This window comes from Xiphophorus maculatus, chromosome 20, assembly GCF_002775205.1.
Source record: "Xiphophorus maculatus strain JP 163 A chromosome 20, X_maculatus-5.0-male, whole genome shotgun sequence".
Lineage (NCBI taxonomy): Eukaryota > Metazoa > Chordata > Actinopteri > Cyprinodontiformes > Poeciliidae > Xiphophorus > Xiphophorus maculatus.
This window is the reverse complement of record NC_036462.1, coordinates 22,640,511-22,762,406: the sequence shown is the minus strand read 5'-3', so window position 1 is coordinate 22,762,406 and position 121,896 is coordinate 22,640,511. Positions and strand designations below refer to the sequence as shown.

Here is a 121,896-nt window from a genome sequence, read left to right as displayed (position 1 = left end):
AATCTTAAGGCTGGTGATCTGTGCTAAAACACCAACATGGCTAGACCCTTTTAATTAATTATTTATTAATCACAGTTTTGAACACTTTTGAATTAAAGTCCTTATTTTGCAAAAAGTGATTCAAGTTTGATGCCACAAAAGTTAATGTCTGAACATTTTTGATTCATTTGCTGCTCTATTTAGAAGTAACACAAACTGCATAGTGAACAAAGAAACATTGTCAGTAAATTTTATTTTCTTTCAGCTATAGCTGTGCCTAATCCTTACAGGCCAACTCACAAGTTTGCATAGACCCATGGGCATTGCAGTCATATTAATGGTGGGCTTTTAAAGATGCATTTGTTATTTTTGAAAAGTGTACTGATTACACCACCTGCAACCTGCTGTATTTTTTTTTCTTCCAAAACAGAAATACAAAATTATTGTAGATTTTCTAGGTTCAACATTATACACTCATAAAATGACTTCTTCCTAGAGGTCTTAAATATTTCACCACTCTTTCAGTCTGAACAGGATACATCTATTCTGGTAGTATTAATGCATCTGGGAAAGAAATATTTTTTCATTATTAGAGTGTATGTATTTATTTGTGTATGTATGTTTAATTGTGATTCTGTGTGTATTAAAAAATGCACAATAAATTGTCCAACATATACCTGTTTTAAAAACAATTGAATCATTACAGGCCAAAATATGAATAAGATGTTCACAGTAGGTTGCATCTTCATGATATGTAGTGTTACTTTATAAAGGTATAGCGTGCATAATGATCAATTTGACATAGATAACTAAAAACTAAAACTATGAGAGCAATAAGAGAAGGAATGAAGACGCAGCCTAGGACAGTGTAATAAGTATTTTATTGCATTTTATAATGCCATTGTCAATAATTAGTACAGATTACATGCAACTAGACCTACTGTACAGTTTTTTATTGTCTGCATGGACAGACACAAGAAGATTCAGGTTACAAATACACAGATATATGTGTGTGTTTTTATACAGCATGAAGGAAAGGGCAGTGACTGGCATTACATGGCTACCCCGGGGGGAGGAGGGTCAGAGGGCCGGGCTCGTCATCTGTCTGTCTAAAGCAACCACCCTGGTCCCTGTTTCCGCCTCTTCCTCGGGTCACTCTTTCAAACAACAAGTAACATAACAAAAACCAAAGGAATAAAGAGAGGTAAACAGGTAAACTCAACTAAGAATCAATAAAGAGAGTCACTGCTGTAAATGTACACATATTCCTAAGGTTAAACCAGAGGATCGTTAAAGTGGTAGTTCCATCAAAATCTGGCTGTCTATATAATAATACCATCAGGCAAAAGCTCCGCTTTGAGAGTCCCTTTCCCCTCCCATAATGCCTCAGAACTGTCCAATCACTCATCAGGATTTGCTCTCGCTAGGTCCTCTGAGTCAGACGCAAGCCAAAGGGACATAGACTGCTCCCCACAACACGGTTACACGAATGGATGAGGGGAAACTGCTGTAGGTGAAGGTGGTAAGTGGCGTAGATGGAGAGTTTTGGAAGTAGCTCTGTTTTTTTTTTTTTTTTCCTTTTTCGTTTTTGGTTGGTTAAAGTTGTGACATTGGTTTTGGTTGCAGTTTGGTTACAGTTCAGGAGTTTGGACTAAAGCAATGTTGGCTCACAATGCCTTTGGTAGTCAGAGCTGCATCTCAAAGAGCCACTCCATATTTTGGTTTTGTGACTAAGCAAAAGGAGGAGTATCAAAAACAACAACAACAAATAATATTAACGCAACAGTGTCAGTCATTAATCTGCCTCTGTTGAACTTGGAAATAAAGTTTGCAGCGAGTCGCCACCTGTTCGGTTTCTGACTCGGCCCCTTGGCACCTGCAGATGATTGACAGCTCTGCAGGTCAGAGTTCGGCACAGGAATGACGGGGGGTGAGGGGGACAGAGGGAGGTGTCACAGGGAGCAAGGACACGCATTGGCACCTGAAAGGACCAACAGCAATACTTTTCTATAGCTCCACAGTTTTCTTTTTTTGTTAAAGCAAGAGAGGGGCTAAATATTCTTTCATTTTTTCCTCTTTCTCTTTTTCTTTTCAGAAGTTTTGGTCCTGTCTTTGAGAAAAAAAAGTCCATCTGAGGTATCAATACACAATGTAGAACCTTTTTAGTTTGTTTTCCTTTTGTTGATTTTTTTTCCTTAAAAATGCAGAAATGCAATACAGAGACAAAAAAGTATCAAAATAGATCTAGCTAAGATAAATATACAAACAGGTGTTTCCTAAACCACTGATCTAAATTCAATTATTTTCTTTTTTTTTTCTTTTTGATAATACATTTAAAAAAAAATGCGTCCCAGACGTTTTATGAAGAACTGAAAAATGGAAACAATAACAAAAAGAAAAAGTTTTAACCAAGATATCTGCAGCACTCAATGTGATAAATACATATATTCAGCATTAGCAGTACAGTATAGAAATCCAGGTTGGAAGCTTTACAACAGCTCAACAGGTGCAGAAAAATTAAAGAAAAAAAAAAAACAAACAAAAGCAAAGGCAAAAGAGAAGCATGGGAGAGACGAACCAAGCGTTAATATACAAGAATGCATCATGTTTATGCCAAGCTAACAAAAAGCAGTGTTACACGGTTGACCTGTGAACCATCTACATCTTTACAAAACGGCTTCGTTTACAGGTGTACCTTAAAGCACAAGTTAGGAATCATCTACGTTCTGGATGCAGGAGTTCCTCCTGGTTTGAATCTGGCTATTAGTGGTGACTTTTAGAGATTCAATGACCTCTTGAGTGTTGAGCAGTTCTTAGGATATCTGGATGTTTTGAGCCTTTGTTTGAGCCAGTTCTGGTGTGGGCGTGTATGCGTGTGTGTTGTTTGTAGCCCATTACCACCTGTGACAATGAGAGGAAGCCGCTAACAACGAGCGTATAAGGAGATATTCAACTAAGAAGCTTTTCCTTTAGAAAGCTCAGTGATAATCGGGTGTGGAAAAGAAAATGACGCAGTTAGAAAGCACTTCTCAACGCTTTTTGAGATGCAGCGAGTGCTTCAGATATGGTAACGGAGAGGTAGTCATTCTTAACTATATAAAAATTTAAAAAGCATCACTTTTTTAGATGGGAAGATGGGAAAGGGAGTCACCAGCTATTGTTGATTTCCGTTGTATATAGAGCTGCACAATTATCAAACTGCAGTTGTTATCACAATCACAACAGATGCTATGTTTGCTAGGCTACAACATTTCCCGTGGCATGCATTCAAACTCTGCTTATTAATGAGCTTTAATCAGCTGGCTGAACTTTCATTGTTTTCTATGACCACAATCCTGAAGCTCGGTAAGAGTGACTGGAACATTGTGACAGTGGAAAAGGAAAAGGAATAGCAAGGAATATGTGTTTCAATTGCAATTAATGTCACCATCGCAATATTCAACAATAATATCACAACCGGATGTCTACTAATATCAGGCAACCCTTTTTGTAAAGTATGTGTAACAACAGTTTTGGCATTCTTAGTATTATTGTTGAGGAAGAGTAAAGAGCAAGTGTTAAAGAGAGTTCAGATTCCCACTGGCTATCTGTTGAACAGTTTTGAAAAGGAGGTAGTAATATTTTTTTGGTTATTTTATCTCTTTTCAACATCTCTGCCTGCCAGGTATGTGTTTTGCACTCAGTCTCTTTTGCAACAGGAAACAGTCCTGTTTTAACTCAAAGTCATTGGAAATATTATTTGGGAAAAAACAAACAAACAACAAAAACAAAAAAAAAACATCCGAAGTTCAGTTAAAAAATAAAATACCCCAAAACCCACTGAAGACAATAACTGTATCCCTTGGTTGTTTCCACATTACATTAAATGTTCCCTCTTTGTAACACATATTTAGAATAATTTCTCTTTGTCCAAAGATGTGACTTTTTGAAGCCTGACACAGTACACTTCCTCCTCTTGTGGAGGAAGTTCCTGTTGAAAGAGTTTTTTTGTTTTTGTTTTTTTTTGTCGATTGCATACCTTCTAATATTTAAAACAAAACTCAGAGAAAGTCTTTTGTTTGGGTCTGCTAAAATGTAGTATTACTGAAACTTAAAATGGGTCAGTATAGAGGCAGGGTTTCGTCTATAAGTGCTTTTTACTCTCCTCTCTGCATTGTGTTTTTCAGAGGAACTGTGCAAGGTTTGTTTTTATTCATATTTGGCCTCCTACCTAATTGAAGTAATTCTGAAAATGTACCTAAAATCCCAGCTTGCTTTGCACACTTTGGTTTCTGGAATGAAGAGCACTGTAAGTTTAAGAGTTTTAGGACAACACTCGTGTGAATGTCATTACAGGAAAGAAAAATGCCATGGTTACTTGTCTTTTGGCCCGATTTCTGAACGAAAAAAAAAAAATAAAGAAGAAGGGTAAAATAAAGCACAGGGTTTTTGGTTTTCTACTTATTTCTTTGGTTACCTGTAACAAAAAAAATAAAATGGGAACATGATAAGAAGATATTAGATTAAAATAAATGCTTAAATTTGGTATGCAACTGTAGAGAAAAGTTACGCTTCAACGCCTACAAGAAACAATAATAATAATAATAATTTTAAAAAAAATCTAGCGTGCTATTTTCTTGAACACAAACGCACACAGTGAATTGCAGATAACTTCTACACAGTAACAATTACAACCATAGAGCTTTGAATTGAGGCTGAGCAGAGTTGCCACATTTGGTGTCCCACAGAAGGAATATCTCCCCTTACTTCTTCTTAATCAATTTGGACACAGTTCTGGGCAGAACCTTTGTGGGATGAGGTATTCTCTGACTGCAGTAATATATATATTTATATATATATTTATGTTTTTTAAAGCATTACAGACACATCTTAAGTAAATACACAACTTAAAAAAAACAGAAAAGATTGAGCTAAAATAAAAGCAAAGTTTGGCGGTTAACGGTAACTTTTAAGTGCTATTTCCAATTTTCTCTGCTGCTTCATTTGTGACAGAAAGGCTGTTGATGGGTAGGACAGTTGGGACAATACTGTGTTTCTTCTTTAAAAATGGTGACTCATTATTTTGCCAATACTTATTTGGAATGGCGTGAACAACCAGAGCAAATCAAACAACTTAGAAAAAAAAACAAAAAACAGACGTACATCCTTAGAAGAGCAGAAATCCACAATGGGAATATTGATCATCAAACGTAAACAATAAAAAGTAAAAAGGAAATGACAAAAGCTACCACACATTTTTTTTTCTTATTTCTCAAAATCACAGACAGTTTTTTTTTTTTTTTTTAGTCACAAAGTTTCTGTAGACACTTCCTCCCTCGTCTCTCGCTGCTTCCCGTCATTTCTTCTTCCTCTCCAAAGTGTTCCATGCTCATCTGCAGACAGAGGACAGAAGAAGAAGAAGAAGAGCACCTAATCCTGCAGTCTTCGGGGTGGGAGGGCAGGGGAATGGTGTGGGCTGCAGTAATGGTCGGAAAAACGTCTTCTTTTCTTTAATGTAGAAGTAAATAATAGTAATAAAAAAAACGTCCCTTAGTGACCGTCGCACTGGTGTTTTGAGGCCTAGACACAGAGCAGGGCCGTGCCGTCGTTCTTCTTCTTCTCTCTCCCTCATCTCAAAGGCCATTGGTTTTGTCTCAATCAAATCAAAGTGTACGAAAAAGCAAGTATCTGACTCCAACAGGGGAGAAGAGGTGTCCTGCCCCCGGCGACCTCTCCAAATCTATATACACATGCTCCTATGTGTTTGTGTACGTCTTGTTCTTTCCAAACACACATCAGTGTTTCTTCTCAACTGAGACCACAGAGAGAAAAGCACCTATGCCAGGTGGTGGTATGAGGAGAGAGCGTGTGTCCATGCCTCTTGGGATCTTTTTTTGTCCACCCGCCTCCCCCCTCCACGCCCTCTGAGACATGTTTTTTTTTCTTGGGTTTTTTTTCCCGCCGAGACATGGGACATGGTTTGACAGGTAAACAAGTAGGGGTGTGTACGTGTGTGTGCGTGCGTGCACAGGTTTTGCGAGAGTGTGTATGAGTAAAGTGGTGTTACACCTCTGAGCCAAGTGTTGTAAAAGCAACACCCGGAGGTAAAGCAGTGCTCCACAGTCAGGTTTTTGCGACTGAACGTATACAAAAGTCATCTAAACCCTGTTTTTTTGAGTTTCTCAATGTCATTCTCTGTTGTTCAAACTTTCTTTAAAACAAACTTAAAAAATAAAAACATTCTCTTTTTTCCACTCCCTCTCTTTTCTCTTAAGTGTACGGATGCTGTTTTTCCTCTTCATGCTGATGAGAGGGCTGTAGGACTGATCTGAGAGAAGTCCCGGCCCGTTGATCCATTGGTCAGGCGCGTCCTACTCCAGCTCCTCGGTGGGAAGATCTTCTTCCAGATCACGTTCGTCGCTTGGCAGTGGCAGGCTGTGTGTGACGCCAGCCAGGAGGGATACTGGTCGGCTGTCCTCTTCCACCTCAGTCGGCTCCTCCTTCACGTGCACCGGGTGGCTGTGCAACAGAGAACAGAGTTGTCAGTGAGGCGATGTGATGCAAAACACTCCGGTCATCTACGAAATCACTGGTAGTTCATTTGTGCTGTACCCAGTTAATCAAAGGGCACTTTACAGAAAATATCAACATGTCTAAAGTAAATTCATTTACGGTGCTTTACAAAAGTAACATCTGTTGCACTTTTAACCTTTGTTGTGTTAGAATCACAAACTTCATTTGCATTTTGTTGGGTTTTATGTGAGGAAGAAAAATAATGAGTAAAATCCTCTAGAATAGAAGCATATTTTGGTTTCCTGTTGAAGAGAATAATCCCCACAGCATGATTCTGCCACCACCATATTCTACCATCTGTTGATGACGTTGTAGTATTAGTTTTAACCCATGCTTGCATGAAGTTCACCAATTGCATTTAATTCATGTCTTAAACTTTTCCCCAGCCTTCTCCCTGATCTGTCTGCTGTGTTCTTTGGTCATGATGCTCTTTGCTCACTAATTTTCACTGAATTTTTTTAGAAGTATCAGGATAAAGGAAGATGGATACATATATGATAACACACCTTTCTGGTCAGTATTACTTTTTAAACTAATTTTTATTTTTTCTTATTTGTGATAAGCTACTTTTCCAAGTACATTAGCAAAGTACTCTGTATACTTTTAACTTATATTTTTTCATTGCAATCAGCCTTAAGTTCAAATTCAGACACATATCTCATTTCAAATCATTCATTCATTTTCTATTTAGTGCATTTAAATTGAGTTAAATCAAATTCAGAAGATTCGGAATTGCCAAAAAAAAAAGCATGTGTTGACAAGACTACAAATTTCCCATTTTAAACGTGAACCTCAGAGGAATAATAATTTACACCTATATCTATATTTTTAGATTGTTTTATCCATTTTTTTCTTTTTTTTTGCTCAAATGTTTTTCTAAACACCTTAAGGTGACACTGCCATGATTGACAGATACTAAATTGGTTGACATAACTTATGAATGAAGTTTCCATGCATACCTGAAAAATTGCAACGCAAAGTCATGCACTGTGATGTGCGTGTATGTGTCTGCTCTGGTTCGTACCTGTACTGCTGAGGGCTGAGCGTGGGGCTGCAGCTGCCGTTGCTGTTGACCTGCTCCACGGTGGAGCTGACATCATCATGGCCCACGTGCAGCATATTGAGGCTAGCTGCAGACGGAGGGGTCATCATAGGGGGGCTGTTCAGCAGGGACAAACTGCTCTCTGCCAGAGCCGCCTGCACACAGAAAAACAGATTTAAGTCATGCTTGATTGAACCATAAGTTTAACAGACAGAAATGGATCTAAAGCCTAACTTAACTGAATAATTAAAGTCACAAGGAATGCAAAGGTGTTTCAATTTTAGAAATTGCCCACATCAGAGCTCATTTTTATCTAAGGCCACAGCGAACATCATTTCAAACCACTAGGGGGCACTTATACACAGTACTTTCAGCTGGAAGAGTTATTCCCGTAGGTCCCTGTCAAGAAGTGAGTGTGTGTGTGTGCAATCACACAAAAGTCTCAATAGGAATGCTATGAGAAACGGAGCCACAACCTCGGCTTAGACACAAACATAAGTGCAACATCTGTGTCTGCAGAAGGCAACAACAGAGCCAACAAGAGCAGCTTTGGTCCTTTTTCTGCAGACTCGCATCCAGACGTTGGATCAGACAGGTTGGACGCCGCTGAGAGGCTCACGCCACCTCCCCTTCTCATGCAGAAGGGAAAAAAAAAAAAGAAAAAGGAAAGACAAAAGGAATTCTCACTGGCTCAGAGGTGGGTTTTCTGGGGCAGGCAATAATTTTATGCAGTAACCTTAATTGACAACTACTTGACGCTATAAATCATCCCAGTCGCTAAAGTGCATTCGGTGCCTGCACCAAGGTGAGGTGATCGAGATGTGTGCGCCGGTGGAGGGGGGAACATTGCAAGATGGGGCAAGAGAGTGGAAAGCTGATGTGTGTGTGTGTGTGTGTGGGGGGGGTGGGGGCAGCCGATGTGAGCGCAGTTAGGGAATCGGCTAATTATAAGAGGGAATTGATGTTAGTGTCCTTGATTCAGAGGTTTTCTACATTTATCACATCAAAGTTCCTGTGAATTTGTCAAACATTCTGGATATCAGCATAGAAAACCTTTGGCTTATCAGGTTTGGACATGTGTATGTAAAAAAAAAAACATCAAGCAAGACAATGCACAAATTGGTTTCTGGTTCTGAAAGGCGATAACGGGATTTTGAGTGGAAGACCATCACAGAGTAGTGAAGGAGGAGCAAAAAGATACATGATTTTCTTTTTTTTTTTACAAATAAAATTTTAATATAATAAAACAAAAAAAACTAAAACAACTCAGTTACAAATATCTACAGCTTTGTTGGCAAGATAACTATTAGTTATTGCAGAAATCCCATTTTCATTTTGCCGTAAGCCAGGGAAGGCGTATGACTTATGGTCGGAGCCGATGGGAAGATGGATGGAGCTCAACACTGGTCAATTATAGAAAATAACAGGCCGCAGAAGACTTGAGACTGGGGTGGAGGGACACTTCCCAGCAGGACAGCAGCCCTAAGCATGCAGCCACAGTTGCAATGGAATGACTCAGATCAAAGCATTCAGTGTCGGATTGGCCCAGTCAAAGCCCAGACCTGAATCCCATTGGGAATCTGTAGTGAGATGTAAAAATTGCTCTTTACAGAGACTCTCCATTAACTCTAGCTTGAGCTTTTTCACAAAACAAAGTGCAACAGTTTTAATCTCTAGCTCAGCAAAGCTGACATAAACAGGCCCCAAAAAGACATGCTGCTATAAGTGTAGAGCACAGGTGTCAAACTCCAGTCCTGGAGGGCCACTGCCCTGCAACCTTTAGATGTGCCCCTTCTGCACCACACCTGAATAGAATAATTCAAGTCATTAGCAAGGCTCTGGAGAACTTATCTACACAAAGAGGAGGTAATTAAGCCATTTCATTCCAGTGTTTTCTGTGGCACATCTAAAAACTGCAGGACAGCGGCTCTTGAGGACTGGAGTTTGACACCTGTGATGTAGAGGAAATGATGCAGGGAGTGGGTGAATAGAAATCCAAAACATACTTGTTTTTATTGTAGAAAAAAAAAGAAACCCATGTTTTGTCATCACCGTCCTGCATCACTTTGTGCTGCTCGATCACGTAAAATCTCAATAAAATAGGTTGAAGTTTGTGGTTCAAGAGGTATGAATATTGTTGAACAGCACTACAAGAGGGCTCAAAAGTGATACATTTACCTGTGGGGTCTATGTCAGTAGAGCAAAAAAAAAAACAGTGAGTATGAAAAAAAACACATTGGTGTCTGATGAAAAGGTAAAGGCTATTTAAATCAAGCTTTAAGCAAGCTTTATTTTTCATGTTCTGGATATTAGAAAAAGGAATAAAGTGTGGACACTTAAATAGTTTTATACACTAAGTATTTTTTAAAACCTCTGCAGACTTTGAAAAACAATAAAAGTTAATTTCTTAATTTTCAAGACCGCTTTCAGACACTCCAAAAATGTTGATTATTAACTAAAGGAAAAGAGCCAGAAATGAATGCAAAGTGTTACCTGGTAGCTGGCGTTTAGCGATCCGAAACCCAGGCCTGAAATCATGTTTTTCACCAGAGTGGGACTTCTGCACAGAGCCAGAGACAGAAAAGGAAGGGGGTGGAGGGAACGACGTTAAAGCACAGATTGTGTACACATGTGAAAAGATGTCACCTCAATCAAACACTGTGACAAACCTCCAAAATACTCCACAGACAGAAACATTGGCGGAGTGTAAACAGCTGCTTGAAACAGACATGTGAAAGTGTCTGATATCTGGCGTGCAGGTGTGTGTGGGTGCGTAATTATCCCCGATGGTTGCGGGGAACATCTGTTTACACACGCTAACAAGGTTTTTCTCCCTCCTTGCATCTCACGCTGGTGCTTACAAATGGTGTCGACAAACAAGAAAAAAAAAAAAGAACACATACGGCGCATGCAGCGCACATCACAAGCCAGAAGCCTCCTTGCCTCACTTTTGCTCTAGGTAATTTGTGAGTTGGCTTCTGGGTAACATTAGCAGATCTATTTTTGGCAATCATGGTGCCAACACCCATAACCTCAAAGTCTTGTCAGCAGCGGCCGGGTTCGCACTCACCCGGTCATCTTTGGTGGTCTCCTCTTTTGGTATTCAACTTCGTCCACAGTCCACACTGCCCCCTTCACGTTCTCCACACGAACGAAGCACTTGTGCAGACTTAGGTTGTGGCGCACAGCGTTCTGAAAAAAGATTAGAAACAAGACAAAACTTTGTACTTTTTTTTCACCCATCACTGTATAGGTTTTCCTGTAGCTTCCCGAACAGAGCCAGTATGAAACGAACATTTTCTAGAAGCGTTATTTTATCTGGGATTGTTTCTAATCAGTCATCATCAGCACACACACACACACCCAGACACGCAAGCAGGCAGGAAAGCAGGCTGGCACACCGCTATCTTCGTCTCAGCCCCCCAGGGACAGGCCTCCCTTTTCATCTGCTATTTGTAGTTTGTTCATGCCCAATTTCATTACCAATTTTAATTCGTCTATAATTAAATCCTGCATATTCTCTCTGACACGCTGTTCTAAGCCGAGAGGGAGGGACAGGCCAGGCGTGCATCACTCTTTGCCGTAATTACACACACACACATGCGGGCATACACAGAGAGCAGCTCGCGTGCACACGTAATTACACACAGCCATAATCAGAGGAGAAACCCCCCCCCCTCCCCTCACGCACACACCCCCTCAACACCCCCACCCCCCGAGCCGTGATGCTAAGTTTTGTAAATGAGTCTGACCCCAATCTCCGCCTGCCACCCTGACAGTGCAAACACACACACGCACACCCCCGCACACACCAACACAAACACACACCAGACACCGGTGCTATTGCACTGTTATTTGCATTCGTCTCCGTGATGAAAGCCTAATTCTCCCAGTTAAAACATTAGCAGTCATTTACAGTGGGTCACAGCACATGTGCCACTCATCTCCACTCCCTTCTGGGCTGAGAGGTGGGAGGTGTGGGGGGTTGGGGGGCAACAACAGGAGGCAGGAATTTTAGAGGAAAGCTTGAACAACACACAAGAAAAATAGAACCGGATTCATTCGTTTCAGGGTTGTTGATCTTAACACCACAAGTGAGTGACCATCACAGGAAGTTGGAGATTTGATTGGACTGTAGGATGGACAATAAACACGCGCATGCAGGTAGAACTAGACATTTATAAAAGGAATGAACAGGTGAGCAATCGTGTTTGGGCCAAATTTTAGTCAAACCTGCATTGATTCTATACATGTAATAAACTTTCACATTATTCCAAACACAACTTTCCAGAGATTTCAGTCCCTTGTACTTATTTCAAAATATAAAATACTAAAGTTCACAATAATTTCATGCAGGATATTTCTACAGTGAGTGGGCTTTAAATGTGGAACCCAGAGAAACCGGAGGAATGGATGGATATATGGATGGATAAAAAGTGCAAGGAAAAGGGACACAGAAAAGAGACAGAAAGAGAGAAAGAACAAAGGGACAGAAGAAAGGACACAAAGAAAGGAAGGAGATAGGAAAGTAGGTATGAAGAAGAAAGAAGAGGAATAGCAACAGGAAGAATAGAACTGAAGAATATAACACAGGAAGGAATAAAGTGCTGCAATTATTGGCAACACTAACAATTCCTACAAAATAAAGATAAGTGAAGTGTTTATTTCCATTTTTAATTTTTGAGTTAACCAGAATATGAATTAAGTTTTAATTCACTTAAAAACTGGAGCAGCAAGAGAACATGCAATTCAAGTAAGGCAGATTTGTGTTGACCTGCCCACCACTAATGTTGACCATATGCACACCCCTCCATACAGACAGACAAGGAAGACGATAGGAAATAATCTTCTTCCATGTCAATAATTTTGTGTGGTTCTCTTTGTATCATTACTTTCCAAATATCTAATCTTTGTACACAACTGGTACTTTGGCAAAACACCTGAGGCTTTTATTTCCTTAAGAAACATAAGCTCTACTACTAAGAACAACTTTAACTGACTATAAAAATGGCTGAAAGACACAGTTACAGTCTGTTCTCATTTATGCCTTCCCTCCTGCTCATCTTTTCCTTGTTTCTGTCCCTCTCTGTCTCCGATTGGCGACTTCCACCGCCTGACACCATCGCTCTGCTCATGAAATATAACGACTTATTAAAGGACATACATCTCTGAGGCCCCATTTGACTCATCGGGCTGCTACATAAATACATAAAGCCATGCCGGGACTATATTTAAAGGTCCTCCAGACTGATGGAGGAGAAAACAGAGCCCTGGCATTAATAGTTAAAATTCATAAAAGTCAGATGAGGGGGTAAAGATATTCCCGGAACCTTTGTCTCTTCACCTCTGCAGCAGCCCTCCTTCCACCATCTTCCTCATCCCGTCTTTGTCAGAGCCAGTTAAAGAAGGCTGCTGTCTTCGCCTCTTATGTTACTTGTCTAGTATTTGTGTTACAGATGGGCTTAAAGGGAAGAAAGTTCAGCATGGTCACAAACATTGTGTTAGTAGTCCATGACATACTTCTCCATCCTAAGGTGTTGCACTGTATGTGACTAGTGGAGTTTTACTGTCCAAAAAAGAACATTGAAAAAGTATTTAAACCTTTAACTATTTTTTTTTTTGCACAAACTTGAATGTATTTTATATTAATTTTTTTAAACATGAGCTGAAAAGTATTTTGGGGTATGTCTCCACTGATTTTGACATTGTACTATGTGGAAATTTTTACCTCGCGTCTTTCCAAAAAAGTAAAAAAAAAAAAAAAGGTCTTGCTATGGATTTTAGGTTTGGACTTTGACTAAGCCATTCTGACACATAAATATAATTGGATTTAAACTCAGTCATCAAAGCTTTGGCTGTATGTTTAAGATTGTTGCTCTACTAAAAGGTGAACCTCTGCTATTGTCTCGAGTCTTGTGGAGCTTTTTTGCAGGTCTTAATCCAGCACTGGCCTGTTTTTAGCTTTGTACAACTTTCCATTAACCGACCAGCTTCCCTATCACTGCTGGAGAAAAGCATCATGATTCTGCCACCACTGTTTCATTCTGAGAATAGTGGGGATTATAATTTTATAATTAGCAACAATTAGTGAAATTTTAAGACAATTGGTTGAACTGAATTTCATTTAGGGGTGCAAAGGGGCTGAATAAAGTTTAAAGAAGAACGCCTTCCCTCCACTTCACAATTATTTGCTACTTCTTGGCCTGCCACATGATAGCTCAGGGTTTGTAAATACTCTTTCCACTGTGTATGCTGCTGAGGCAAGTTTGGGTCTGAAAGTGAGAAATATTCACAAGCGCAGACCATAATCACTTTTCAGCGATCCCATTTTAATCAGCTGTGTTGAACAGCATAATTTATTTTTTGTCAAAATATTACTGCAAAGAAAGCCGCAACCCAAACCTTCTGTTACTAAATGTAGCTTTGCTAATCTACCGCATCATTTAAACAACTTCAAAACAGTTTGGCATTGTGTGATTTACTTTTTCCATCAATAAATACTCCGTAAAAATAAAAATCCTCTCGGCTTAGAACAAATTGCTCAACTTCAAGATGATAATAGAAAAGATTACGAATGTACATGAAAAATAAACTCAAGTTTTTTTTAAGGAATGTGACATGAAAAAAACACAAACAAAATCTATTCATATGATGGCCTTACCTTCCATGTGGCAGTATTTCTCCTGAAATATGCAAACTTTCGTGTAAACCAGTTGTAGATCTCATTTAGAGTCAGCTGTCTGTCTGGGGACTCCAGGATGGCCTGGAGGAAGATGGAAAGATGTGGGACATCAGAGGAGGATGCTGACAGAGGGACTGTGCGACAGATAAGGGGGCAATGCTTACATGACGTATAAGAGAGGCGTAGGTAAAAGGAGGCCTGACATCAGCATTCTTGTAGAACTCACAGTTTTGAGCGAGCTCTGAAGAGAGAAAACAAGACAACAATGATGATAAATACTTTTAACACAAGAGTTTAAGGGTTTTGTTTAGGAAATAGTAAAAAAAATAATTAGTACAAAACATTATCTCTCAAAACAGTAAGTGATTTCTGAGGCACAAAAAAAACAAAAACACGAGAAAGAGGTTTGTTATTGGAGTCTACCTGAGGCAATAGGGGTGCAGTACTTATCAGAGTTGCGCCGACGTATGGGGCCAACCGGGTGCGTGTGGGAGTGGGAGTGTGTATGCAGGCTGGAAGAGCTGATGACGGAGGGTCCCTGGCGCAGTGGCGTGATTGGGGTGGCGGCTGAGGTGGGAGGGTGGGGTAGACCCTCTGGGTAGGCATCACTGTCCCTCTTTAACAGGGAGCCGCTGGAAGCCAGGTTCAGCTAGAAAGGGACAAGAAACCGAAGATCCAGAGAGAATATGTTAGGTTCATATTTAGAAGGGAGAGTTGATTTAAAATAAGGAAGGGAAATAATACACAGCTTTCGAACTCTTTGTGCACTCTACAAATCTGGTAAGAAGAACGTAATTCCATTCAAGAGAGAGATACCTTCCCAGGAAGATGTGTAAATGGAGAAAAATACTCCCACTGTGAAACACAGTGGCAGCATCATGCTGTTCGAATGCTTTTCTTCAGCAGGGCAGCAAAAGATGCTTCATTTCTACAGATTTTTATTTGCACTATGTGTGGCAGAAAACGAACACACACATCATCCTGAAAACCTCATTGCCATGGTAACCATGGTGATGGCAATGTTATGTTTCAGAGTGGCACAGCAGTTGTCATGAAATCGCATGTGAAAAAGCTCAAGAGGTATAAATATGAAGACTTTGTCAAGATGCCACAACTGATAAGAACTCAACGTGTGTAAAATTTAAAGTAGTTTTTTAATTAAACCCTGCTCTTTTGGCTTTTTTCACACAGATGCCTTTTCAAAACACATCGCCTATCGGTCATGATGGAAGCTTGTCTACATGTAATTCTTCACTTAGTTCCCCTTATCTTCCTTTGTTAAAATGCAGAAATGATGCAAATCCTGAGAAAAGCAGGAGTCCTCAATGTTTCAAATGAACCCATCTATTCTAATAACTTCATCGAATGCAAGCTCAGATTAAAAAAGGGGGCCTCAAGCACTTCCTGGAAATTTGGGGCCCTATCAATGGCAGCAAGGATTTGCACTCTCTGAACATGCTTGTGTATTCATACCTACATATTCACACACACACGCACACACATAGCACAGACTGCAATTAACCCCGAGCTTACAAAAACAAAACCACATGACAGTATGTTTGTAGGAAGGGGAACATACACATGCACTTTGCGGTGGCGCAGCCTTCACGGCCCAATTCGGCCCAATTAGGCAGAGCCCGAGACACACACACAGACACACGCCGAACCAGTACTCCCAGTCTCTCTGGGAGAGGCGTTGTAGGGCTTCTAGTTTAGAACTAATTAAAACCACTAAGTGTGTGTGTTGTCTAGATTTATGTAAAATGTGTGAATCACCTCCTATTTCCTCTGACCCTTCTCTGTACCATTTAAGCTGACTGGAGGGGGGCGGGGCTGTTTAACAGGTACTTCATTAAAGCTGCAACCCCGGCTCATCACCACAGCAACAGTCGAACACTGTTAATTGAGGCCAAGCTTTGTTTCCATTCCTGACGCTCCTCCTCTGCCCCTCCTCCTCCAATCCCTGACCCCGAGGCCCGTCTCCAGTGGTGACAGAACACGCCTCCTTCCTGATTTCCCATTAGATGATAATGGCAGCTGATCCCCTTGTGATCAACACATCATCCAGTCGCACGGTCACACGTGCGCACACACGTCGCCACTCAGCCGCGCTCGTTTATATTCTCAAATTAAGACACTCTAGCTCTAATTGACAATTAATTTCAACATCTTCATATTTTAATAAGACTCCTCGTCAATCTGAATAATGAAATATTCATTAGATTCCTAATAACAGCCTCGCCAACCAACTGCAGTGGATGCACTTTAGCACGTGCAAGAAAGCTGTGCAAAATCTCTGTCATATTTGGCAGCATTTAGTTAAATTACAACGAAAGAGTTGCTTGGAGAAATTACATTCAACTTCCACGCAGTTTAAACGACTAAAACAAACTCAAAATGTAAGACCCTATTTGTGGATCCAGAGAAATGCAAGGGCATAATTTCCACAGGAATATACTTTCAGGTGGTAAAATAGACTATAAAAAAGATGAAAAATAGAGTGTAAGGCAGGAGAAAAGGCTTTTATGATTTAGAAATGCCACATTAACCCTCACTGAACAATAGGGGGCATAGCCACCAAGCAAGAGAGGCACCGACAAATTGTCAAGTCCCATCTAGGGGAAGCAAATGTGTTGTGTTGTAATCTGGACCGTGGGGTGTCGGCGTGTACTCACAGGTTGGTTGAAAGGTTTTGGCTCTGAGGGGCGCATGTGCAGGTGGGCCATCATGGCCTGAAGTCGCTCGCTCTCCTTCGCCAGCTGCAAGACACAATCGGAAAAAATACATGTCATCTCATTTCATTATCCTCAGATCGATTTAATGCGGTGTTGACATAGAATTACAAATACAATTACACCTCAGGCAAAGTGGCGAACATGAGAGCGAGGCGCCTCAGCACCCGCAGCTCTCTCACACACACTTCCCTCCAGCCCGAAGACACGCTCGCCCCCGTTTGACTTTGTTAACGGCTGTTTAATGGGGTACTGCCGCAGCCTGTGGAGATGCTGAGGCCTCTTTCTGTGTATGTTGTTTCATTTTTTTTAAGGTTCCAAAGTACAATAAGGAGCAAACGGCACCCGCAACTTCCTCCCACGCTTTGGAGATGTGTGTCGCTGCCTGAATATGAGAAATTTAAACAAAATGCCTGTCCGGTATCTGGATGTGCTCTTTGTGGCGTGGGAGCGGTGGGCGTCCTGCGGACGGCCGAGGAATGAGGCGGCATGTCAAGGAGTGAGAGAGGGAGAGACGGCTGTCCTGATGTGATGTGACACCAGCTGCCTTTCTGTCACTTTGCGTTCCCTGGCTGTGGCTTCAGGGGCTCGGCTAAACGATGTTTACCACTGCTGCAAACACAAAAGTTGACCATAAAACTGGACAGCCCACGCACACACAAGCACACGCCCACACGCAGGCACACGCAGTTGTGCACAAAAGCCTTCAAACTGGTGTTAACTTTTTGTAGAGCTTTAAATGTAATGTTTTTGCATGATAAAGCTGAGCTCAGCTCAGCTCTTTCCAGATCTATTCAGCTATGAAAAGCAGGAAATAAGCTCTTACATGAAGATATGCTTGAAAAATATTTACCTTTATACTTCAAGCACAAACTGTGTTTTCTTCACGGACAGGCGTGGCAATATTTCTGCTCAAATGTCAAGTTTGGTGACTGCTGCTCGGTTCAGGCTGTTACTTTGTCTCTGGAGAGATCCATTATTTATCCGGTAGGTTTTTCTCTCTCATAGCTTTAAATCTAATTAGATAAACTGAAGGCTTTCTCCCTCAACTTCAAGAAAGATTTTTGAGCAATAGTATTTGCAATTTGGTGTTGGTGTCTAGGAGCCTGTTGCCGACAAAGAGTGAGTCCAGGCCTAGCAGAAATGAACATAATGCGTTCTGTTTTTTCTAAGTTTGCTCATTAGCCATTGCACAGGATTGAATATCTGGAGAAAACAGTCCAGATGTTGTCACTCTGTTGTTGTTTCTGAGTGACAATTTTGTAAGTTGGCATATTTAGACAGAGCCTGGGTTTTATCAAGCACTAATTTCAACCTTGAAGTGCATTAAAACCGCTCGCTCTTAAAAACATAGTCTAAATGGATCACTTTCAATTTGCTTTTTGGCTGGAAAAGCAGGGAAAGTATGTAAATGAGAGCAACTTCACAGTTCATGTAAACAGGAGAGAATTAAACAGACGTAAGCAAGCTGTCAGGATGCTCTGGAGGTCTGTGTTTCTTTAATGCTTCCTTGTGTTTAGTTGTAGCTCCATTGGGTCTTATGTTTCCCTGCGACTGTTTTGATCACTCATTTTCCCCTCGGTTCCTTTTGGAACATATTTTAGCCATGCCCCCTCTTATAATTTAAGATTCATGTTGGTTACTGTATCTCCTTCCTGAGTCTAAATCCTATGCAAGCTAATTGCTGCATGTCACCATAAACTATATCTATTTTTTTATTTCATAAGAAAAATAATTTATGAAATAACTGAGTGGGATCCCGTTCAGAGTGAAGTTGTGCATTTCGTTCAGAGTGTTTATGTGATGAATTACATACAAATATTAATTCAGTCTTTGCGAGCTGAATTCAGAACTGGTTGTAGTTAGGGATGAACTGGCACAACACTGACGACACACACACACAAACCTTTAGCTATCTGACTCCTGTATTCAGGAAACTGCAACAGTGTTTTCCACTTTGTCACTCTTCAGAGAACAGTATCGTTTTGATCTTTTCTTTTTTTCTGGAGCATTATTCAGATGTTTTATGAATAACATAAAACATCTGATTTTCTTAGCGTGAATCGCTAAGAAAATCTCCTCGTGGCCCAGTCCTCCACGTCTTGCTTGTGTCTTTTCCCTCCCTTCCTCCCCCTCTAGTGCTGGTGACCAGAGAAGCTTTATAATTGGAGCGGCGATGGCAGCTTCCCTGCTGACTGCTCCTTTTAAATTACAAGCTCCGCTGCTCTCCATAAACTCTGCCCCGCCAAAGACAAGTTTCTGCCACTGACAGGCTAGAACAGTCTTCATGACATTGTTTGTGAGCGTATGAAAATTAGGCCTCTGTGTGTCAGTGATGGGATGTTATGTTAGTGTTGTGTGTGTGTGTGTGTGTGTGTGTGCGCGTGTGTGTGTGTGTGTGTGGGACCCACCTGTATCTCCAGTTGCTGAACCACCTGCATCTGGACTCTGCACTGAGCAGTGCTGCGGTCATCTAGGGCGTGTTCGTTGTTCAAGTGCCTGAAGGTAGAGAGAGAAGAGGAGGATAAATATAACAACTTAGTTTTTCCTGCAAATATAAAACCACTGCTTAAGACTTTTAAGTCCAGAGGATTATTGTTGTATCGGTTCAGGTCTCATGAATGAAGCAGGAAGTAATCTCAGGTGCTTCAATTTTATTTAGACTGAGTTATGAACTGCTTCAGCGCTGTAAAAATAAATCCTAATCTCAGAGGTTCATTTTGTCTAGCGACGGACGCAGCAGCTGTGCTGTGTGTGTCTCTGTGTGTGTGTGTGTACACTTCATTGGGGCCACGGTCCAAGACAACCACCTGGATATGAGCTCATATGTTATCTCACACAGCCTTATCTTAAGGCTCTCTGTTAGCAAAACTTCTCTTATTAACGCTGCTGTGTCTTCAGTGTGTGTCTGCGTGTGGAAATGGTGTCGCTGTTTGCTTCCTCAAATCTGGGAGGAATTGGGACCTCCTGATCTTTCCCAGTGTGCTCCTCCCAGTCTTCCTTCTGTCATCACCAAGGTTATTCACAGGTTGCTGCAGCCTCAGCGGGGAGTGTTAGTACACAGCGCCTTGCAAATGTATTCATACAACCTAACCTTTTCCACATTTTGTCACGTCATAAGCCTACACTTCAATACATTTTAGCGATAGACCAGCGCAAAGTAGTATGCAGTTGAAGAGGAAAGAAAAGTTTACATTGTATATAAAGTGCGGTGATGTTATAAATTTGAGTTAAATAATGTTTACCATATTGTATTTAAAATAGCTCAAGCAATTTTTAGATGATGGACTGATCTCTAAGATATTTAGAGTTTGGGAACACTACTTAGTCCTCATGAAATCCAACTCTGTCCACTAACAAATCTATGTTGACTTCTGAAAACTAATGGTTGAAGGAGTCCGCCTGCCACACTTTTCAGATGTTCTCAGAAAAAAACATTGAAAACCAAGTTTAATTTCTCTTATGTTCCATAAAAACCGGTTTGTGTTAAGGTTTGTGGCTGTGATCTGTGTAAACAGAAATCCAAGTGATTTGAATAGTCTCACACAGTTCTCAGTGTTGTGTTTTCTTTACAGTTCTCAGTAAAGCACTTTTGCTTTACTTGTGTTTGTGTTTGAGGTGCGTGCCATATTTCTTTGATCAGTGTATTAATAAAAAAACTTTTAACGTGTGTAACAGATGGTACTTTGGGTGTGTGTGTGAACGTCTGAGAAAGTAAGAAGTTTTCCAACCCGAGGCAAAGACTCGAGATGAAACAAAAACAATGATGTCATGGCACGACTAATCTAGGCAGATAGATGGCTCAACACAAGTGCATGATAATAATAACAAAAACATGAGCTCACCCCCGTCTCTCTTTCTCTAACCCCCTCTCCAACCCCTATGTGGAGCTCTCTCTGCCTCTTCGTCACTCACACTTCTGCCCACTCTCTCCCTCCCCCTCCTGTAACTCCCCAAAATGCCTATGATTCACACATATTCCAGCTAACTCTGCCCCTTCCCATCCCCTCTCTCTTGTTTCTCTATAGCCGGGTCATAAACAGTAGCAGTTTTTTGCTTCTTTTTCTTTTTTTTTTTTCAAGTTTGTCCCGACAAAGAGGCTCTGTTTACTCCTCTGAGTGCTGGCAGACAAGCCTTTAACCCACATTACACCCAGCTTTGGTGACCACAGCCAGAGTATTATACCAGAGGACAGGGAAGAGGAGGAGGAGTAGGAGGATGGTGGGCAGAGAAAAGAGAATAGAAGAGAAGAAAGACCCGAAACAGTGGAGCGTCTCCCTCCTCTGTTCTTCCGCTCTACCCTTTTCCCCTCCTGGGGCGATGACTAAGGCTTGCTGGGAGGGAGCTCGCTGTTGGACTGACGGCATTATCTGTCGCTGCCTCTGTTTTTTTTTTCCTTCTTCCATCTCTCTTCTTACACACACACATGCATGCTCTTTCACTTTAGCGACTGCTCTCCTTCCATCTGCCCCCGGGCTACGTGAAATGAGACACCAAACAACAGCTTTCCTCTCCAAACTTTCCCAGCCTGCAAGCAAGCTTTGATCCAACTGTCCAATGCCATTGGCGTCACCCCACACACCCGTGTGATTGTGTGTATGAATACTCATTTCATCACTCTTGCTTATTAATATTTTCACTGTTCAAACAACTACAAACCCCAAGTTGGTAATGAGTGTAAGTTTGTGTAGGACTTCATTAAGGGGCTTGTTAGGCCTTTCATTAGAAGCCTCTGTGCCAAGGGGGAAGTCCAGTGCACCAATGAGGAGGAGGTGCAATATATCTCCAAATGTGAAAATGACATGGCAGATGGGAGAAAAAGAAAGATTCCATCTTTGCAAAGTGTGTATAAAAACATAGTTAAAATAAATAAATGAATTTGGCAGTCTGTTGGAAATACTCAAAGAATCTTTAGAAAACAAAGAATCTATACACATGACAAGTAACGTCGTGTACCGTTGTGTTTGTGCCTGTCGGGGTGCGCGGGGGTGTGTGTGTGTGTGGAGGCGTGTACGTGCCTCAGAGCAAATGTGATGCAACAGATTGAAAAAGATGAGCAAAAGAAAATCAGGAAAATGCAGAACTCCACAGAGATTTCTATGACTGACGCGCACCGTTTAATAGGGTGAAGTTTTAACTTAAACACAGATTTTGGCTAGCAGGAGAGAAATGAAGTTATTGCAAGCTTTACAAACGGCAAGTGTGAACTTTCTTGATTTGCACCTAAAGAACGTTAGTCAAAAATCAACAAAATTAAAATAAAAGTTATATGCATTTGAAAAGAAATTGCATATAGCCCAAAACCAAATTCAATTTAACTCTTCATCTTACTTTTTAAACCTATTGTGCAAATTAAACCAGGATGTAAGATGCCAAATAATTTTTTGTGTGGGATCTTCAAATTGTCATTTTTCATTTGAAAACTATTATGTATGACCTATTTACAAATCCTCTTGCTAACATTTTTCTTTCAGTGTATTTATTTATTTTTTTACAAAGGGCCCAGACAGTAACATCTATTATGATTAATTTCAAGTTGATATGCTTGGTATTATTGCTATGGTCTACAAGCATAGCGGATAACAGAGAGGCACAATTATCATACTGTTTACCATTATGATCTTGTTTTTTTTTAATTTATGAAAAATTACAATTACTGGTAACAACTCTGCATGATGATAGTTTTCTCTTCTGGTGTTGGTTTTATGAGAGTAGTAATAAACATTAATAACTTAAAAAATATTATCAAATCCAGTTATTGTGTATTGTTTAGCAATGCGGTTGTACTTAATGCAATCTACCATCTTTACCGGAGTGCAATGGATTTTTTAAAACATGTCATCACTTTTATTATTATTGCAAGAAATACCATAACATATTGCCCATCCCTCATAGATAAATGGTTAAAATAGTTAGATTTTTTTCAACAGAAAAGACATTACTGTTTAGATAACCTTTAGGTGAAAATTAATATAAATTGATTTGTGATATTTGTTATCATTGTTAATATTTTTTATATAAATATAAAAACAGCAGCAATCGCATTCAATGAAAAATATCCTACTAATCTGCTATGTCAGAATTTAATAATTTCTTTTCATAATTGAGTTTCCAGATTTTCCAGTCATTTTTAGGTGTACATACAAAAAGCTCACAATTAAGTTATGTGAGATATGGTCAGGCCTTAAATATGAGCCTTGCAAAAAATCACAGGATAGATGGATGGATGGTCATGCAAGTTAATTTTTTGTGACTCACTTGATGAACTGTCCCATGTCCTCACACAGTGCTTCACAGCCTGGCCACTTACACTCTCCATGGCCGTAGAGGGGATGGGAGCTGCTGAGCTCCTCATGACTGCAGACAAACACATAAACCGAGACGGAAGTAAGGGTCAGCAACAGATGTTACATTTTGTGCATAATCTCTACACCAGTTGAGGTCAGACACAATTGTATAAGACAAATGAAAATATTATTTTTAGTCACTTCATTAAACACATGCATGCAATATGTGAACGTAACAGCAGCGTGCATTGGTGCAGCCATCTGAGTGTGGTTAGCTGTGATTAGTTGGTGCAGATCTTCGAGCCAAGAGCAAGGGAAGGAGGACAGACCGAAGTGGGGGTTAGTTACAGAAGCCAGGCATAAAATAAGGGAATTGGTCCAACAACCTCAGAGGCGCATTCTGAAGTCCATGACCTATCCCCCTGCCTTTGGTGTGTGTTTTGCACATGTGTTTGTATATTAGTGTTGGTGTGTCTTCTACTGTTTCAGGAGCTGACACGGAGCCGGCACAGGACCAACCAGCCATGACTGATTGGTGGTGGTTGCTGTCATTTGCTGGTTACTCTTTTGTGGTGAGTCTGTGTGTGTGTGTGCGTGCTTGTGTTAAACTTTATGAGCACATATGTGTGCGCGTGTGTGTGTGTGCTTCTAAGCGAGTGCGACGATGAAAGACCAGGCCAGGTTTGGTTTGAACAAATGCAATAACTGTGTGTTTGTGCATGTGTGCGCGGCAGGTCCGGTAGCAGATGTGGTTCAGACCTGGAGCAGTGCCTCCGACGGCTGTCTCCACATTTATTTACATGACTTTGGAAGTGTGTGTGTATACGTGTGTGCTTTGTGCAAATGAGTAGGTGTGTATGATGACTGGGATGGGGATTCTCCCAAATCAACATCAGAAGGATGTCTAACAAAAACCATTTGTCTCGCAGATGGAAACTTGTCTCCCTGCCTCACTTTCTCCCTCTTTCCGATCAGATGTGCAGTCTGGAGAGCAATGGCTGTGTGTTTGTGGGAGAATGTCTCTGTGGTGGCCGTGCTTGAGGCAGCTCAGAAGTAGCTCAGACAGCAGACATGACAAACTGCTGCTAACCACATTGTCCTCCACATCAACCATGCATTAGCTTAGCAGGCTAGCACAGCAGTGCTACCCTCTTTGTGATTCTCGAGGCCACAAAAGTTTAAGCAGACCTACAGCAGAACACTGCAGCTGCAGTACAACACCACTCAGCTATATCATGCTTGTTCTTCAACTTTGACCTCACTTCCAGACGGAGATGTTCACAAGTCAAAGTCCAGTCTCTCAATTCAATAAGGGAAAATGTTGGAGTCCAGTTAAATTTGTTGAGAGGACAGTCCCAATCAAGTCTCTGATTTACAACTTCTGAGGGGGAAAACCATTTTTATTCTTCCAGAGGCAGGTTCCCATCAAGTCTCAAATGTCTAATAGTTAAGTCCAAGCTAAGCCTGAGTGAGAGTGAATTCCAAGTCAGATCTCAACTCTGTGAGATGCAAGTCTAAATCCAATGTCAAGTCTTTAACCGGGTGGTTGGAGTGAGGTCTCAAGACTTTAAGAGGAAGGTCTAAGTTAAGTTTCAGGTCTTTCACAAAATGTCCAAATAATTTTTCAAGTCAAAAATTGTCAACTTCTTTATATCGACCACTATCCAACTGTACATAGTGCACTAGCTATGGTTTGGAGCTCTTCTTGTCCTCTTTCTGAGTATTTATTATTAATTTTATTAGTAAGACAATTACTAATATTAATAATACTATTACTACTAATAATAAATCAGTCAATTTCACACGTTAATATGCACCTGTTAGAGCTGCTCTCACTGGCTTACAACCTGTGATTTACAGGTTTGCTTTCATTCCAGATTTCATGAGTTAAAAATTATTCATGAAAATCAACTCCCAACCTTCAAGTCTAGGTCAAGTCTCAAGTCTGCGCCTTAAATGGCCATCTTTTCCTTCTAAACATGAGGGCCAATGTTTCCTCTTAAACCGGTGTGTGCTAAAGTTAACCCTTCAGAAGTGCATCTATTCTATTCTAGGTTTACGCGCTCTGCGTATGTAGGGGTGTGTGTGTGTGTGTGTGGGATGGCTACTCACTGGCTGCTGGGAGGCTGGCTGCCTTTGGAGTAAAGGGGAACATGGTCATCTCCGCTGTCTGCCTTGGTGAAGGAGGATATCCACTCAAACAGTCGGGCTCTTAAAGATGAAGACAAGCCTGTGAGTGGCCAACACAGCCACGCAGTGTGTGTAATACAAAGACACCTGGCGCATGCATCTCTGATATCGCCCTCACAACATTATTTGTTGGACAAAAGCACCTTTATAAACCTCTCCTGAAGAATCGGGCAACATACTCTTCTTAATGACATCATTGTCAGAGCACACTGAATTCAACATATATATATGTGATACTCATGTAGTTATGAAAGCTTAGCTGCAAGTAAAATACCCGCAAAAGAGAAAGTAGGATAATTTGAATGAGAAATAGAGAAAAAGTTGAAGCACAGAGCAAAGACAAACAATGAAAGCGTGCTTATTGAAAGAAATCATCGTGAGCTTTCCTTACCTGTCTCTCTTTGGGGTGTGGTTTTGTCCGTTGGGCAGGCTGTGCAGTGGAATGTGAGCACTGGCAGCTTTGGGGAAGGCTGAGGTAGAATTAGAACTGTTGGTGCTCAAGTCCAGGCCCTCGGCCTGTTTGAGGGCATCCTCAGCGCTCGGCACTCCAGACACCTCCTTCCACAGTTGCTGGAGGTCTGACGGGCACATTGCTAGAAAAAGGGTTACACAGTCAGCTCAGCAAATGATGAAATCTAACTTACTGATTAATTTTACAAGCGAATATGACGATAGACGTGGTGAAGTTAATTCCAGAGCAGCTGAAAGATAATCAGACACACGCAGAGGGAATTTAAATAAACTAGTGTCACTGATTGTGTAGCTGCAACTGATTATCCCAGAACCACAAAGTCCCCCATTCTACTGAAGAAGCTGAAAAATAACACAGTCTAGAGGTTGATTTAAATGTCCTGTTGGGCACTAGTAAGTCATCTCCATGGTTCCTGTCATAAAGTAATGGCTCTTTCCTGACTTATTCAGAGACGTAGTTTTACCAATAAGAGAAGTACAGAGTTAAGGTGGGAGTTGCCCATAAGGACTTCATCAGCGCCACTGTTTGTGCAAAAAAGAAAAAGTGAGTGCACACACTGTGCTCCTTCTGCTTGCAGCATTATTATTTCTGGTCCAATTTGACAGTGAAGGAGAGACGGCTGAAAATGCCACAGCCTTCTCCAGCGTATTTTAGCATGCACTTACTCACATATAATACACATCTGCACATACACATACAAGGACCTCGCAGCAATCCAAATATTATGTCTGCTTTGTCTGCATTCTTCTCTGGCCTCCGCCAAAACAAAAGTTCTCACTCTGGAAAAATGAAGTGGTGTAAGTGCGCAGACAGATTTGTGTGTGTGTCTGTGTGCGTGTGGTAGTGTGTGTGTGTATTTGCACACACACGTGCACGCCGGCGTGTGTGCGCAGGAATTATCCGGGAAGAAACCAAACCAATCTGTGGAGACGATCGGAGAGTGAAAGTGTAAAGTGGTTCAAGATTGTTATGTTAGGAAGCCTGAACCACGGGAGTATGTTCAATTAAAAATAAATATGCCCGTTTGGAGAAAACAGATGGAAGGTAGTTTAGTGCCAAGTGTAAAATAAACAACGCATGTGAGGATAGATTTGCAATCAAAAAATCATAACTTTCTCCAACAAAAACTGACAGGACCAAATTTGAAAAGATGAGAGTATTCCTGCTAACCCCTAGGAAGGGGCTTGGAAAAGTATCCATACCCTTTGAACTTTTATCAAATTACAACCACAAATTCCTAAAGTACTTTTACTTTTAGGTTTGATTGGGATTTTATGTGACAGACCAATTCAAAGTAACGCACAATAATGAAAGGGTAGGGAACTTTTCACAACTTTCTACAAATAAAAACCTGAAAAGTGTGTTACCCATTTGTATTCAGCCCCCAGAGGCAATATTCCGCATAACCTATATTTGCTGAAATTGCAGTGTTTTTAGGGATGTCTACCAAATTCATCTAGAAACGGATCTTAACCAGTACTTTGAAAATAGCTCCTGCTCACTCTGACTGGATGAAAACCATCTGTGAACATCAATTTTCAATTCTCAGTTGGACTTTGACTGGGCCATTTTCACACATAAATTTGCCATGATCTAAACCATTCTATTGCTGTCTGTGTGTTTATGGTTGCCCCTGCAGCATCGACTATGTTTTCTGTCAGGACTGCCCTGTTCTTAGCTACATACAGTACATCTTCTCATCTGCCCTAACTAGTTTATCTGTCACTGTGGAAGAAAAGCAGAGAAAACTCCTAAGCTCCTCTGGAGTTACTGTCACTCTCTTGGCTGCGCCTGTGAAAAGCAGTCAAATGTCCAACTAAACCTGTCAGTTTAGGTAAACAGTCACATTTTGGTAGGTTTGTCGGTCTGCCATCCTAGATCCATTTTACAGATGACGGACTAAATAATGTTCTTTGAGATCTTCAAAGATTGTGACTATGTTTTAATCCTAACTCTACTTTAAACTTCTCCACAACTTCCTTCCTGAGCGGTCTGCTGTGTCCCTTTGTCTTCATGATGTTACTTATTCTTTACTGTTCAAACCTCTGATGCTTTCACAGAACAGCTGGAGTTATGCTCTAATTAAATAGCATAAATATGGGTAACATTGAATTGTTCATATGCCATCCCTGTTGGACAGGAACTATGTCCAACAAGGAACTATTTCCAAAAATGTAACCTGTAAAAAAGGTTACATAGACTTAAACTGTATAAAGTTCAACTCTTGGATGCTTTTCACAGGATCTCATTTAAATAGAAACATAGAGAGAATTGACAGGCTCTGTTGATTATCAGAAAAGGTACAAGGTTTTAATACAAGACTTTTTTTTCCCCACATAACTTAAATCTGCAACTAAAATGCCTGAATTCTTGATGTTTTTGAACATAAACTCATTGTTTCTAATTATTTTTATGAGTCAGGGGGTTTAGTAGTGATCTAACGTGTAACACACAAAGTCATAGAAGTAAACACAAGCCTTAGTTGGACTCCTCATGGCGCCCCGTACGGCCTATACACAGAGCACAACAGCTTTTTGAGGCAGGGCGGCAGTGTGTGTGTTTATCCGTGAGTGTTTGCGTGTTTGTGTGGCATGGCTGGTCAGAGGAATGCTCTGGCTCACGCCTGGCTGAGCTGTCACAATGGACCAGCTCTTTCACACTGCAGGGAAATTCCAGTCTTATGCAGAGAGGGAGAGCAAAGAAAGAGAAGGAGACGCCGAGGCCAAATGTTTGCAACTGTCTGAAAAATTGTTCTCTGCTAACACAACTGTGTCCTCAAGCCCTATCCACCGAGTCAGTTTTTTATTTTTCCTCCCCTACGAATAAATCCACTTGCCCTCCGGGAGACCTTTGGATTGGAAATCAACGTTTCCAAACCTTTGATAATTTGGTAGAGTTTAACCTTGTTATGTATGTGTGTGTGCGCGTGTTGCTGTGAGTGACTCCATGCTAGTCTGCACGAGGGGAAAAAGTGAAAGATCAAAAACAGAGGGAAGGAAATGGGTCTGTTTGGTCAACTCAGTCAGCGCTTTAGCAATGTTACGGCCACTTTAGAGCCCCTAAGGCATTCTCTGCAAGTGAGATAGTGCTCAAAAGTATGTGTGAAACATTGCCGCGCAAGTGCGTACACAATAGTGGGCACGCACACACACACATGTTCACCGAGGGCGGGCCAGCAACAGTCAACATTTATCGCTCTGAAACTCTGCTGAGAACCTAAAGAAACTGTGGGAGAAGTTACACATAGGAAAAAAAATCCTGTGGGCACAGGAATAGCAGAAAGATGATTTTCTTGTGCCTGGATAATCTCAAGTACAAACACACACATGCACACATCTCTAAGCAGGGGAGGCTTAGCGGCATATTTTACCTATTATCTAAATGACTACTTTCCACAAACCTACCAATCATGTTTTCTTTTATCTTTTATAGGCTGATTAACTTAACAGGCTTCACAGGCAGCACTGGGCACAGGCCTTGTGTGTGTGTTTAGCTAGGCTCGTGTTTGTCAGGATGTGTCCTGTTTCAGGTTCTGTTTGGGAATGCCTGTGTGTGCACGTACCTTGCTGAAGAGACTGCATGGCGGCGGTGGGCTGCAGCGGAACCAGGCCCTGTCTCTGGAGGTTGAGGATGTGCTGCTGCTGAAGCTGCTGCATCTGGATCAGCTGCTGCTGGAAGGCCAGCTGCTTACTGCCAAGCTGCTATTAGACATGGAGGAGAAACAGAGGTCAGACAAGGCAGGCTGTGCTTCCAAATTGCTCACAGCACCTGGCAAAAGTGTTAATAACCTTTTATCTTTTTTACATTTTGTCATTTTTGGCTTGCTTAAGTGTAAAGCCCACCCCCAAAATTAAACTTTGTTGAACTATCTGTCACTGCAATGGTATATGCAATACATTTGGACTTTGTCTCTACCAGCTATGCATATCCACATATTGTAACTTGATCAGATTGTAAGCAATTTTCTAATCTTGCCACAAATCTTCAATAAGATTTAATTCTGGACTTTGGGTCATTCTGACCAGTAGCCCATTCAGAGTTACCCTGAATCTATTGGCTGCTTTATAAGTTATATTCTTCCTGGCCCACATGTCATTTTAATCAATAGATTTTCTAATGATTGATTAGAACAATGCTTTATGGGATGTTCGATACTTATGTTATGTGGATACTGTTTTGTAACCTAACTCTTGCTGACCTTTTTTGTAGGATTGCTTATTGTTAATGGTATTCACTAACACTCTCCAACAACCCTCTGATGGATTAGTCCAAAACACACCTGTATATATTGACTTTATATAACACGAAACTGAACTTGGTTTACTAATTCGATGACTCTGCAACTGGTTAAAAAAATGGGCTGAATACATATGTCAGCCACATTTTTCAGATAAGCAAATATTTTTTATTTATCATTTTTCTTCATTGTTAAAGTTATACAACACATTGTATCAGTCTATAACATAAAATCCCAATAAAATGAGCTGAGATATCCGGTTGCTATGTGAGTAAACGTGACAATGTGATTTGGGATTACTTTGTTAAAACAATAGAATTAATGCACATATTTTTTGTAGGTAAATGATAAAGTGAGAAATTACATTTTACATCAGAAAAAAAAAATTAACTGACAAGTTCCCGCTCTTACCCTCTTTTTCCCAAACTGACCCTGCACAATCAAAACCCCTGAGAGAGGTGTACTTTATCTCCCACAGATAACTGGCGGGGCTGAAAAATAAATAAATGAAACTTCTCATTGTGTGTGAAACAGAGTGGCAGCTTAGAACTCTTTGAACAGAGAGGAACTCTCAGGAAGGGCAAATAGGTCATTTCCTCTCAGACTTGGTGCCTGGGGAGGAAAAGTATGGTGGAGGTGTGTTTATGTGTGTTTGTGGGTGAGCTGGAGGTGGGAGGACGACAACCAGCAGCAACATATTCTTTGCATGGATAATTTAATGTCATAAAGGAAACTTCACAGTTTGATTTGTTGCACATCTGCAGCTTGTTTCAAAGCCAATCTGGGAAATGCTTCCTGCATGTAGACTCCTTAACCACAAGCTCAAATGATTTTGTTTGCAGAGGTGGAATTAAAATAATCTTGTAAATCCTTGTTAACACAGTGAAACTCATTCAAGATCCTTTCATTTCTTAACTTATCGCTTTTGACGTTATCATTTAAAGGTAACCTGATCAATGGTTCTCTTTGTTTTTAATTTATTTCAAACATTTTTTCACTCATTTTCTATTAACTAAGTCTGTGCGCCATGGCCACATTTTTTTTGAGTTGGCGTTTAAAACAAAGAGTACAAGAGGAAGAAGGAAGCGTCGCTGTTCAAATTCTTAAAGTAATTAGATGTATAGGACAGAACCGGAATCTGAGAAACACACAATAATCCACTAGTAAATATACCCTGTATATGTTTGCTCAGATGAGGACTTTTTTTGTTACCTGCAAAAATCTAAGTCATTTTCCAGTCCAACACAAATCAAAATCAGTGCTTTAGAAGTCAGAACTGATTTTAAAGGTAAATTCAGATGACCAAACAACTACATCCCAGGCTCTTTGCTGGTTACACCATTAAATGTACCATAAAGTAAGTTGGAAACAGTCACCTCTCGCAGATGTGAGATGTGTAAATATCATTGTCATGCTGAGACAATTCAATAACTTTGAGCTGATTTACCAGACCCGTCTTGGTTGAAATAAACTGTTGATCAGAAAGTCCAAGCAGATTGTATCCGTTTCATTCCTACATTTCTCTCTCTCTAAGGCCCTGGCCCTCCCTTTCAAACTTGTCTGTCCATTTTCTCCTCCCCACCTCCCCTTCCTCTCCCTCTCATTGTCTCCTGAGATATAGCTACGGTTCTTTAAAACACACACAGAGAGGGCATGTGTGTGTGTGCCTGTGCTCTGTTTACATTAGCTGTGGCTGAGTGGCCAAAGCTAGCGCAGTAACAGGCTGTCAATGTGATTTATGAGCACATCACACACTGTCTGAGCCTGCCAGTCACACAGAAGCATACATGTACACCCACACACACAGGCAACTGCAGACGGCCAATCCAAAGACACACACGCACACGCACACAAGCACGCATCTTTTTGTGATGGTCAGAGTCACTTCATTAAGCTGACTCCTGACCAGTCCCAAATGCTCCGGCAACACACAGAACAGCAACTCAGCACGCACATACATCGTTTTTCTTTCAATGCATCACTTCCACAAAGCCTTGAACGTGAAAAAGGAATTGCTGCTCAAAGCGAAAAGGGCAAAAAGTCATAGGCACTGATGTACAAACACTTCCAAAAGTTAGGAGGGAGAACTTTTTTTCTTGCTCCTTCCTCCATAGATTTTTGCTCTAGTAGTTTTTAGTCTTTTCTGGTGACTTGAAGTCACAAAACTCACTTAAGTTTGAAAGGGAAAAAAAATACACAGAAATGAAAAGCAACATTTTTACAGCACCTACAGTGTTTTATTGCTATACATGCTAGCTATTAATTGATTATTGATGCACTGTATGTCAGCAGGTCATGGCTGCTGGAGAGAGCCTTGGTCACATCAGCTACTTGCAGCTCTGTAGGGAGGCATATTCCCCCAGGTGTGTGTGTGTGTGTGTGTTTGGCCAGTGAACCATCACGCATCAAGCCTCCCTCTGTCTGCGTGGCTGTGTGACCAGTGTTTGCACTTGTCTCATTGTTGCAGGACAAGCAACCTGAAAACTGGGACAGCGGAGGAGCATGGGGGAGAACGGAAAAGCAATTCAGACACTCGCTCAACATGCGAGTCAACCACAACTGGTTTGCTTTGGTCACGGTTGAGTCGGTTGCCCGCTGTCAGTGAGGAGCATGTGGGCTGAGGTGCTGGGGTGGGGGCTCTGCCCACTGGGAGAGGAGGAGGACAAATCTGAGGATGTGTCTCCCTGTGCATTTCTCAGAAATGTCTCACAATCTTTTCCTCGTGAAGTGATTCCCCAGCATTGTTTCTTCTTAATATTGTCATCATAACATGTGAATTGTACAAATAGATCAACGCAAAACTTCTTGTACCTGACCACAGTTATTATGTCAAATATGTCTACATGATCCATATTCTACTTCATGTGACCCTCATTGATCACTAATTAAATCTGCAAGAGCTTGTGTATTTTTGCATATTGTGTATGTGTTTATGGCTTTTTTTTTCTGCAACCGAAGAGCTCTACTCTGACCCTGCTGCCATTTCTCTTGAATAAGCCCTAAAAAGGTGAGCCATAATGAACAGAGAGTAAATTGTGTCAAATAAAACTCAAGTTCCAATGTTCTGAATAAGTCACAAGCTATGCTCAGAATGTTCTTGATTTATTTATTTTGTTGTTGTTGCTGTTTTGATGTGCTGTTTGATATTTACCCTATTGCCACCTCGTCAAGCAGCATGCTCATTATACAATTTTTGTTAAAATTTCAGATTTTTGTCAAGAGATATTTTTTCTAAACAGAGAGGAGAAAAAAAACTTAAATTAACATCCAAATGAAGGAGACTTGGCAAGATCAAATCCCTGTCCTCACAAGCAAATGCTTATGCAATTTTTATTTTATTGCGTGCATCTGTAATCTATAATTTTTTGGTAGGAAACCTGCAACGTTAAACATGATTTCTAAAGTGGAGAACCCAAAGAATAACTTTTAAGTGTATTTAATCTTTAGACAACCCGAGGTTTTAGAGAGAGGTCAATGCTTGTACACACCCAGTATTTATTTGTATTTATCTTGGTAAAAGTCCAAAGTCCCATCCACAGCTTTGGGACAATTATATGACATATACATGGAAGTAGGTGGTTTTATCCAAGGGGACCAGAATACAAGTTCTTGGCCTATGGGGTAGAAAGTGGCCATTTTCACATCTTTTTAAACACCTTTATAAATACAAAACTACTGTGTTTGCAGAATGTTCATGGTAGTGATAAAAAGGGGAATGCTGCAGGTAAAAATAGCAAGCTACAATTATACACATTTATGACTAATATTTTGCATCATTAATATGTCATTTTTGTTGATGTTACCTACTGGCCTGACTGTAGGCAGGAAGTTCTCATCCAGAACAAGCTTATTTAATTAAATTCGGGATAAACGTTGTTTAAATGTCATTTCTATAGCACCTTTCGAGAGAACCGCTAGAGATGTACTGTAGCTAAAAAGGTTCTGTCACCTTTAGTTTCCATGCAAGTTGGGAACCGGCCATGTAGTTTAGTTGGGGATCAATTGACAGCTAAAAGCACTTTCAAATAACTGCTTCTTCTTGGACCCTTCTTCTAGAGGTAACATCTAGTATTGTGAATTAGAAGCACATGGATGTGGAGCGGACTTCTTTTCAACCTTGAAGCGTTAGCCTGGGGATTCAGACTTGTGTGAGCCCCACAATAACATTAAAACATGAGCACTATACTGTATCTGGCCTAAATTCCATACATTACACTCTTGTCATATTTTTTGTTCTTGGCACTCTCACATGCCAGCTGCTTTATTGCATTTAAGAGCACTTCTGCACTTCAGAGTGTGCTTGAACTGAGTGAGAGTGTACATGGCTAAGTTCACCTCTTTTGCTGCCTGCTTCCCGGCTTGCTGCTGCTGCTGCTGCTGCTGTTGTTGTTGCTGCTGCTGCTGCTGTTGCTGTTGCTGCTGTTGCTGAGTCAGAAGCTGGAGATGCAGCTGCTCCTGCTGCTTCTTGTAGTACTCCTGTAACTATGGACAGGTGCAGGGTGGGGGAGGCGGGTTAAGGAGAAAGGGGGCAGAGTGGTGGAGAAATATGAGGTGAGTGAGTCACAACACAAACTGCAGAAGCCTCAACAATGCCACCGGTACTGAAACGATCCTCCACACTCAGACAATGTAACCTAAACAGGAGCCTCAAATGGCACAGATGCTTTCAATTCCAGCGCTTTCAGTTGAGGCCACAGCGTATTGTTGTGGCGGTGTGTGGTTTATTGACAAACCATGTGCAACAAGCGAACGCAGACCTGGGAGAGGCTGCTGAGGTACACTGTGCAGCTGTTTGAGTGTGTCAGTGTGATTGTGCATGTCAAGGCAAAGTCCCCCCAGATTACTCTCAGAGATCAAGCTCTGAATTGCAGGAGATGATTGCAGCACAATGCAGGCTGACAGACAGGGAGCGGGCCAGAAACATTGGCAAGCTTGTTAGGATAAATAGGGAGAACACAGAGCAGTCTTTTGCAAAAATACTCATACCAGCTAAACCGTTTCACATCCCATTACAACCAAAACCTCATTGGTATTTATTGGTAACTTAAGTGATAAACCAACACAAAGAAGTTCATATTTACATAGTGTAAGATAAAGGATACCTGGTTTTCAAAAAGTAGTAAAGCTTCATGTCTTTTGGACTGTGGCTCTACCAGTTTTGCTAATCTACTGAAAGTTGAACCTTTTTGCAAAATATCTTGAGCTTAGCAGCGATTTTCAAGTTTTGGCACAAATGTTTTATGCCCACTCCTCCATAAAGACCAGATTTGTGAAATGAACAACTAATGATTGGTCTGAAATCATAATAACTCGCTTAGCACATGAATCTCCAGAATTGCTATGGCCTTCTTTGGAGGTTTACGTGGGCAGCCATCTCATGACAGATTTGCGGTTCCGCTATTTTCGTTCCTTTCTGATGGACAGAGCAGAACTCTGTGAGATGTCCAATGCTTGGGATATTGTTTTATAACATAACCCTGCTTTGAGTCTCTCCACAGCTTTTGCCTTGTCACGTCTGTCGTGTTCCTTGTTCTTCGTGATGCTGTTTGTTCACTTATCTTCTCTAACAAACCTCAGAGGCATTCAGAGAGCAGCCGGATTTACCCTGACATACGAGAAAGCTACTTTTTCTTTCAAAGCTGTTCGTTTTTTGTCACAGTAAGAAGTTTATAGATCAACATTCTTTATTTTAATATAACTGTCATCCCTTAGTCTGATAAAATGACATGAGTGGATTTAACACATATAAACACTCTAAAACACAAACACAGATGGTCAGCATACTCTGACTGGTAACAGCTTGTCTGTTTGTTTGGGTTAGTAATCATTAATTTACCCAGGAAGCTCCATTAAGATTACAATCTTGAGCTGAGGAGAGAGGGAAAACTCACTGACCACAGTGCATCTCAGTCTGTGTGAGTGTGCGCGCGTTTTGAGGAGCGCAGGAGGAGGGGAGGCTGTTCTCCCGAGAACAGCTTGTACATGTGTCCATCTGCAGTTTGTCTTTGTTTCATGGTGCATCAAATGTTCAAAGAGGCTTTTCAGCAGAGAATGACTTCACAGCGCAGCAGTTGCTTCGGTCTCTCATTTGTCTGACCTTACGGCGAGCAGACTACACACTGCTACCCATCCATGCCACACATACCCGGTACAATGCAATGCTCTTTTTTTCTCTTTTTCTTTTTTTTTACAAACAAGGCTGTTTCACATTATCCAGCTTCTCCTTTGCATAAGTTACAGCTTTACCCCTGCGACATTCATTTTTTTTACCCCTCTCTTTTTTTCTGCTTAATTCATTTTAAATGCAGGAGTCATTCCTTCTTGCTGCTCTTTCTTTTACTTTCCATCTGTCTTTCCTCTCTTTTATCACTCCTTAGGCAGAGTTAATCTCTCTTTTCTGCGTCACTAGCCCTGATCGCCTCCTAATCACACAGACAAATGCATATGCAAGCGCACACACTCACCGGCTAGCAGGCACGCACGCACACACACACACTCATCCCCAGCTGCTGAGTGGTGAGTTGAAGGAATAATTAAGTGATAATTACGGTCTTTTAATGATTTGATTCAGTGGCTCTGTACATTAAGTGTATGTGTAAGTGAGGCACTCACCTCTCCAGCCTATTACCATGACCTTGACTTTAAAGAAAAACACAATGAACGAAATGCAAAGCAGCCATAGCATAAGTGAAGGTTTGAGCAAACTTAAAGGTTAGCGCACAAAGTCGCATCCACAAATCAGCGCCCGTGCAAACACACATCTGCTTTGTAGCAATGGGCTGTAAAACTTACTTACACACTCTTACACAGGGCACTATTGCCATGGGGATATGAAATTTAATGCTTCAGTGACTGATGTGTTGGTTGATTTGTCCGGTGTGTTCATGTGTGGGTGTGTGTGTGTGTGTGTGTAAAACTGCCTGATTTGCAGATATACACTAAGTGCGTGGCCCATACTGTGGTTAATTAAGTGGGAGAGCAATGTTAAACTCGATGGTTTTTATTAGCGTTGCAGTGAGTGAGAGTGCATTATCAACCCCCTTTCATTGCGTCTTCTTTTTCCTTGTTACAGAAAATGAAAAAAAAGAGAAAAGGACCAGCAAGGAGGATCTCTGTCATTCTCCATGTCTGTTCCCAGAAAGTCGATACATTTCTTCACGTTTTCATTGTGATACACGTTGTCAGATCTTCCCACCACAATTTACAGTTGCCTAAAGCAACCACTTCCTATTAAATCTACAGACTATGCTCCAGTTTTCTAGTCTACCCCTACACCATGCAATTACTCCTGTGTCTCCACACAGTTAAGAGGCAAATTCACACCCTTTATGGGCCAGCATGTGTGCTTTGCTTGTGCAGGTTGGCGGGGATGTGCTGGTGTGGCTAAGTATTTGACAAAACTACTACAGCTGAAGGGTGTTTATTGAGTAATGCCGACATGGCAACCTCTAATATCAAGGGGCCAGGAATCAGCATGACACATACTCCTGATTCAGTATGACTCATGTTTTGTTGCTCAAAAGCAAATCTGTCTGTGTGGTTAAGTACAAGCATATTTGCAGGCATATTCTCCAAAAGATTGTCTTAATGATTGGTTCAAATCAGTACGTTCCTCATCTGCAAAAATCCCCAAACATGAGGGGGTTATAGTTTTTTTATGCATTTGTAATAATGTTTAATTTAAAAAAAAAATCAGACCTAACTGACAGTTCTCCAAAAATAAAATATTATTGTTCACAATGAACAGCTGGCAAGATTGAATAAACACAGAAACTCAGAAGAAAGAAGTAAGGAAGAAAATATATGGAAGGAGTGAAGGAAGAACAAATGCAAGAAAGGAAAGAAGAAAAGACTTGTGGAAAGAAGAACCCAAAAAGAAAGAGAAATAGAAACACAAGAAAGAAGAAAAGGAAGGACATATGGAAAGAAAAAGTGGACAAAAGAAATAAAAAAAAGAAAGTGAAGAGGGGAGGGACATTAAGTTTGATACTCTATATCTATATTTGAAAACCTTTAAAGCAAATTAAATAGATATTCTTAGTCTTAAAGACAAAGCTAAATTCCTATTATCTTTCTTATAACCCTTAAGTTGTGAACCTGCTGGCCTTCTGAGTTTACTTTGCTGCCCACCACTTCATTTATACATTTTATTTATATTGGAATGTTTATCATAGTGACTCCTGGATACGATGACCAGCAACAATTACAAAAAACAAACAAACTATTAAAATACTCAAAACATAAAACAAATCACAAATATCCCATAAACCTATTTTTTTAAAAAGGTAATGAAATTGATTGACATGCTATAGTTGCTCTCAGCCGATTAATCTTTACGAATGTTCTGTAGGTCAAACCACGAATGAGCAGCATACTGCACATTTACATGTCACCAAATTTGAGCTAAACACTAAGCACTGAAGGAAGAGAAAGCATTTAGTTTTTACCTGCTGTAGCATGAGAGCCTGTTGCTGCTGCAGCAGGGCCTGTAGCTGAGGGGGGGAAAGGATTTGTTGCATCTGCTGAGGAGTGATCATCTGTGGGCTCATCATGGCCATGGATACGGGCACCTGAAGACAAAACAGGAAAAGAATACAGCACACGTTAAAAGCGCCCTAACACACCTTAATGTTATCATGTAAAACAAGAGCAACTTAATCAGTCAACAGATGAAGCTTTGTGCAAAGAGGCCCAGTCGACAGAAAAAAAACAACCAAAAAAAACTTGAACATGACTGTGCCCGCAAAGTGAATGCTCAAGTTAAAATAAACAGCCTGCAGTACAAGCTGGTTTATGCTGCAGGCTGGCACAGACCGGTAAGTCAGGGTGTGTGTGTTTGTCTCTTGTTCTCTGTTGTCACTCACTGCGAAGAAAAAACGGGCAGCATCAGATGAAGACAAATAGAGAGACGCACTAAAACACACTCACACTGTTGACATTTTCCGGCACATGGCTGGCACTGTTAAAAACCGTCAATTTCTGTGGCAGCAGCCAGGGATGAAAGGACAGATATGCAATCTACCAATAAAATATAAAATCTTATCTGCTTTTATAAACACATGATTTTGACTGCCGTCGATTCTCTCCCTAGCATGGCGGGGCCTCGCTAGGAGGAAAAAGGAACAACAAAGTTTGGTATCTGATGAGATGTTCATCTCATCAGATAAAGCTGCAGGCGGCCTAAAGAAGAGGAAAGCGAGGAAGACAGTACATAGTTGTCATTTTTGCAGATGTGTTTTGCAAACCTTCCTTAATGCTCTTGCATTGTACACAGAAAATGTACAGAGATGCTAATCTGATTACAAACACTGCAACTCTGGGGACCAGCTTACCGCATAAATCTGAAACTGAGAGTGCAAATGTACACAAAACAGAGAAGAAAACACCACAGCAGCAGTTCTGCTGACAACGCATTTTTGTATTTAACAACTGCTGGAACACCAGTTAAAAGAAAATATAGATAATAAGGGGTATAAAAAGACATGGTGTGAACATATTTATGGAGATGGTTGAGATGGTTTTGAGAGCTGATATTTTTTGAGATATAAAGGGATTCTCTCACTGTCTGAACATTGGTAAGATTCATGTTTTATTGAAGAATACCTGAAAAGGAAAAAAATAACAGTTATCAATCTTTTCAGTGAGCAAATCTCTGTCTGTATGTATGTGTGCGAGACAAAAACAAAAAACAGGTTTACAGAAGAGTTGTCCAGCTCCTCACCACCTGAATGGATGGTGTGGAGAAAGTGAGAGGAATAGGGAGGTGAGCTGTCACTGGTAGATTAAAGCTATGAAGAACCAGTTTTACTCCATAAACAAAATAGGCTATAAATACTGGCAATCTGTTACCAGCTGCTCCTCTGTCTTCCTGTTCCATACATACACATAATGATAGAGGGATGGGGAACTATTACAGCCTATCAGTGGCTAGCCAGGTTGGTGGTATACAGTACATATACAGTGTCATGCAAAAGAACATGTACTGAGAAAGGTGTAAATGAAAAATCACATTTTGGTCTCATCAAATAAAAAAGTCTAATTTCCTGCTGTATATCTTACTTGGTTTATGGAAACCTCTAAATATGACTTCTTCTTTTTGTCTTTTTGCCAAAAAATGGTGTTCCCCAAAAACACATTTCTGAAAAAGGCCAGATTTGTGGAGAGCTACAACTAATATCTGTCTTTTCAACAGATTCGCTGTGGATCTCTGTAGCTCCTTCGAAGAAATCATGGGTGTATTGCAGGCTGCTTTTCTGATTTATCTGGCCTGTCATTTTACATTGACTTCAACGTCTCAGTAGCTTTGCAGCTGTGCCATTCTTTTTCAATTTTCGGATAATAGGGTGAACAATTGTAAATGTTCAAAGGTTTTTTAACTTAAACATGATTTAAACTTCTGACCAATCTAACATGGGTCTCGGTCTCCAGAATTTTGAGATGAAATTGCACATATACATGAACTCCAATTACTTATTTTGTGACTTGTAATGGCAAAGAGTTATAATGAGTTTTATTCAGGCATATCACAATATAGATGACGATATACAAATGTATTACAGTGAATCCCGATTATTTCCAGTTTAACCTATTTTCAGGTTTTTCTGTGGAATGCAACTGCGAATTATTCAAGGAAAACCCATCTATTTACAGAATTCGTCTTGGTGCATATCTAAAATATTTGAAAGAAGATGCACCATGGGAAGCTGAAATGCCTAAACGCAATGCTACTTGACATGGATTGGCATTTATTTTTCTTGTTGCTGACTGTTTGTATCAAAAAGCAAAAATAAGAAAGCCTGTCGGAATTAGCTTCTGCTAAGACGGTCTCCATTGTACATATTAATGCATATTAAGGTATATTTGGTGTTTGACCTATGAAAATATTCCTTTATGAGTGTTTTTAGACACTCATAAAGCCTTGAGCTCTTGAGTATTTGCGGATTTTAATCATTCCCTAACCCCACCAATACCGGGTTTCCACTGTACATGCTTTACAGATATTTATATATAATTACAACAAAATACTTTGAAGTGGCAACTTGACAAAATGTGCAAAAGTCAGAGGGGTATGACTGTTCTTACAAGCGGCTATACTGTACAATTGTGTAGAAGAGCAAGAGTTTGTGTTTGAGGAGTGGACGTAAAGAATACGGGAGCCAAAGCAGGGTGAGTCAGACGACCCTTTGGCATTGTGGCAGTTGGTAAGGAAATAGGCGAGGGAGATGGGGGGCGGGTGGATGAGAGGTAGCGGAGGCTCCAGGGGGGGGAGCAGCGAGATGGGGGTGGTGATGGGTGCCGCCTGGCGTCATGCCAGCTTGCCCCCGCCGCCGGGCCTTGTCAGTCTAGGCTGCCAAATGAAAAGCTGTAATTAATTGCTCTTGTGCATCCCATTCTTCCTCACCGACTACTCATACATTCTATTTTATACACACCGCCATTGACATTTTCAAGTCGCAGGCGTAATAATTACTGGAGTTATAGCACCTTTCTGTGTGCTGGATTACACTGTGATGCCAGAACCGCATGTGCGGGCCTGTGTGCATGCATGTGTGTGTGAATGTGTGTGGTAGGCTGAATGTTGAGTAGTTAAGGTTTGACGCCATTAATTGCCCCTATAATCTAATATCACAAAGCGTTGTGATTATGGGGCATGCGTTGCCACCGCCATACGACACCGCCAGCCTCAGAGCCCCGGCGCAAAACAAAAGCCTCGCCATTAGCGATTTGACGGGCCAGGACAAAAGCGCCTCACAATGCAGAATTATATTTTCATTCGGCTTTGTCTCTCCTGGTGAATGATTTCTCCCCTTTCATTGGACTGTGAATAGGGAGAGTCTGAAAAGCCGGGTGATTTGAAGTCAGCCATTTATTAAATGCATTTAATTTTTTTCTCCCCCCGCTGTCGTCCATTTTTTTTTTTCATGTTGCATGTTAATTTAAAAGAGAGAGATGCGTGGTAGATTAGTGGGAAGAGGAAGGTGAGGTGGGAGGGGGGAGGTGGTTGTGCGCAGGGATAGGACAGGAAAGACAAGGACGTAGCGAGGAAGGAGGAAGTATTGAGAAATAATGGTTGGAAGATAAGGCAAGTGTTTGAGCTGTCAAGCAGAAATAACCGAGAAGGTTTCTAAAAAGAGCAACATGCAGACAAGAGTCTCAACAGGCATCCACATGCTGACATACAGGTGAAAAGTCACAATCCCTGATCTTATTGCATCTTATTTAGTCCAAGTAACACAAAGATAAAGACTAGCAACACAAAGATAAAAGAGTAAAAAGTCACTTATATCATTAACAATGCAAGAAAAAGTCACAAACAGTTGAACAGTGCACACACACACAGGCAGACTCACACTTCAGAGGGGTCAGTAGCTGACAGAGGTTAACCCCTGCCATGGATGGAGGGAGCTGCGAGGAAAGGAGGGAGGAGAAGAGAAAGCAGGAGACAGCCCTGTCGTTTACAGAGAGCGGAGGAGTAATTAGAGGGGTTGTTTGAAGAGGGAGTTTAACTGATTAACAAAGGCAGGGAGAGGGAGCCGGGGAGAGCCCAGAAAGATGGGAAGGAGAAGGAAGAGAAAGGCATGAAGTCCCAGAGGAGAGAAGAGAGAGAAATCGGGGAATGTAACTTGCATTTCAATGAGGCCTCATCCCTCTCTCCTCTTCTCCCTTGATGACTTTTCATCCTAGCTGAGAGGGAAGCCTTTTGCCACTCAGTAAAGAGAAGAGGGATTGCTGTCTGATATCAAACCAGCCAGCAAACGTGACAAACAGGCCAAAATGTCTGCATAATCACTGAAAATTAACAAAGAGCTTTGCACCTGGCAGTAAACACTGATTAGGGTCTTTCTTTATGAATGACAAATAAAAAAAATAAAAAATAAACACTTCAGGGGAGTAGGGTTTATTAATTCACCAACATATAATTAGCATTAAAAAGCAGGTAAATTGCAGCAGGTTATTTTTTTTATTTCCCCAAATTATGACCAATCGGAGTGAGACATTGCAATGATTCCAACTGAACAAAAACTAAACAGATGTTGGTTCATCCCTGTAATATGCAACACATACGAGAGTGTGTGACTGGAGGAAGTCTCATTCTGAAGTCTTTCTGCCCACAAGACGCCACATTCTTTTACAAACCCAACGGAGCTCTTTCAAAGTAATATTAATGTTTCGAAGCGGCCCACCCAGAGTCCTGAACTGAATCTTACCGAGAAAGATAAATATTAGGGTGATGGCAATAAGACATGGAGCTCATCATCAAAAATAAATAATCAAAATTCCCGAGGAAATATGCTAAATGCTTCTTGGAAAAATTATTACATTGATTACCAAGAATAGTAAAAATACTTTTCTCATATATTTCTTTAAGTAAGAAAAGCTCAATTATGGACAAAAAAAATATTTAATTAGAAAAAAGTGTAGCTGAGGCAAAAATGTGTTTTTTTTTGTGCGATCTCACTGTAAGTTTGCTCTATGTTTGCGCTCTACATGCGTTTATTCTTGCAACCACTTGATCAGGGGGCGATCAACTGCAGAGCAGTGACATGGTGAAAACATCTTGAGGATTGGAATAGGCCATTCCTACAGAAGGTGATGCATATACATAAATGTAACTTTCTTGGAAGGATGACAGCTTCATAAATTCACTTCTTCAGGTAATCGCTCCACAGCAAGAAGCCAGCATCGTGTGTGTGTGCGCGTGGGTGATGGCAGAGAATGGGGAGGAGAGAGGAAGCTATAATCAGAATCTAAACAGGCTCTCGGTTTAAATGATGCAGCCTCTGCCTCTGGGGTCTGTGGGGACACACAAGAGAGAGAAATAATTGAAAAAATGACAAGGAGGGAACGGGAGGAAGAGAGAGGCTGACATGGTCCTCCTCCTCACCCCCTACCTTGGAAGGAGCAAACCCCAGCACTGTTTATCCTTGTCACTAAGCATTACCACCTTACACTGGAAGTGACTGACTCCCCAACAACCTTACTGTCATAGACACACTAAAACACACACATACACGCACACCTTCGAGTGCATCAAGACAGGTTTGTTTACTGAAGAGATGGGGTTCTTTAGCGTCAACTTCACCTGAAGGCAGCAAACATATCAAAGCTGGGTTTTTTCCCTGTGTTTTGGTAAAAATCTGACAGCTTATCAGCAGAAAGCGAGTAAAAGGCTGCGCAGATGTGCCATCTGTTTGGCGTCTCGCATGCTGACTCAATTTGTACTTGCAATGTGCAGCTCTTTGACGTGCAGATTATCCTTTTCTTGGTTGAGGATTTGTTTGTTCGACAGTTATCATCGCTATCAGCGCCTTCATCTGTGTCCCTGCAGGTAAACAGCCTGTCGGTGCTCATCACGCAGAGAAATAAAAGCGGAGAAAATGGGATCAAGAGGGGAAAACGGAGAGGCCGACGAGAAACAACATTCAAGTGAAAACTAGACAGCAGAGGAGTTTCCACTGTGCTGAGAGGGGTGTTTGGAGCTCCAGGCCAAAGGTAAAAAAAAAAGAAAAAAAGGGCCCCATTGTGTGCAATAAGCACCCTTCCTCTTGCTAATCTGAAGCAGGGCCAGGGGCCACATCACTCCCGGGGAAACTGATGAACGAAGGCAGGTGAGGTTGCTGATAATATGGGGATTCTACAGCGTCAGTTTTCAAATCTTTTTTTGCTGAGTCATGTTTCTGTCTGAGGCAATGAACATCTAAGCAGTAAATAAAACCATCGCATTGTGTTATTAGGTATTTGAGGAACATAATAATAAATTGACTATGATGAATGTACAAAAAAATGCTTGTCAGCTATTTATTAGTAAATTACTCATACTTGGCAAAACCCTGCAAAGACAGGTTGTACCAGGCTCCTAAGTACAACAGTGAACTAGGGGATCAGCCTGGACTCATATATATATATATATATATATATATATATACATATATATATATATATATATATATAAGGACATGAAACACAGCTCTTTCTGACAGGGCGACGGATAAGAGAAAAGAAAAGGAAAAAAAAAACTTCGGAGGGGACGGTGAAAGGCCAGCAAGTTCAAGTGGATAATCCCCCCCTCCCCTGCTCATCCTCATCCTCCTCCTCCACTGCTGCCTCCCTCCATCTAACGCCCCAGTGCTTCAGAATAAAAATGACAACACGTTTTCAGAGCCCATGGACCTACACACAGCCAGGGCACTTCATTGGGAAGTGTGAGGCCGTTATTGACCATATTTCATTACTGATTTCACTCATGTTTCAAATCTCAAAATAAGACTTTCACGCTCGAGTGGCCAGACCCAAACCTTTCCTCTCCAGCCTGTCTGTCCAGCCCTCAGTCCAGAGCCGAACCCAATTCACAGGGGACTCAGCCTCCTCCCATGCACCCTTCACAAACTGTCAGGATCCCATACTACACTAGCAACACACGCAGCAGCAGCAGCAGCAGCTCCCTCCACATCAAATCAGAGAAACTGCCAGCTAAGCACTTTCATTAAGTGGACAAAAGGAGAGCTTTGGGAAAAATACTCTGAAAGGAAATAAAACACAGAACAAGAGCATGTACTGTTTTAGTCCCATGGATTCTGGAGAACCACAAACTTCTTCTTCCACATTGTTTTATTGATTACTCAGAAGGTTTTGAACCTTGCCACTTTATATCTATTTTGTTTTGCTCTTTCTTGAAGAAACTGATTGAAAACAAATCAGAAAATTTAGATCGCAGATTAATATTTATTAAAAAAAACAAATACTTGTATTTTACGAACGGCAGGACTTTGTTTCCTCCCTCAGCCTCCTCAGTGTGCCTTTTCCTCTCCCTCCGTCCCATTGGGCTGGTGTAAACCCTCTCCAGAGAGCAGGGAGCCAAGCTAATTAACATAAGCCTAATGAGCCTTTTAATTTTTTTTTCTAATTAAACGAGCTCCTCAATAATACATGAAAACAGGACACCGCACTATTCAATTACTTACGTATGGGCCACGGCCAAGCACGTGCCTTAATCTCTATGTGTGCATGCCAAGTGCCAGCTTGTTAAGTGTGCCAAGCATGTGTCTGCCAAGTGGCGCATATGTGTCGGCTTGTGAGAGTGTGTCTATTGTGGGGAATATGTGACAGGTCGTACATATCATGCTGGGTAATCCAGCAAAATGCCCCTCTGCCAGTCAGCTATGAGCCCACGAATTCTCTCAGCAGCAATCATGCCACACGCAGGCAGGGTAACAGTGGTCAATTATAGCCAACATCTAGGACAAACATAAATCTAAAGTGTGAAATTGTCTAAGTTCTGCAGACAGATGTCTCTTTGTGGACTCATAAGCAAAATGAAGAAGAGGAATCATACTGCTTCAGTGCTTTTCTGTGTTTAACGTAGAAGAGAATAAATACATGCAATACCAACTACTTCTGGAGGATTTCTTAAAAAATTTTCTCTCTTCTTACCACCCTTACTAATATTGCTTTGAGCTTCTTCACAGCTTTACCATGTGTCCCTTGGCCTTCATGATGCTGTTTGTTCACAAATAATCGCTAACAATCCTCTGAGAGATCCACAGAACAGCCGCTTTCAAAAAACAAGTTATTTTTAGGAAATGTGGCAGGAATTCATCATCAGAATTATTTTTCTGCAAGTGCTTGTCTACCTTTTATGCAATTGTCAAATTTCTCCTGAACATCACCTGTGACAATAAAAGACACACACACTCGCACATCTGTGCGCTCACAAAGTAGATTGATACCATCTCTCGCAGTCAGCCAGACCTTCTCTGAGCAACCAATCATATAGAAGATACAATCTCAGAGTTTCTTTTGCTCTGTGCTGAGATCCTCCCCTCTATTATGAAAAAAGAAAAGAAATATGATTTCGGCGAGTGGTGGGGGTTGAGGGTGGGCAGGGAGTAGTAGGCGGGTGCCTGTCAGCGCAGACGGAGGTTTCTCAAGAGAAGTCGAGACACGAAAAAAGAAAGTCTTCCTGCTCACCCTGTCTGTCTCTCCCGTTCTCCCTTAGAGAGAAGGAAAAAAATCTAATTATCGAGCTCCTAAAGATCTCATTATTGGCTGAGGCTCATTTGCATGTGTGAGAGCCGCGCAGCAGGAGCCAACCTGGGGACGGCCATTTTGAACCAGATGTGTGCCGCTATGCGGTGGCTTACTGTCACCTTAAGAGTGACCACATTAAATGTCCGCTTCACTTGAACTTATATTCACTTGCCACGTTTTCTGTTGCAAATGCAATTCAAATGTGACCATTGGTCCTGAAATGACAGTAATTAACAATGTGTCTACCTTTAGCAGCAAGGTTTACATTGTAGTCTGATAAACACCTGACTGTGACTTTCATCTCTACACAAATCTTTGGCTGATCAGTAAACAAACCAGTCTTCTGTAAAAATATGTCAATGAAGAAGCCCAAAAGTTGCAAATAAACTTTATGAGTAGAGTGACAATGGTTGTTCCCTCAGGATACCACAACAGGGAGTTACCAAATAACAGGAAGCTGAATGTACTGCAGCAAAACCGCTGTATTTTATCATTTTAAATAATTCTTGTCCATCTGTTACAGTGTTTTTTTATATATAAAAAAGTAGTCTTAGAAAAAACAAAGTTTAGGTTAGATTGTACTTTTATACTTACCTTACAGGGAATTCACAAAGGGACAGCTGATATGCTAACCAAGCTAACTGTGCTAAATGCTACTGAGAGTCCTAAGAACAGCTTAAAATGCCATCTCTGTAATCATTTCATTGTTGTTTTGCAATCATGAAACCCTAAAATTGGGAAAATTGTGTATAACTGCAGAGCTGTGCAACCCTGCCTGCTCACTCTCATACAAAAAAGTTAATTAAGGATCAGTCGAGTCACAAAAACTGTTCACGGCTCATCGTAGTTGCAATAAACAAATTAAGGATTTAATAAACTAACACATAAGAGTTAATCCGAGTTATTCACATTAAATTGCCCACAAAATCTTTGATTTGTTGTTGTAACTGGTACATATCACATACAACAACCCACTCATTTAGCCATTAAATATACCATCGCATCTGGTGCTGACCTTTGACCTTTCCTATGAACTTTCTTTCTGATGCATGAAATCCAGGCCCAGTACCTGGTAAGCCTTTAAAGTTGCTAAATTTTCAAAGTACACGTGCAAAGGAACTAATTTAAAACCATTCAAATATGCCTAAGAGAAACACAAAACACACATCAAAGTCATTTAAAAAAACTCAGTGCATTTGCATTTGTGTTTGTATTTCTGCATTGTAAGGGTCCAGTCACAAACACACACTCACTTGCATGTAGATCCAACTGTGTCTGTGTGTTTATGTTGGTAGGATGTGAGCTGACAGCTCAGACAACAGAGACGTTGCATGAATGCCCTGCGAGTGCAGGGAGGCTCTGCAGGTCAGACAGCAACAAACAGGACAAACAAGACAGAGATGGAGAGAGTGGAGGCGGCATAGAGCTGGATCTGTACATGTGTGTGTGGAAGAAAAGAGGACGAGGGGGAAGGTTGAACTTCTTTCATGTAGAAGACGCGCCTATGAAGCAGGTCAACCAAATGCATGTTTGACCTGCATTTAGTCCTATTTATGTGTAAATGCTTCCGCGTTGACACATAACAGTTCTTTCCAAGATCTAATCTTAAGAGGAACTGTTCACAGCAGCGACATCCTTATTCTTTTGGTGATTTATTGTATAATTACTTTTTTAGTAATTAAAGACATTATAAAGCCAGTTTCAAAAACAATTTAACAGTAGCAATAAGAAATAGTTTATCCAATGTAAATCTGATTTAAAGACCGGTTCTGATTCAAGATGAACTGATGAAACCCAGATTTTAATTATGCATCATGTTAAACATGTTTGTCAGTAGGAAGTACTTGTGCTTTTCTAAGAGGTCACTTGGCAATTAAAATATGACTTGCAGACTTTTTTTGTGATTTCCATACATCATGTGATGTATTTTGCCATTCTGTGGGAGAGAATATTCCAATTATCAGCAAGTAATTTACTAAAAAAGATGATGTGTCTATTTAAATCCTTTGTTTTTAACCTAAATGCTACATGATATATATTTGGATCCAATTTGTATGCAATGATTTAGATGATGATTACTGTTTTCTTTTCTCCATGAACATCTTACTTCCTTCAGACACTGCACACATGATGATCCAGCTGTCTGTTTGTTATTATGTCACTTATTAAGTGACATAATAATGAGAGGCATAATGCAATAGCCCGACTGCCCAACACACCAATTGCCCCACTCTCTTTATGCAAAGTCCAGTTAAAAAGGAAGAAAAAAAATTCCCCATTCTGCATGCAATCATTCAACTGTAAAAATTTTAAGAAAAAACAAATTTGGTACACACTGCAGTGCTTGTGTTCCTCTTGCTAAGTGTATTTCAAGTGTAGTTCAGTAGGGATCCTGCACTCCGGGTAACCTCACTTTCTCTTCTTTCTGTGGCATTCAGCTCTGAAAACAACTCGCTACCCAGAAACTACAAAGGCCTCATTCAGTCAAACTAACACACACATGCACAGACACAGAGTAAGAGGGATAAAGATACATGGAGACAGCGTAAGAAAGGAAAAAAGAAAACATGGTCCTGTATTAATCTGTGGAAGTGACATTAAAAGGTTGGTTGAAAAACGACGATGCAGCTGCCAATAAAGCATGTCCCTGAAGGGGATGGAGCAACTCTCGGGATGCCCATCCATGTGTGTGAGCTCTGACCTGCACGGGGCTCTGCTTGACCTCGTTGCTGCCAGGGGAGTTGAGTCCAGAGGCCTGCTGGAGGAGGAACTGTCTGGCTGCCTGGAGTGCCTACAGGAGACAGGAAAAAGGAAAAAATGAGAATAATGCACAGAGTTCCTTTAACAAATATCTGTTTCTTTAGAGGAAGAAGGTCCCCATGCGGTGCTTTACATTAGCATAATGTAAAGCGATTATATTAAAATAATTAATTCTTACTCTTTTACATCTTGTGCAATTAGAATCACAAACTTCACTGTATCTTAACCAACCAAAATTCAATAGAGCGTAAGCTTAAATTTTTTAAGAAATGCAAATTGGAGAAAAAAGTGTACATTTGGATCCAGGCCCAATGTGTGTGTTTTGTAGAAACACTTTTCTCTGGTATTACATTTGTAAGCCTTTTGCAGGTAATAGCTAGTTTTGCTATAGATCCAACCAGCTTCCCATTAACACTAACCAGCGTCTCTGACATTGATGAGTGTCCTGTCAAGTGGATGGTCACGTAGTGATTCTGCAGTTGTCCCCTACTATGCATTCTCACTTTCAGATGGGCCATCGCTCTGTGAGACTTCCAAACGTGTGATATTGTTTTATAACCTAACTATGTTTTAATCTTCTCCAGAACTTTATCTGTGACCTGTCCATTGTGTTCCTAGGTCTTCATGATGCTGCTAATGTTCTCGAATTATCCTGGGAGCCCTTCATAGAACATTGATTAAACTACGATTAAATTGCACACAGGTGGACTATACTAATTTTGTGAGTAGAGTTGTTCAAACTTTCATTTAGGGGTGTCAGAGTGAAAGGGTCCAAATAAAAATGCATGCCAGATTTTGTAGATTTTTCTTCTGTTGCGAAAGAAATGGTTTCTTTGCACTTTACAGTTACATGTCAGTTTGTGCAGATCTAAACACATAAAAAACAAAATGAATTCTGAAGTTAGAACTTAACCTTAAAAAGCTTCAGGCGTATAAGTACTTTTTGTGAGGCACTGTAAATAAATATGTCTGTCTAACTTGCTTTAGAGTGTGAATATACAGTAAGGCTGCCTGTGTCTAAGTTTATTACCTTTAAAATCTTCTGATTCCCAACTGCCTTGCCCTTTGTTTCTCTAACCATCCTCTCTGGTTTACTCCGCTTTCCATAACTCTTTTCCTCTCCCTTGCTCTCTTCTCAGAGGACAGAGCAAACTGGCTTCTTCACATCCCCCGAGACAGAAGTGTGTCACTCCATTTCCATGCATGCGCCCTGAACTGTGTTTGTGTGTTGTCACAGTGATGTAAGGAACTGCTTGCCCTGATGAGACCCGAAAGAGCCGTGACTAACCACCACCCACCTCTCTTCGTTCTTCCTCCTCCGTTTCCCGCTTCTCCCCCTGTCTGCCCTGCAGTCCTGTCCATCTACACACCAGTGACACCATCACTCACCAGCTCCATTTCCAGCCTTTCACTCTGCCCCTGGGTGTTGCCAATTCATCCCCACCAATACTGCAAACTAAGCCATTTCTCCTACTTTCTAAGCACATCCTTTTCTCTTCCCAGGCGCTTTTGTGCCTTTCCTGTCTCCATTGTGACACTCCTCCTTCCAGCGTTAAAGAGTTAACTTCTCCAGCATTAGGACCAAAAAAGAAAGTAGCTTTAAATTTTTTTTGGCTGGAATGTTTAACCAGCCCCGAAAACAAAATAAGAAAACACCCAGTTCATAACACAAGAGCTGCCTTGCACGTACAGTAAGCGCACACACGGACATGCAAGCGCAACCTCATGACGGAGGGTTAGAGAGGGGAGACAGCAGGATGCACATTTGCTTCCTCTGACTCAAAAGGGAAAGGTTCCTTAGTAAATATTGATTTATGAAAGTCCCTGTGTGCGTGTGGGCGTGCGAGCGTGGGTACGCGTGCGGGCATGTGTAGGCGTGTGTATGTGTGTGTCTGTGCAAATTAACGGCCAGATTGAGGGACAGTCTATACAAAAGTTCTTACTCAACCACTCAGTAGAAGAAATCTGCCTCATTTCACAACTATAGCAAACAGTAACAAAATACAACCCAAATTGTACAGTACAACTTATTGAACAAGTGGTCAAATTAGAAACTCGGGTACATTAAATAATGTTTAACTAGAAAAAAAGTATAAGGCGAGATTAGACTGTCAGGAAAAAGTGAGAGAGAGACGTTCTCTGTGCAGCCAGAGTGATGAAAACCATCTGTAGCGAACACACTTGCTACTTTCGCCGAGACCTTAATTAAAACACACACATGGACGTGCCTCTGCTCTCTCCCGTACACACACATGAATTTTAACACTTTACCAAAAAAATAAAAAATCCCGGGAACACTACCCCTCCCTTTTACTGGTTTGACCTCAGCATTAAATCAGGCACAAACATACGCACACGTACACACAGACAAACACAACCGCCCAGTTTGTTGGCATGTGGTGTGAATTACTCCTCGAACACCCTGTCTGCCCGAGAACCAGTCGGCGTGAGTGTGTGTGTCGCTGTGTATGTGTGCGTGTGTGAATGAGTGTATGTTGGCAGGAGTTGAGTAGGCCTGTCTGGCAACAATAAGGGACAATTCCACCCAAATTACCACCCTGATTACCACTATATTAAAGAGCCATTTATGGCTTTCATAAACGCTACGACCAAGCAGAGGTGATGCCTGTCTCCTCTCCTGTGCCTGTATCAATGAATGCGTGTGTGCGTGTGTGTGTATATATTTAAAAGGCAAGAATTGCAACAAAAAGAGGAATGTGCTTTTCTACCTATTTCTTTAAAAGAAGTCCATTGTGGATTTAAACAAATATGGCTTAGCTTAGTAGCAAGCTGCTCAAATTTACTAGAGTAAAGATTAGATTTTAAAGGTCTGTTTTACAAGATAAACAAAGAGTAAAAGTATTGGCAGGATTAAGTTTCTGTTAAGACTGGAAACCTGATTTTTGCACTTACTGGCAGAATACCCGTTGACTTTATACTTAACATCGCTCAATGTAGCAAAACTGTCTCAAAACCTTCCTTAAAAATGCCCAGACTATCACATAAATTTGCGTTAATTCACTTTATACCACTCACTCAAAGCTGCTCTACTCCATAAGATTTTAAAAAATCCAGAATGAATGAATGCTATTCTATTAAGGTGTAACAAGTTTGCATGGGGTGCTTCTTATTTCACCCCTGCAACTTTGTATGTTTGCAGTTTTGGTCTATGTAAAGACCAATTTTCAATTTGTATATGTGAAGCATGTGTTTTGTGTCATCTTAAACAATTGCTGATTAAAGTAATAAAAAATAAATAAAACATTTCTCCTAGTCTACCAAAAGAGAATATGATTTTACAACTCAAATAAATAATACCTACCTACAAAGGGTTGCAAATTATTTTGGTTTTATCATGGGTTTAAAATCCGAGTACAAACTGACCTGGAGACACTCTGATAGTAAACCAATGCCAAAATAATTCTTGTCAAAATGAAGTAATTTTCGACAAGAGTTACCTGGACTCAGTGTCAGCTTGACTTTTGCAGTAGAAATAACATGAAACTATTATTATAAATACTGGACGTGACAGCATGTGCTTTAAGCTTAACACTCGGCATATGTACGTTTAAATGGTTTGTAAGCTGACAATTTTGGGGGAAATGACCTGAACAATTTGAAAGCACTGGAAACTGTGAATGGCTAACTGCTGGTTTGTTGCGTTTTGTCACCAAGAACCTTAGTCAATACCTTAGTTTGAGACAAGCAAGAATACCATCATTAAAAGAGAGGTCAATATTGGACTAAATTAGTCAGTTGCTTAAATTTGTAGGTAAAACCCCAAAGTAGGATAAATATTACAGTGTTGCTTCACAGGAACCTGCACATATAAGCTTATTTGAACAGGGCCATATGTATCAGTATATAATCAGTGTTAAACTGAATTATCAATAGTTGAATCATACCCTAAATTTTAATATTTAACAGTAAAAGAAAAAGAAATACTGGGTTGGTGAATACATCTATAATCTCATGAGAGCACACACACACACACACACACACACACACGCACACACACCCCTGCACACAGATAAAAAAAAAACACCAGCAAAGACATCCACTCATGTCTACTTTGTCAAGAAGCACTTCTCTACTTTGACCCCTCTCTTTCATTTCTACTCTTCATATTCACTCCTTGGCTTTTTCTCCATAGAACCTCCACCCACCCACACACAGCAACACACACACTCACTCTCACACCAGCTCCTTCAAGACTCCCCCCTAAACTCCCCTTTCCCCTTGTGGCATTCTTGGGGGCGCACTGCACCTTTAAAGAAAATATGAGGGAGGCCTAAGAGGGAGGCCCAACAACAGAGTCTTTGTGCTGCCGTGATGCACACATACACACACCCGCACACACGCATGCACCCATCAGCGGTGTGAGACAGGTTTTATTAGAGTGAGAGAGGGAGGGAAGGAGGAGGAGGAAGGGGAAGGAGGGGTGAGGAGGTCACCGCTCAGCTTGGAGGCCTGAGAGCACAGTGTGAGCGCGCCGGTGAGTGTGAGTGTTTCGGTGCGGTGTGTGAGTTCTTCTGACTTGTCATCGCGCCCCTCTGTAAATCATCGCCTCTGACACAGCCTTTAATAACAGTGCATTTTTTAATTCAGCAGGGTCAAACATGCACATACATCCATGTCCACACACACACACACATGCACCCCCACACGCACCCTCAGTTATGGCTACTTTCTCTTCTTAGCGGGATTCTGAAAAAAGGCTGACGACTTTGTTTCTTTGAAAAGAGAGAAGGTTGGTGGGCAGGTTTGAAAATCTACTAAAAATAACATGGCAGGAATTTTTGCTTCACTAAACCTGTGCGACGATTTCGCAGCTTAGGTGTCAGCGTGCCTTTGCAAGAATGTATCTGTGAAAGAAATCTCAACTTGCTCTGTTGAATATGACTCAGATTTGTTATTATAAGGTGAATCTCAAATAAGAACAAAAAAGGGAAACAGGCCTCCTTAGTTTGAGCATGTGTGAGTGTACCTGGCTCAGGTTGCCAAAGCAAACAGGTCTCCCTGTGTGTGATGAATCTGGCCTGTAATCCACCCAGTGTGTTCGGGTGACACAGTGCAAGAGAACGCAGAAATAAGCAAAGCGATCCAAACAGGAGACCGTGGAAGGGGCAGACAGAGAGAGAAAGAGACAGGTGGGTACCATATGTTGGAGTAATCCGTCAGCACTGACTGAGGTCCATTGTTGACGGGCGAAACGAAACAAACCCGTCTCCCCCCTTTTACCCTCTTCTCCTCAACCCACCCCCCCTAGATAAACAGCCCTCAGGGCAGACAGTGGGCTGTCCTTGAGGGAGAAGGAGGAAGATGAGGGGAGGGAGCTGGGAAGGCCATGGGGGGAGGCAGGTGGTATCAGATTTCTCTGCTTTTAGGTTAAGAAGCAGGGGAAAAAACACAAGCATGTGAGAGGATGAGAGAGGAGCTCATTGTTTCATCTGTCCACCAAGGAGAAAAACCAGACTCCGAGGCCACAGATCTCCGCAACGCCAAACAGATATCCCCTGGCAGATAGACAACAGTTTAGTCTGGTGCAAGCTAAACAGTGAAGGAAGGAAGGCTGGCTTGTAGAGCTGCTCTCCTCTGTTCCTCCCTGTGCTTTCTTCAACGGCAGAGAGCGACAGATAGAAAGTGCTAAACAGACTCAGGGGGAAGATGCAGCGAAGAGCTCGTCACACCCAGCTGCTTCTCTACAGGTCTGCGTGCTTTTTGATTTTGGATCAGTGGGAGAGACTGGGTTCAAAGAGCAGCAGTGGATCTTCTTTTTCTCCCTATATCCGTCTTCCTATATCTCCGTCCCGAAGTGTTGTCATTGAAGCTGAAAGCCAGGATAAAGCTTTGGCATTGTTGCCATCCCCACAGGTGATCCCAATGAGCTCTTGTATCCATTTGTACTGCTCCTCTTCACTTTGGCACCAAAAAAAAAAACACCTCCAAACTCCACAAACCCCTTTAGCTACTTTAATTTATTTTTTTTATTGTTTTATTCTTTAAAGATCTACAAGTCTTTTTAGTTTAGCTCCAAGACTCCCTTATCTGCGATTGCTTCTTCTTTTTTAGGTTATTGTGATCACAGAGAAGCTAAAATGAGACTGAGATGCAATGCAATCTACAAAGAATGTTAATTTTCTAATGAGATGATCATGCAAATTAAACAACCCTCATAACTCAACTGCTTAAGAAAGGTATTCATACCCACAAATTCTAAGAGTGAGTCGTACTGCTCAAGTTCACCCTTAGCTTTAGAAACGTCCTTGGCCTTCATCAGAATAGATGCAACATTAGGTACATCTGCTCAAATGCTTGTTAAAATACACAGCAAATCACATGGCATACAAGTGGTAAAGTCGTCCTTTTGAAGTCCAAATTGAATAGAATGGGGAAGAAGTGAGACTCAATGGCTTGTTTCTACTGAGTGGCACGGCATGGGTCAGTGTGGTTCCATGGACTCTCGTTGGACACCTAATGTGGTGTCATACTACTGAAATGACAAACATGACACACTGCTGTCTCATGCTTGTTGCAAACAGCTACAGAAAAACACAAGCAAGCAAGATGCCAGTAGCTCCGCCCTAACTGTGCCGGTTTTCTGTGAACCTACAACTGAAGGGGGCCAGGGAGTGGTGCGGTACCGGTCGGATGCATGGGCAGCTCTTACAATGGAAACAGACAAAAAAGCACCCCGAACCACAACTACGTGAACTGTACTGCTCAATGAAAACAAAGCATTAGTGTTTGTGAAAATGACATGATTGTCAGTGCCAGACAGGCTGGTCCTGAATGACTTGTCTTCTCAGGTGGAGGAATACCAGAATTAGCAGTCTCTCAGGTTGACAGAGCAATATTTGAAAAAGAGAAAATGTCAAATGAGAGGCAAAAGTAGTTTAAATAACCACTTGTTATTTAGGAACCGTCAAATAGATGGACCACAGCATTAGAACAGGAGTAGTGGGTGCTATTGCTGTCATACAAGAACAGGCTACATTAACAAAGGTTCACCAATGTTGGAAAAATAAATAGTTCCAATGGTAGGAATACAGCATCAAAACACAGCAACGCAAGGGTTCATCTTAAGGATCAGGCTGCTTGTAGTGTCATAATAATATGGCAGACATTTTCTTGGCACAGTTAACCTGGTCCTAACAAGGTGTACCTAATGATATGGCCAGTGAAGTGAGTGTATTTCACAACTAAATGAAAGAGTCATTGAAGAAACCATTAGAGGTCACAGATTCCTCTGATGTTTAAAAGCATGAAAGATCTTTGGCGGAGTCTGAACAAGGACATACTGTAGCTCTACTTTCTGTGAATGTTCACAACGTTTGGCCAGGATAATACAAGTGGTAAAGATCTCACTAAACTACAACACAATACAGTATGGAACATAATATAAATTAGTATATAAATGAAAGAAAATTATTACATTGATATGTCATTGCTAGTATGACACTGTATGAGAAATCTACAAGTTTGCATCAGCCCTTACAAACAGAATCAAAAAACTTTTACACATTGTGTGAAATTACAAAACTTACAAATAGGGCAGTTGAGGGATTCTTGTACGACTGACCGATAGAATAGACGAAACAACGTGTTTCCAGTTCAGGGGTTGTGTTAACTCAAAAACGTTTTGCTGACTTCTGAACACTTCAATTGGAGAAATGTTCCCTGTTTTCAAAATTTTGGCTCAAGTAGTGACTGCAATTCCAGCTGGTAGATTAACAGGAGAGCACGAATTTAACCTCCAGATCAACAACCAAATAGTTATGAGAAGTCATCTGTCTGAGCCAAAGGTCCAAAACCTCATGACATTAGCTTCTGCAGCAATTTGCCTTGAGACATTTGCCTTTCGCAATTCAGGTCCATTTGAGCCAGGAGGAAATGCCTTCTTCCAGATACAGTAGCTGAATGGTTTTATCATTTAAGTGCAATTGTTTAATCTCATTGTTTATAAATAGCTACTGGAGAAAGCCAGTGGTTTTTGTCACTGCAGAGAGAAAAGCTGGATGTGTGATGGCACAATGTGGGATTCCTGTTCAGCTTGTTTGGAATATTAACTAACCAAATGAAAAATGAAATGCAATTGAAGATGTGATTATTGTCATTTTAAAAATTGATGGGTTAAAATAGATAATGACTGGATGTTTTTGACCACATCAGTCAAAACGACAAACAACAAAAAAAAAGTGCCTCATTGCCAGCCACCACAGAAAAAAAATAGATCTACTTTGTTTGAGTCCATCTATGCACCTGTTTTGTCTCTGCACCTCTTCATATAATGTATAGCTCACAATAAATTTCTCAACATTTTTTTTCTCTGTATTTCTCGTGCCCCAACCACTCCCCACTCATCTCTAAAAATCTGTTGCCCATACCCTCATTCGTCACAGTAAATTCACAGAGCAGATATGGCTTCGACAGACGCCTAAAATAGATTGTACAGGCTTACAAATGGAAGCCAAGTCTAGTGAATGCAGCTGTTGGCCTTATGAAGAGAACCTCTCTTTCCTTTATTGGTCCCAAAAGGATTCCTACGGATAATCTCTAACGGTGGCTAATGTCTAGCTAGCGGTAAAGGGATAGACGTTGCAAATGCATGTGAAACGATAATAGTTTGGAGGCCTTAAAACTATTTTAATCATCCGATATAATTTTTGCACCAACACTAAAAGCAATGTGAAAGATTTAAAGTCTCGTATTTCTTAGAATACTGTCGGGTTCATTTACATAAACAGCAGATTTCCTTCCAGAAACATTGCCACGGCTAATTAAATTTTGTTTATAGCTCTCACTACAAGAACTACTGATACATTTGCAGTGTTTTTCATTCAGTCATGAAAGAATTTGTTTAAAGTTGATTCAACAGCCAGAGAATGGAATAAAGGGAATGGCATATACATTTACAAAAGATCAAGAGTTTCCAAGACGTAGGGGAAACAGGGCAACTTATACCAAATCCTTTCTAAAGCCTGTCAATTTCATGGTGGGCTACAAATAAACTATTCTCTGCCATAACTTTACCACTTTAGTTTAAACTCTTCCTCCTGCATGCCCTCTCTTCTTCTTGTTCTAATCAGGTCTTTTCGGCTTTCCCTAAACCAGCTGTCCTGTCATTTGTTTTCACCCATAGGAACCAGTTGTCCACCAAAATAACTGACCTTAAGACGCACTAAATGCCTCAATCTATCTAGGACGCCACAGTCTTGGATACCTTGGAAACCCTTCACCAGCAGCAATCCTTTTCAGCTATTTAATGTAATGTTTCCGCAATATAAAGGCATCGTTTGAGACACTGAGGTTTTAAAGCGCTGCAGCAAACTTCTCTGGGCCCAGACTGACCATTAAAGAGAGGAAAGAACGCCTTCAAGAGCCAATCCAATAAAAACTCACAAAACTCCAAAAGAACTTCAAAATATGCTGTAATGTTTGAAAACCCTGGCTGGTTTTGAATTTTTTTTTTTTTTTTTATGCATAAGGTTTTTTTTCACTAAATGGGACCTGCTCTAAGCTCCAGGGATGGTGCCATTTTCCAGATGGTTCTCAGCTCAGAACAGTTTAGTGAAATTTGAAAACCCCACCTCCTACCTCCCGACACTCATCTAACGTTTCTATTGATTCACAGGGGTATATGCAAAGTCGTAAAAACGAGCTGACTGAATGCTCTGGACTGCTTTATGTCATGACACAATTCATCATCATCATACACACACATGGAAAAAAATCCGCAGCCTTCTAAAGAGATGCTTACAGCTTGTTTTTCTGACAAGTAAAGGCGGAAAAGGAATCAAGAAATGTACAATTAAAGGTAATGATGAGGTGAGCATGGTTAGAAATAGAGAGGAAATCCCTAACTCCCTCTTTACTGTAGGCCTCATCTCAGTCCAGGCGGCTAATTGATGGCAAATAGCTCTACAGCAGTTCCCCTACACACACACACACACACGCACGCACACGTCATACGTTATACACACATATGCAGTTTCCCTGCGGTTTTCAACACAGCTCGTTTGGCAGGAGAGGAAGGTCTTACTCCAGACAGACCAAGCCCAAAGAGGAAAACACACACACACACACACACACACAGACAGACGGACACGGTGTAATATTTAGCATCATTTCATGTACTGTAGGACAGTTAAGTAGCTTGACAAGACTCTTTTCAGGTGTTAGATCTTGTTTGGGTGACCTCCAGAATTTAAGCTTTTGCTTCTGCTCGACCCGAGCGACGTGCAAGTGGATACTTTTTGTAGGGCCAGTTTGTGATGAGGACGGCACTAGCCTGGCAACCAGGCCTCACATATGGAAACTGTTTAACTCTTATTATTAATAACCCACCAAAAAAAGAAAAAAGGGGGAAAAAGCCAACTAATAACACATGCAAGACACTGCCAAGACTTTGGCTCGGAGACAGAAGGAAAACACATACATACACAAACAGAGACTGTCTGCAATGTGCACATGCACATGAAGACAAATGTGGACACCCAGACACCTATTGGCTGAACAGGAAGAAAAAAAGAAAGCTAAGTGATCGGCTTTTAAATGTATTACCCTGGCTGCCCGCTTCAATGCAAATAAAACTCTTTCATGTTTCTTGGTTCAGAGAGTTTCTACACCTGGTTGTGGCTGAGGGGGGGTGGAGATAGACACACCCTCACACCCAGAACTTACCGCCCACACACATGCACACCCGCACACAAACACCGGAAATGGGCAGGCACAACAAAGCCTGGTTGCTGTACAAGTTTAAACTTCTAAAAGTGCACAATTTTCAACTTCCCCAAATAAGAAACAGGGGTGGAGTATAAACAAGGGAAAGGGGAAGTGTGTGCTGGACTATATGATTTTGTAAGAGACTGTGTTCATCCAGATGTAAAGAGAAACTTCTGTTTGAAAATAGGAAAAATCTGATGTGACTTTCTTTCCTTTTTTTCAAATTTGTCTAGCTGAATTGGATTAAGTTTCATTTTGTTGACTGCCAGACAGTAGAAGTACATGACTGTTCTGCTCATAATAACTACACTTTTTATTAGAAACAAGATGTAATTTACCACAATACTAAACACATCTTGTGGTAAGTGTAATTTTCTTTCATCACAATTTGTTCTCATTAATTTAAATTGAAGTAAATAATGAATGATGTTTTCATCAAATAGTTTTCTACCTCAGCCTGTTTGTATTTTTAAACATCACTTATAAATAAATACAACAAACAAAACTAATTTTTATTCATATTATTGTTATGAACAGTAAATACAAATGGAGTTTCACTGAACTCTAGTTTATTCTGGTTTGTTTTTTTTAGCTTTTAATGTTTTTGTAAATCTTAACCAACAGGAAAGCATATTACACCTTTTCTACCAGATGAAGAAAAAGGCCCCCATGCTCTTGTCCTGAGCTCAAGAAGAAGGCAAACAAGAGAAAGAGAAGAGCTACATTCCTCTCCTCCTCCCTGTTGACTCTAATCTCTCCTTTAAAATGGCTCGCACAAAGGGCCAGCAGAGACTAGCTAATTAGCAACACTTTAGGCCTCTGCAGCTTTTGTAGGTTTGGTGTGTAAATGTGTGAGTTCATTGTGTGCATCCTGGGCTCTCAACTGTTTCCAGGGTAACTGCTTGCTTCGTGGCCTCAGAGGCGTCGCACTTTTTGTCTTTTAGGATTTCTCCTGTTCCCCTCGTTGCGTCCATATCTTTCTGTGAGTCTGGAGTTAGGAAACAAAGAGTGTGAGGCTTAAGAAAAAAAAAAGGAGAGATCACTGCTTCAGTCAGGTTTTAGAGATTATCATTGCACCTAAACAGCATTAGTGAAACTCACTATAGATGTTTTTGTTGCCTCAGATGATGAATGGACTTTCTTTTAGTATTATTGTAGAATTCTTGTCCTGCAAGATCTCGGTGCTGCATTTGATAAAGTTGAAGGCAATAATCTTACAGAGGCTTGAGCATGGTCTAGGGATTAAGACAACGGCACTAAGTTTAGATTATAATCGGTGGAAATATACCTGTTTCTCGATGTCAATAAATTTTTCTCACTCCTTTTAGTTAATTATGGAGTGCCACAGGGTCCAGGGCTTGGGCCAGTACTTTTTATCATATATAATGCTTTATCTTGGTAAAACTGTCACATAACCAGTGATATGTTTCTATTGTTTATTGTTCATTTATGGTTAATGATGCTCCAATATTATAATAAATCAAGCCTGATGAATTCTGTCATTTTGTTCTCAGTCTCGTGTTGTCCGCCCCATCTTTTCACAACCCAAATTTAACAATTTCTTGTACCTGAGAGATGCAGAAAAATTAATGAAGATTACTAGATATTTCATCCTGTTAAAATTAAGTCCTTCCTCCTCACTGTCACCACACACTTTCTCTCAATACTTTAAAGTCAATGATTTTATTCAATCAATGTCTTTTGTTTTACCAACTGGGATAATCTAATTGAGAGAATTCATAGTATTATATTTAATGTTGAATTGGAAACATGTCACCTGTGAACATGTCAATTAAAAGCAGTTACAACTGCTGGTTCTAGAGGAAAGCAGTAGAAATTGCGCTGTACCTCCTGCCTCATTCTCAAACATCTGAGAGCCAAATGTCAACAACTGAACTTTTTAAACTCTGAATACAGAAACCACTCATCAGGAGAGTCCATCTTGGATCATGAATAAGTATCTGTGTGTGTAGCATTCATCATCTCAACATCCTAACCAGGCCTACAGTGAAACTGTTTTCACACATTCCCATGGTAACCAAACCAAACCTAACACTTCAGGTGCCCAGGTGTGTGTACGTAATCCAGTCTCCACAGCAGACACTGGACAAACATGCACAGGTGGACATACACAAAGCTCCTTCCTCTGCTGCCATCTGTCTGTGTTTGTGCTTGAGCCTCTTTGACTAGCAGGAGGCTACCAACCATGACTGTATCCATGCTAGCTGATCTGATCCAGTGGACCATTTCCTCCGTCTGCAGCCCAGTACCTCTACAGCATTCTTTCCTTAGAGCACTTCATAAACCGATAAACCTAATTATCAAGTACTTCAATTCAAGTAAACACAAAAACTACGTCAAGTCAGCTGCATTTTCAGAATTGTGTCAAACTATAACTGGCCATTCTTTTGCAAAACAAAACAGTTTTGATTATAGCGCAAAGAAACACAAAAGCCAAATACATGAAAGGACACCAATAGCGTGAACAAAAATCTGCTCTCCAACTCTCAGCTGTCATTCAGTGGGGTGGTTGGAAAAAGCAGTAAAAATGTTTTACGGGTGCTCATAAATCCGATATCTCAGCATCACAGAATTAGGTCTCAATGTGCGAAAAAAGAAGAAAAAGGTCACTGAACGAGAAATATGGGTAAGATGGAACCATGTGAAAGTCATTAAACAGATTTTTTTTTTTTGTGGTGTTTGTGGTGCGGAGTTGTGTGCATGTTTACACTGCTAAAGGGCAAACAACTTTAAAAGTCATTAGGCAGAAAACAACTAAATCTGTAATAGTTTATTTTAATTATCATTCTACTCTTTGGTTTTATATACATTTAGAAATTGTCAGGGGAAAAACAAAGCAAGCAAAGCAAACAAACAAAACTAAAACTAGCGCTGCTGGACTCTTTCCGGAAGTTGACCTTCTATATGTGTCTTTGTATCTCTGTGGTCAGAGTAGTGGGTGTTCTGCGATGCTAGGCAACCTCAACTGCCCTCCTCTTTCTCAGCACGACCTCCTGTGACCTGTGCACTATGCTGACCCGACACATACAGAGGAAAAACGGGCCCAGACAGAAAGGAAAGCTTTTAGGAGGTGACAGGACTCAGAAAGGAGGCCCAGCACTGATTTACTAGTCAGCACAAGTGACAGAGGGACAAGCGGGCGGACACATGCAAAGATGAAGTTGACACAGACCATCAGATATTAGTAGAGTTAGAAACTCATATCACAGGTCCAAACAAAATGGACTTCAGATCATGTTGTTTTATATTTTCATTTATTCCTTTCTATACTCATTTCATAAACGTAAACAATGTAGCTTAACCATTTCTTTATGGTTACAGATCTTTATAAATTGTAGAAGCAAATTGTCCTGAAATTCCTGAAATTTCACATACAGCTTAAGTCAATAAAGTTTTTTATTATTTAAATCAATTTTAAGTGTATGTTTTACTGTCTGTGTGGCCAATTACGTTCTGAAAATAAGATGTTATTACCTAAATAAATGAAGGTCATCATACTACTAAGAAAAAAAAATTGCTTGATTATTTCTAATGTGTTTTCATGCTGATTTTGACTGTTTTTCTAACCACTGTAGAGCAGTTTCAGTAAATTGTACTTGAATAAAAATAGACATTGATGAATTTATTGACAGGTGTGGAACATAACCTCTTACACAGATGAGTTAAATGTAAAGTCTTATTTGTTAAATCGAACTCAAACATCTTTCTTTATTAGTTTTGATTCCCCTTCCTTCCAAAACACTCCTTCACCTTCCTGTCCTTTGCCCCCGTGACCTGAAAGTGAACTCTGTGCCGAGCTGGAGGTCAGACAAGATATAACCATTCCAGCCAATGACCAAAATTCACTTCCCATAATTTACCCGAGTTAAAGAATCACACACACGCCCCCAACATGTCCCCACCTCCATCCATACAGGCACCAATTATTGAGTCTGGCCAATCTAACAGGAAGCCATACGTTATCTGAATCATGCAGCATCCCTCAAAATCTGTTAGTGCACACGCACACACACCCCTACGCACAGCAGTCCGGTCCCACAAATCTGTCCGCAAAGCTCTACAAATGTGCGCACACAGGGAGAGCAGCTATCTTTCATCAGTGTTTGTGTATATCTGAGATCTGTATCGGTTCCTCCTGATCTCCAGTCATCACTGCGGCTCCTTAATTACACCCTTCATTAACCCACATCAGCTCTCTGCATGTGTGTAACAGCCAGCCTGCGTGTGTGCGTGTTTCTGTACGGAGAAACAAAGGTTCCTGGTATTTGTGTGGACTCATGAAAGAAGCAGCAAGGAATGAGAGAAAAAAAACTAGAACATGACAAATGGGAGTGGGTATCGAAGCTCCAAACCAATTTCTAAAACTGCCTTTTTCACAACCAATGTTCCTTTTAAGCCCCTGGGGGAAAGGGATACCATTGCTACAGTCTCCCTCTCACTTTCTATTTAGATGGGAAAGGAGAGAAAAAGACTCTTTGGCTGGTTTAGTCCGCCAAAGACTGGCACTCCAGAGAGAAAATGGGCAACATCACTTGTCTCTTCTCTGATAACCCCCCGCCACCCTACCCCACACCGCCTGCCCCCAGCACCTTTTTCCCCCCCCTCAACACCAATGGCCACAATTGAAACTGCTTTATTAAAGACAGCCATTAATTGATGATGAGGGAAAACATGGAGACAGAGGGAAGTGGCAACGTTTAGTCTCCGAAAGGAGGGGATAGGTATGAGAAACTTAAACACACAAGGAGAATTGAAGACACCTGGTTCTTGTCAGAGCACCCTTCGCCCAGCCACACACACATACACACACACGCGTTGAGGTCTGTTAGGATTTATCCTGCTTACATTTCTCCTCTGCTATGCATCATTTCACGTCCACACCCGGCACCTCAACAAAGTGCCCTGCGCTCTCTGCTGCTGCACTCTCACTTTTCCACTTCTTCCTCTTCTACTACTACTACTACTCTGCTCATTGTCTTCCCAGCCTCACGCCCACCACCCCCACCCCCTTACACACACTCCTCGATGATGGGGAAAACCTACTCATACCCCCCCTCTCTCTTTTTGCTTTCTTCCATCTCTCTGTCTTCCTCCTTTTCTGCTCAGTTCGTTCTGGGGAGGCAGACAGGCCACATTCCACAGGGAGGCCCAGGCGCCCTTTTCTGACACGTCTCAGCTTTACACCCCTCCCTCATCCCTCTGTTTCTTCTTTCCAGCCCACAAATGCCCCCCGATCCCCATGCTGCCTCTTCACTTGTCCTTTTACCTTCATTTTCTCTGAATCAGGGCTCACGCCAAGTCAGACTGGATAAAAAAATCTGTAAGCATGAATTTTAAAGTCTTGATAACAACTTTCAATTATGATTTAAAGTCCAGCCCATTCTAAGACATATTCTGGTCTAAAACCATTCCAGTGTAGCTCTGTATATGTGGTTGAGGTTGCCATCCTGCTGAAAAGTGAACTTCTACCTCAGTATCTATTTTTTTGCAGCTCCAAACAGGATGTCACCATAGCATGATGCTGCCACATCTATCTATCTATCTATCTATCTATCTATCTATCTATCTATCTATCTATCTATCTATCTATCTATCTATCTATCTATCTATCTATGCTGGCTGTGATTTCTGTCAGGTTCCCAAGGGCCCTGAGGTAAAGACAGTTTTATGTTCTGACAACACGGAACTGTCTACAGTTCTGTGTGTCGGTGTGCACACTAAAAAACAAGCGTTGGTGCGTCTTTTCCGCTCCAGTGCCCACCGGCATGGTGTTTAAGCACAGTGGTTTCCACTGCACCTTCAGGAGAAAGACTTAAGCGTGGTGAAGAAAAGAAGAGACAGAAATATAAAATATTTCGTCTATACATAAAGCAAAAAGAGGAAGTTCTCCATGTATTTTTTGTTTAGTATTTTTTAAAAATTAGATATAGATTAGAGATAATTTTTTGGTTTGTAATCGTTTCATGTTAAACCTCTTCCATGGAAACCGAATTTTTTTTTTCCTATTTAAATGTCAAACATAAGACGTAATTTTTATTTATTTATTTTTATTGCAGTCTTCACAATTAAATTGCAAGTGGACAAGAATGAAGCAGTAAGAATCGGTTTTTCATTTCAAGACGCTTATTTTCGTTACACAGACCTTAAGCCTCTTGCGTTGATTGATCCCTTTTGGTAAAACATAAAACGGGTTTTATAAAGTCCCGTCATATCATAAATTTGTTCTGTCTTAAAACAGACACAGATTTTGTCATCTCTTAATACGGTTTCAGTGGTTTAGTGTTTACATTTAAATTGAAAGTTTGACTTATTTGATAGTCATCCAAAGAAGAAAATGAAAGATTAATTAAAAAGTCAGCTGGTTGTTCTCCAGAGCAATCCCATCTGTGCTCTTAACTTGCAGGGAGGAAGACAGTTTGACAGGGACACCTGTAATAGCCTTGTAGAAATAAAATAGCACAGACAGGCAATTCCAATGATTATACCATGATCATAGAAAACCCATCCAACACTAAGAATGAATGTACATAGATATGAAAAAGTGGTCAAATATGTTGTAAAAGCTCACCACAGGAACCCTTAAGATGGGCTGGTGCAAATAGAAATGAGGATCTATGGCAACCAACTGTGTGTGGATGTAACATTTCGTGAACTGAACGCTGGAATCTGGAGGAAAGGTTGTGCTTGTCTTTTGTGGTTTACAGAAAATAGAAGGAAAAATAAGTAAAGTTAGAGAGGGGAAGAGAAAAAGATGGAAAGTGAGAGGGAGCGATGTTCGTGGTCGGTAACCAGCTCAAAAGAGGAAATACCAGGTGCACACACACACACACACACGCCCACACGCAAACACACACAGGTGCAAAAACACAGAGACCGTAGACGAGCATAAAGACCTGCTTTGTATCAACTAAATGTTTGGTGTTAATCTGTGTGCATTTGTGCATATGTGTGTGTTCTGGAGCTTGCTGAGAAAGCAGGGTGAGGATGCAGTCACGGGGAGAAAGAGGAGGGAGGAGAGGGACGAGAGTGAAGGGCTTCAAGTGTTCTTCACTCACCTAACGCTCCACCATAATAATTAGAGGGAGTAATTTTAGCTTGGAGGAAACCATATTTTTTTCTCTTCTCTGAGTTTTCTTAACCAAAGACAAAGCAGACGGGTTTTAACGAGCCCAGAACTCACACTGGCTCTTTGTAACAAGCAGATACTAAAGTCTAACAAAATATCCGAATAAACTATCATTTTATGCAGTACTGGAACTTGTTCGGCACATGCTAATGTTTTTTGATCAAGAAATGGTGGAATCGTTTAAGTCCGTTTTTAGAGTTCAAAAAGATGACTTTATATGTGGCTCTTGTTGCTTTGTGTGCTAAACAGTTTTGCCATCACAATTGTAGCGGCAAATCTTTTGACATTTCTTTAACATTTGGAGAGATCTACTTTGACTATTCAATGTGCTAATCAGACTAAGTAGGAGAATTTAAAAAAGAGAAATCGTGGTTTTAAAAAAATAGATGAATGAAACTGTTTGCAATGCTATTGTTGATATTACCGCCAACTACAAGCCTGTCAGAGAAACTTCAATGATTTTTAAAATGTTTATTTTCTTATCTCAGTGCACATACTGTACATCTTTAAACATTTTCCATAATGGGTGTCTAAGTCATCTCCTCTGACATATAAACAAGGCATCCCCCTTTCTAGAGTGAATGTAACACTTTTCTTAAATAAATTGTAAGCAAATCCGAAAATATGCTTCATCTTTTGAATGCCACATTGTTAAGCAAATCAACAAGAATGAGCAGGTTTCAATCCACGGTTTGTACAAATGACAAATCTGCATTTCTGTTGATGGCACACTTTGTAAAAGTACCATTTGTGTTGGCGTGTGTTGGCGTGTGTTGGGGTGCGGGCGTGTGTGTGTGTGTGGGATGTGATTTGTGTAATGGCCCAGATCCTTCAGGAAAGCAGTCAGCAGACAGTTATTTGTATTTTAATGAAGGAATCGGAAACATGGAAAAAAAGAGGAAAAAAAATAATGCAAAGTTTGATCCAAGATATTCCGGGAAAAGTTTTGACACAATGGACAGTGTGAGTCTGAGTCGGCACATAAATGTTTGTGCAAGCAAGAGTTGCTCTGACACGCAGGAGAAAAACAGCATTAACTTCTGATGCTTCAAGCTGACGTGTTAAACACAAACAAACACCACTTCATGAATCAGTGGAGGGGGAAAAAATAACAGACAGAGCTTACTCCCACAACTTGTGACACACAAGTTTACACTCCTTGAGCATCAAAGTGTCTTTGGGTCAGGCAGAGATGTTAAGCAAGCTCTTTTCGCTTTTGAGATGTTTCCTTCTGTTTTCATGAAATAATATATCAGCAGGAATCTTGTGTGTTTTTATGGTGGACAGAGTCCCAGTGGAATTAGTCGGCACTTTGTGAGTGGGAGATTATTAAAGCACTGATGAGTGGAAGTTTTTCGCTATTCGCACAGGAAAGACTGACAATGACAAGAGGCTGGCCATCTAAATGTTGTCACATCTGTATCCCAGCCTGGTGTGTAGAAGGCATGGGACAGTTTACGCTATGACAAGGTATTAAAAAGTTATGGTTTTCAAGAACATTGATGAATTTTGCATTTTACTGTTCGTGCGATTTAAAGCCCTTCTAATAAGTGACCAGTGTTTTCTTCAGCTATATTTGAAGTTACAAAGTAGTGCAGTGTTGGTTGTCCCCCACTGTTTTTTAAGTTAAATGATAGGAACCAATCTGCAGTTGTCCCCTAAATTTGAATGTTTTGTGGCATTAGTGGCTCTTATTTTACAGTGAAGGTGGAGGGAAATGTAAGATATGCAGTGATGAACCCAAAACTGCGAGTTAAGGACAGTTGGATCAAGGTCTATAACTTCATCACGTGATCCACCGCTTGAACCAGCTGAACAAAACAACATCCTCTTGTCATGGTTTTTGCTTTTTTGTACATACACAAGCTTCTTTTTTGCTACATCACTGAACACGACAGAGAGCAGGCACCTGTGGACGTGTGCAGTATGATGTACCTACAGTGCTGACGGAAAAAGCCAAATTCCCATAACGTCATCTGAGTTGTCCATGATACATTAACATGTGTGCTAAGTACAGGATGTGTGAAGTAATCTGTAAATAAAGAAATGAGTTGGTTCCAGATTCCTACAAACAGCCATACGTCAAGAGCAGAGCAGCAAAACTAAATTTAACCAGTGATAATTCTGGATTTTTGCTGTATGTTTTGTATGAAAATAAATATATAAAAACATATCCCAGATGTTGTATTATTTTACTCACAGTGGAAGTGATTACTGTTTTACTGTTTCAAATAAAAGCACTTGGATAATATGAGCAATTTTTTATTGTTGTTTTAAATTCTTGTGTAATTGTTGTATGCCAGGATATCATGAAAAAGTACAGTATTTTACTCAATGTTATTACAACAGTAAACAGACGTGCCCATGCCTGTTGTGTACAAATTGTTCTGTACAATTTCCTGTGCATAAACATGTTGCACAAGTTACTGATGTTGTAAAAAAAAAAAGTCTTCCTCTGAACATGGAGTCAAATTCATGCATCTCATATGAACTGAAGCACACACGGGGGCCAACAAGCACACCCCCACACACGCACACACCCCTACCTGTTGCTGCTGCAGGTGCAGTAAGTCGACCGGACTGATCTCCCCATTGGTGTCTCCATTGGACCCACCCTCTCTGCCTCCCCCTCCATCAGATTGGCTGCTTAGGCTGCTGACTCCATTTTGGTTGGACGGTGTTGTTCGAATGGTCTCAGAGGCTGATTCCACCATCATCACTGGCACCTATGTGGAAAGACGTGAAAGGAGGAAGATCAGTCTCAAGTGATCACAACAGGTTCAGTAAAATGCTCACCGGACTAAACAAGCATAACTGGAAGATTGACAAATACACAGCATGGGACTGTGTGTGTTTATCTAATATTTAAAAAGACCTTTGGGGATTAACTTTTCACACACAAGTACATACAAAAAAAACACCTTTAGCAGAAACTTTTTTTGTACTCGTGTGAATGTGGGTCCCGACATTCATGGATTAGGATCAGATGAGCAGCAAATCTAAACTGACAAGGCTCTTAATACTCCACTATACAGTTAAATAACACACACATTTCTCCAATAATCAGATATGGCATGTGTGCGCTGTGTGCAAGCCGGGATCAGGTTGGTCTTTGAGACAGATCTGTTTGATGCACCTTCAGAGGGGCCTCCCTAATTAGAGAGTGTTCCCTGCACAAAAACCTGACAAAACGAGCCGTTCCTGGATGTGTTGTTGTTTTTTTTTTTTGAGAAACAACGCCTTGCAAACACACAGGAGCATTTGCCATCGTTAGGAGCCAAAGCGTGGGAGAGCGGAGACGTACGCACACAGAGCGCACAGACGCACACTCACAGCAAAACAAAACAAACCTTCACACAAGAACGCAGGGCTGTGAGCTCCTAATGACGGCCTCTATCTCGTCTTTCTGCCTCATCCAGTTTTGGAAATTAGCGCACACAAGTGCACACTTTTAAAGGGGGAAAGTTCGGCTGCTTTTATTTCAGCTACCTGGAGTGGGTACACAAAACGCCATCGAGGCATTCTACCCGCCTCCTGTGTTGCGACTGTGTGTGATTTTCAGAGGCGTACAAGCCATGCCTTCTGGGGAAACAATAAAAGCCATTTCATGAGAGGATCTAACTTTTCTTTTCCTCTGAGGCAAGAGCAGGTGAACTTGCATGTGTGTATGTGTGTGTGCATATATTTTTTTTATTTTCTGTGAGACTGACAGCGGGTGCGGGTGTGAGAGATTGCTGGTGGCTTTGTTAATGGAATGCTGCCAGATGCTTGCAGACGGACAGGGACCTGAGCATATTACTGAGTGTGGGATACAAGCATGTGCAGGCAGATGGGCTGGTGGGTGTGCTTGTTAAATGGGCTGCTCTTTCAAAGCACAGAAATACATTTTTCTTGCTGAGGTGGCGTCCTGCTAAGTTGATAGTTGTATTATTTTCCTAAACTTTTCACATTACCTGATGATCTGTTCTGCTGACTGTTGTTATGAGGAGGTTACACAATAATTTGTAATGCATTTTATTTGAAAACACTAGCCAAGCCAATGATTTGAAATTTTTATAATGCATCTCTGACAAAACAAATTTTGCTTTGTGGTTTATATTGAACAAGTCTTGCCCTGAAGATAGTTAAACCACAACTTCTCTATAAAAGAGTTGTTGCTAATAAAAACATTTTCCAATACAAGATACTAAACTTTTAAGCTTTGTTTCTATTGGTTGACTATAATGATGTGGTCAACAGTTATCTATATCCAAGTTTCATCTATTCCACATGTTATTTTGTTTGACTTTATAAACTGAATCTTAAGACACTACACTTGCTGATTAGAGATCCACCTTTGGGAACTACTGATTTAGGCCAAACAAAAAAAAATCTAACAGAAGAAATCTAAAACGAAGTTGTTGAAAATATTTAAACAAAGTCAGAATGGAAGTTTGGATGACCTCCAAGTTTTAGGCAATGAGAAAGTTTCTTAAATCTAATGTATTATGCTGCCAGTGAATTTTGCTCAACTGAACCTAAACCTGACCGTTTCCAATAGTTCAAACCTTCATCCAGTAAAGGCAGCACCACCTGATAAATTACTAATCTAGTGGTGTAGCATAACATTTACAATGAATGCCTCTAATTCTTAATGATTAAACAAGTTGGTGGTGTGCAACGCCCTTTTAGCTGTTTGCTCATTTTAACTGTAACTGCTAATAAAGAAACTTCCCTTGGCTACGTCATTCACAGCAACCCAGCGTATTTGTGCCAGAACCAGCAGAACCAGAGATGGTGTTCTTGAATCATTGTCTCCACAACGTCCTTAAACATCAGCTTGACGATATGCGCCATCACATGGATGCCCCAAAGCCAGCTAACCTTTGCACATGTCTGCTTTTGTGTGACTGTCTCGGTCTGCAGCTTGGAGGCGTAGTAGCTACAACTTTACTTCAGCCACCTGTGACGCCTCAGTCCTTTCATAAAATCCACAGAGATGGCAAAAAAGGTGGCTAGGTTCTGACTTCAAAGTCTTTCACAACATGGTTTTGTAGTAAACACACAACTATGTACTACCTCAACCACCATGAGTTGGTTCACTTGAAATCGTACAATGTGATCCCAGGCAAAGTGAGCATGTAGATCATGTAGCTGAGATTGTGGAATCAAATTGGCATGGCTTACAAATTGTGGCCTCCTCCTGCAAAGGATTTTCCCAAGGCTCAGTGCTGTTTTGCACTCTACACTGTTCAAATGGAATGCTTTAAATCCAAGCAAAGTTATTAAGCGCTATCCTTGGCATGTTATTGTCTTGATCAAATTCTGCTGATCAAAGTACTTGAACACTGGAAGATAATACGCTGCATCTGTTTAGTCTCAACCAGCACACTAAAAAGCAGTTGTTGCTGTCTTTCCCATCTAAAATGTCACACTTGTTTAGCAATCTCATATTAAATCTCCTTGTTCACAGTGACAACAGGTTTAGTACTCCCTCCGGACGTGAACCAGGGGGGTAATTTTGGTGAGGCAATTTCAACCCTCCATTCCAGGTCCCTTCAGTTGATCCAGAGGTGTAATAAATATGTGTAAATTACAAAACAAAACCAATTTCTGAAAGAGGCCTAAGTGTTTTGCAGAAAATGTTGTTGTATTCCCAGTATCAATTCTTCTGATACTGGGAATACAAGTATCAATTCTTCGGGGAATTCAGGACTGAGAAGTGAAGTGTTATTGCGACATTTAAGGTTAGTCACTTATTGTTGGACCTCACTCCTTTGCTTTTCGCCTCCATCCCATCCACTTCCTCTTTCCTCCAGACCTCTCATGGGTCAAATTACTCCCTGAGGTAATATTATGAAACGAGGCATAGTGCTGAGTGATCAGCACATCTTGCCACACAGTCCACTGACTTTGCACTGCAGTAGAAACTCCTCACATCATCACACATTTCACCAAGCATGAATCACCAGGCTGCTATCTAGCCTACGCTAAACTGAGCAGTCCTGTAATGTACTGTACACCCATCTGCTTCTTACTCTTCGTCATTGACCTTATTAACAGTGAAGACGAGGCAGATAAAGAGACGGAGCTCACAGGTGGACAAGGACCTAATGGGAAAGCGGGGTATGCGCACAGCTCACGCCCTGCTTTCGCACCCAGTCACTGTGGGGCTATGCTCGTCTAAAGGGTGTGTACTTTGTCATATCCTGTAATGGGTGTATATAAGCTGGTGTAATGGAGGTCGGGAAAAAGGCAGGGGCATAAATCTACCCTGAAGTCTTTGATTAGGGTTATGATACACACATACACACACAGAGAGACAGCTTTAAGTGTTTCTGGCAGTGAAGAGGAGCTACCCGTGCAGAGACCTGCCTCAACCCGCCGTCACTCTTTCTGCATGTCTTTTTCTCGCACTTTCAATCTCCCCACATGCTAAAACCCCTCTCTCTCTCTTTTTTGAGCTGAACCCCTGACCTGAGAGTGTGTGTGGAGAGACATTCCCACTACCCCGAGGGGACTGAGCGAGGGAGGGGCACAGATCAGAGAGATAAAGAATGTTTGGAGGAGAGGGAAATAAAAGGCCTTTTTTGCCTTTTAATTGGGATAGCGAAGACAAGAAGCGAAATGGGACTCAACATGTTTCTGATGACTCTGGCATATGCATGCTTGTGGGTGTGTGTGTGTGTGTGTTTGTCCAGGAGGCTGACATCTACCTTTGTACTGTAATGGATTAGCTCACAGCAAGCACAGAGTGCATGTGTTTATATGTGCATCTATCGTGATTGATGAGCGGGAGAGGAATTAGGATGAGTCCTGTTAAGACACGCTGCTTGTTCAGAAGTTCCCGAAAATTTTAGCACTATTAATAATCAGAACTCATCGCTCCCGCTTCTTCCCACTGCTGCTCGCCCTGGGTGTTTAGAGTTCAAACAAGCCGAGCCAAATGCCTAGTGAGCCAGCTCACCGTTGCAGACTCTCTGGCTTTGTCCGAGGGATTGGCCCTGTCAGATTCCTCTTGGTCACTGCTTGTCAGCCATGGAAAGCCAGACCAGATTTACTTTTTTGGTGCGCAAGGGGGGAGCGAGTTGTATACAGCTTGCATTTATGTGTGCATCTGTGTTTACAGCAGCTTAGCGAGATAATAAGTCTTTATCATGTTATGCCTCATGTGGGAATATTTGCAGCAGTCCCAGAACGCCTGTTCTGTTTCCTCTGCCTTGCATCAGCTCACAGGAACGCTGCTTATTAGGCAAAGAACTGAGAGAATAAGACTGGGAGGGAGGGCACGCACAGGAGGGGAGAGGGTGGCAGGGTACAGGCAAAAAATGTCTCTGCCAGTATCTACACTCTATCATCCATTGACTTTAATCTGACTATTGAATTATCTTTCCTGCACTCTGTTTGCTGACTTTCTCCCCTCTGGTTACGGTAGCTGGTTCAACCCTGGAAAACATTAAAGTCTTCAAACCTAAAATAGAATCCACATAGGTTATTCCTATCATCTTTGATAGTTCAATCAATATTTGTGAACAAGAGAGAAAGACTCTCCTAGAGACGGCATATCAGAGAGCTGGGAGCCTAACCTGTTTTGTAATCAGGCAGCAGAATCCTGAGGAGCCTCTGTTGACTTGTGAATTTATAAAGTATTTGGTTTACTTGTCGAGTGACGGAAGTTTTCTCCAGCTATAGGGACCCTAGACTAATGTGTTACCATTCTTCATCCCTTTGCTGCACAGCACCAGAAAATTGTCTGTAAGTAGAATCCTGTATTTAGACATATTTGGCAATATTCTGTGGTCCAGAACAACCCAAACAGCCATGGTGTGTACACACATAGCACTCTTGTCAATGTAAGGCCATTTTAAAACTGCAGCTGAAAAGGTACATACTCCTTATCAGTTGACTGCCGGTTCAACTCAAACAGGTATATCATAACCAGGTATAGTCATACTATAGGGTATTCATATTTTGTACAATCTGAATTTTTTTTTGAAAAATGCTAATAAATGTAGTAATCTTTTATTCTGCAACAAATAAATTGTATAAATCGTTTTATTATGACTGTAATCAGCGCTGCTCCTCCCCCAAATCCTGCTGTAAACTGCTGGCCAGCTGGGTAAAACTAGGTTTGTACACTTTTCTTGTGCTTACAAGAAAGACTAGATTTGGCAATATCCTCCAGTTGTGAAAACTTGGACGGTGGGTGTGGAAACAAACTAAAGGAGCACAACTGATCACTCTTTGTAAAGAGAGGCTGCTTTCAAACTGCATTTAGTGAGCTAAAACATGAATGCCTGTTACGCAGTGAACTGCCGGTCGATTACCTGAAAAGATAACCCCACTATTTATTTGGATAATATCAGATTGCTGTATTTGTGTTATTGTACAGCAGTTGTTTTTTTCAGTTTTAAATGCAAACAATTATATAACGTTAAAGATTTTATCTTAAAATGTTTTGTGTTAGCAATGTGAGATAGTGCAATTTGTTTGTTTTAGTCCAAATTACAACAAATTAACCCAAAGCTACAGGTGAATTTATAAAAGATTTTATTAAACCCAACTTGAGGGGGTTTATTTCGTTATAACTAGCACTCACAATTAAAATACATCCCTATAGTATGTGTCTCTGAGTCCAGAAAAACTCCCTATTTAGTATCAGTTAGGCAGCATTAGGATTTGTAAAAAGTGTCAAAGTATTAGGGGCTCTGCTTTTTATGTATGCTTTTGACAGGGACATGAGCTTTGACATGAAGACGAATTGTAATTTAGCAAACACAAGTTACACACCCATATTCTCACACTGCAGCTCTGCAAATCTGGCAAAGATCCCCATCCTACATAAACCATGACATTGGCCCTGAGGGTATATGATTAAACCCCAAACCCAGGATAAAACCCCAACGACCAGATCTGGGCACTTATGTCCCCATCAGTCTAGTTTTACGTTTATATATAAGACAAACAAGAAAAATGAGGAAAAAATAGAAATGTCTTGAACAGTGACTTGCAATTTGGCATAGAAAACAATAAATAAGTTATTTATTCTCATTCACTTATGCATGCAAGCTAACCATTTGAACTATTCCTATGCCTAAAAAGACATATTGAAAGGATTTGCTTAAAACACACAATCACATAGTTTTCTCTATATTTTTCAATAAACAGCTATAAGCAGTGAGTGCAATAACTAACACATACTGCTTAATCTGTTCTGTCTGGGGGATGCTAAAAAAGTGTGGTATTTTTGAGCTTCAATGCCATGAAAAATAGAAGGTCAGAGGATGGCAAAACATTTTATCAAAAACGATACACCAAAATATGACAGACAAGTCTCCAGCAGAAAACCAGACCAGACAAGTCAGGTAAACTTTCACACAGAGCTAAAGTCAGCTGCTAACAGCACTCCCTCAGGCCTCTTTGGCTCCAAGCCATCGCTAGCATGTTGGCTAACAGCATCTAGCTAATGCTAGGTGTCTACAGCTGCCCTGGCCCGACTCCAGCGCTAACAGGTGAACTCCATTATTCTAGACAGATAGTTAGCAGAGAGCCCATATCTACAACAGACTGCCTCGAAGGTTATAAAGGGCATTGACAACCTAGAAGGAGAATATAGTGGCAATAGCCTCCAGGTATGACCTCGAGTGTGCTGTGCAGCTGCCTATAAAGGTTTTCTTTTGGTGAATGGAGAGAAAAAAGGGGTGATTGTGATGATCTCTTTTCTCAGGCAAACAAAGGTTTGTTTGTTTGTTTTATTAACTGCCACATGGCAATTTGACTCAACTGGAAAAATAAATTTTAACACAGAAATGTGTGACCTACAAAATCAGGATGAAGGCAGCCTACATCACTCAGTGACAACCTCAACAAGGACAATGAAGAAATAAACTGCTTATCTGCTAAAGAAATGTTCAGAGAATCCCATTTCCACTAATGTTAATGGGAAGTTGAGTGGAAGGATAAACTATCTCAGAAAAAGATAGAAAAACAACACAGTAAAAGATTACAGACTTGAAGAGATCGAGAAGCAAAGCCCATTAAAGAGCTTAGGTTGTGACGTTTTCACTGTCGGTGATGATTTGAAGAGTCGTGTCACCTGCTCGTCAGGTGTTGGTCCACTGTGTTAAATCAAGTCCCGGTTTAATCATTTGTGCTGGATTGGCCAGTGAAAATCTGTTATCAAAAGCACAGAGGATCTATGGAGTGCTTGCATGAGGAAGATGAGAGTCACCTAAATCAACAATGCAGAAAGCTGCTATTAAAGCAGCCTGGGCTTCCTTAATGCCTCGGCAGAGCCACATGTTCATTTCCTACTATTGTACACTGCATAAGAACTATAGTAGATAGTTTGTATTAAATCTTATTTTGGCTTTACTTGGTAATAATACTCTACTTTTCTGGGAAGCTAAATGGCAGCAGATTTAGGCAACAGGCTAAATGTGCCAAAGGGTTGTCAGTAGTCGTAACCCTACATCTGATCTATACTATATACATATAAGCTTAACTTTCTTTTTAAACTGAATTACTGAAATAAATTAACTTTTCTGTGATATTCTAACTCTTATTGATGTACAGTACAATACCATATTTGTAACCTTTCCCCTTCCTCCTAGGCATGCATCTTTGTTTGCTCTTGCATGTGTGAACTGTGAGCCTGCTTCGGCCGCCTGCACCTCTTTGAAGACAAAGTCCCTGTTTACAGAGCCCATAAAGATTAGCCTCCCTCAGTCAGGTGGGTTCGGGAGCCATAGGTAAACACACAACGCATTCCGCACCGGTGAGATCGCTCCGTATGCCGGGGTGTGTGTGTGTGTGTGTGTGTGTGTGTGTGCGTGTGTGTGTGTGTATATGACCGGGGCAAACATCCACTCCTGCCTTCACCCTGACCGTTACTTTAGAGTGCAGTAAGTGATTTACCAGCTCGCAGACTGCCGTCTGTTCGAAAAATGCTGGAGACAGACACAAAGATACACACAAATATTTGTAGAGGGAGCGGACTTCATGCGCACCTCATTTATCTGGAAATCGCACGTTGTACATTCTTAAAGAGGTAAAGCACACGTGTGTGACTCACATTTACTAGTTGGAAATTAACCTGCCCTCACAGAGGTGAAAAAAAAACCCTGTTTTCACCTTAATTTCTCAGCTAGTGGAGACAGAGGTCAGCTGCAGCATCGAATATCGCTAAGTCCGTATTTAACATGGAAGTACAGAGGTGAGGAGGAATGCAGGGCAAGAAGTGGAAGAGCTGTTTAAAAAGGCAATGTGCCTTTATTTGGATCTAAAACCAGCTAGAGCGCCGCAGAGCAATTAGCAGCAGAATCCTATGAGAGCTCTTTATTAGAATGACCTTCACTGTGAGGGTAGGTGGGGGCCAGGGAGTGGGGAAGAAACACAGGAAGAGGATGGAAAATTTGGAGGAAAACATAAGAAGACAATCATTGGGGAACATATGCATGATATGAAGGTAAAATAGATGAATAAACCTTGGAGCTTGATCAAAATTGATTGTAATAAAAAATTATCAAAATTATGACAGTATGATTTCATCAAGTATCACACTTTCATGGTGTTTACATAAAAATATGAATATAAAGCAGGATCACGGGTATTTTTTTAATCTAAATGTAACACTTTTTCCCACTGCTTTTAAATTTAGGAGTAAATTTAAAGTGCTCATTTTTGATTTCCTATGGCCTTTTTACAATAACGTAAGTAATTAGTCTGGGTATCTGCTGTTGTAGGGCCCACAGACAGCTGATAAACAGAAATGCTGTTTGTAGATATCAATATTTTCTGTGACCGGAAATGTTTCAAAACAGCTGAAGTAAGAAAAACGTAGTGCCATTTCAGCAACTTGACTGGTTATGCAAAAGATGGTGGCGGAAGCTACACTCTTCAATGTTTCATGCTGCCAAAGAAAACTCCAGTTACTCCATGAAAATAGCATGATTGAAAAAATATGAAGCTTTGAAATCAAAATCACAGTAACATTGCTATCATATGTTTATTCTTTCTATTCTCTGCTAAAAGTGTTGCTCTATCGCAGCCTAAATGATTTGTAAGTCTTTTTACTTCTTACAGGAGGAATAGAGCTCCATGTCTATGCAGGTACATGTGAGAAAAAGGACTCCCTCCACCTAATATTTAACAAGGAAGTGATCTACTGCTAAATCAGATTTTCTACTATTGTCATTGAGAACATCACCCAGTTTTTACATTTAATTAAATGGGATAAAAACTGAGGATGAAATAGATAAAAAAAGAAATGTATTATATGAAGTGGTAAATGTGCCAATGGTTGCCTTTAGCAGAGAAATAATTTCATTTATGATCAAAATTTGCATTACAAGGCAGATGAAATGATTTAATAATACCTGGAAAATGGGCAACAGCAACTTTCAATAATAAAGAGTGACAATGGGTTTAAAAATAGTGCTTTAAAAAAATAAATAAATATCAAAGTGGACATGATATAATTTTATACATCGGCTTTCAAGTCGGGCACTTCGCATTTCCTAGTTAATTAATAGATTGGATCAGAGCGAGTTTAATCAAATATAATTGAATAAGTCCACAGTAAAAAAAAAAAAAAAAAAAGAAGAAAAAAAAACAGGCCAGACTTTAAAGGAGACATGCAGAGAGAATGATAGCATGTCCAGTTCTCAAATTAATTGAATTTTAGTACTTTTGAACTTGGTCCAAGCTGTTGCAGAGGTAATTAATTCGTATCCTATCCAAAAGTGCTAAAACAAGATGATATCCCTAGGCATTATGTAGGGATGAGCACGGAAACAAAGTTTTTTTTTTTTTTTTTTTTTTTTGGGGGGGCAATGTAATAAAAATAAACACTGGTGTCTGCCAATGACAGCCCCTATAATATATTGCAGATTGTTGTTAGTTTTATGTTCTTTTCATCCTTTTTCTCCTTTTGTCTTACAGGCCACAACTAAAACATTAATAATTTCTCAGGCAGTTCTCATTGTATTAAAAAATGTCTCCTTTATAATTTATCAGAGAAAGAAAAATCTTTGTTATAGTGACAAGCGTGCTAATTAATAGAAGTAGAAGGAACATTGAGAGAGTTCATACTAATTTGGAACATGCTAATATTAATAGAATAATTTATGGTGTAGTATAAATAAATTACTAGGGTAATGCGTTTGAAAAAGGGATGCCTTCAGTTCAATTTAGGAAAAAAAGGGTGAAAAAAATTGACTCTTGGACAGGGGCATTAAAAAGAGAGCTATTTCACCAGAGCAGAAAAAGGAAGAGACTAACTAAACATGCTCTGTTCACTTTTAAAATGCATCAATATTTCAGTCTGTTAATGAAAATTGGATGAAGAACACTTGTATTTTCCCGCCTTGTTATTTTCATTTGGAGTTAAAGGACTTGTTTAGTGGTGAATTTGTGCGGAATCTGCAAAAGGGTGCTGCATATTTAATTTTTTATTATTTTTTTCACTCTTTAAAGAAGCTATTCTCTTTGGCTTTATGTAAACTAAAAGCTGCGTGCCAGGCAGGCTTCGAGACAGGCGGGTAAAACAAAAAGGGAGAGAGAAGTGGACTGGGTCATTACCGTCCTTATTGCTCCTCATTAAAACACACCCATCACAGAGACATTTTCTGCGCACGTGTCCGAATGCGTGCGCGTGCACGTCCCTGGTGTCCCTGATGCGCACGTGTGCGTCCCCGTGCAGAAGTGACAAAAAAAAAAAAAAAAGAGAGAGAACAATATAATTGGAGAAATGTACGCAGTAATAATAGGTATTCACAAAATGATAATTCATATTAAACAGAGTGCACAAAGTCAGCCTCATTTGCATGTTTTAGATTATATGCATTTCAAAAGTAATTTCCGCAGGGCATATGAATGACATTAATTCCCGAGCGGGTTCTGCTATAGACCTCAAACTATCAAACACTCAAACATTTAACAGATGAAAAAAAGAGGGAGCTGGTGCCTCGGCAAGGGGAGATTTCAAGGTTAAAGTATCTGAATGTTAATTTTAAACTTCTGTCTTGTTTTTTTTTTTAAAGTCGCTCCACAGAAAACTAAGAGATCCGTTACTCAAAAGTGTTATTTTTTCTTCTTCCTCTCGTTATTTCTCAGCCGTTAAAGTGCGCGTGTTTCTCATACCAGTCCAAGAAGGACACCTTCCCTTCCAATCAGCCACAGTTTCCTCGCTCAGGTTTGTCTGGCCTGACACACACTGTGAGTCATGTGAAGGTTCCACTCCACAAGCAGACTGGCCCAGTTCAGCAGAGAGAAGGAAAAGAACAGTAGTCCAACGTTAGGTAACATTAGACTGAGGGGAGAGGGAGAGCTGAGAAAAAGAATGTGGTGACGGGAGACAGAGGGATCCCTCTCCTCGTCTTTTTGTTCAGAGAAAGCGAGCTCGGGGCAGGAAACGGGCTTGATGAGTGTGTGATTCCAACGGAAAACTCGAATTCCGCGGACAACATTCTTTTCTCATTAGGGAATCTGGATTGCAGACACTCTCGAGCGCTGGAGCATCAGACGGAGACAATGTGTGCTGTTATCCACCTGTTATCCTGTCAAGGATTTGGCAAAGGCGCAGATACGTAGCCAGAGAAAAGAGGGAAAGAAAGAGCAGAAGAAAGGGGCCCGGCATGTCTGCGTCTTGTTTGTGGTTTGTCTTCATCTGTAAACAGAGCTGCTGCCGCTGTGAGCGAGTTAACATGTCATTATCTCATTACGAATTGATGGCTTCAGAGCAGGGGATTCAAGCTGTTTTGTTTGTGAGCGCCCGGTGACTGATGCTAAGCAAACACAACAACCACAAAACATACATACGCCGGCAGATGAGAAGAAAACTCCAGCAAACATACACACCCACACTATTTTAATTGTATCTCTCTGAACATACTCTAATTTAAAAAGAAGCAATTGAGCTAGATGAGCGTTTGTCCTTCTTCACCTTTTCTATAATCTTATTTGAGTGACTGTCAACCCTTTACGTTTCACTTGGGAGTGAAAAATGCTTCATGAACACATAAATATTTACAAGGAAATTGTCTGATAAATGAAATCAGATCATTTTCTTTTGCCTCATTCTTGGTTCCAGAGACTGTTCAGAAACTCAAAAATTCAATTGGCTATGAGGAGAGAAGCTTTAGAGGTAACTATTTTCAGTATCAGATGTTAAAAATAAATTCAGAGTTCTAGGAATCCTTGTGCAAGGAAACCGAAATGTTTTTGGTTCATTCAGGCTGCGAGAGAGAGCAAGGCTTTCAGCAAGTAACAGGAAGGTTGAACGGAGTAGCGCAAAGTTGCCTTGTTTTATCCCTTTGAGTTTTCAACCTCTGTATGAACGGGAACACGCTGGGTCTGGAAATCTTGGCAGCCCAGACATGTCAAAATTAGGCAAGGATTTACATTCTATAGGGAAAACACTGAATAATGCTTTAATAATTCTAGCCAAAACGATTGCTAATATAGGACGTAAATTCCAGTTTAAAATGTCAAAAACATCATGATTTTTTAAAATTTATTTTCAAACATGATTTTAAAACTCTGTTTCACAGCGACTGCTCTCTAGCAGCACTGCTACGGCCACATAAGCTGATTTATCTTTCATTTATTCAATCCAAATTTAAAGAACTAAGAGTGTACAGTATATGGGAGAATACCTAGAGAAAAAAACACATTTTGGGGGGCCAGGGAAACATATTTGTTTCTCTCACATGATAAATTCCTTGCTTCATTTTTTTTCTTACCCTTTTTCATTTCTTTCCCAGCCAGTCATAACAGATCTGTTCATCTGAGAAAGATGACAGCAGAAAGAAAAGAGGATTAAATCCTAAAGACACGGACCAATTTACTGTGCCACAGGGCAGCTGTGGGGCGCAAGTATCGAACAGGGTCTGTCTGTCTTAACGAAATGACCATCAGGGTGCAGCGTTCTCCGTTGGTCCACTCTGCCTTATCGATGCTGCGCTGCTCTGTCCATTCAGCAGCAAAGAGCCTTCCTATGGCTGCAGCCCGGCTCTGGATCAATGTCACGAGGAAATGCAGACAAACTGCTGCTAAACAGACCGGCCCCTGCCTGGAAGGCTCACGTTGCTTCCAGCTCCCCCTGGTTCAGATCGTTCCTCTAATGGAGGCCTCCGCTGGGGCCCCCGAGGGCCCCCTAACCACCGAAAACAGGCCCCTAAGGATTCACTCCCTCCTCCTTTTCTTTTTGTTATCTCCTCATCCCTCAATCGTTTTCCGTCCACAAAGCGATATCGATCTCATCCTGTTTAATCAGAAGTGTTGACTTGTGCTCGTGTGCTCACAGCTTCACTGCGAGAGCCGAATCTGTGTGTTTTAGCCACTTACTGCAAAAGTCAGCCTGACTATTTGGGGTAGCAAAAAAAAAAAAAATAAAAGAATACAGAGAGTGGAAAAATCCCTCTCTTTCTCAATCCCAATAAACACTGCTGGGACCCCTCATTACACGGATCTTGACTAATCATTCTGCCGCATTTGTCTTCTGTAATAAAGTTGAAAATAGAAAGAGATGAAAAAAGGGAGCGATGGAAAGAACCTGCATATTTGTAATTTCTGATTGTTTACCTTTTTCACGGCAAATTGATTTTTACATCTCCTGTTACTGGAAGCTGTGCGGGCCCGGCTGCCAGGCCCGTCTGACTCTGGCCTCGACTGCCAAACCCAGCCAATGGGCTTTATGACCTGGCTCTCCGGAGGACGTTTAAGGCTTTCAACTCACAAGTCATTTCAGTGATACAATACTGCTTTTGTCCTGACCACCTTTGTTGTTTTCTTTCTCTCTCTGCTGACTCCCACTCTTTCTTTCTTTTCCCTCACTTTTCATCTCCTTGTTACCAAATCATTTTCCACCGGCTGAGGGCTGGTCATGCAGACCTGGACCTACTTCTTTGTCTATTCCTGTTTGTTTACAGGACCTGGGTCCGTTCCATCATGACAGGTTAACTCTCAATCTGAAAACCCAGAGTGAAGGAAATCCAACAGCTAAATCCCCCAGATGACATTTGAGGGTTGCTGTGGAGCGAGACCAGCTGAAGCTGCTAAGGGTCACTGTGGTGGCTGGGTGGTGCACTGTGGTTGGGATCTTCCAGGACTCTGGCAGGACTGAGGTTTCCCTACAGAGACCTCCACTGAGCCAGGCAGCAGGCCTGAGCTAAACTGAGGCCAGAGCCAAGAATAGTCCCGAGTACAGAGGGCAGACCTAGCGGTGTGTTTGCCTGGTAAAACCCAAACAAACAACCTGAATTGGAGGCCTTGAGTGAGGTTCAGGCCAGATGCGAAAGAACAGCAGAAATCCACACAACATACGCAAAAACCGCTGTACGATACAACAGTGGCTGAAATAGACCTACGGAGAAAGATTTGAACCTTATACATGCAGAACTGAGTCATGCCACCATGCCTCGGCAGAGCGCACTTTTGTGAACCTCTGCCCGACACAGGGGCCTCTCCGGGTGTGTTTTGTGTGCGTGTCCTGCTCATGCTAACTGAGGTTCCTCAAGATCCCTTCCATATTCATACTAATGAGAGAAAACGGCCAGAAAACCTCTGCTGTAATTACTCCCTAAGGAGCAAGGCTTCAGCATGGCCACGGTGCATGAATAAATACACACTTTGCACACACACACACACACACACACTAAAAATATACAGTGTGATGAAACATTGGAGACAGCGAGAGGCTGACATTTAAGTGTGTTTGTATGTTGCGCACAGGAACACGTGTGTATATTACTAGGAATGAGATCATGTCATTATAGGAAATTTAAGGGCATCTGCTAATTAGGAGTGGGTCACACAGGTAATTGCGTGTATGTGAAATAAAATGCACATAAACAAATATTACCACTCTTCTGCTCACAGTTTAATTCTGCCTTTGTGGATGCAAATCTCAATTTTCAAGGTTTACAGTCCATTCTGTGAAAAGATAAAAACAATGTATGTAGTGAAGATTTTTATATTGATTTCAAGCTGCACATACATAATTAGCACAAATAGTAGATGGACATATGGATGGAAAAAAGAAGTATTACTTCAAGACCTTATTTCCCAGCTTATTATCTAAATCTATCCATACATCCATTGCCTATGCCCGCTTACGGTTACAGGGGACATTGCATATCTCAAGAGATCATTGGGCAAAATGAGCAGACTCCTTTTACTGGATTTCAGATTCTATTCATTTTTTTCCATACTTATCCCTGGAAAAACTCAAAATCAAATTTCATGCTTTTTAGTCTTCACGGGAACACTGTAAAAATGCCAACGCTATTTTGTATGAGTTTGCCCGTGCATCAACTCAAATCCCGAGGAGACAATTGAACCGGCAACTTTTTGAAATCTCCATTCTTGCCAAAGATTCTGATTGCTGACTCTTCGTATTCCATAAAGCCACAGAGCGATGTGCAGCAGCTCCACGGCTCTGCTTCAGCTAAAGCAAGGCGTCATAGTTACGCACTGTATTTGCTTATAGTCATGCACCGCAGCAGTGACACACACAACAAAATCAAACAATCCTTTTTGCCGTCTGAGAGCGAATTGTTCAGAAAGGCTTGGAGGCACACACACACACACACACACACACACAATTGGATGCAGACGCACACAAAAACCCTGCCCTGTGTTTGTGGTGGCGACTCACAGCTGGTAACATCTGGATGTGTTTTAGCAGTGTTTACATTTCCAAAATGCTGAAAAACTAAAAACGAGAGACTGAACTCTGAAAAACACTGCAGGTGCCAGAGGAGTCATAAAAAACAGAGCAAGTCCAAAAATGAAGATTGTTTAAAATCTATCAGTGGAGTTAGATCACTCACATACAAACACGTTCACACACACATGCACACGCCCACACACACACAGATGTGCTTATTAGTGTTGGCCAACTGTAGTTATTGCCATAATCCGAGTCCAACAATAACTGACATCTGGTGCACTAACTGGCAGACTTGCAGCCCCTCCATCTCAGTTTTGTCCCTTTGAGCTTTCCTTACTGGAGTTGCTCAAATGAAAACTAGTGTTCACCAGCTGACAACCAGTCTTACGCACTCACCGCCACACACCACAAAGCAATTTCCTCTGACACACAAACACACGCGCGCGCACGCCAAACAGCTGCATTTCCATTTTGCTTCCCCTAAATGACGAAAACACAAAAATAGTTGGACTTCATTCAGTCTAATCAAAGCTGACATCGGGAACAGCGCTGGGAGATGACGTCAACAATTAGGCTTCACGCACACACACACAGAGGGAGAAAATAAAGTTGGAGAGTCTATAGGATGTAATTTTAGTGATTGGGTGTAATTTACCAGTGCAAGTTGAAACCAGACAGGGCAACCTGAGTGATCTCTGGCACAATGAGCTACCAAACACACACAGGCACCCCGTTAAGGTATAAAGGTACAATGGATATAACACAGCAGTGTAAAATGCAAGGTTTTGCTATGTAAAAAAAGAATAGAAGAGTTATACCGTGCAATTCAACTGGAAACCAAACTGAAATCTTTTAGCTAGAAAAATAAAACATAATAAATTGAAACATACGTTTTAAGCTACTTCTGATCTGTCGGGTAGTTAGAACTATTCATAAATCCCCCCACCTTCGCTGAGCCTTCAGTTCCAGTTTAAGGAAAACTGCCCCAAAGCATAATGCTGCCATCACCGACGTATTGTCAGTATGCTGCTCTTTTGGTTGCGTTTTGGAATTTGGCCACGGAGTCCAAGCTTGTTTCTTCCTGCGATGCCCCATAACCAAGACATATAAGGAAAAGTGGGAATTGGTGTGAAATTTACTACACAGCTAGACATTCCTGCAGCTCCTTTAATAATAGCATAGGGCTCTTTGAGAAACTCCCTGACCCGTTTTCCTCTTCATCAATTTTGGAAGAACATCCAGTTCTTTGTAATGTCACTGTTGCACCATATTTCTCCCTTTGATGATGACTGTCCTCACTGTGTTCCATGGTTTATCTAATGCCTAGGAAATTCCTCCTTTTGAAAATGAGATCCCTCAGATTCTCTCTGGACCATTTCCTTCGCTGTGAGATGCGACTAAGAAATGTCAGGAAAAGCCGACAAGAACAGCAGAGCTTTTCTTGGGGTTAATCAGAGGTCATTTATAAGAGGGTGTGTACACTTAAGCTTCGACATTACTTTAGATTTTCGTCTTTATTTTTTCTCCCTAAAAAAGTTTTGGTTTGTTTTTGAGTCTAGTTGTACAGGTTATAGGTCATAGTACAGGTGGAAAAGGGTTGGAATGATTTATCAAGGTCAAATTTCGTTCCCATCACAAAATGGGTATTTTAACAGGTGTGTAGAAATTTTATAGTAACTTTATGCTCAACTGATAGTTGGTAACTTTGTTCTTAATGTCAAAAAAAGAAGGTCTCTGGAATTTGAGATGTCTCAAAACAAAAATGTGCTTGAAATTAAGAGAAATTCAAACATGTCCCAAGGAAAAGTGTCCGTGGGATCATTCTAATCCGCATAGGTATGCTCCATTCCCATGGCCCACCATAACCTCACCTCACACACACACACACACACACACACGCACACACACGCACGCCCACACGCACACGCGCACACATGCAAACGAAGGAGCTTATTAAAGGAACCTCGTGGCACATGGAGGTTTCTGATGGATTTAACATCAAGACTGATTGTTAACTTTTAGGACTCAAAAGACTTGGAGAGAGTGCTGAGAAAAACAGAGCTCTTAGCCAGGCGCACGGATCACATGACAACCGGGTCGCCGCCACCGCCGCCGCTCCAGCAGCAGCGGCAGCAAGGATCCCTGGGAAAAAAAAGGCACAGCGCCATCGCTTAGATCATAGAAACTCAACCGCCAAGCTGCAATGACGCTCTGCAGATATATCATATTTAGGTATGAGTACACCATTCATGTGCAGAGTGGATTTTGCTGTGAATATGCACATCACAGTCAAGTGTTAAAGGAGAGGAAGAAGAAAAAAAGATAATCACCGTGAAATAAATTAAACCTATTAAGAGGAACGTATGCTCAAGGTGACAGAAGAAATTAATTTGGCTCAACTATTGAGACCCATACCTCCACCCCACTATAGGATTTCTACCAAACTAATTACCACGCTCCACTTTCAGAAATAATAAGGAAAGTGCTTAATAGGTTAGGATTCACCCCTGCATTCATATGTCCATTTAACATCGCTGCTTTTATGCCCACACACTCCTGCTTTAATGCAATTTCACATTCGCGATTTAAAATAGAGGAAAGAATTATATTTCAAGAGGCGTCGGGATTAGAATGCAAAAGCAGTGATATTAAAACAGTCGCTGGTTCTCCTTCTGAGCGTGTGTGCCGAGGCTTTCCGAGAAACTAAAGCTGAGGTAGAGATGTTAAATGTTTGAGGGGGGAGAGCGGGGGGGACACAGCTAATCGCGACAGAGGAATAGAATCGTCGATCTCTGATTAGTCGCCTCTCCTTGTATCTTAATGTTTCCCCTCCTCTGTTTAATGCGTGTTAGAAGTTAAATTTTTAAACAGTGCGCAGATACAAAAAGACCCCCAAGTGTGCGCTGCTTCACCACCGTCAGAAGTCTGTGTATCCAGTCAGCAATTCCCTCCAATTAAAACGACTTCGTAATGCAACTATTGTTTCATCTCAAACATTTTAAAAAATTAAAATGACCCTTTTTTCTGTCTTTATCCCCCCATCTTACCACAGAATTAGCATTTTTACCTGCCCTCCCAAGGCTATGCAGACAGTCAAGAAGGCCTGTTTTGTTCATTAGCGGCACGACAAAAGTTATGCAAAAGGCAAAATGAATAAATAACTTGAGCAAGCTATTTCAAAAGGTCTATTAAACGTATGTTTTCATATGAATTTAAATGCAATTAACATTAATTTTGCATTCGTGAGGATCTGAATCAAAATTCTACTTTTTCCCTGTAGGAAAAACCTTTGCTGCAACAGAGCAACAGGGCTGAGTGTCCCTGTTATTTTGTTGCCATTTGAAATCCAACAGAGAGAGAAGAGGAGTCGATATCCTGCTGGGGCCCGAAGGGATTACTGCTCTGTATGTCACTTCTTAAGAGTGCAACATGTATCACAATAATCATAGACAGAACTAGCGTGAAAATGGCAGATGTCAAGGTGGAACAGCTTAACTTCTCACACAAGAAATATACAGCGATTGTGGAGAAGAGTCAGTGCACTGAGTTTATTATTTACGCTTTATATCCTCAATTAAATCCAGAATATCTTTATTTAGGAGTCCTACTTAATACTTTTGACACAAGGTTATTTATTGTTAAGCCATTTACTTGTCTTCACTTTTTAGTATCATAATTCATACATTAGGTTATTTGGCCATGTGGTCATAATAAACTAAAATATATAGTTTACACGACAAAAACAAACTCCCATTTTTAAAACTGTATTAAAACGCTTTTTTAAATTGTACAGCGTAAATATGCTTTTCCATTTTCATTACTAATATTTTGTTTGAATTCTAAAACTAATTTCAAAGTCCCAAACATACCCTTGATTAGCCACCCACATTTGGGTCCCAATCCCAGCTTTGAAAACCACTGATTCAAACTGGTAACATCAATCTGTATTTATAACAGAAAAACTTTGATTAAAAGTGAGGGTTTTTTTCTTTCTTTTTTTTTGCTATGTTGAACTAGTACTGTCAAATGTCAATGCTTTTTGAGCAATGCATGCTCAATAAAAATGAGGAAAAGTTGTAATGGCTTTCTGCCAGAGATGTCAAAATATCTTTTATTCATTTGTTGCTCATTTGCTTCCTCAATGGTCAGTTCTTCCACTGTTTAGTACAAACAGATGGGGCCTTCTCTTGCTCTTTTTTCCAGTTTGTGTCTTTTTAACTGTGGCTTCTTGGCCTCTGCAGCAACATCAGCACAGCAACTATTAAGACAGCATGTGGCCTACATCGCAGACACACACACACACACACACTAAAGACAGCTGTACTGTTCCCTGAACTATTAACCTCTTTTAACAAAAAAGAAAAAATCTAGAATATTAAGGAATGGCTAAATAAATTGCACAATATGTGTTGAGATAAAACTTATCACAGGTAGATAACAGAATTGAACCATGTTAGGATACCATCTATCTCCATTTTTTTTTTTTTAGGATATTAGTGATTAGAGAAATAATATACCTGGCTACAGGTTGGGTTGTAAGATCCTGCTCTAATAATTCTCAGGAAATTTATCTGCTTTTCAATATGTCTGGGGGAGAGTTTGGTTGAATTAGATATACACAATTGGACACAGCTTGTGGCCAACCCACCACCTTAACCGTGACTTTAAATATGCAGAGATATTCATCGCTTAGATTTATGACTGATTTTTACACACACACACATACACAGGCACACACGTCGAAACTTGCACGCAGCAACAGCGGCGCGTTACAAAAACACGCTGTCACTCTGTGATCTGTATCTGGACAAGTCAAACTGCGATAAAGTCACTCTACAACTACAGCAATCGATGGAAGTAATTTATTTACCTCGTCAGGCAATTTCTGCTCTGTCTTTGCTGAGAAAGAGAAAAGGAGAGAGAGAGAGAAAGAAAGGGAAGGAGAAGGAAGGAAGATTTGGCATGCATGTGTGAATGGTGTGTAAATTAATTTAGCAGCAGTGCGATCCAGAGCCATGTATAAGTCTATAAAACAAGGGGAGGTTAAAGCAGCTCACATCATGCTCACACACATCAGGCAAAGGTCCAACGCCAAAACCCCTTCTTCCACAGAGAGAGAGACAAGATGTGAAACGTCATCTCTGTTCCATTAATGTGATGTGTGCTCCCTGGATGCCACTAAAAAAGGGGGAAAAAAAGAACAGTTAAATAGTTCTTTCTCCTCTTTTTTTCCCCCTTCTTTGCTTTCTCTCCCATTCAAAAGCAGCACAGTCGCCGGAGAGAGGCCTGTCCATGGTCCTTGACTCTAACTCGGTGAAATAAAAAGCACTTAACTAAGCCTCAGTGATCGATACGAACGCCACTGCGGGCTGGTTTTCACACACACACACACACACACACACACTTATCCCACCTCCTCAGATGCTCATGCATATGCATGTCCATTGTGATTTATGCATCCTGGTGGGGGTGTGAGCCTATCTAAGAGCAAGGCCAGCACACGGGTCAGCTCATTTGTAAATCAGTTGCCTATTTATGGATCTATACACATAAGTGTTGGGGTGTGTGAGTGTGTGTGTGTGTATATGCGCACATTTGTGGATGTTTGTGTCAATAGATCTGTGTGTATGCACCTGCTGGCCTGAGGTCATCAGCGGCAATGGGCTCATAATCACCACAATGTCTTCATTCATTAAATTTATCGAAGGCAGGTTTTGGCCTCATCGTGTGTAAATCATGCAAGTTCTCCATGAGTTAATGCACATTCACTACACTGCTTTGTTAAGGTATTCACGCCTTTTGGACTTTTCACATTTTTGCACAAGTAGAAACTGATCTTTTTTTCTTTCCAAAATTTCTCAAGCTCAGTCACATTGAACGGAGAACATCAGTGTATTTTCAAGACTTTTCAAGAGCACAACTGTGCTCTCCTGCACAGTTGTGTAGGAGAGCATCCCCATAGCACGATGCTGCTGCATTATACTGTGGGGATGATTACGTCAGAGAGAAGAGCACTGTTGCTGTGGTTAGCTTTAGACCATGCGTCGTGTACGAAAGTTGAACTTAGGTCTCATCTGAGCAGGACACCTTCTTCCACATGTTTGCTGTGTCTTTTGAATTCATTGTGTCAAACTGCCAACAGGACTTTTAATGACATTATTTAAACTATCAACTATTAAGACCATTTTTGTGGAGTGGATGACTAAAAGCACTTGTGTTGGCAAGCACACCAACCTGAGCTCAGGATCTATTTAGCTCCTCATTTTAGGTGGACAGCTGTGTCTCCGTTTTCAAGTGACGTATTTAACGGAGCTCCATGAGTGATAAACATCTCAACTATTTTACCCCTGTCTGCTTTGTTTCTTGGTCTTCTTGATGAATTTCCGTTCACTGATGTTTCCTAACAAACCCCCGAGGCCTTCAGAGTAAAAGGTGCTGAACACAAATTCGCTCGTGTCCTTCATCCTTTCACGTCACAACTGTCTGCTAATTTGGGTCAGTTTATCTCATAAAACTCCAATGAAATCCATTGCAGTTTGAAGCTGCAACGTGACAAAGTATGGAAGGGCTCGAGAGGTATGAATATTTCTCGAAGACTTCTTGTGTTTATAATGTCACGCCCACTGAGTCTGCCGACTTCTGTCGGCCTGCACCCTGACCCGGCTCTTTCGCTGCAGGAACTCACCCAGCTTCGTGACCTCCCAGAGAACGCCGAGGAAAAGACGCCAGAAAAACACCTTCCATCAGAGAGGCTGTCTCCTAATGGGGTCCCTATGGTCTCTCCTGGCCTACACGTCTAAGATTGTGGGTAAAAATAGGACAAGATCTACTACTGAATAGGTGACAGGGGTTAAATATGCTTTAATTTGTGGCAAAATATGAGAACATAGCCTTCTTTGCACAAAAGGGTGGAAAAAAGTGTGCGCACTCTTTTGTAGAAATTCTGTGGTTTTGCTCCACCCTTCTCCCCACCTCCTCTGAACAACAGATTTTGGACTAATAGGGCAGCTGCTTGTCCCTCCTCCTCTTAAACCCTTCCACCCCGTCTCCCTTAAAAAAAAAAAAAAAATCTGAAGAGAGCCTGTTGTTTTTGACTTGTTTTTGAAATAGGCATGAATGGAAAAGTTTAAACTCTTGGGATGCTCATCACAAAACAGGCTGCACTTGTTATTTCTAATTCTCTCATTGATAATATCATGGAATAAATGTAAAAGAGAAACAAATAGAAAAGAAAAAAGCAATTGATCAGTTTGTTCCTCTGTTTCCCTTACTATCTGGATGCCCTGCCCCTAATTTTGTCTCCAGAAACTTTTGAAAAGGGTGGTAAGATGGGGGCTGCTGGGAACTTTCAGGGTGGTGCACCAAAACCCAAAGCCAAAATATCATTTTAGCACCATTTGTTTCACAATACCACTGTATACAGGAGGATGGGGGAAGGAAATTAAAAAGTGCTATGTAAAAGAGGCCAAAAACTAAAAATTATTTCTCCCCTCTCTTTGTCATTTTGTAGCAGTTCTGCTACAAAATGGAGCAGATATTTTGTACAGAGAATGTGTGAATTTGTACCGGTCAGGGGCAAATTCCTAACCATTTTGATTTAAATCTGTAATCTACCCACAGTCTGATGTAAGAAAATATGATTTTATAATGCCTATAAAAATATTTATAATATCATTTATAGTAGGTACATTGATACTGTCTGGAGATGCTGTGGATTGATCAGAGATCTTAACCTGTTATAATGCATTGGATTCATCATTTTCAGCAAATAATAAACAATTAGGGACAAAATAATCAACATACTTTGTTACAACACTAAAATACACTGATATGTGATGGCATATATACATGAGTTAATAATGGTTACAGATAAAGCATTGAATTAGGAAGTCATGATATGGCAATGCAAGGTCAAAAATGGGAACTCGAATTGGCCTGGAGCCAAAAAGTGGTGGATGGATAACAAATGACAACATAAATGTTGAAATGTATTCAAACACACCTTCTCTTTAATAAATTCATATTATTAAAGAGATAATTGCAAATGATCAAGAAAGGCCACTGAACTTCCAACTTCAAATCCCATTCTCTCCATGTGTCACCACAAAAAAAAAAGGATGTGGAGACGCATCGTTTTTTTGTCACCACTGTAGATACGTCTTAAAAACAAACCCTGGATTGAACACTGATAAAGCTGCGAATATGACAACAGTTTTCATGCTCTGCTAAAAATACTATATCAGATCATATAATTTTGAAAAAATATTGCTAGTGGCTGGAAACCAAACAACAAAAAGATCAAAATCACACACAAAAAGCATTAGAAAAAACATTGCGAGCTATTGCAGCAGAAAGAAAAACTGCCGCCAGGGGAAACAATATCAGGATAAAACCCCTCAAATGCACACAGTCAATCCCTGGCGGCATGTGTAAGTGAGCTCATGAAGATGTTTCAATGGAGTGTAAACCGCGGCGTGGATGTGTCCAACCACGTAAGACGGTGGGAGATGACCTCTTTGTGTGTCTGCAAGTGTGACTTTGTGCGTGTGTTTGTGTGAACATATGTAACCGGAGCCAAACTGTAAGCCATATGCCACTTTGGTGCTGGTGCCAACCCCCCCGCCCCTGTACCCCGAACCTCCACATACACAAATGTTAACACACACACACCCTCATAAACACGCTTGGATGTACCCACGCAAGCGTCGCTGTATGAAAAAGCAAGCCCCTCCACTTCATTAGGAAAGTAAACACAAGTGCTGTCTGAAGTGGCTAATTAGAGACTAATTACTCCCTGCTCGTTACTAATGCAAATTAGATTATGCTGCTTAACTTCCTCGTGTCCACAACGCTGCTGTTAATTGAGGCCTTTTGAAATTAAATTACCCGCTAATTAGCATATCAAAACCATTAATTCTGAGCAAGGAGGAGGTGGGGGGCGGGGAGAAAAAAAACAACAACAAATGCCAAGTTTTGCTAATGAGTTTTGCTAATTGAATATGTGTGGGGTTGGTGCCAGGAATACCTATTCAGCTGATCAGCAAGGCTTGTGTGCGTGTGCGAGCGCTGGCGTGTGCGTGAGTGTGTGCAAGCAGCCAGAGAAGAAACTCCATGCATCATAAGAGCAGCATATAATTAAAGGAACCATTCCATCTCTCCAAATGCTTTGTCAATATTTCCCTCTGAAGGCCAGACTCCACTGATGTTCAGCACACAGGGAGCAGGGGATACAGCGAGAGGGGATGGATATTCATCTCATGAGATGCTAAAGAGCCACTGGATGTGGAGTGTGTGTGGGGGTGTGTAGGTGTGTGTCTGTTCTGGTAGTATGTGAGCATGGTTAGCGTTTGTCCAGGCTGTAAGCTGCCTTTGAAGTAAAGAACTCTATCTCCATCCAGCTCCGTCTCCGTGTCCCCCCCACCTCCCACCCCTCACTCTCTTCAACTGGCCCTTCCTCACCTCCGCTGCAATCCATGTCCAATTAAAGAAGCAAACACACACACTCATGTGCATGTGAGTAACCGGATCTTGCTTTCATTCAGGGATAAATCTGTTTTTTTTTTCTCCTCCTCCTCTCAAAGAACTGAACAGGTGATTTTTGGATTAGGAGTGGTGAGAATATTTAGAATCGGCGCTAACTGCTCATCAAAAAGACACACACAGAGACCAGGAACAATTTTGCTTCTTTAATCTGCTGCAATCTAAAGATCTTAGCCAACCGTTCCACGTGAAGCCAAATGAAATGGTAAAACAAAATAAAAGGTGAAAAAAAAAAGCAATTTTTTTCTTTTCCCTAAATATCAATTCAAATGTAGCATGTGGAAAAAAGGAAGTCAGATTCAGGTTACTTCTTACACAAATCTCGTCATCTTACAGTCTGGAACTGCTCATTTCATTATCTCTACGATGACAGATGGGGGGGAAAAAAGGGGAATGGTAAAATTGAGAGGTAGCCATACAAAAAAATTAAATCACCATGATAATTAGATGTAAAGATATTATAATTCCTTTAACGGGATGCATAGAAACTGCTGCTTGACAGTATTTGCCCTAATTGCTGGAATTATCATATTAACTAGTTACCATTTGGGTAAGTTGATTAAAAAAATTGATTATTCGTCTATTTCTTTTAGGAGTTTCTTAATCAAAATCTAACATCCTTGAAAAATTAATTTGAAGCTGTTTCTTATCAGTTAATTAAATCGGGTGGGAAGTCTTTTCTTTTTTTTTCTGCGCGCCATGATTAGAACGGTCCTGTTCTTTTCTGTTCAGACACCATGACGTTAGAGGGGCAACTTTTCACTGTCTCATCAAACATTCACGACCACAAGAATAGGATTTCTTTGAAGGGGCCCGCTGTCTTTTTTTTTTTTTATTCTTTTTTTTTTTCCGTCCAAACCTCTGCCTTTCTGATATATTGTGCTACACCCAATAGATCTTTCTTTCTCGTTAACACATTCTCATTAACGTACGTTGAAAGCACACAAGGAGGGGAGGGGGGAGAGAGGAGAGCAACACCAGAGAGTGGAGAGAGAAAGAGGAAAAAAACGAATCAATGGCAAAGATAAAGTCAAAGAGACGACTGAATACACCGGCAAATTTTAGTAAGAAATCTAAATAATAGGAAGAAAACACAAGCGCCCACTTGCAACGTTGCCTGGGTGACAGCCTTGGGGCGGCCTGAGTTGAGACTAAATAAAAACGAGCCCGGAGTTAAAACAAGACCTGCCGTTTCTGCAGGAACTGAACGTCTGTGTAAACATGTTCTCTTTTTCATCATTTATTTGTGCATTTAAGCGTTTTGAGAAACTTTCAGGACCAAAAAGGTGGGAAAAAAAAGTTACACCCCTGGAAGAAACGTCCGATTTTCTGTCACAGGACGCCTTAAGCTATAAAATCATATCAAGATTTATTCACCAATCTGTAAATAAAAAGCCATGTTTTCAAACTGCAAACATTTTGTATCATACCAACAGTTTGTAATCTTTCCAATTATATAAAAGCAAAGTGCCCAGAGTTTTATGGAGCATAGAGTAATGTAATGCTGCCTCTGTTTCACCTGCTGCTGTGCAACTGGAGGAAAGAAAGGCAGCTACTACAATATTACAATAAACTAAAATTTGCTATACATGAAATGTTTTGCCAATATTTAATGTTCTCTGGTACTATTAATTGAGATCAGAAGATATCAGAAGGTTGTTTTTATTTCAAAGATCTATTTTTAATTGTTCGACATGTTATCAAATATCACAAAACTGCTTTGGATAAATAAAAGAGGCATATTTCAAAATAAAACCTTTGAGCATTACAGGACAACAGAACAAAAACTGACATATTCTTTTGTTGATGTCAAATAAATGAAGGCATTAAAATGTAAGTTCTCAAAATCTCTCCTTGGATTAGCTCATTTTAAAATTGCTATTCTTAAGAATAAACAACAAAAAAAGAAATATAAAAAGACAAAATAAGCAAAACTAAGGAACAAGGGGAAAAAGCAATATACTGTAATTATATAATCTTGTTCTGGAAAAAGAAATGTATTTTCTTATCCTCAGTGCAAATTTAACCAACTTTGAAAGATAAAAAATTTTAAAACTGAGATAAACATTTTCATTTCTCAGAAAAAATCTAATTCCAATTAGGGGAGCATTTAGTGCTGTCAATCTGTGCTTTGCTGGGTCAGATAGTAACACTGTACAGGCATTTTTCTTTTTGTAGCACATAGCACTCACTCTCATCTAGGACCGAAATGTTTTACATTATGTGTGCTCCGGCAGGTGACACTGGTTTGGGTGGTAAAACAGATCGGTGGTATTCCCCAAATTGGTCTGAACATACGCCCGACACAATTTTCAGTACACACTTTGGTTTTGGTTTTAAACCAAAACCTTAAATAGCCTAAATACTTCAGCACGACTGAGCTATTTGGGTCCTTCTTGTCAACGATGTCTTACGTCTTCTCTTCCTTTGAGACACTACATTTTAGCTGAAGAACCTGCAGCTGGGTGCGGCGATGGCGCCGGGTTACAGTGCGCGACTCATGTATGGAGGCCTGAGTCCTCGACGTGATTATCACATGTTCGAGTTCCGGCCTGGTGACCTTTGCCACATGCCTTGCCCCTCCCTCACAGCCTGCTTGCCTATCAGATCACAGTCAGATAAGGGTCACTAGAGCCAAAAACAAGTTAAAACAAATTTAAAAAGCTGCACAAAAAGGTACTGTGTCGTCTCTGTCAACCAAATTTTGTGTGATCAAGCACGGAGCAATTCTTACTACCATTGGATCTTTTTAGTATATTGTCCATAGAGAAAGAAAAAATATTGTGATATATATATTGCTATCATTTGATTGCCAAACTCTAATAGATAACATAAATAATATTAGAAAAAAATATTATTTTTGAAGGTGCTGGAATAATTTTTGCTTCTTTGTTTTAATATTAAGAAATACTGGTAAAGTCCTGAGTCATGATTTGAGTCTATTAGAAAATCTACAAACTGTGCTGAAGACTAGGATGATGGTAAGGAAGCCATACAACCTCAAAGAGTTCATCATCAAAAATAACATACCAGTGAAACAAACACAAATAGCTTATCAGCATTTATATCAAAGATTTTTACTTTAAATATTGGAATAGGTTGTGATAAATATTTCTAACATGCCATTTCTAATAAACTGTAAATACAAACCAACTTTTAAAAAAATACTCCTTAAACATGGTTTAATTATGTTTTTTCATGTTTTTTGAAAGATAACTCTCTCAAGTTCTTGTTCTTATTAAGATCATTTTAAAATCCACATCTTCCAGGGGTAAAAATAATTTTGACCTTAGCTGTATATTTAAAATAAATAAATAAATAAAAAACACATTAATTTTACTCAAAGATTCTCACGCAGTAAGAAACTCACACGAGCTCATGTCTGGTGACATCACAAAATGTCTGTAGAAAAACTAGTTTTCTATTTCTGGAAAGAGACTAATTACATAGCTCTGCCCCCGGGAAAGAGAAGCCCCTCCTGAAGGAGAGAGAGAGAGAGAAACATTTGAGGCATAGCGTCCAGTCACCGTTGGCATTGGTGGATTATAAGTCTCTTTCTGCCTCAGCATGCAGCGGAGCAGAACCGAACTGAGATGGCGCACTCCGCTCATCTGTCCATCCCAGACTCCTTGGGGAGCAATGGGAGGATTGGAAGGAGAAGGGGGGTCAAAGGGAGAATCAGTGAGTGAGGGGGGAAAAAAAGTCGTGTTGCAAGTCTCGCTGATTGGATAATGAATTGAATGATTATCAGAGCCTGGCTTGGAAAGTTGCACAGAAATCTCAGTTCATCAGCCAACCAGCCCCGCGCCCTCATCAACCAATCAAACCTACAGCTGGGAGGCAGCGGTGGGACGGGGGCGTCGGGAGGAAGGGGGGGGGTTGCTCCGTTCGAGTTTCTCAATTTTTCTTTCCATCTGCTTCTCTCACTCATATTTTTCTCTCTGGTTTTCTCTTGCAGCGCATAGCTGTGTCTGCTACTGCGGCCCTCGTCTCTCTCTGTGGGAGACAGAGAATTCTCAAGGCCACAATTACCGCACAGAACTATCAATTTCCCCTTCAATTAACCCTGTGGGAAGAGAGGGGGACGAGGAAGAGGAAGGGGAGCAAGCGGAGAAAGGGGCTAAGAAATAATGTCAAATTTGTGATGAAGAAGATCCAGCCCCGCTCTCTGTTCACTCTCCCTCCGGAGTACTGTCATGTGTTTCAGCTGAGAGGGGAGAGAATTACAGTCCCTTTAGGATGAACTTGACCCCACCATCAGAGGTCAAACAAGTTACAATACAGCGCAGGCCCCCCTTTTCTCATTACCTGCAAATAGGCTCAGCCTGTGTTCCTTTAATGCACGACTGTACGTCAATAGTAAGCACTCTAAAGGGCAGCGTAGATCTGTGGGACGCTGAAGGAAGAGAAAGTAGCAAAGCGAAAAGCAAGGGAGACGGAAAAAGGACACAAAAAAAGACGGAGACTTTAGTCAGGAGTTGTGTTTCTTAGATCAGTGACTGCCATCGCAGTTGTCCGTTGTCCTGGTGCAACGGACAACTGCCGATGGCATGCCTGCTGTCTTACGCACTGCTCTGTCTTTTCTTTTGCATTCTCACTTCCCTTTTCCACCCACTCACTGAGCAAACCGACCCCCACCACCACCACCACCCTGCTACAAGGGAGCTGCTCAGAACCAAACCCAGCCAGCCTTCAGTCAGGTTTTTGCAGGCAAACTTCGCATAAAGCCCCCCAGAAGCCGTACACATGCCTGACACCACAAAGCATGCCGGGGGTTTCATTGCCACTCACCCTCCCCTCCTGTCTGTGTCCTGTCCTCGTTTCTTTTCTTTTCTTTTTTTGTACTTTAGTCCTTGGTTCCTCCCCCGGTCCCCTCCCTCGTTTATGCTAACAACTTTCCGAGGCTAATGCACGGTCCCCGACTGACCTTTAGACAATGGAAACCTGCCGCAGCAGAAGTTGCCGATTAGAGCTACAGGTTGCACACTGCAGCTCTGACCTTCAGTGAGCAAATGAGCATTTTTGGCATCGGCTTATCTAATAACCCAGTAACCAGTAGATCATGAAGAATTTTTTCATTATTTGTCCCCAGAACTTTTGTTGTTTGTCATAGCATCAGATCTTCAGCTGCAAAATTGATTAGAGGTCCACAAAAGATTCTCTGTCATACCATTTGCATGTTTAAAAATCAAAAGCCCATTTTTTGAACGATGACAGAGAACATGCCAGGGAGACAGAGCTTTTTTATCCAGCTTCATGGAGCAGAAGAGAACAGCGCTTCCCCATCCCCCACTTGTTGACACCCACTGCTAGGCAGCTGGCTTAAAAAATGGCCACTGCCCTTTCCTTTTGCGTACAGAAAAGATTGTGTCTCATTTTGGAAATATTTCCAGTCAGAAAAGGCACCGATGGTCATCGTGTCTAAGGTAAAGTATCAAAGCCCATCACCTGCTATTTATTTTTCTGAGTAAGATAAAATAGAAAGAAAACGATATGTGGTCCAGGGACAAGCAGGTGTCTCACTCTGTAGCATAAAGCATATTTCAATCATTTTAAAATGTCCAAAAATGAATTTGTAACTTATCAAAATTACAATTAAAGCTTCTTGCTTGAGATAGATTTATAGACAATGCAAGAAAAAATTTTGAACTGAACAAATCAATTTAAATCTATATGAAAATCTAAAATCAGTTTTTTTTGTAATTTATTTCACAAGGTTGTTTTTTGTTGTTGCCATTTTTCCTTACAACAAAGTATTTACTTTTCATTCACTCTATTTAATTGGATTAAATCAAACGTTGGTTTGATTTAATCCAATTCACCATTTAATCTGGCTGAAACATGGCCTAAGCAGAAGAAGCAACTGTTGGAGGGGAAACATTACAAAGATCTTGGATGTAAGGAAGATTGTAGAGGAAACACAATACTCGGGAAAGATGAGAAGACGAGGGGGGAAAAAAACAAAACAAGAAGACCTCCATTGGGGGTGGGTGGATAGTAAAAAGTGCAACACAATAAGAAGCTAGGGAGAGAAAAGGGAAGCAGCAAATGTGGAGTCCTTCACACTGAGTGACTATTGGAACTCCAACAGGGGAAAAAAAGGTTTTTCTATTCAACCCCGAAGCAGGACTGAAGGAAACTCTGCAGGCCGGTGGAAGGCTGGCAAGCCTTATGAATGTTGCAAACATTTATCTTAAAACACTGAAAGTAAAATAAAAAAAATAAGACCAAAAGAACAAATAGAAAATATATGCAAATTTCCAGCTCATATAATTGCCACGTGTAAAAATCAGTTCACGAAAGAAGCTAAATTGTGTCTTTCTTGTGTGTGGCTTTGTAGATATAGAGGGGGGAAGTGAAAGAACAGAAAAATCAAAAATTGCATTAGTTTTTATATTTGTTTCAGTAATATAAAAACAATTATATTAATTTTTTTTTTTTAATTTGAAAACTTGAGGGCCAAGAAACCTAAACTGTACATGAACAACATGATATGCCTTTTCCCCTATTTTACATGGTTTCCTTTTGGTTTTAGTTGCACTTCTTTGCCCAATATCCTGCCAGCAAACAGTTAACGCTGCTTCACAGGCCAGCAGTCAGGCCAGCGCAAACACACCCACCTCCTCGCTCGCCCCCTTCTCCTTCCCCAGGAACATGAGAGCTGGCTCTAATTCACAGGCTGGTAAAGCTGTGGTGGACAGCAGTCTTGATCTGGCAGGATTAGGCTACTTTTATTTCCCCGAGAGCCACAGGGGTGGGGAGGGAGGAGTGGTGGAAGGAGGCGCTCAAATCCTTCTACAAATGTCAGACAACGACCGGTGACCGGGAGGCTCCGCAGATACATGCACTCTGCGCACGCACGCACGAAAGCTCACATACTTATGAAGAAAAAAAAAAGAAAGAGGGGAGTGAGGCATCTAAAGAAGAGACCCATCACTCTCTGTCTCATCAGGTGGTGGAACCAACGACGTGGGGGCAAAGAAGGCAGCAAGCAAAGGAGGAGCGGGAGGAGTGTTGTGGAGGCAGGAGGGAGGTGTCGGGTGGGGGATACACAATTATTCAGATAACAGCTGGGAATAATCTAGTGGCAGATGTCTCTTGGTCAACAATGCCCACCGCACACAAGCGTGCGTGCGTGCCTGTGTGCTTGCATACACACTCGGAGTCTCAATGCTCGCCGATAAACCGGCACGAGCTGCTACTACTCTACCCACACTGCTGCCTCAGCCTGCCTGGAAAACTTTATTTTGGTTTGATTTGGAGAAATTTAATCGCTAAGAAGAACAACACTTGTGCTTTCTGATCAGTCTCTTTGTTACCGCTGATGTTTGTCTAAAAAAAACATAACTTAGGGGACTGTGTTCAAGGAAGGAATAATGAAGGATGGTTGATCACTGTTGGTTGCAAGAAGTGGGTCAGTATCGGGGGTATTTCAATCTTAAAAGGTTATGGCTTCAAAACAAAACAAAAAAAGAGACGTCAGAGAAAATGACGGAGACCCCAGCACACTGCAGGAGTTGAAAGTCTCTGTAGCCATGTTCTCTCTTTGTCATTTAGTTCCACATTTTAGCAATGTACGACCGTTTAAAGTAAAACTTTCCTAATGGAAATGGTGGTACAAGTCAGCCTTCCTGGTGGAAACTTTAGTTTTCCCTCATTTTATAGCAGTTCATATGTCCAGCTGTTTCTGCAGGAACTGGATATCTGTGTAGCCACATTCTCTTTTCTTTCATATAATCACGCATTTTACCATCACTGAGAGAAATGGCAGATTTCCCTTGATTTTCTTTCAAGTGAAAGTTTTAGCCATAAATTTTACAAATAAGGGACAAAGGTTCAAAAGAGTTTCAGTTTTACAAGATTCAGTTTACATCATACTGGTCTATTCGTTAAAAATATGGTTAATGAGATCCCAGAAAGCTTTCTACAGTCTTATGAAGCTTTAAGTAGCTCAATGAAGCCCCATCGCTACCTGGTTAAGCCCACTGCTGGTCAGCTGGCTTGAGGAAGAGAGCAAGATTTTTCCCTCATTTGCAAGGATTTCAAAGTCAAATGTGGAAATGTTTTGACTCTGAAAAGCACAGCCAGCTGAGTTAATAAAGCACAAATCATCACTTTTACTCTGCTGAATACACACGCACACAATTACCATAAGGCTACATTAAACAACACAATATCTACGCATTCAGTCCAATGCATCTGGAAGCAACCTATCTGTGGCAACTGGAGCTCCGATCATCCCAACAAAAGCCATTACATCTGAACCCTATTGGGCAGAGCCACCAAGTCACTTCTTTTTAGGGGCAAAGCAGACTAAAAAACAAGAAAATGAGGACCAAAGGTGTAAGAAACACGAACCATTTTGTCTTCTACTGTTTTCCAATTCACCCACTCAAAGTATTTTAGTTTTGAGAAAGTATTTTTACCCCAGCTTTGCTCTCGCCGTAAGTGAATAAATCTTCAAGATGTTATGTAGCTGTGGATGGAAGGAAGGAAGGGGGCGGCCCAGGCGAGTGGTGCTCTGGAGCTCTGTCAATCCGTCAACCCCGGCAGCCCATTGTGATGTGGTTTAACACTGGCTAACAGCTCGTCCTGTCAGGGGGATGGATCATCCTGCGGGCGCCTCACATGCTAATAGCTTAAGTAGGCATCCCATGTCCCCTGGAACTAATACCACAAATACTAATACCATAAAAGAGCAGTGCTCCAGCCTCACTTTCGCCTGTGTTAGCCAGCATCTCGATACTTTGCGGATTAGAAAACATAATGAGATGCATTTAAATGGTTATTACCTCCTCAGTACAGGAAGGCAAGAAACAGGGGGAAACGCAGCAAGGCTAATTTCCTATCATCGTATGTTAATCTACGCTCTACCCAGTTAAAGAAATCCAAATATTTCAGTGTAACAGGAGATATCGAAAAATACCAAAAAAATAAATCTGCTTAACTTTTTTGGAGTTGAACTTCAAGAATCAAACATGCAGACAGATGAGAGGAGAAATCTGCATCTGAATTCATGAGATACTACATACTCTTGGATGAGTCTCTTAATTGTCCCTCTATCATGTCCACTCTGGAAATTTTTAACATACAAACGAGCGCTCGAGAGCCGTGCGTTGCTTCTCCACTCAATCGGGCGTTTTGTGAAATCTGCGCGACGCGCGGGCACTGGGTGCGCCACACTCGCAGTGTCGCGCCTCACAGCTGTCACCAAACACTTCCTTCGCAGCCATCCCTTCAATGCACATTAAAGCGAAGCTGCAGAAAGTTTGAGCACATTGTTGTTCAGAGGGGAGGCTCTCCGCCGCCGCGCTCGATTGACGGCTGCCCTGTCAGTTTGTCGCGGGGCTTTAGAAAACACCAACGGCTCTCTGATGAAGTGCTTACAAAAGGTCAAAGGGTGGCGGTGAGGGGGGAGGGAGGCTGACTGGGGGAGTAACTGAGAGAGGGAGGCAAGGGAGAAAAGAAAAGGAAGACAGGACAGACTGAAGGAAAATCCATAACACAAATATAGCTGTCAGAAGCAATGCAAAGTTAGCGGGAGGACACAATGAACGAGAAGAGCTTTTCGGGAAGATGCTCCGCTTGAACACAACAGGCGTCCTCTCAGCTTCATTCTTCACTCTCTAGCCCACATTGACCGTCTTGAGTGCTCTACCCGATCTGCGCCAATGACCTCTTGATCTGCCATGACTCTGAAATCAAACTGCGCTCCGACTGCCTCACTTCACACTCCGCTTTCAGTCCTCCAGACTCCACAGTCCCCCCTCCCCTCTCTTTCCTTCCAGCTCTAACTCTCAGGTGCCAAGCGGCACTCTGGAGAGGCTGATCTAATGCTTCCTCGGCCACGACAACCCAGGCATGGAACTCTCACACAGTTGTTTCCTTCACGTCGGGCAGGTTTTCCCCCTTATATTTTCTATCTCTGCCTGTAACCCCGAGCCAACCCCTCCACACCCATAGGAAACGGTCTCTTCCGCTCTGAGCTATTGGGTCACTTCTTCCCACATCCATCAGCTGGTAATGGGGCTGAGCTCTGATAAAGTCAGCGAAATGCCTGCATTACTGAAAAATGAAGAAGAAAAAAAATAACTTTGGAAATGTCTCATCTTAGATGTGGAGATGTGTTAATGACCACTGGCTATAGAACATCGTCAAGTTGCAATAACTGGTCCAAATAAGTAGAGATGATTCAGTCACCTTTCCTGGCTGATACCAATTTCAGTTTTTTTTTTTTCTTTGTCAATTAAGATTTTTTTTTTTCCATAAGAGTGTGATGCCGAAAGAGATAAATCTGACAAGGGTAATAGTTTTGAAACCCACAGATTATTAAGAAATAAATTAAAAGTTTGCAGGTTTTTATTAAACTCAAAAAATGTATCAAAAATAGGGGGATGAGTTTTAGTTCTGATTGAAGGGAAAAAACACCAAATAGTTTTTTGATTTCCTGATTAGCGACCAGAGTCAATCTAGGAGAGATTGGTTCAATTTGATCCCTGACTGATAGATCAGAGCATCTTTACATCATATTATTATAAAATAAAATACAAAAAAATAAAATAAAATAAAAAACACTTGAAGAATTTTCTCCCCCGTCTGCTGCACACAGCAACTCTACGGTACGGCACCGCCGCATGACCCGCCGCGAGAAAACACATCTAATCTTGGAAAAAAAATGTGTGGGATTTATTATGAGACAGACACACACGTTTTCGGCCCCTCAGCTTCTCCTCAATAACAGGTTCAATTAGAACCACATGTATAATCAGGCCTCAGTTTGAAGCAATGCGACGGCAGTTTCACTGTGCAGTCAGTCACTCACAAAGCAATCCAAACTTCTAAACAATCATTCATTTTTTTCCATTTGCAATTCATAAAGAAATATATAATTGCATTTATGTTGCATTTGATGGGATTTTAAGTCAATACAAATGGGGGGGGGGGAAGCCACACATCCTCCTTCCTTATAGTTCATTAGCCTCAGGACCAACATTTAAAATTCCAGCCTAGGAACATTTTCAGTTTGGCTTTTTCCTCAAAACCCAAATGAATGGATACGAAGATATTAAGCGTTTCAGCTTTTGAACATCTGAGTGTTCCAACAGGAGTAAATCTATCACGGGTCAAACCCTACATCTATAGCTGTTGCGGTATATTTACGCTCTTCAACATCACTTTGGAGCAAAAAGCCCACTCAGACTTGTGGGTTTGGGATGACGGGAGAGGGTTTTAATGAAGAGAGCATCAGAGATGCAGAGACAGACAGCGCTGGGCGGTCGACGCGCTTCCAACGCGCAGGACATTTAAAAACCTCAAACACTGTCCATTTTCACTCAAGCAGGACAGGTAGATTGAGGAGGGGGAAAAAAAGCATTACACACACACATACACACGCCTACACACTGAGATGCATACACTGTTCCACATGTACCTTCACATGTACTCATGCTAGAGGTAAGGACTCTGTGAGAGAGTTTATGGAATAATACAATCACGTCGGTGGCTTTTAATCCTATTGAAGGGGTTTTAGAGCGCATGAGATTCATTATTATTGCCTGTCTCTTTAGACAGTTTTCCTACACGGCTCCAGTCACACCCCATTGTGCACGCACTACTACTCCACATACTCCAGGACCATTATAAAAAAAAAATTTTTTTAAAGAGAGAGAGAGAAATCATCATTTAAGCAATGTGCAATCGCAGAAACAATCATGTGAATCTGATGGGAGTCTGGAGAAGAGGAGGAATTCAAATACGAAATGATAGAAAACAGGACGTACAAAAGACACACAAGCTGCTGAGGAGAAGGGGAAAATAAAGCAAAGAGGGGAAAGTGTTGAAGCAAGTCAGATGGAAATATGTTGGAAATGCAGACAATGGCCGACAGCAGGCAGGGAGAGTCAGTGTGTCTCAGACACCTTCAGCTCCTTCCACTTTTACACTTTTCCCTTTCAAATAATTACTTCGTGTATCGGAAATGCAACACCTCACACTACAGCCACTTCACAATGACTTCATCCTGCTCATGTTGCTGCTTTTACACTGGAAATGGAAAGCTCCTTCTTCAGCAGATCAGTAATTATCATCAGTCAGCTTATTGCAAACATAAATATACAAAGAACATAAAGTGTTTTTTTGTAAGAAGGAAAGAAAAAGACTTTTTAAATTGAGACTAAATTGCAGCCTGATAAGAAAAAAATTAAAAGTTGTGGAGGTCACATATTTAAAAATAATAATAAAAAATAACAATAAAAAAAGTATTATTTCCATTCAACATATTTAGTGGATCTGCTTCAAATTTTAAGAGAGCATTTGTGCAATTATTCTTGACTGTGGAGCATGTATTTATATTTTTCCTAGCACCAAATTCATTTAATTATTACACTGCCCAATTCTTCAAAACTGTGCTGAAAAACATAAAATCACAAACCAATTTTGAGTAGGCGAGTGAAAAATGTCCATTTTAAAAAATATTTTAAAAATAGCAGCAAGAGTGGAAGAAGGCCAAAAACCTGAAAAGTAACTCTGCGCAGATTTTTCACGCAAAATAAAAACTTGATGGATTAAACTCTGGTAAGTTTTTTTTTGTTTTGTTTTTTAACAAATGAAGTGCGCACCTGGGGCTTTGCGCCACCGCAAAAAAGGAAAAACTGCCTGCCTGTTTGACTCCAGAACTGTGGCAAGGTCATAAAATATGATGAAGAGCCTTTTTTTTTTTTTTTCATTCCCGCTGGATCTTCTATTAAACCGCAATTAAAAGTGTGTCATCACGTCGCGAAAATGCCGCCACAGAGAACAAGGAGGTTGGCGATGGTGGTGGCGAGGCTGGGAAGGGGGTGCAGTGAGAGGGGGGTGGGGGGTCGGGGGCGGCTGGGGAGGGGGCACAACAGCGCAGAGAGGACACAGTAAATAAAATTAATTATGCCAAATGCCCCCGCGCCCATCAATCACAGGGCAATAATGCCCGTGTCAGGGTGTTGCACTCACACGGCCTGTAAGCTTTTCTGTGACTGACAGACAACTAACAGCAATTAATTGTCATTTCATTTCTATCCCCCCCCACCTTTTTTTTTTTTTTTTTTTTTTTTTTTGTGCAGCTGACGCGCAGGGATCTGCTGGCTGGTTTTATTTCATAATTTGTATTTTAATGAGATAAAATCAACTTTTCTTTATTAACTTAATGTTGCTGCTTTTCATTTGAACAGGTACGATACAAAAAAAAAAAAAAAAAAAAAAAGAACGTCACTGCAACATCAGTTTTAATGCAGACACGTCTTTTTTCTTCTTCTTTTCTTTTTGAGAAATGAATTCGCCAGTGGTGGTGGAGGCCTACTTTGAGGCAAAACTTGCAGAGATTGGACTCTAGTCTCCACACTGAGACAAAGACTAATCTGGAGCAGCATCAAATCTGACAATGCACTCTCCGTTTTATCCTAAACTAGGTGTTTTATTATTATTTTTATTATTATTATTATTAAAGTTACTATCATTTATATAGTCAAGCTGATTGAGCTTCGGTTTATTACACTAGACTAAATCCTATATGAAGCCCTGAATATTTGCAATTCATATTAATACTGTTTTATAACTTTTCTTGCTTCCAACCTCTAAAATACGAGATTTTTTTGCTGTTTGTTTGTTTGGTTTTTTTAATGTCCAATCCAGCAGATCATAATAACGAAATAGAAATGAAGGAAGCAGCGCGGACACATCAAACCTCGGTGAGGTCTCACAGAGCGACTCTAGTTTCAAAAGTCAGAATCTTTTGAAAAGAAAGTATTGTTCCCCCAAACCTATTGACCATGTCAGCTCGAAAAGCTTTTTTCCCCTCCCTCCTCAAGACAAGAGCCCTTTTATCTCCAGGCAGGGGATCTAAGTCCTTTTCTATCATTTTAATCGTCGTAGTTTAATTATTAGCAAAATTTTAAAAATATTTTTTTTTAAAAAAAAGGTTAAAACTTAAAAACGAAAAACGCGTTTGTGGCATTTGTGTAAAACAAATGCCATGAAATCACTAAAGCTTCGAGTAAATTTATCACAACTGTTAGGAAATCTTTTCTTTTTTTTATTTAAGTTGTCTTCCTCAAATTAGATCTCGACACTTCAGTTGCTTCTATGACAAAGAGAAAAGTTTTTGTTGTCTCTGAAGGAAAAGCTTCAAGCAGAAGGTGGCCAAGAAACATCGCGTTAATAAATGATCTCTTTTTTTTTTTTTTAGAAAAAAAAACTTGTTTATAGCAATGAAGTAAGACATTTCAAAACAAATCTTAACAAATCGTTTCTTATCTTTATAAAAGTAGCAAACTTAATACTGCGATAATCTTTCTGCGAATGAAAACAGATCACAACAAGTGGCTCAAAGAAAAGGGATTTTTTAAAGTTTCGGGTGAGAAATAGTGAAAGTTGGAATGAAGCTGTGACAGAAAAAAAAGGGGAAACATGACAAAATAGGAAATCATGGTCGTGTCCCATGTGTTATATTTACTCTAATGGTACAACTGTACGAATAAACTTCACAAACAGAGTATGTGGGGGAAAAAAGTTGTGTATCAGAGTTTCAATGGAAGCGCGGAAAGAAAGAAAGAAGGAAGGAAGGGAGGAAGGAAGGAATAGCGAAAAAGTAAAAGTGCAGAGATAATGCATCAACCTGTTCTCTGGGTTTCTGAAGAAGTCAACTTTCACGCCAGCGGTTGGACCATGTGGACAGCCCGCTTCTGCTCCTCAGACCCCGGCGCGTCCACACTCTTTCTTCACGGCGACAAACAAGGGGGGGGCGCACAAGCCGACGGGACGCGAAAAAATTAAAAAATATATCGGGCATAAATTGGGGGGGGGGGACAATAGAGAGGAAAAGAGAGCGAGAGACAGAGAAATCTAGGGTCTTAAGACCATTACTTCTTTAAGCGGAGAAAAAGCGTGCTCGTTAAGTCCCTTTTCCTATTCCCCCCTTTTGTGTGCGTCCTCTCTCCTCGGAGTGGCCCCTCTGGAGTGAAGTCGGAACAATACTGCCGCTAAAAACTCTGGCACTGAGCGCAAGTTGCAGCGGGAGAAACAACGCGTCTTTCTTTCGTCTTCTTCACTTGCTGCACCTTCTTCCGCCGGCTTTCTTCTCGAAGAAGCCCGATCAGCGCGTAAAACCTCCCCTCTGGTCTGCACTTTTTGGCATCCTGTCTTGTTGCTCGCTTGTTCGCTTGGAAATCAGGGTTGAATCACTTGGGCTGAGCGCGCGTGTGTGTGTGAAGTGTGTGTGTGGCGGGGGGACAGTTTGCTGCGCTACCGTAATGCCTGTAAAGCACGTGCGCAAAGTCGTGGCGCACAGCGTTTGAGGAAAGCTGGCTCTCTGTCGCTCTCCTATTGTGTATGTGCGGGTGTGTGTGTGTAGATGAGGGGAAGGCACTGATCTTTTGACCTGCTTTGCATCCTTGCTGAGTTGTGCTATTGTGGAGGCAGAGAGCAACAGATGTTGGCCTGTACAAATTATGAGCCCAGAAACCGCCAGAAACAAAGCACAGTCAAGCCAATCAGCTCTGCTGCTCAGTCCTTGCTCACCATTTTCTGCCTTTTAAAAGTCTCAAACAATTATTTCTAAAAAAACAAATAAACAATATGTTTATGTAGACATAGACTAATAACGCTAACCTAAATTTAGAGTCCGTACAATTACTGAAATATTCCAGAAGTTTCCCAGGGCCGGCCCAAGCTTGTTTGAAGATCCTTTACTACATTTTATTTGGGGGCCCACTTCTAAGCTGTGGGTGGGTAGTTCCTCTAAGGGCCCCATCAGTAACTATATTAGTTGCTGAGTGCAGGATTATTACCTGGGTTCAGTTATTCCAAAAATATTTTTCATATTACATTCAAAGTTATTTTTATTGCCTGCCAGTAGCAATATTTATTACAAGTAATTTATAAATGTCCTTTGACAGAAAACTTTTCACACGCTGAACTTGACTGCACTGCCATTAATTATGAATATTTCAATCTACTGTAATACTTTGATTGTATTGGTTGGCTTCACCTTGAATGAGGTGCCATATTTTGTCAACTGGAACTTTATAGATAAACTGAACTGAATTAAGGTGAGACCTGACAAGCTAGCTACCGGCTGTTCTAAAAGTTGCTAAACATTTTCACTGAGCTAACATGTCCATTTGCATTTAACTTTAATGGCCATTAAGAGGGAGGAATAATTTTAAAAGGCAACTAAAACAGTAAACAAGAATACAATATTAAATGTTTGCAAACTGAGTTAATTCAAACCTTCTCCAAAAATATACCAAAAAACACTCTGTGGTAGAGTTAGCTTTTTCTTTATTGCATTATTATAATTTTAATATTAGATGTAGTTCAGCTGACTGAGCCAGCATGTGCTTTATCTACAGCTAGTGAATGTTTGTCACTGGTTCCTTTTTTGAAAAAGCGACTCTAGAAGGATCTGCATGCAAACCGTCTTCAACACTGCCATCTGTGAGAATCAATCCAATAGTCTGGAGAACTTATTGGTGTCCAAAATGTGTATTTAGGACCATCTGAAATAAATACTGCATACCAACTGATGTTTACATTACATTGATGTAATTAAATTATTCATGCCTGATTTAAAAGTCCAGCATGTTGCTAAGACTTGATAAAACTTTACATTTTACCCTAGTCTCTTTACTTAGCACAAGGAAACTGTATATATATATATATATATATATATATATATATATATATATATATATATATATATATATATATATATATATAAACAATTTATGAATATTCATATTTTTTATTTTCAGCTGACCACTGTGGTCATGTCCAGGAAATGTCCAGGGCTGGACTGCTCACTGGCTGTAAAATGTCCTGGTCTGAGTTAAGTCCACCAGCAACCACAGTGTTGCTGACCATCCTTATTATGCAGATCTTATTTCCAAGCTGCGTTCAACACATAATCTCTCACTTTATTTATTTATCAAAATACAAGGACAACTTGGCCACACTGTAGAACTGTAGAAGGTGTCAAACTCCAGTCCTCAAGGGCCGCTGTCCTGCAGTTTTTAGATGTGCCACAGGTACAAAACACCAGAATCAAAGGGCTTAATTGCCTCCTTATTGTGTAGATAAGTTCTCCAGAGCCTTGCTAATGACCTAATTATTCTATTCAGGTGTGGTGCAGCAGAGGCACAGCTAAAGGTTGCAGGACAGTGGCCCTCCAGGACTGCTGTATATCTACAGTATATCTGCTGTAGAGTATGTAGTTATTTTACCAGCTTTATTCAATTATTTTTTTGTGTGTGTGTGTGTGTGTCTGCCAGCTAAGTGGTAAAAATTGCTGACCTATTTAATAAAATCCATCAAAAATGAAAGTTGGACCAAATGGCTCCAGACTGCTCAGGCTCTGCTGGTAGGAAGAAACAGACAGAAATCATTCCTTAAAAACATAATTCTGAGAATCCACAATAGATCACAATTGTAATTAAACACGGGTGTTAAAAAAAAGAAATCTTTCTTTTTTTTTTTTAAACCTGACATTTGGAAACCGCGTCCACAATTCAATTTAGTCAATGCTTACCCTAAACTAATGACTTCTTTGAAGCACCTTTTTACTCACCTATTGCATTCAGTCTTCTATGGAAACAGTGAAAAGTACGCCACATCTTCAATTAGTAATATTTACTGACTGGAAAAAGACCTCGACTTGAAGGACCTTGAAAGCGTCGGTTCGGTTCTCTGTGAAGGCATATCATGTTCACGGCGCTCTTTAGTCACTGAGTTTCTGGCAGGTTTAGCTCTGGACTTTCTGTTGTAAAACTTTCATTTTCTTCTGCTGAAGCCATTGTTGTGTTAGTTTGGAAGCATGCTTGGACTTGATGTAATAATAAAAACTTAAATCTCTCTTCATCTGCAGAGAAAACATGTTTAATACTCTATGTAAATGTAATCCCAGGGCATAGTGCTGCCACCACCATGTTACAAGGTGAGCATAAGTAATGCGAATGAGCAAATCTCAGGGAAATCCTTCTAGGGCAGCTAGACGTTATTTCAGGTTAGTGAGATTCACAATAATGGGGTGTGAAAAGACTAAATGCTGTAAATCAAAATTCAGTAAATTGTTAATTTAAGTTTGTGAATAAACATGCAGACAGGTTTTTGTAGGAATGTTTTCTTATTAAAATAAAAAATAAAAACAAATTTTTACCTGTCAGTGGAGGCTTCGTAAAATCATACTCTCCAAATCAAAGGTGGAAAAAGTACTGAAATCATTTATCATGATGTCATTTCTTTTTAAATCACAATAACCTGGAGTTGTAACATTGGTCATGTGATCCACTGTGACGTTCAAACTGTGAGGCTTTTTTCTTTAGGATCCCAGGCCAGCAGCGAGCTTATAAGCACTTGCAAAGTTTGCTTATAACTAAGACTGCTCTTAGCTTTGGCACATTTATTGAGAAATAACTTTTATTTTTAATGCTGAATAGCATTGATTTATTCTAGAAAGATTTATGCCAGCAGAAGAAATGCTCAATTGCACAAATAAAATATAAAATTTAAGTGGATCTACCCCCGCCTCCCCTTTTTCTTGTGATACACCTGCTTTGGTTTAGACAGTTATATAGTGATTAGATAAAGTTTTACTGTCTGCCTACCTCAGTCTGTCCTTTATGTATTTTGGAAGCTGGACAACTCCTTTTGCTAAATTATCACTGCGCTGTTTCTCGCCTCCACATTCATTTACTAATTGACACCACATCAGTGTGAAGATTACTGATGAATTTTGGAAATTACATCATACCTGTCGCTGCAAAATGAAAGGAAAAACGAACCATAAATCCAAAGAAGTTCCTGGAAAAAAAAAAAAAAATATATATATATATATATATATATATTTGCTCAGGCCTTTAAATGAGAATTTGCCCTTCTGTCTTTCCTCTATTTAAAGCATTTAGTTTTAGAAGATGATGGCAATCCACCGCAGCGCCACCCAACAATGAGCCACGGCTGCAGTAAATCACAACATGTTCATTAGTGTGATCAATATCATTGAGGAAAAGAAAAAAAAAAAAAAAGTGTGTGTGTGTGTGTGTGCAGATGTTTGGGTGTGAATATCTGAGTGCCTGGGAGCTCCTTTACTCCTTCCTTACTTACTTCGCTGCAGTCTTTCCCTGTGAGCCTGACAGATTTTGCCGGCGGGGACTTTGTCGTACGTCTCCGGTAAGTCTCTGCAGAATTGATGGGTGTTAATGTGGGAAACTGAGGAGCGACGCTTTTCAAAGTGGTTTTTCTCAGGATGGAACACTTTTTAAGTGTTATCTGAAAAAAAAGCAAACTGCATATTAAAAAGGTAACTTACAGGTGTGCACAAAACCTAAGAAAAAGTATTTAATATAATTTCCGTGTATTTCAGGTTTGGATATCTTTGGGAAAAAGTAAAGAGTGTGGAAAATATTTTTATTTTTTGACTTTATTCCTGATCCCCATGTCTAAATATTATGTCCTTCCTTCCTTTGCTGCTAATGTACTTGTTTCCTTCCTTTCTTTACTTCCTTCCTTCATTGTGCACTTACTTCTTACCCACCTTGTGTCCCTTTTTTCTGTTTGTCCTTTTATCCTTCAGACCCACCTCCAGTTCTTTCTGTCATGCTTTCTTTCATTCTCTTCTGTGAGCATTGTGTTTGTCCTACCTTTCATTTTTTACTCTTTCTCCCTTGTGTTGTTCTTTTGTTTGTCATGTGTTCCGTTCTTCATTTGATGTGTTTTTTCCATCCTTTGTGTTTCCTTGCTTGCGTCATTCTTCTCTCATTGTTTTGTGACTTTTCTTTTTTCCTTCCTTGAAAATTTCTATTCTTATTTGTGACTTCTCTCTCCTTCTCTTTCCTTACTTTTTTACATTGCAGTGTCTATCCCTCCTTCCTTTGATTCTGTTCTCCATTCCCTTCCTTTTTTTCTTGTGACCTACCACCCCTCTATCCTTGTGTTCATCTCTCCTTCCTCTCAAGCGTTCTCCCCACCTTGCTTTCCTTTGTTCTTCTGTCTTTCTTTCCTTCCTTCCTTCCAGCTTTTTTCAGGTCACATTTTTTTTAAACCTGCCCACTACAGAATCATCTAGCATAAATTCATGGTGAACATTAGTATTTTATATTTTACAGTGACCGTAAAAGTCAGAGCACTCTGGAGGGCCGAGTCTGGAAAAGTTTGGAAATTTTATGTGAAAAATGTGTAGGAACCCTGTAGCTTGTTAAGCTGCAACAGAGCAACCGAGTAATTCTTGTGCTTTTTGTTCTGAGACATACTAAATCATTTATGTTTGCCTGCAAACCCAAGATTTGCTTCACATTGTTGATTACTTGCTTTCTTTTTCTACCTTCCTTGGTTGTTATAAACAGGGTAAAACAGTGTACTGGTGTCTCTGATATGACCAAATGGGAAACTAGTAGTAAAAAAAAAAAAAAGAACATTACAGAGCATTGGAATTAAATGTCCTCCTTCTTGTTCATTTCTGGTGAAAGAAGGAGAACACAGTGTGGCCCTCTAACCTATCCTCCATTCCATTTAGGAACCCTTCTTTCCCTGTTAATCAGGGGGAATAATTATCAAAGTGGACAGGTAATTAAATTAAAACATAAGTGGCTACATGAGCCGGGTTGGCTGTACTACAAGGTTTTTCCGGGCTTAATTAAAGAGAAATATGGGAGTGCTCGCCCACAGTGTCACAGAGCTGGTATAAACGAGGAAAAAAAACGTTCTCATCACCAACTCCAATAACTCATTTCTGATCTGCTCGACGCTGGATTTTGGGCTTCAGCAAGGAGCCGGTGGGAGTTTGCCGGTTCCGTCAGACCCGAAACACTGTTGTTTACTTCCAGAAGAAAACAAAAGCCAGCAAGGCAGTGAGCACGAGTTTACGGAGAGCAGGATGTGTGTGGTGCCAAAGCGAAAGAAGGAAGAAAAAAGAAAAAAAAAACACAACAAATAAGGCAGCGAGCTTTCGCCATCTGGGAATAATGTCGTAAAATAAAGCTACAATAAAATAAAACTTACAGCTGTTGATGTTTACAAACAAGGCCCACAAAATCCCCACAGTGCCTCAAGAGTCAAATCCAACACACATGCATACACACACACATGCATGCAGCTATACAAATAAACAAAGTCAGTGTGGGAATGCTTCACACAGCAGAAATTATCCAAATATTCACAAACACACTCAGATGTCCCCACACCCAGTTTGCTGCACACATGAGCATGCGTGTTTACAAATAGGGACAAAGTGGGAAGACGGAGCACACAAACACACCACTGTTGGCTCTGTGGTTGTGCAAAGACAACAGCGCACTGTGGTTAGAAGTAAAACAAGGAAAACAACAAAACGTGATCTGGGTAAAAATGTTTGCTCTGCTCCAGAAGCAAAGTCCCATTTAGTTCACAATGTTTTGCAAGAATACCCATCAGCCTTGAAACTGCATATCTTGTCATGTTACAACAGCAAAAGAAGGACTGGGATCAACATAAAGTAATGCCTGATCGTAGGAGTGGGAAGGTTTCAAGGTTTTCAATATGTTCTACGAACAAAAATCACAAAAGTTTGGCGTGATTTGTATTAGGTCTGTATATCTTTGATGGAGTGCAGCTTCTTCGTTTGGCACAGTTTTGACCTTTCATCTTTACATAAAGGTCCAAGATCAGCCATCTTAGCCAGACAGCAGTTTTCCAGTCTTGCTATTCTCAACTGGACTTGTGTCACGACTTGACCGTGCCATTTTCAGACATGACTCTGCTGCAGCTCTGGCTGAATCTTTGGGTCAAACATGAACCTCTTTGCCCATCTCCAGTCTTTTGGACTGTTTAATAGTTTTTTCTTCTTCTTTTTTATCCATTGCCCTGAATCTTCATCGGGTCTGATTGGCTTCCCTGTCCCAGCCAAGGAAAGCATCCTCACTGTATCACCTTCATGGTTCACTATGGAGAAACATGCTATCTTTAACTTTACATGTCCGACTCCTGGCTTTCCTTCAAAAGCCATGATTTGTGGATCATGCAACAAGCAGTTGTCTTGTTAACAGATTTTTCCCACCTGCCTCCTTCCTTCCACGATCAATTGAAATGTGTGTTTGTAAGGTGTCTAGATGTGCAAAACAGGTTTGAATGCTGTTGCTGTGATCTGTGGCTTCCACTCAGACATTAACATCTGTACAATTGTCTGAGTTTGTATCGCTGGTCGTCCGACAGCCAATCACCACGTGTTTTCTATTAGTCTCTCATAAACATGTTTACTGTCCCAGCTGCTCCGCGTCAAGACACCGCACACACAAACACACACACACCCCGAAATGAAAACAAAGGCGAAGCCACACTTAGAGAATGTGTTCATCAGTACTCGCTGCTCATTGTGGCTTTTTGTTGGAAGAGAATAATCAAGGAGACCCAGCCAAGCTATTTTAACACACACTTCTTCGCTACAGAGTTCGCTTTACTGGGCTTGTGAGCTGGTAATCTACTGTCCAGCCAGCTGGTGTGTGAATCTAACAAGCAGCTGCTTTTGGCTGAAAGCATTCAAAAACAACAACAAAAAAAAAATAATAAAATCAAAGATGTGAAGGTATAAATGAGAGGGTTTCTTTCTTTAAACATTAATAAAACTCATCTCGTTGAAAGTAAACTGTCAAAAATATATTCTCTACTTTAAGAAGAAAAAAAAAGCAGTGTGTTCATGGCTGAAGGATTAACCGTTCAAGTGGCTGTTGACTCAAAGATGAAGAAGGATTACGACTGTAATTTCTTTTAACTTTCTTACTGAAAGTCGGTTTCCACATTGCTATTTTAAGTTTAAGCGCAAGTCGTTCATAATTAACCGTGATTTTGTTGTAGCTTTTTTTATTATTATTTTACTTAAGAGTTCACTTTGGAGATTTGTGACATGATGAAACTGAATAATAAGTGAGGGAAACCAAGCAAACAGAGAACATTTACATCTTTACATTTGCTCGGTGGGAAAGAGATTTAATCTTTCCAGACCTGCTTTGTCCTGTTAACAGGATTCATGCTAAAAACGCATGGAATTTGGTTTCAGTATTTTAAAGGTCTGGAAATGCAAATAAAAAATAAAAAATAAAATAAAATATATATATATATATACTGTATATATCCATATATATATATATATATATATATATATATATATATATATATATATATATATATATATATATATATATATATATGATAAAAATGATATATTATAGCCTTATCTACAATCAAATGTCTTTGTTTTAGAGGTTTGCAAAAGAGAAAAGAATAATCATCGAAGGAATATATATTTTCTGTGAAATTCTGAGATTTTAATGTCAAAACACAGTGATTTTAAAATTAAGACACATGTAACGTCACGCGCCACAAATTACACCACGTCATAATTTCTTCAGAATAAAGCCAAAATGGAAAAGTCTATGAAACCTTAAGTGTTCCACAAACACCTGAGATTTGTACAAATTATGGAAAACCAAACATTTTAAACAAAACATACTGATAACATACACAAGGCATGGTTCTGTGTGAATGTATTTTTCAGACCAACAGGGATTATGTAAATAACTGCATCTACAATCAGGTGGCATGTCTAAGACGGACAGAATAAATGGTGTCGTCACAACAAGATAATAGTATTGTTATCGGGCAGTTGCCTAAGCATCCAGCTGTCAAGGCGAAAGTCATGAGAGGATCGTTTGATGTGGTTTGCAACACCTAAAATCAGGGTTGGTAAAATGTTTTACTGAAACGTATAGCAGATTGTGACAAAATATCAAGAAAAATATGATGCATCTATTTGCATAAAACAGAAATAAAAGTTGCATAGCAAGGCCTTCATGATACCCCATTAGGCTTTAGGAACTGCAAAACTAAACCGGTAGCTGACACAACTGTGGGAGTATTAAGACATCTCTGCTTATGTGTAAATTAATTACAAAACCTTTCAGGGAAAATCCCCCCAAATCCTGTCCTTTCCCCACTCACCTGCCAGACATAGAGACCCACTGTCAAACGGAAGCACATGGATATCGCCCCCCTTCCCAACCACACACAAACACACACACACGCATATTTGCAAAGACTTCCATCCACTCCCTCGTGCGATCTTGTATCAAAGCAAACAAATGACATGCTGTCTTCTCTTCTTTCTCCCCCCACTGTCTTTTTTGATGTGCGGTTGTGTAAAATGACACGGCGTATCTCTCCAGCTGACATTATCACTCGCCAGCGCGCTCACATCTTCCGGCCGCACGCCTTTCCCACAGGACTCGCTACAGCAGGGGTCTTTGTCTGTGAAAGCATCCCCCCCACACACACACACACGCACACACACACCGGCGCACACACTAGAAAAAAAAATGATGTGGAAAAGCCTCCATGGTTTTACCTTTGTATTGTGTGCTGTCAGGACTGGTTTAAGCAATGACAAAGAGGTGATGTATGGAGTGATGGAGAGGAGGGATAGCAAAGACTTGGTGTTTTTTGGGGGCGGTGGAGGGGTTGCATGTGTGTTTCTAATGATGTGATGTTCTGCTGCCCAGATTTCTGATGCAGCAGACAGAGTTGTAACCCAGAGAGCTCTGTCACATTAGTGTGATCGTCAGTGTGCAGTTGACAAATTTAACAAGCCTCGTGCAATAACCAGCCCAAGACCAGATCGGCAGATAAGAGATTGAAGCGTTTGTTTCACAGAAACATGATACCTGCTAAGACAGAGATGCAGTGCTTTGTAAAAATATTCAGACCTCCTCAACTTGTTCATACTTTGAAAAGCTACAACAACAAACCTTAATGTAGTTTATTGATTTTTATGTGATGGGTTGGCAACTTTTTAAAAAAATTTTTCACAAACACAAATCTGAAAAGTGTGGCCTGTGTTTATACCCAGCCTTCCTGAGTAAATATTTAGCAGATTTGTTGTTATTCTCATTTTCAGTCATCTGCTTTTGGTTATTTGTATTGTGTCTGTTTCCCTCTGTTCATTGCTCCAGTTTCTCTCAGGCCTGTTCCTCATCTGTTGTAAGTCTCTCTCTGCATTTTTGTCCATCTCCGTGACAACATATGACAAAGTCTTTCAGGGTATGTCTTTATCGGCTCTTCGCATTTACAAACTAAAATTCTTGCCCATTCTTTGCAAAGTAGCTCGACCTAAGTCATATTGGAAGGACTTTGACCGGGCCATTGTGCATGACTTTAATGAAACTGTTTTGCTTTAGCCGTATGTTTTGCATCATCGTCCAGCAGAGGTGACTCTGACATTAATTTATGTTTTGAAACAAACAGTACTTTACATGCTAATCAAAAAGTTTAATTTCAGTCTCTTCTAACTGGACAGCTTCTTCCCTCTGTAGCCTTCTAAATACATTTTCTCACCAAGGCCTTTCTTCTTGTCACCCTTCCATAAAGGCCTGATTTAAGGAGTGCATGACTAATAGTAAAATCTAATAGATATTCACAGCTTGGGGTACTGGTCTGATTGATTTATCCCTGCTTTAAACCCCTCCACAACCTTATTTTTGACCTTCTTGCTTTGCTCCTAGGTCTTCATGGGGATTTTTGTTCTGTAACAATCTTCTAATTCCTTCAGCTGTTTTTTACAGTAGGAATAGGGATTTCTTTTAAACACGATTTTCTTTTTGTCATTATAGTGAAATTTGTGATTTATTATAGTTATAAGTTCCAATTTATGATGAAAACCCTGAAAAACAAATCTCGTTTGACTGTTATATGATGACAAAGTCAGAGCAATCTATTGCCATGGAACGTGTTTGTAAATATAAACTGGTTCTAAAACATTTGAGCTTATCAAAAAAGGCTTAAAAACTATTAAAGTACTCTTTTTCATCCTTTTTATTGCTTGT

The 121,896-nt window shown here is 40.7% G+C and overlaps 1 protein-coding gene across 2 annotated transcripts; it reads right to left on the bottom strand.

Annotated features, from left to right (window-relative positions):
• Positions 1 to 841: 841 nt before the first annotated feature.
• foxp4 (forkhead box P4) lies at positions 842 to 111,273 on the bottom strand. Of its 2 annotated transcripts, none has more exons than XM_023353493.1 (18): positions 110,673 to 111,273; positions 70,380 to 70,559; positions 49,903 to 49,992; positions 38,621 to 38,743; positions 34,509 to 34,655; positions 29,499 to 29,637; positions 25,856 to 26,057; positions 25,387 to 25,485; positions 23,246 to 23,344; positions 19,399 to 19,486; positions 16,931 to 17,014; positions 14,679 to 14,904; positions 14,420 to 14,496; positions 14,235 to 14,336; positions 10,644 to 10,765; positions 10,067 to 10,133; positions 7,556 to 7,728; positions 842 to 6,477 (listed from the first exon to the last, which is right to left on the bottom strand). In XM_023353493.1, the coding sequence occupies exons 2-18, from the start codon at positions 70,548 to 70,550 to the stop codon at positions 6,330 to 6,332; spliced, it is 2,157 nt and encodes a 718-aa protein (XP_023209261.1). In that variant the 5' UTR covers positions 70,551 to 70,559; positions 110,673 to 111,273; the 3' UTR covers positions 842 to 6,329. The 2 variants fall into 2 exon arrangements, with proteins under 2 accessions (XP_023209261.1, XP_023209262.1); XM_023353494.1 differs by having other exon boundaries at positions 29,499 to 29,634.
• Positions 111,274 to 121,896: the final 10,623 nt, after the last annotated feature.

Bases quoted from the DNA above. Each gene is read 5' to 3' on its own strand.
- foxp4 (XM_023353493.1), bottom strand. From the start codon at position 70,550: ATGATGGTGGAATCAGCCTCTGAGACCATTCGAACAACACCGTCCAAC. The intron at 26,058-29,498 runs GTACGTGCACAC...CCCTTTTTCTAG, and splicing joins CATGCAGTCTCTTCAGCAAG to CAATGTGCCCGTCAGACCTC. The intron at 10,766-14,234 runs GTAAGGCCATCA...ATCTTTTTTCAG, and splicing joins GAAATACTGCCACATGGAAG to AACGCTGTGCGCCACAACCT.